The sequence below is a fragment of the Myripristis murdjan genome, chromosome 2 (genome assembly GCF_902150065.1).
Source record: "Myripristis murdjan chromosome 2, fMyrMur1.1, whole genome shotgun sequence".
NCBI lineage: Eukaryota > Metazoa > Chordata > Actinopteri > Holocentriformes > Holocentridae > Myripristis > Myripristis murdjan.
Window position 1 is genome coordinate 12,953,715 of NC_043981.1, and position 139,116 is coordinate 13,092,830.

Sequence of the window (139,116 nt, forward strand, 5' to 3'; positions counted from 1 at the left end):
TCAGGCTGCTGGGCTGCACCAGAGGGGCAGGCTCCGCCAACAGTAAGCACAACTGCTGCAAAATGACTCCACGTTCAGGTCAGCGGGGGTGGGGTTATGAATGTTAGGTTACCGCAGGTAAAAATAAAAAAAGGAAAGGCACAAAAGTAAATAGCTGTGGAGCAGTTGTGAGGCCAGAGGGGGCAGGAGAAAAAGGTAAATAAAGAGAGAGAGAAATGATGAGGGAGAGGGCCAGAGGCTGGGGCAGAGGGTCGGGGTGAGCGGTGATGAGGCCAGGTGATTCAGCACCATGTCTGTCTGTCTTTTCTCTTTTTTTCCATCTGTCTCTTTCCATCTCTATCTCCCTTTGTGCTCTATGAATCTCTTCAAGCTGTTTCTTTTTCTTTTTTTTCTTTCCCTTCCTCCCTTGACATCTGGAGAAATTTTAGTTTGGGGGCATGCCAGTGAACAAGGGAGAAAAACAACAGATTTACTAAAAAAGAAGGAAAAAAAAACAGCAATTTGCTTTGAAAATAAATGGTAATTAAAAGTCCTAAAAAATGCAGGAATGATCCCTGTTGTAATTTATATTATTAACTTCACCTGGGGAAACCCATCCAGCAGGAGCAGACCGGTTCCAGATGGCCCAATCATGGCTAAGCTTCCCAAGATGCTCTAGCCAATGGGGTTTATGCTTGCTGGCAGCAGAAATTAAATAAAGCACAAAAACATTAACCGTTTCCCTGCACATTGGATTGAGTCAGAGATCAGGATGGGTAAAAGGATGAAAAGAGAGAGGGGTCACTCGCTACATTTCCACCAAGTACATTTTGAAGAGTCTTTTTGAAGAGAAAGAATAATAAAATAAAATGTGAATTCAGTGCGTTCACTCATCAGCCGGGTTGACATGAATAAATGGGCATCTTGAACATAAAACGCAGCTATTTCTGAAAAAACATCTGAAAATGTAAACTCTTTCAAGATTTAACTAGTATTAGGCAAGTTATCATTCTTTCATGTCAGCGAGCGCTTGCCAAATCTCATGCTGTCTGAAGATGACAACAAAGAAACACTTGGCAATGTTATATATATGTTAATACATGTTCTATTCAGCCTTTCCAACTGAAAGATGGAAACAGCTGCTACCAAAGACAGAGAGAGGGAGAGAGAACGATAAAGAGAGGGAGCAAAATCTTCCGCATTTCACATTTGGCTTTGAAATGCTCTTCAGACAAAGTGTAATCAGTCTTTGTGTAAAAGATACTGAACGCTCTGGAGGGAGTTGGAGGTGATTTTAGGAGACGGCGAAAGTGTCTACTTGTGTGTCTGTGCACACTTTTGTCTGTCTGGGAAAGGGTAATTGGAACAGGGCAGTGTTGGGGGGGAGAAAGAAAGAAAGAAAGAAAGAAAGAAAGAAAGAAAGAAAGAAAGAAAGAAAGAAAGAAAGAAAGAAAGAAAAAGAAAAACGGGGGAAAAAATAGGACAGACAGTCCTATTGCGGGGCTTGATAAACACCATCTTGGGATCCTCCACACACCAGAGACAGACTTCCTCTTAAGAATTCAAAGAAGAGGTGATTTATGGTCTCTTTCTAAACTAATCTGGTGTTTGTTTTCTCCTCTCTCGCACTCCTGACATTGGGAATAACAGACTCCCAATACACAGCCACAGCATGATTAAAACCAGATGAAACAGATAAACATTAGCACTTTGTGCTGAAAGCTAAGTCGGTGTGTGCTGCTCACTTTCATTCCTGTGCCATTGGACCTGATCCTTTTCCTGCTCTCTACTATCTTTTGAGGGAAAAAATGAAAGTGTTACATTTCTTGATGCTAAATTCTCAACAAGGCCACCAATCAAAATAAATATACTACTACCTGATTGCATAGAGGTATTTATGATCTTAGAGAAGGGGGAGTGTGAGGGGGGACTCCACGCCATGGCTGCTTGAGATATAACACCACCCTCCACTCTCAGAAGAGACACATTTAGCAAATGCCTTCATCTAAATGCCATCAGCAACTGATCAGATTACTGGTCTGAGCTCAAAAAGCAAATGCAGCACTGCAGCAGCACTAGCATATACTGATTTTTTCTATCAAGGGAGTTATTATATTGCATTTTAATGTACAGCATCCTTGTAATAAACTACACACAAGTAATATGCATACATGACCAAAGGAGGACTTCTAATTTCACCTAGACTGAGTGCTTTGATGACACTGATCAGGTTTACTTCTTGGCTTTTTCCAGTGTAAGTTTTTCTTTCAGTCTACATCAGCTGCCATATTGCACAGTTTTCAGTGATTCATCAATGTCTTGCACCATGAAGGAATGGAGGGGTGTGGGACGGCGGGGGTCATCCATCCATCACATGCGATATCGCACAGACAGTTGCAGACGAATTTTTGACAAAACTTCAAGAAATAATGGATCTCTCCACTAACTTTTGACATTTTCAAAATTACACCGATTGGCCCACAGGGGGACGCTACAAACTTTGTTCATGTTTCAGACGTGACTTCTCAGACACCACAGAATGGATTTTTGGATTTTGGAAAAGATTAAACTCACCACTGCTTTCCATTAATTTCAAAATTACACTGAGTAGCCCTTAGGATTGGCTACAGTTACAGTTTGTTTGCTGTTGCCTTGTATCTACTACACATGAGTGTTGACACATTTCACCAGATGGGTCACACAACAGCAACAAGTGTCTCGCACAAGGACATTTTAATATGGAAGTTCATATAGGTTAATACTGGGACTGTATCGTTGACCCTCCACGATGGTTTCTTTAACCACAAAGTCTATTGTCCCACTCAGCACTCTGCTTGTAATATACATTTTTAGGTGCCATACAGCCACATCTTTGCTGTTATTTGCTATTATTCCCTCACTTGAACATAGAAATACAATAACTTCATCTTTCTCTTCATCCCCTTTTTAAAGAGTTCACAAAAAGGTCTTTCATACATGCACATGCAATAATTCACCATTTACACGGGAACCATGTCTGTTATTGTTGTCTGTACTGTACTGTGTATGTTGTATTTTTTTATTGTATGTATAGTGATTTACTGTAATGTGTTCTAATCAACTTTGTTGAGAAGATTATTTTATCTTATCATTCTGTATATGCATAACAATAATCTCTGAAGATGGAACAAAATAATAAAAATCTTGTCTTGCACTTGGCAATCTTGTCTTGCCAAGTGCAATATTTTTGATTTAATATAATCTGACTTTAGAAAAAAAAAATGGTGTACTTTTAAAAATAATCATACAAATGCACATATGCGCCCAGAGGACAAATGCATCTCTTTCAGTCACTAACGTCCGATGTGATCCTCAATTAGCCATTTCAGTACTTACTCATCATTTCCAAGAAAAGACGTCTCTTTCCAGCCAACCTCCATGGCCAACACTTTGACTGAAGACTGCTTAGGGCGCAGCTCCTCAGACTGTTTGGAGTTGGGAGCAACTGTCACCGGGATCACGTTTTGGTCTGAGCTGACTGATGTGAGATCAGTACTAATGTCAAATGATGTCCATGAAGAGTCGGAGGAGAAAGAGAGGCTACTATCCACCTCTCTCTCCTCTTGCAATCCATCCTCTTGATCCGTGATGCAGTCCAGCCAGAACATGGGGAAGAACGGAAAACCGGACGGAGGGATGTGGATGGAGAGAACACGACAATCAAGAAAGAAACAGAAGAATGATTATGAGGGATGATGAGAGAACAACGGAAAGGAAATGCAGAAGTAGCGAGGGATGAGGAGACACAGATGACTTGATAATGTAAGAGCTTGGAATGGATAAGTAGAGGAAAGGCTGGAGAAAATACTTCCAAAATGAATGGAGAAAGATGTGCCCAAAGTTATGGTGAGCAGGACTTCCCCACCTCTGGAATAATGTGAACGCCTGCTGGCTCAGCGCTATTGAGAACCTTTTCCCTGGTATCTCAATAAAGAAAGCAAGGGAAGGGAATAGAAGAGCCCACTGGTGAGGGAGAGATATACAGAGAGAACTTTCTACAAAAGAGACAGCTAAATGGATGATTAGAGAGAGGAGGAAAAGAACACACCTCAGGAAGTAAAGAAGCAAAGGATGGAGACCACAGAGAGAGGCGGCCACAAATGGAGGGGCTTGATGAAAACAAAAGTAGGAGTTACGAAATCAGGTGAAAAGTGCAGGCAGCACCACTTAAGAGGTGATAGCTCACATCTCATTACATCCCATTCTTCCTCAACAATCAAATCATGTGGTAAGTGGATAGAGACGGTGTGGGACGAGAAATCGATTTGAGATGCATAGAGAGGTTTGAGCTGGTGGCTCCTGTGGCTATATGATAGGAGCGAGCAAGACAGTACCGTCTTAGGTTGCAGTGATAAGCAGTTCATTTCAAAGAGACTGCCCCGATCCAAACAGCATTAGTGCTCACCGCTGAAACCCATTACGTTTCTGATAGAGGAAGCTAGGTTAGCTAGCCTCCCAAGTGCTCAGGGAATATAGTCTGAGAGTTCACATGTGGAAGACCTGTCAAACATTATAGGATATGTAGCTATGGAAGGAGGGACTTCTGCACACTTAGCTCAAATTCAGGCCCCATTTCTTAGTGTACTCAACTTTGTATTCAAATGTTTGAACTGCTCCCAGGTCCACTAAAACAAAAACTTTGCTAAAAAATAAAGGAATAAATAAATTTGTGTTTGAATGTTAGGATACAGAATTTTTTTCCTCTTGGCCAATATGAATAAGTTTTGCCTCTAGCCCCTAGGCGAGGTACATTAGAGTGTCTGGCGGATTTTATTTGTAGTGTCCGACTTGTGAGACTTGAAAAATCAAAAAAATAGAAAAATCACACTCACTAAAACCTTACAAGATTTGGGCTGCCCTGTAAAAATTGTACCAAACAAATAAAGAGCACTTGCAAACTTGTAGCACATTTAGCAGACAAGATAACAAAATACTGTAGGAGGTTGCTGTTGCCTGCTGTTGTTTTTTTTCCACATTACATTTTGAGTGTTTGGCTGATGCATCTATACAGAGGGATTTATGAGTGATCAGATAGTGACTCCTTGTATTGCTCAGGAAAACTTAGACAGGACACATGGCTTCAGACAAACATAACATCGGCTTTTGCAGGGACTGAATCAAAGAAACTACACACCCTGAACCCCTACAAAGGAGGCATCCCTGCTCCACTAGGTTGTTTTAAGTCTAGAATGATAACAGAAGAATTTGAACCCATAAAGGCACATTGTATACTTCTTGGCCCACTGAGACACCAGAGTCCCTCAACACCACAGTGTTACAAAGCAACCTCTTCTTTGGACATCTCTAAACGTGTCTGATTGAGAAGAGCATGTGGAACTTTTACTTCGGCCAAAAAAGTGTCTCTGTGCAGAACAATGACCCTACATGACTCTCATCCATATTCAAAAGACAAGGGTACATCGATTCAATTCGTCACCTTACTAACACTCTCCATTGTGGCAGGTACAAAGTCATACCACCCAAAGACTTAGCCTACCCTACCATTTAGAAATTTGACGCTGGTAAATTTCATCACCTGGCATGTTAAACATTGTAAGAAAAAAACCCTTGCAAGCATTTCAGATAAATGAGCCCCACTGGTTTCAATGAGAGCTACCAAGAGGCTACTTTAAAGTAGTTGAAGGACAAAGGTAAAAGAGCCAAACTGACAAAATCAGCAGGCAGAAATTCAAAATGTCAAGCTATCACATTACATTTTCAGTCATGTCAAAGTGGTGACACTAGAGGCAACTTTCAATCAGCAATAGTCTAGGGTAATGGAAAATCAGGAAATAAGATGAAATTCTCCTCAGTGCACTTTTAACTTGTTGCAGATGCCTACTTTCTTAAAGCCACAGTATGGATCTTTTACATATAAACATTTGTTACATTCAATTTAATGCCAGATGAGTTCATGTAATAATTGAGCCTATCACTGAGTCATATAACTGGTGTTGTGACAGTCTTGCACTGGTGCACAATTCACCTTTAGTGCAGTTTTTTTTTTTTTTTTAACATCAGTCACACTTCACAGTTTCGACTGGAATTTTGTAATTAGAATTTTAGCATGGCTAATTATCTCGTCTGATGTTTCTGACTCACTCAGTTGTTTTCTTTTTTCCTCTTTTACTTTAAACTTGGAGACTGAAAGCAACTCCTGTGTATTTACCAGCAACATTTAATTTTCTGCTCTAAGCGGGAGAAATCAAATAACTGGAAAGTTCCATACTGCAGATTTAAGTTATTTATGGTTCAAAACTGACATCTATGTCTCAAGTTGTTCCATGGTTCATTTTATCAAAGAAGTATACAAGGGCGAGATGCATGTTACAGGCTCTTTTGAAACTGACAGCAGTTGTGATAAGGTTTTTGTTTTAGTACTGTATTTGTACTGTCTTGACTCAGACAGTACAAATACATAAACAATGAGGTTGAATATTGTACTTGTAAGTTGCACATCAGCATATTGGTGTGGTAAGACATATTTTGAAATGCAGAATAACAATTTAATTCAGTATGTTGTTGACACTGTATCAAAGTGCTCAGTGAGAAATAAGCCAACAAACTTTCCAAAAGAGAACTTGGTAAGTCTTTATTCAAACTGTTAGCAAAAAAAAAAAAAAAAAAAAAAAAAATGCTGAAAAGCAACTGTCTTTGCAGACAAAAATGGTGGAAAATAAGCACAAAGATAGAAATATTTGACTTGCTGGGCCATGCATACGATACCCATGACATTTTCAAAAACACTAAAACTATGGACATATTTTATCTGAAAACTAATAATATTTAGACAAATGATTGTTGTGTATCATTAATACACAAGTCTGCCTCGTGCAGGTTGAATAACTACTTCAGCATGTATGATCTGGGTACATGGAAGCATCAGCTGCACCATGAAGCATCATGTATTAACAGAAGAATCAAATTCGTATAAAGAAAAATAAATTAACATCCTCTTAAAAAGGGCATCTTCTATATACATTTTCACAAAGCAATGGAAAATACAAGCCAACAGCAAAACAGAGACGAATTTCCTAAAACGACAACATAGCGGGATTATCCATCAGCACCACAGCACTGGGATGACCATTTCTGAATCCGGACCAAAGTCAAATAGTATTTGCAAATAATTCTCTTTTTATTTGTTACTTAGTACCAAATGAGTGGGATTTAGCACATATTTCTTTAGACAAAAGAGGCCGCCAGTTAAAGAAAACCATAGTAAATCATGTTTCCTATACAATTTGTGATTTTAGCACTCACAGCATTGTCCGATGTGGCAGATCCCACACATCTGACACCAAACTAGTCTAAAACAATTTATATATAATATCTGCAAATACTCCTAGCCTCAGGTGTGTTTCCACTGTCAAAGAACAGAGAAAGATTACCCTCAGAACAAGATCTAGCTACAATAACAGACATTATTCTTAGCGTAAGCAAGTCAAGAAATGGAGGGGATTCTTTACTCTCAAGATATATAGACAGCACTTGTCGTTAATCCTTTTTCATCCCTCTTTCTCCATTGTGCCTTATCCTTTCTGGTAGAAGGTGAACAGAGTCAGAGAGGCAGAACAAAGAAGCTGCTAGAAATAAAGGTCTTTGGAGAGAGACATTCAACAGAGATGTGCACAGGACAACATCAAAAGCAGTACAAAATGGGGAAGTGGCAGGGTCCCATGGAGATTAATGGACATTACATATCCAAAAGTGTGAAATCCTGGGGTAAACAAGGACGGGAAAATTCACATCCCTGATAAAAAGTTCTTCAAGAGTCAGTGAATTAGAATAGCTCAGTGGAAGCGATGGGGCATCTCCAGGATAGGAATGTCTTAGGTTTAGGGGAAAACATCCAGAAGGATCACTGGCAACACAGCATGGCTCTTACAGGAAGTCACTTGACAAGTAGGGGTTGGAGCCCAGCTGGGGCTTCCAAACAGGCTTTCACTTGACAAAAACAGAACATCCACGTACAGTGCCTTGTGCGCCCACACAGGTAGGTAAGAAAACGCATCCAGAAATGAAGTTTACTGTACGCAGAGAGAAAACATTGGGGTTTTCAATTAAGCCCCTCTTTCTGCCATTGGACAGGCCACAGCAAGCTGAGATGCAGCATGGGCGTGTAGTGGCCTTTAAGAGCAAGCATGGCGCAATATCAGAGTGGCAGAAGTTGTTGAGGAAAGTTAGAAAAGCTTTGCCAAGCAGCTTGGATCTAGCTCTGCTTCCACTTCTGTGTGGTTCAAAGCTGGAAAAAAGGGGCTGGCTGAACTAGAACCCAACACCAGAGAAGGGGAGGACTTTTACTTAAAAAGTTCAAGGCTTGAGGTTCTATTTCAACTACTAAGGACAGGTGTATTGTATAAAATTTACAATTTGGATAAGTGAGAACCAACCACAGTGGGAACCAGTTGCATAAGCTTAGCTGGAGACTGATCTAAGCCACTGACTGGTCTTTCATGATATAATTTAAAATCTCTATGCCAGGCAAAACAAAAAAATGGGAGGAAATGGGGTGCTCCACTGGACCTGTGTACAAATTATTACATCAATAGTACTTAGACTAGGCTGACATAGCCTAAGGCTGTCACATAGGAATCAAAAAAGACTTGCTTTGGGCCTGAACAAGGGTAACATTGACCAATACGTAGCACTGGATAAGCGATACGACAATACACTGCAAAGCAGGGTTTACACTGAGGCAAAGCAGAATATGTTGGCCAGGCATATAGGGCAGTTGCACAACAGAGGATGGACGAGGGCTAGCGGCATGGCAGGGGCAACCAGTACTGTGATGCAACAGCAGGAAACAAACAAGTCAGACCAGAGGAGGAGGCAGGGTGGTCCACAACAGTACTGCCCAACTCCACAACTCCAAAGACAGCTGAATATCCCAAAAGCATCTCCACAAAAATGATCTTTATTCCTCTGTAACTCAGTCTGGACTGCATCAGTCTAGACAAGAGGAAGGAGTAGGCCAGGGCTGCACAGAAGGGAGGAGCAAGGGGCAGAGACAAAGCGGCAGACACATGGCAGTCTGTTTCAGTAAACGGGCCTCGGCTGTTTCATGCTGTAATGGGCCTCTGATGCAGACACGTACGCAGACTCGGGGAAAAAATCCTCATGGAACTCGGCCAGAAACCTGCAAGAGGGGGAGGAGAAGGAGGTGCGAGAGATGGAAAAATGTTAAGATATTTTGACTCTTGGTAGTCGTTTCTCCAAATGAAATCACCAAGGCAAATGTTCTTTGGGTGATATAATAAATAGCATGTACATTATAATCCCATAAGAAGCTAACTGTCAAGTCCCAGTTTTCTGGTTTTCCTGGATATCCCTGGCTCACTCCACATAAATCCCAGACCCTTTGCCCTCTTTACAGGGGTATATGTCAGAGAAAAAGCCCCCTCTTCCATCCCCTTACCACCAGCAGACTACCAATCACTATAACAGAAAGAGTAAGAACATGAGAATGACCGTCCAGCAGAGAGAGGGAAAATCCCCCCCCCCCCCCCCCCCCCCCCCCATCTAATCAGTCGCGGGGAAAACTAATCCGGAATCTTCTTAGTATCCACTACTCGGCCAAATCCTCTAAATCTTGCCATCTCATCTTAGCTCCACCGGCCTTCCTAATCTCAATGCAAACAAATTATCCTCATCAGAGGAGAAATTAAGAATGCTTCAACAACTGACAACAAACAAGACAACTTAATGGGACAATCCGGGAGAATAGACCCCACCGTGAACACTGAAATGCTTAACAGGAGTTAAGGCACTCCATATCAGCAATATATTGGACATTTCAACTGAGCCTAGTGCTACACTACAATTAAAAAAAAAATATGATGATAGAAAAGAAAAAAATCTTTCAACTGAAAGGAACTTTTTCGTTTTGAGTGAGACAAACTTCATCTGTTAAATCAATAAATTCATTTTTGCTAAATAGTGCTGTGTGAAATTGATGGATCAGCCTTGAAGTTATCCATATTGTCATTGGTAATAATGCAGGGCAAGCTGCTTTGGACATATGCATTGTAAATCAGTGTAACGTGTGGGCACACGTGCACACACATACACCCACACTTAATCTCAATCATTCTTGCAGAGAAAGGGAGAGCGAGATCAACTGTGGCCAAATCCCAGAATGCATTTCACCTCAGTCCCTGCAACATCAATCAGTTTTTGCCGGCTTGACACAATCTGCCACAGCGCTGATCTCAGAGTGTGAGATGTGACAGCAAACCCTTTCGTAAGAGATTCCACCTGCATTTTGTCAATGTCCTGCAGAGCCCTTGTGCCTCCAGAAGGCCAACCTACTAGGACCTGAGAAAAACTGATTGTGTTTTCCTGTTAAATGCCTCTGATCCCGTTTTGGCATTATCAATGGACAAGTGATTTTTAACAGCTAATAATTTATCATAGACGGATCGCGAGGGAAAGGTGGCAACTGCAAAAAGTTATTTCCTTTTAACAGCTCATTCCTTGTATCCAATTAAATGTAGGTGCCATTTTGCAAAGTAATGTTCTATGCAAAGTGAATAGGACAAGACCATGCTTCAGTGGTTTTCAGCCCAGTGCTACAGCAATGAATTAAAAGGCTTTCTACCCATGTTTCCCCTGCCACTGATGGGACTGCATGAGATGCTTTGCCAAGAGGAGCTGCCATCCCGCCTGAAAGAATGAGGTATTAGTATTGTATTACATTGAGAGTTTTACTGTCACGTGGTCAAAAGGCTGTTTCAGAGCCAGAGGCCCTTCTGTCCAGCAATAGAGGAAAAAAAAATCTGGTGGAGGCAACGCATCGCATACTCTGTTTGAATATTTTAATCTTTTCGTTCTGAGCACCACCCTCCTTCCACCCAACTCTGTCCAATACACAAACATAATTATCCCCTCTAGTTATTTTCAGAAGACCCCCTAAGATTTTGCTGCAACAGGCTTTTGGCTTCAGTGTTTTCTGCATATTTTTTTGTAAATGAGGGGAGTGCTTTTTGGGCTTGGGCCCATTCTAAAATATGTTCCAGTATGTGTTGCAAATTAAGGCTTGGTCTTACTCATATAGTTCTATATAACGTTTTATGAACAAAGGTGTTGTATTTTATGTAATTTTTTAGGTTGTGTCAGCCAAAAGCAGCTAAATGTAAAGAAAACGCTGGTATCCACAGTTGGTAGCGATGCTGCTTCACAGCGCCCCTCAGTGGTAGCTGGAGACACTTTTTCTGTTTGATTAGAGAATGAGTAGAGCTAAATCCCCTAGGTTTGGGACCGGCTAAACTGAAGATCGCTGGGAAGGATTTAAAGATTAGACTTGCGAGCTTGTGTAACGCCCACTCATCTCCCTCCCTCCAGCGCTTGCGCTGTTTCTTTCTCTACACATCTCTCTCCCATTACTCACTATTCTTCCACTTCTTCTTTTGGTGTTTCTATATCATCTTGGTATGCTGATGACTTTCTGTCATTCATTATGTGTTTCCATTTCCGTCTTTGCCCTCATCCCTGTTTTTCTCTCTAAATCGTTATCTTCATCTTTCTACTGCTCGCTTTTGGTCTTTCTGTCTCACTGCTAAGCAAACCACCAAACACTTCAATCCATCACCACATGAACAGTACAGGGGCTAGAAGACACTCTTCCCATTCCTTTGAGCTGGGTAAGCATAAAATAACGCTACTACAGCATGACTACTCAATAAAATGCCAAGGACAATGATGTCGAAACAGCTCTCCAACATTTCTTATAGGTGACATCCCTGTTAGCAGGTAAATGCGGATGTGTAGATGTGTCTTCCTTGGTTTTTAAGATAAGGGGACACCTTTGTTTGTCAAGGGTGGGTGTTTGTATCTGAGCATTGTGTCCATGTGTCAATGCACGTTTATCTCTGTGTGTCAGCAAACTGATGCATGCTGCAGACTGCACTGCCAGATTACAGGTTGTGTCCCTCTCTCCATCTGAAAAAGGAAAACCTCCTTGCGCCTGAGCCAGAGCAGATAGTGAGTTTCTATTCTTTGGTGGGTCAATGCTTGTTTAATGAACTGGGCAGATTATTAGCAGGTACATTTTAAGTGTAAGTACATTCTATTTCATATCCCGTTGATTCAATGCAGTGCTGCATCTTTATAATGGCTTATCCTCTGAGGAAATTATCCGTAATTTCACACAGTTTCTGTCCACCTGAGTGCACAATCCATTTTCAGGGGGAAGGAATTTCAATATAATGCCTGACGTTTTAACTGAAGTAACAGGATGCCTTTAAGCATGAGCAACCCAAAGATTGTTAGCCTCTCTTTTCTGTATAGCTTAAGAAAACCTTGTATATTTTATGTATATCTAGAAGCATCTTGCATATGCTCATCTATAGCACTTTGTTTGTGCCAATTTCAATTGTTTGTCTCCTTTTTTTACTGAAAGGATCACAAATCAATTTTAGATGCACTTCACAAAAAAAAAAAAAATAAAATAAAAAAAAATATTTGTAGGTTTACAAAGAGCTATTTTAACTTATATAATACAGCTCTCTTCCAAGTTCTGATTCTTGGGCAGGTTGAGCAGAGATGCTTTTCAAACCAAATACGCATCACATTGCATTGGTTTACGTGCAGAGATGCACTGATGTATAAAATACGCTTCATTAGCACATGGTTATATATATAGAATGCAAAGAAGAGGCCTTGCTGGGAAACGGCTGGTGCTCCCTTAAGGTCTTGACAATTCAATAATACATTTGTTTTGAATCTACTGTTCTGACGTCCATTAGTTACCTGAGGAACAGCTCCAGATGTTTTACCAGAGCTCGAAGATTCCTTTCAGGGATATGCATCTTCCCCAGGATCTCAGGAAGCTTCACTAGAAGAAAAGTGAGAGAGTGAGCAGGGGAACTAAGAGAACTTGAAGATAGTAACATGGACAGTGCTACTTAGAGGAACGTGACTGGACACACAACAGCAAGAAAAAGAAAAATCACTCATGAGATTCGAATGGGAGTTCTCTATTCAAAAAACATAATGCCCCCGCCCCCTCCCCCTCCTTTTTCACAAACCCAAACGATAGCATCACTCCAATCAAAGCAAAGTAATGACAGGCTAACCACAGGGAGTCCAGTGACCAAAGGAAAACACTTTAGAGCAACAAACCAAAGAGCCGCAAGAGATGCTGTGATCCGTACAGGTAGGAGGGTGGAGGAGGCTGGTCGTTCAGAGGGTAGTTGTCCGGAGTCAGCCTCCAGCTCAGGACCTGGTCAACACAACCAAGAAGACTTTTAATATGACTTTTATTAAGTGTTACGATTTAATATCCCCAGGGTTTCCTGCACTGCATTGTCATTTCAAGCAGATGAAGGAACCTGGGAAAATGGGCCCTTTAAGATAAGCCTTCCGCATTTACAGTTTTACCTCAAAAAATGTACATGGCTCTGAGATGCAGTATTTACCATCAGTATTTACTTAGAGTTAATGTGAACCACATGTAGGCAATAACCATTTCATAGTGATCTGTCAAATGCCAGTAGGTCTGCATAAATGTTTTTATAAATGCACATCTGGATAGAAGCATTTATTTCCAAATTTTGGTAGTCTTTTTGTACAATTTGCGAACTTTTTAAAAGCTGGGTCAAATTTATTTTTCTGACTTTTCAGACCTTGGGTAGAAACCACAGAAATATGACATTTTGCCAGTTTTTAAGCTTGACAACGGAGGTGCAGGTCCTTGTGTCAGTGAGCTTCCAACCTGCTAAAATGTCCTTGAGCCAAAGACACAAAATCCCTCCCAGCTTCATGGGTACTCCATTGTTGCTGAGCCTGCACTATAATCACCCTGTGAAAGCGGCACTACACCTTGGCTGACACACGCACAAGCTCATTTGTCGTGTAACATTTTTCAAGTTGTTTTAAGCATTCAAATTTGGACTATTGCTCCTGTATCAAAATATTGTTCTTGAAGTTTTCACATGACGTGAATCCTACATTACCCACACAAGGGCAGAGTTACTCCCTGGAGACTTACACCTGATGACCTGATGAAATGCCAGTGGACAACAGCATGGCACAGGCTGGCAGGGAAAATTCAGCATTCATTCAAGCAGGAGGGACAAAACCTCCTCCCCTAATAATCAGTCTGACTTCAAGTTCAAGTTCAAGTTCATTTAGAGCCCCAAAGTCTCAAAGGGTATTAAAGGCCTGCAAGTTTACAATGAACAATTATTTTATCTAATCCTATGCTCTTAGGTATAAGACTGATGAACTTCAAGCTTCTATTTAATATCTGTATGAGAATAGAGGCAGCTGTCTCTTATGCTGTTCTGTCATCAGGAAATCAACTGGAGGTGCAGTGTGTTCACACACTAACAAGAGGTGCCAATGCTATATAATGTGATGCACCACAAATATATATAGAGCTCCTTTCAGTCTCACTGCTTAGATATCTGCCATGACAGTTTTGGGGCAGTGTTTTATTTCTCTCCCGGTGCCATTCATCGTCTGTTTACTTGAAGTGTGAAACTAATGATCAAATGGCCAAGAGCAGAGCAAAGAGAGGTATAGAAGATGCAACTGTAACCCCTCTGAACCAAGTATATAAATATTGAAAATTACTCTGTTTGTTTTACCTTTGATGTTCATTGTGTAAAGCAAATTTCTCATGAGGCAATAAAAATTTTATTGATTCATTTCCCTATGACGGCCAATAAAGTGCCCTATTAATTTTCATCACCTCATTGAGCTCATTGTTTCTTCGGCTCTCCAGGCCATAGAAAGGCCCACCCAGTTCCTTACTAGGTGTCAGGGGCAACGGGGACGATGAACCGCTGTGCCCTGGTGTTCCTGGGCAGAGGCAGGACACAAAGGAAAAACATTTTGTTTACACATGAACATCTTGTGATGACACTGCATGTTTTTTGTAAGACCTGCAGTTATCTAGTATTGTTTTACTGTGGTTAGCTCATCGTGGTTGAAATATGGCTTACAAGACAGAACTCCAACATGACAGCAGGGAATAAAACAAACTAAATCTTCTTGGAGATGACTCATTCAGCATTTAGGAATGTGTAACTTTGTTTGTTTGCTAAGAGGCGGATGGCACCATCTACTGGACAAAACTGGTCATTACAAAAACAAAAGCCATGTGTGTTGTGTCACTGAATGAGGACGCTAACTTCTCAAATAGCATGTGTCATGTGAGGTGCAAGAAAATTTTCTATATAATTCACAAATACCAGTAATTTGAAACAGAGACAAACATACCACACCTAAGGTCAGGTTAAGGGGAAAGTGTTTTGCAAGATAATGCAGTCATGTCACAGTTAGTAAAATCTTTATTTGTAAAATTTGAGCTTACTTCTGTCGAGGTTGAGGAAGAACTTGGGCTGGGATGAGCTGTCGACCAGGCGCCTTTTGGGCTGTGGGGACGCTGTGGTACTGCCTCCACCTGGATAATTATTGACAAATGTTTATTTATTTTTTTTTTTTCTGACAGAGTACTGTTGAACTTAGTGTTACAAAGTACTTTGTGAAGAACAAAATAATTAAAAGACATTAAGTCAAACAACCAAATATCCTTAATTCAAATAGTAATAAAATGACAAATCAAGCATATCTGAAAATAGGTAAAACTCAATAAACATTTGAAATAACAAAGTCAAAGTTTCAAAAGAAAATTTCAACAGAAAAAGAACAACTTGGAGTAACGTTTATCAAGCATCTCATGCACTCAAACCTCACCTAACCTAAAGGTGCAAATAAGCCCTAAAATAAACATAAAAATGAAATAAAATAAATAAAATAAAAACTGATCACCTCCACTGCTCCCCTCAGCCAGCCCCCCGGACGTGTTCCTGGTGGAGCGTCTGAGTGAATGCGACTGGTATGTTGAGATACAGTCCATGTCGGGGTGCCGCCGGCGCTTTGGAGTGGGGGTGGGAGCGGTGGGCGTGGTGGCAGAGATGTCACTCAGTGCCGGCTGGCTGTCTGTTGACTGGGGGGTTGGGGGGTTGTGACCCAACGGGCTTGGGCTACGCTCTCGTTGGGTGCTTGGAGAGAAAAGGGGAGAGGAATACACAAAGACAAGGTTGGTGACAACAGGAAGATGGAGAAGACGGTGTAAGCGATTGTAAAGGTGGCTGTCCACATAAAGTTAATCAAACATAGTTTTGACAGTTGTTGCTTGTCATTTATCAAGCAAAAAAGTGAAAATCTGCTGATTACAGCTTTACTAATATCTCTATGACTTTTCTATTTACTTACTTTACTCCACTCACATGATTATAAAATTAATAATTTGGCCTATTTTTGCTGCTGGTCAGACTAAGGATATCAATTTGGCCTCTGCTAACTTCTGATGAGCATTTTCATTACTTTTGACAGTTTACAGACTAAATACCTAACTGAAAAAGTAATCAATAGATTTACATTTACAAACAGTATTACAATGCAACAGTTCACATGTTCTCTAGGAACACTGCAGATATCCTGTGGGCCAGTAACAAATATGTCACCTTGTTCTGACAGCAGGGGACATGGTGTACATACTTGCTGGAGCAAGGAGAGCTGTCGTTGATGGTGAAGAAGAGCCTGGAAGAGCTGACCTTTTTGAACTGAGCTTGTTCACAAGGATAGAGGAGGATCATGGGTAGAGTGAAGTCGAATGTGATCCTCAGACCATCCACCATCTCCTTACACAGATCCTCACTGAACAGAAAGACCAGGAGAATGAGACACTGCAATTACAGCTTGGGGAAATTATTTTCCTTCTCTCTAGATTTGAAATTGTAATGTGAATGTTCTTAAGATATGTAACAGTGCGTTATTTGGCCATTGGACTAACCCCGCTATGATGAACTGACTGGAACAACAGAAAAGGAACAAAGTCTTCTGGAGATGACATATATGCCTCAAACAAAAGGCAGAAAGCAAACAGAAAAATTGGAGCAAATTAATAAAAAGAAAAAGCCAGTGATATATTGGAGGCAACTCAACTTTCACTTAGACAAACAGAAAGCCTATATCTTAACTTGAACCCCTTACAGTTTTCCTAGTTTAAGCCTCCATGACAAACCACAAAGTATTTTTTCCCCCTCTTTAAGGTGTGTGCAGACTTGCCTCTTCTCTGGAGGGACTTGCTGTGGGCTGAGATTGTTCTGGGTGGTAGTGGTGGTGGTGGTGGTGGTGGTCTGGTGACGTCGGTACCTCTCGTTGGCCATGAACGCTTTGTTGATGGCAAAGTGCTTGACGTACGACTCGAGGATGTGCACAACGTTTGTCTGACAGGGAACCATCACCAGCTGGGGAGGGGGAGACCCAGGCGTTTCAAGACAACCTCCAAGTCAGTTACATTTAAGTAAGCTGCCTGTGTTTTTGGCTGTGTGTACCTTCTTCCTCTTGTTGATGTAGAAGCAGTCATCCTCCAGTTTCTTCTTGAGGATATCGGGGATGTCGATGTCGACGTGGACGATCTTCTCCTCACATTCCCTCTTAGGATGAGTCTCTTGCTCCACCCTCTGACACGGACAAGATAACAACCATTGGCACATGGTCGGTTTTAACAAAGAGGACAGGATCTTATGGTGGGATAAGAGGACACTGATGTCAGATGCAAGGATTTCTTTCTTTTTTGAGTGTATTTATAATTAATGGTCTTGAATGCATTTCAAGAGCTCTCATTTGATAAAACTTGCGCTGCTTGTGAAAGAGATCATATGAAGGTTAAATTCCCATTAACCAGCAATGAAAGCCACAGAACCACTGAACCATTTTAACTGTGCTCGCTTCAGCTGCTTGACTTATTTTCTGTGCAGCTGCACATGCGAGATTGCAAACAATGTTGGAGGTTCAACTGTTGAGCCCATGAGCCAGTTATAAAAATGCTGGTTTAGCATTTCATAAGACTGCTGATCTGGGAAACGGTCATGGTATATTGAATTTAGGCATGATGAGATGGGATAAGGACAGATTTGATTATAACAAAATAACAACCTTAAAACCTCTTTCGAACTACTTCACGTCCGGCCTTACAAGTCATCTGTGGTTTCACTCATACATACTGAGGGAGCACAGACTTGAAAATCAGGGTTAACATTGACATCCAGGTAAGATGACCAAATCAGTCATAAAACTAGGCTTAAAGTTGTGTGGTGTAACCCAGGAACAAGACAGCATTCTCACTTTTTTCCTTAAGCTGGTATTAAAAGTCCAGATATTTTGAATAGCTTCCAATAAGACATAGGCTGTGATAAATCAAGCCCTTTCAATGTTCCTCCTCTTCTCTTGTAAGGCTGCAATCTGACTGTATAAAGAAACTCCTCATGTCACAATCTACTTGTTGAATCATACTCCTCTCCCTAATCTTCCTCCACTACTGGCTTTGTAGATTATCTTCAAGTTACATAAAATGTAATAAACCTTATTCCTTGCCTCTAATTCTGACTAGTAATGTTCTCTTAAATTATTTTTCCAGGGAATAACACTGTCAGGACACGTTTGCGCTGACCTTTTTACTCCTTACTTTTGGTTTCTTGGAAATGCTGGTGATCTAGGAATTTAAGTGAATTCAACTGTGACAATAATTTCAAGTCACTCTAGATAAGAGCATCAGCTTAAGGCCTAAAATGTAAATGTAATGTAATTTGTCTGTGTAGGCAGTTTTTTCGCTTTTTAGCATTCAACGGGTAATTCACCCTTTCAGCTAGCTACTTAGATAAAATGGTCCACTTTACCATTTTTTTCAGATCCTCTGAGAAGTTGCTGTCCCCGCTATTTGAAGATTCAGGGTCAGAATCGTCCTCGTCACTGCTCTCTGAAGACGAAATTAAACCTGGAGATAAAAAAAACATATTGGAGGTTTAATTTGATTGCTGGGAGAGAGAGAGACAGAGAGAGAGAGACAGAGAGAGAGAGAGAGAGAAAGTGAGAGAGATTTCTCACATGCGTCATCGCTGTCGTCCTCCTTAGGGAGTGTCTTCAGAGTAGATTTAACACCAGACTGACGACGACGCCTCTTCCACCATCCCTTTCTCTTCCTGCAGCAAGGAGAGGAAACAAAACAAACTGTCAACATCAGTTTTGGCTATAAATAGAACAACAACTGGAAAGGTCAAATCAGAAACTTGTGGACACCGGCTGGGCGGAGAGTAGCTTAGCCTTGTAGCTAAAGACTGCCATCTGACCAAAATGTTAACAGTGAAAACATATCCATTGACAGCCAAGTCTCCAATCCATGTCCCCTAAATGCTCAGACATTTAGTCACTCTCAGTTTAACTGTCATCTAAATACATGTAATGTAACTATGATAATTAATCACATAGGGATCACTTCAACACTTGCCATATTCAGTCAAAATGCATCTTGATATTTTATAACTGATCTTTAGGAAGTGAAAATATAAATCAAGCACAAATTACAAACTCAAATCATTGTGCTTATTACACTCGTTTTCCACTGGAAAGCCTATGACTTAAAATAGCCGATGCACCATTAGCAAGTGGATCATAATTGCATAAAATGTTGGTTTGATGATCTTCATATTATTTGTGAAAGAGAGACTGTTATAACAGCAGCAAAGAGATGTACCTACGCCCATGTGTGCTTATAAACTAATTTTAGTGAACTCTCCTCTACTGAAATAAGGGGAATTCTGAAATACAGTCAGTGTTTTCCTATAACCTGATAATGCATAATGTATGAAATGACTCCAACGCCACATTTCTCACTGAACTGGCAGCCAATACAAGGAATTATAATCATTGATGACATACTGACATGCAGGAATGAATGACATAATACAAACTTACATGCGACCTGCAGCTTTGCGCGCCAGTTTATGTTGCAATTTACGGTTTTCTTCAGTGTCCCTAAGCACATGGTCCTCTGCCGCCCAACGATCCCAGCTGCACCATGACAAAACAAAAATCACGGACATCACTTTACACAGTCTTGCATGACCACAACAGTGTGTAAGATGTGAAGAATGTGGATGACAGGCCATGAGACATCTATAATGCTATTTCTGATGACAGTGACTTGTTAGTTAAAGCTGACTATTTACCTCCTGTTCCAGCCGTTGAAGTGAATCAGGTACTTTGGGACTCTCCTTCCATGTTCATCTGTACTTATTAAGACATCAATAACCTGCAATGGGGAAAACAACTATTAGCCCTATGTTAACTGCAATATCTTCCCTTGCCTTGTTGTATTAATTGTTTTGTTCTCCCTTGCGCTTCAGCACTCCGGCACATTAGCAGTGCGGATATTATCTGACAAATGACTTTACAACCAGCTTAAGGTACAACTCTTACACCCCCATTTCATCTTGTTATTATGAGTCTACCAGTCAATGCAGCCTGAGTAAAGTTGGAGCGATGCTAACTGCTAGCTTAGCATACGTCAAGCTACAGTGTGTGGATGTAAACAAACCACTTCAGCTCCCAACAACACTACACTCTTACCTGACAAAAAAAAAAAGCAAAACATTAAATTACGGCATTTAATTGTGCTAATTTAGTTAACTCAACCGCTTGCTTTATTCATAGCTTAGCAATTAGCTAGCCCGAGTAACGGTTAGGCTAACGGTTGGTTAGCATGGCTATATAAGCTAACATTTTCATTTAAGCTGACGTTATATGCCGCACTAGTCAGGCCTTTGCTGAATTTCTCTCTTAATATATCAGGGACTTTAAGTAGAAATAATGAAATTTGCGCCACGAACTCGTGAAAGAAACCGTAGCTAAGATAAGTTAGCTAGTTAGCATCCTGTGGCCTGACTTGGCTGAAACGCGACACCCGTTCAACTCATCTTGCAGAGCCGAGTCTCCTGCCTCACTCTCAATTACCCGTTTCTGTACAAAGTCAGAAAGTGCACATGGCAGAGAAACAAGCGGGCACACAGCGTTACCTTTGCGTCGTACAACACTTTAGCCTTGGTGGGGTCGGGTTCAAAACACAAGACTTTTTCTCCTTTGTGAAATTGATATTTAATTCCCCGCGAATTCATTTGTTCATGGCGACGTGCAGGAGAGGAGGCATCGATCTGGACCCCCGCTGACTCCTTAACCCGTTCCCTGCCAGGCGGCTTCCTGTGGAGGTGTCCCTCCAAAGATAATACGCCGGGATGGCGCTGTTGTGGGATAGATGGAGCCCTTCTCCTGCTGCCTTCCGGTGCACCTCGTACTCTGGCGCTTCCCAGGTCCGAAGCCATCAATGTGATCGTTTACGAACCAACAACAACATGGACACTGTGGCAAAAAAAATATTGCAGGTATCGAAAGTTCACACAAGTCATGAAACTGGTTTTTATACTTAAATCAGCGGCCAAAACTTATTCTAGACATCACTCCTACCATAAGTTGTTGATAAGGCTTTCGTGCTGTCCGGTTCTGTTTGTCATATCTCGGCAATTTCGCTATCATCCGCAGTTTCTGTTTACCACGTTATGGTATGCTTTGCGCACACATGGTGCCACCATTTCCGACAGCACATCAAAGCAGCGCTGTGTTGAGATAAACCTTTACTTACTGCTATGTCATATACTGACCACTAGGTGTCCGTATATGCACACAAAAGGTCAACATTAAAGAGGCAGTTCGCTTCAATTCTGATAAAGTCTCCACTAAGGTTATTACAGTTTACTAAAACTACCCTTAAAACTAAAACTGGGTGTGAAAAAAACATTTTAATTAACTTAAACAAAAATAAAAACTAGGCTTTTGGGAAAAAAGACTAACTGAAAAATATACAGGAAATGTCTTTAGTTTTAGTTTTAGTCAGTCTGGTCAAATTTGTCAACACATCAAGCTTGAGGAAGTGCTGATGCTGATGCTTAGACTTTTTTAAACAACAAAAACTAAACTGAAACTAGCAAACCCACTCTGGACAATGACTGAATCTTATCTGAATTGAAAACAAAAATTAACTATGAAATAAAAATAAAAACTGATGAAAAATACAAAAGTATAGTAATGCCGGTCCCCACAGATTTTGCTTTTAGTTTGCTTAAAGGTAGGCAATGCAGTTTCAAATTAAAGGGCACACCACTTTGTCCTATATGGTGAAGGTAGGGCCACATGCTCTTATACTATATATTCTCATGTGTGGACCATGTGCAGCAAGTAGACGTGGTTTACAAACTGTTATGGCCTCATATTGATATTGATAATTATCTAAGTAAGTAAATAATTTGCCATCGGCCCATGCGAAACTATTGTCTGTGATGTAAAAATGTTTGAAAACCTCTGGGCTAGGCTATGTTGCCATTTGCCTGTTGCCATAGCTACAACTCTGTTGATTATATTCAAAAGTTAAACATCTGTATTGAACCAGCCTGCATGGACCACGTAACCTGGATGCCATACACCCCCACCATAAAGCTGCAAAGCATATTTTTTTGTGATTCAGTGGACATAGCTTTGGAAAAGACCCCTTTGCCCGAGGCAAACTACAGCAAAATACACAATTCAGCATGGTTCAAAAATCAAATCTTCCTCTATTGGAACAATATGGTGACTCTTTTGGGGCGGGTGGTGGGGGGGCTGGGAGGGTGTACATGTAAGACTTTACATGTGCAGTCAGGAACATATGTGAAAACTTTGGTCTGATAGACACCTCGCCTCGGGGCACACGCTGGGCTTGGATGTGTGCGTGTGTATGCATGTGTGAGTGAGTGTGTGTACTTCTTTGATATTTAGACTGCCCTCTAACTTTACAACCCTGCTCAGGCATGAATTCCTACAATTTTGTATGCTCTTCTAAATTTTAAATTAGAATTTTTGCAGTTTATGCTTTTATGTTGACCTTTTCTCCCTAGGTTTATCTTAGTTTTTTGAATGTCCAGTGGCTATATATTTATTAATCAGAAGAACTATGGACCCAATTGGTACAGACACTTAGATACTGGCACACACACAGCAGGGCGAGTACTCACATGCAGTGGAAGTGGGGCAGCGTAAGACATTTGATAGACAGCAGACCTGTCATATCACTTTACATTCATCTGTCTCAGAACTAAACATTTGGAGTGGAAGTGTTCCTCTTTGTTTATAGGTGTTATAAAACCACTATAAACACAATGTATTGTATAAAACTAATAAAAATAAAGCTTGTTTAATTGGTTTGATTTGTACTGGTACTTGATTTCTTTGTTTTGACCGAATGAACTTTTCAATCATGATAGTATAACAGGCTAGAAGTGAACTCAGGTCTAAAACTATTCCTAAAATTTAGGTCCAAATGGTTTGAGACAGGGCTGCTGCACTATTGCATTACCAAATATGGACAGTATGTTTCTATAACACTGAATGCAAATGGATAAAGGCCACTTGGTGTAACCCTAATATTTTACTCTCCCCTCCTTGACCCTGGACATGTCTGCTATATTTTGACATTGTTGTCAAATTATAAGTTTCATGTTAAATGTTTTCCATGGTTTCACATTTGTAACACAAGCCATGCACTGACCCTCTTGTCTTTAACATGACAATACAATCAAGATCAAAATGACATTTCAGTTACATTTATTTGAATGAGAATGCCTACACTGTTCATGCTGTTAAATCACCAACTCCATATTTATATAATTAATGACTGCTGTTATTTTCACTCAATTATGCACCATTGTTTTATGTTGCTGTTGGCTCTTTGCCTTAATGGAAGACATAGGCCAGAAGGGTAATGTTTTGTCTACTGCCTTATTTCCATGTATTTTTTTTAACATTGTTAAGTACAGGATATCACCATGCATGTCCCACTCCATATTGTTTGTGCATAAGATATGATTTCTGTTTTTGTCTCTGTCTCTCTCACTCTTTCTCTTTCCCTCAGTCTGTTTTTAGACGGGTCAAATCTATCTCAGCTGTTATCAGTGTCATGTCATGCTGTGTTTGTGTGTGCACGAGTGCATGTGTGTGTGTGTGTCGTGCTGCACAGCTTCATAAGCTCCTTTATCAGACGGTCGGCACCCTCCTCCCCAGACTCCTGCTGTCTCTCTTCATTTTTCCCATAGTTTCACACACATACACAGCCACACATGGTCTCTCTCTCTCTCTCTCTCTCTCTCTCACACACACACACACACACACCACAACATACTCTCTCTAAGGAAAATAGATACATTGTCATGCACAAACATTCAAAAGCATCTTAATCCAGTCAAATTAGTGAGCTTCTCGACAAACATCTGTACAAACAAATGTCTGCATCCCTATAGCACACAGGTGCATTTTACGAGTATTTCACTATTAATCCCATGTCTTACTCCTCATTTAGCTAATTATAGCAGACAGCAGGCTTCATTGATAGGCCTATTACTCCCAGACAGCGAAGTGGATTAATGTGAGACGGGGATTAATACTCCTATTTTCATCACTGGATAAATTGTCTGTCTGTATCCGCTTGCATGCCTATTGGTCTGTCTGTGTGCATGACCTTCTGCCTGTCTGCCTGCTCTGTGTCTATCTGCCAGCCCAACTCCCTTTTCCTCCCTCTTCCTAACATTTTAATGGCATCAAAATGTCTTACGCAATGCTTAATGTGGTCATGTAGTGGAGGATGGAGTCATGACCTATCCACACTTTTATTTGCAGAGATGAGTTTAACCAGCTTTTTAAACTGATAAAGAGAGAAATGCAGAGTATACTATTCTTAACAAGTAGCATTCAAGCAATAAGTTGAGGATAGGGACTTGGAGGGGGAAAGGAATGCTTTTGTAAACATATAATGAATTTTTATCCAAGTTGATGGTTGTTTTTCCACAGAATAAACACCAAGTGGAGGTCAAAGTTCATAATTTTACTTGCAACTACACCACATTCTTGAGAACTGGAGTCATGACTTTTCCAATGAAACCTCACATGCAATACACAAATTTAAATAGCATCATAACATTATAACTTCACATTTTGTCTGTTCCTTACTGCGCATAACACCAACAGAATATGAAACTGTCGTTTTCATCTCATGGTTCTGACCCCCCCTCCCACACACACACACACACACACACACACACACACACACACACACACACACACACACACACACACACACACACACTCCCACTATCCCGCTGTCTATCACTCTACTCCAGTTTGGGAATGAGAAACGTGCGGAGGAACACGGGAGAGGATCCGATTCACGCCTCTCCCTCTTTGCGCTTCGCGTCTGCACACTTGCAACACTTCCCAGCCTGTGAGCAGTTTGTGAGTGCAAGTAGCTTTTGCCTTTTGATGGGACAGCACCAAAGTTGATTAGTAACAGGTGGGGCTTAAGCTGGACTAGTCGAGCGGCGCTGATGTGAGATTTGGAGTTAGGTTCCGAGATTCGCGGAGACATGTCTGCCGCTCAAGGACTTCTCAACAGCGTCTTCTCCTGCTCCTCTCCTGCCTCCAAAGCCATAACCAAACGGAGGCTACGCCAAACCCGGAGCCTGGACCCTGCCATCATAAGGCATTGCGGCACCGGGACGGAGGGAGCAAGTAGCGCGTCGGTTGCGCTCGGACCGGCGGCGTTTGCGGCGGCGGACACAGGTGCTTCCCCGGAGCGCTTGGCTGTGAAACCCGCTTTGCGCACCAAGATCCCGACACCAAAAGAGCCAATAACGGCGTCTCTTTCTTCTCCCTCCATACCATTGGATGTCTCCCCATCCTCCAACTTCCACTTTGACTATGACACAGTGAAGCGTGCCAAAAGGAATACCGCCGGGGATTTACCGTTTCTGGTGAGGGGCTCCGGGGCCACGCCGTCCGGGAGCACCGGCACGCTTTTCTCGCCGCGGAGGTGGCTGCAGAGGAAAGTCCAGCAGGCCAGCTCTCACGCCTACGTCGTGTGGAAGTCTGAGGTAAACTTGTTCACGTCTGCTGTGTCTAACTTTTTGTGCCAGTTTCACAAGTCTTGCAGCCTCACTGCAGTTTATCATTTGAACAGAACTGTATTCAGTGATGCAAGGGGGAACCACGTCCTCCAGTTGTCAATATAAGGAAATCAATCAGTCAGCCCATCAGATGTCAGAACAGCAATACGTCATCTCTTTCTCAGCAAAAACATCTCCAAAAAAAGTCCTAACAAGTAAAAGTAATAAGTCTTGCATTCAGTGTTAAAATATTGTTTTACTTAAAACAAGTTTAAAAAAAAAAAAAAAAAAAAACAGTTGGGTGAAACAATCTCGCTTGTTTCCAAATGCAGTTTCATTTATTTCAGTTTTTTTTTCTGGGTGCAACATTGAACCAGACCATTTGTAGGCTATCAAGAAAATGACACTTGTTTTAAGACAGTTCTGGAAACAAGTTGATTAGAATTGGAAACAAGTGGACTTATCTCATCCCACTGTCTAATTATTATTAAATTATTTTCCTTTGTTTGAAGAAAAGCAAGATTTTAACATGGAATGTGAGACAGTGATTTGCTAAAGTGGAGACTATGCAGTTTTCCCCTCAATTCAAAGATCCTGTCCTCATATAACTTGTCACTTGATGCTTGCCATGCTTAAGAGGTCAGTATAAAAAGTTGGTTACACTGACTCTGGGTGGGTTTCCCCTTCACTGCATCCCTGATTACACTCAAATAACCCACTCATGGAGCAGGTCTACTGTAGCTCTTGGAGCAACTAGAGAAAGCAATCAGCAGACTTTAAGACAAAGGTTTATTTCTGTTGTTCCATTACAGTATTTAGGATTCCTCTGTGGGCCAAAACACACATTTGCTGAGTATCTTCTTTCGGTGTAAGGCAAGTTGCTGAAACTTCTCCATCAACAGGCCTGCTGAGGTTTAATTCTTGGAGAAAGTTGCATCATGCTGTTTTAAATCCCCAAATCTGGGGTGTGGTGGGTGCTTGGGAGATTTATGGTTGGACACTCACACCTGGAAGCTGCCCAGTACAGCCCTTGTCTTATAGCCCGTTGTTGACCGCTGGAATGGTTGGATTAAGTGCCTCGGTCCCCTGGTCTTGCTCGAGGGTACATGAATAATTACCGGGGGAAGGGTCCTGGTTCACTTCTCCCACCTGGATTTTCCCAGCCGGTCACGTCTGGGCGTCCTGCTCTTGTGAGAACGGCCGGTCACACCTCCTCAAAAAAAAAAGTTGCCTCTTGGAAAATTGCAGAGCAAAGTGTGTGGGAGTGCCAAGGGATTAAACTCAACAAAGGGTGTCATGAAGTGTTTACTTAGCTTATCACAGGATTATTAGAGCATAGATATTATCATTGTTTTTACTGCCAAATTTGTTGTTGTTGTTGTTGCTTCATTGGGGTATGGAATTTTGTCTTCCTAAAGGCCTAAATTTGAGTGTGAATAAGCGGAAAGCAGCAGTGTATGAAATCCTTACCAAAACATACTTGGGCGACTTATTTTTAGCAGGGGGCTTTATTGGCTGCATAGTTGGCATGAGTCCACATGCACTGGTGGAAAGGTATGATGATTTTCCTGCTTCCTTTGTGGACTCTCTCTCCCCCTCTCTCACACTCCACATCTCTCTCTGCTTATATCTCTTTCTCCTTCCTCGCTGATGTGTTTCTCTCTTGTCTTAAGTCTTTCTTGCTGTGTGCGTGCATGCGTGCAGGAGCGTGCGCCGATGTGAGGGTCTTGAGGACACAGCAGCATTTCAGATAGCCTGCGACTCGGTTCTCACGACTGGGAGCGGTCACAGGGTCAAAGCCAGACGGCCCCCAAACAGCTCTCCCATCATTTCCTATTACAAAGAGCAGCCCCAGCTTCACTCGCTCTGTTTCCGTTTCTCGCAGACTCTCACACTTACACACACAACACATCCACATACTTTCTCTCTTACTTTCTCTCTTCCTCTATAAGATGGTGAGAAGCTCTCCCTCCCCACAGTTTCCCACCAGTGTAAAGTCTATTTTCCATGCTGTTTTCTTCCCTGCCAAGGCCCATTGAGGATAACATGATGAGGCCATCAGTTTAGAGTCATTAGTGCAATCTGGAGTGCTCAGTTACTGCACCTCAGAGTGTTTGTAAAAATACTAAAGCTGCTGATCTGCTGGTATGTTCCACACACTGTTGGGTGTGATTTAAAATGCTGAGATGAAATCCCCGAATAAAGCCTTTTTTGCTCTGGCAATGTACAGAATGTACAGCTGGGGAGTCGAAAAGCAAATTAAGCATGCAATTCCCACAATCACCAAGTTGTTATACTGAAAACCTAAAAAACTTTGAAACCTTAAATGGCAAAAGTTCTGCAGTGTTTGTTTTTTGAAGAAAATCCTCTTCCTGAATTGACTAAAGTGAGGGTGAATTTACTGCGTGCCTGCAGTTTGTCTTCATAGAAATTTAAATATGCACCAAAGCCCAGTGCGCATTTGATGAATGGCAACAGAGGCTAAATTTAATGTCAACCACAACTTGAAACATGTTTGCAATATTTTCTGATGGCATGCTGAAGATTCATAGCTTTAAAAACAAGTTGCGATATTCCAAAATAATGCGTGTATCAGTGATTGACGAGTGCAGGTCTCATTTTGTCACAACTTTTATTTGTTATTTTGGTGTTGGTGCAGACTGTGGCATCTACTCAACATCAGAATGATTGGTGGGATAGAGATCCATCTTTAAATGAGTTTTTTAGGCACCATCCATCTGCCACTGAGAGAAATTGATGAGAAAATTTTGCATAACAAATTCAGGGTCCAGGTAGTTTTGGAACTTGAGCTTTTACTGTCACTGATGGAGACACATAAATGAAAATCTGTGCCAGGAGAAGTTTATGTTGGTTGTTATTGCACAGTATGAATTAGGGGTGTGTGATATGACAATATTTGTGAATGATTGAAATGTCTGTAAATTTGTGTTGTAGGCACAGACTTTGTGAAACAAAATAAAATTATGGACTCTGTTATTCTTTTTTGCTTAAAGTTTGTTTCCTGTTAAGTAACTTGCAAAGTAACAAGAATTGTGATCATATCGTGAATTGTGAACCCGCCTGAAAAAAATCGTTTTATGATAGTTTTACCATATCGCCCACCCCTAATATGATTTACTGTAATGCTATGCCCATCGTCCTCCTAATTCCAGAGAAAACATTTGCATTTGTACCATTGTGTGTGTGTGTGTGTGTGTGTGTGTGTGTGTGTGTGCGTGCGTGCGTGCACGCGTGTGTGTGTGTGTGCATGGGTGAAGGATAACCTGTGCAGAATTTAGTCATTTCATGCCTTTGTAAGGCGAGAGACTTGAACCAAGAGGCAGACACAAAGAAGAAGAGGGAAAACAGAGACAAAGGCAGGTTGTGATGGTTTACGTACTAAAGCAATGCCTGACAGTTATATTGGCCGGATTGGATTGCTTAATGGCTTTTTTCCATGGAGCACTGACGCAAAAAAACTGTCAGAAAACATCCTTATGCTTGTTATTACAGTAGGAGGCTCTCTGACTTGAGGAGATTCATCCTGTGGAGTAAATGTGTTTTGCTCTACGATGAAAAAATGGAAAAAAAAGTGACATTCTCACAGAGTGGTATTACAATAAAGCAATAGTTACAATAAAAGAGTTGTGACCCTTTTTAAAAGATAGTTCATAACTAAAGTTTACTGATGAATAGTAATATTGATTCAATCCTGTGTGCTTGAGAAACACTGAATGATGAATTGAGGGTAACAAGCTATAATTACAACTTGCAAGAAAAAGCAATCACAAGTTCATTTGTCTGTACAATATGCACACACACTCTTTCTCTCTACCCTGCTCTTTAATATGCAGACACACGTGTACACTTGCACAAACACAGAAAAAAGGAAACTGGTCAGCTAATTTAGTCCTGGTTGTTTATGGGGCGCCAGAATGTTGACATTATGCGGTCTATTTTTAGACTCACTTACCCTATTGCTTTGGAGGATGGAGTGAATAAGTGAGGAGATTCATTCCAAAATGAGATAGCCACCACTTACCATTACAAAATGATTGATAGCACATGATTTAAAACAAGGTAGCTGTGAGTGCAATGGTCCATTAGTCAGGTGCTTTGTTTTCCAGTATTGTAGATTAATCCAAGTGCATTCACAACAGCATAATGTGCCTTCTCCCCGACTTGTTCTCTCCACTGCGACTATTGCATCGACACCAATGAAATATGTAAAGGAGCACCGTGTATCTCTGCTGGCTTCTACTCTGCAATTTGCATTATAATACATACAAATATTTACTGGTTGATGTAATGGTGCAGCCATAAAATAATGCCTTAGGGTCTGAATATTTCACTCAGTGTAAGAGTGATTTAGCTTCAGTAAATCTTTGCAGTCAGCAGATACAGAATATGAATGTGGCATTGTGCTGGAATATGGAAATTATGTTGTGTGTCTAACTTTGAAGCTAATTAAGGGGAAATTTAAGGGGAAATCAGTGCTGCAAGGGTTAAATTTATTGCTTGACCCTGCAAAACAAAACAAAACAAACAAACAAACAAACAAACAAAAAACCAATTAAGTGTTAACAAGTCTTTATTTTGAGATTCACTGTTGGGCTGGGTGAATATTGATCGGGGTTGAAGACACCAAAACCTTGGCACATTTTCAATATTAGCAGCTGCTTTTACAGTTTCTGAGAACATAATATGGTTAATGGAGGAGTGGAGGAAAAACATTATTGGGTCTGGCAAGTTTGAGCCTCATTTTGTTGTAATCTTATCGCAACATCAGGACCTCAAATAGGATTGAGCATTAGTTTATTTGAATAGTGTAGGCTGGTCACTCTTATTTACTATAGTGGACACTCTTTCTTTACACACTCCCACACACACACACAGCTGTCACACTGGAGTGTCCACTACAGTCAAAACAGTTGTACATTGTGCTCAGAGAAGGTTAAAGGCCGACTTTGCAGTTGAAAAATGGGAGGTCAACCCACTTTGTTATGATGTGGTAAAAGATTATGAATATCACTCAATTCTCAAAGGAGTAGAACTTAGAAATGCCCCAGGAGTTCAGGACAACACTGTTACCCCATCATAACCCAAAATATAAAAGGATTTCACTCCATTGTTTATCTTTTTGTGAACATTTGACATCAAAACATCAGAGTCAAGGCAGGCATTTAAAAGTGATTCAGATGGGTCTTTGAGGGGCTTTATCCTTCCTCAGCCTCATCCTTAACATTTGTAAACAGAGCGGTGTGCCCTCCCATTTGAAACGGCATAGTCTGCCTTTCAGTTAACACTCGCCAGCTGAGTGGAGCACATCTGCACATCTGGTCGGAGAGCACCAGTGGTCAAACGGTGGAAATATTTCCTTTAAAGGTAACATTTACACCGTGTTCCCATAACTATATCACCACCATACCAGTGGTCGCAATCCAAAATATCTATCATCATTATGGTCAGCAGCCTCAACGATCTGTGTTATGCTTACATTTGAGACAATATTAGGATTATCGGCAAAGATTTCCTGTGAAATCATAAAAATGCCTTTGTAGACTGTCAAAAGTAACAGAGAGGGGACCAAAAAAAAAAAAAAAAAAAAAAAATCTGCAGCTCTAGACCAGTTCACAAGCGCCAGAGAACCAGTGCAAATTAATCAACAGCCAACTGAGCCTGTAAGCGCATTTTTGCCAGCTTTTGCCATCATATTTTATTTATCAGATATATTTGGTGCTTTAAATAAGCTGTGATTTTAGCTTTCATTTATTCTGAAATATTGGATGGATGTGAACGACCCCACATTCTTGCCATTGTTTATGCTGTGAGCCATGTAGGCCGTGGCTCTCTGCCAAGAAGCCAAGAGTTGTGTTTTTTTTTTTTTTAAATTCCCCAAAAGCAATCTGTGCTGAACCATTTATACTGGCTTGTGCAGCAGGGGTTAAGGAATACATTCAGTACAATGCACATAAGAGGCAAATATTACAGAAATAGCCTCTGTTGTTCCTCACAAGCCCGCCGCCACAATCTTCCCTATAGATTCATATTCTTTCTTTGGCTCAGTATGTGCTATTTATACCCAGTCCATGACTAGACACCAGCTTTTTCCTAATGTTGCATTCAAGCAGAGCATTCTCCAGCCCTGTCTTCCATAATCAGTTGCAGTCTAATTAATCCCAACCTTTCAGGAATGGAAATAAGCAAACCATTAAACTGTTTGGATGACTTAAATCAAATACTGAAACTGATGCAGAACTTTTTCCAAACTCAGAGCATGCATGCACATATATTCTAATAAGTACCACAAAGTCTTTCTTTTTTTATTGGTCCTTTCATTTGATGAATCAATAAGGATATTCAAACACTTGTGCAAAGTTTAAGAGTATATTTTTACCCTGACGAATGTTGTACAGCCGAGGTCATATATCTGAGATTTGGATGTACAAGTACATTTTTCCCTATTTTAATATATCATCATGTACATAATCCTGCAAACACGTGTACTCTCTCTGTAGTCAGGAAACAGAGAAAATGTTGAACTTGTGAACTGAACTGCTATCAGTTTTGTCTTTCCTCCCTTCTTGCCCCCCAGGTTCCCTCTGGCTGAGGAGGTTGCGTTGGAGGAACAAGACCTTGATGGTTGGACATCTTAGGAATGCTAGCATAAAGATCCACCCTGAAACCTAATTCATGTATTCACCTCCAACAAACTGCGGACATGAAGTCTCTCTCAAAGCAGATGCTTTGACCCAAATTACCTCATAGTACAAACAGTGCATACATTTTCAGACCAGGTTGTTCCAGTAAGGGTCAAACCTCAATGCCTGGTCGGGTTAGTACATAATTGTTCAACTTATTGAGCTTACAAGACCATGCAAAAGAGTCAGTACTCTAATATACAGTGTCATAAAAAGCCCTTAAGCTGTTTCGTGGCTGAGGAGGAAGTGGCCAGAACGATTTAAAAACTGGATATTATGGATTTAAGAGATGTTTAAAGTGAAATCTGCAAAATCTCATAAAAGCAATTAAGGAAATTGATCATGAGATCTAATGTCTGTCGTAGATTAATCAATATATATGTGTGGATATTGTTACAACACCAAAGATGCACTTATAAATTTCAATGCATAAGCCAAATCAATTAGATCAGACCCAAAAAACTCAAAAACTGAATGATGGACTAATTTGATTCCTCTGAATGAGTTACACCTTGTGGTAAAAGGATCTGGTTTTTAATTTGCTGGTATTTCATTCTTAATTGCGCACTTTTTCTCAGAATGAACTCACCCTTCATTTGTATCTCCTGACCCACTTTTCCGCATTATAAAACATCTTTGGGTATGACACAAATGACCTCAGGATGTTGTTCCAGTACATTTCATCTCTTGGGAGAAAGTCCCGGGATTTATGTGTGTGGGTCTGGGAGAGCTGGAGTTTGATTATGCTCATTATCAAATGTATTGTGCCTGCTTGTTGCCATTCACAAGATCTACACAGACCAGATTATTCTCTGTTTTCAAGGGAGGTAATGTTCAAAGTAAACATGCCAAGTAATGAATCACATGCTTATTCATCTGAGATGGATGCATAATACCTCTGCTGTGTGATGATGCAGTGAACACATATTATGGTCAAAATCTTGACATTGGTCATGTTAAAACTGATTGGCTAAGTGATTTGTTACTTGTTGTGCACCTTTGATTTTTCTCACATCATTGAGATACTAATATATTCATTATAATGTGTGTTTTTAATCTCTACCTTCTTCTTTGCGATGTCATAGCCTTCCAAAATGGCAAAGGGGATAGAGAATAGCTGAAGCATTTAAAGGTGCTACATGTGGCATTTTTAAATTACATGTTACTGTCAAATTAACTGTGATACCTTGGTATTATTATTGTAAACAGATGCCACCATAGTGAGGACAATTGGTAACCTTTATCTCTGGGCAGTATTGTTCATGCTAGTGTTTCTCGGATTTAATACCACATTACTCAACCGCTTTGTTTCCTGTCATCAAAAGGATGTTTGTTTCTCCTGTTAGAGGTTTTCTGTTTGTCTTTGCTGAAGAGCATAAACATGTTAGAAATATTTCTTCCACTGGCCTTTCATTCTTGACTTTATCTGTCATTGCCAGAAACTTTTGAAGTTTTACCTCCATTTCCACTGAGAGAACAGTGCCCTCTTCCTGATTTGTGTCATAAACCTTTGTGATATATTCAAATCATATTTCTTCTTGTTGCTTCTCTGTGGGTTTTTGGAAAATGATGAAACATGTTGGTGATTTTTCCCAGAGCTTTTCACTCGCTCCACCATTTACCACTGTGAGAAACCTTCAGTTTATGCTGGAAAACAGTTCCCTGTTACTGTTTTATACCATAAAGCAATAAATCAGATTGCCTGCCACATTCAGCCCAGTGGTAACCAGTGTGAATTTCAATGTAGAGGCTGACAGTCTCTTGGCAATGATGTCATTGCCTTGTGAAGAAGAGGTAATACTTTGAAATCAGTTCTATACTGCACCGGAAAGCCAGTTAAGTGTTTTCAATACAAGTGTAATGCACTGTATTTTCCTAGTCTCTTTTAGCACTCTGGCTGTAGCAATCTGAATGACCTGGAGCCGACCTATTGTCTTTTTGGGAAGTCCTGTAAACAGGGCATTATAGGCATCTAATCTGCTGGAGACGAGTGACCATTTTTTTGGCGTCAGAAGTCAGACAGGAAGCTCCAAAGTTTGGAAAAGTTTGTTAACTGGTAGAAAGCTGTCTTCATAATAGTAATGATGCTGGAAGTTAAGATTGGCGTCAATAAGAACACCAAAGTTTCTGACATGCATACTGTGTGTCAGACTGAGAAAATGATGTTAACATGCATACAACCTCCTGCCTCTGTACTTTTGGGCTGACTATCAAAATTTCAGTTTTTACTTTGTTAAGTTGTAGAGAGTTATAACACATCCGGTTGTTTATGTCACCTTTGCATCTGAAGCTCTTTTACAGGACTGAGGTTATCTAAGGAAAGTGAGACGTACAGCTGTGTATCATCAGCATAGAATGGAAGGATTCTCTGTGACTCTGTATGATGATGAGTTTATGTAGACTGAATAGCCAGGGGCCAAGAATTGACCCTTGTGGAACCTCACAATAGTGAAACTCATTACATTTACTCGAAGAGAGCGTTATTTTTTTTTTTTATTATCATTTATCATATGTGAGATATGATGCTGTCTTGATATTTTAATTTCTATAGTAGTTAAGTGTTTTTTTTATAGGTTGCATAATCTACCTGCAGCTCGGTCTTTCACCATTTATGTTCAGCTACTTGGCAGTATTTTTTTTTTTTTTAGCATCCATCCTCTCCAAGGAGCTTTGTGTTTTCCTGTATCCTCGTTAGTTCTGATGGGAGCACTGCTGACCATCATCTGGCTTACAGCAGAGGTGAAGTTGTCCATCCTCTGGTCACATGATGACATGGCGGGTAGTGTATGCTTTGTGTATTCATCAATAAACATATCTGAAGCATTGCCATGGATATGAGGCTTGTTTATGAATCTGACTTCATTGTCGTGTCTGTCAACATATTATTTCAAAACATGTGAAACCTCAATGCTTTTGTCCATGGAAAAACGATATCTCACTACTCTTGCATATTTTTCTTTCCATTGTTTCTCTTTGACAAGTTTGCATGATATTTCATTGAGAAGAAACATCTGAAACAGTGGGGTTTTGTGCTGTGGTGTTTTGGTTTATCATTCTCACATCTCCTTTGGGATGTTTTCTCAACAATGAAGGAAAAGAGAACAGCTTGAAATAGAGACGCCTGAAAAGTAAACATTAATTTCCGCAGCCAGATCTCTCTGTCTGTTGCCGATTAAGCCTCTCCTCCAGTGAGAAAGCAGCAGTGTTGGGTTACTTGTGTGTGTGTGTGTGTGTAGAAGAAAATCATAAGAGAGCATGTGGGTTAGTCTATTTGTGTGTTTCGTCCCCTTTGTGTATTTGTGTGTGTATTACAGAGACCCTTATGTCCACTAATGTTCTCTCTAATATGGTTTGTCATGGGCCAGAGGGAAAGCATGGATAAGATTCAAGCCCACTCACATCCTCTCACATATCCCATGGTGCGTTAAGTTTACAGCTTCCCATTTATGTATCCATCTCGATCAGTGTAAACTGTGGCGATCCGAAACCCACAGTGGGCAAAAACATTTCACAATATCTCGAAAAAACGGTTTGTGCTCTGGAATGCAAATGTGATTGGGTCTTTGTAAGAGAATAATAGATTTAAAATATGGCTGTTAAGTATAAAATGGATTGGAAGTGGTTTGATGGTGTGGTTTCCAAAACTCGCTGCCAGTCTATTTTGTGAGAGGAGAAGAAAGAGGCGAACGCACCAGCAGTTATATTTATTAAAGGTAATTTTATCCGTATCAGATGAGTAATAAAATGCAGTACATGGCGTCTTCATTCCAGTCTGACATTCATAATAATTCTTATCATATATCTAGTTTGTATCCTTTACCACCTGTAAACTCCTGCCAGCTTTACTTCAGCTGCTATGAAAAGCTGTTAATTCTTCTCATATTTTGGTGTCACATGAAATACATGATTGGCTCACTTTTGGCAAAATATGCAAGACATCAAAAACAAGCCTCAAGCCATTTTACTCCTACAGTGGACCTTCATCATAGTCAGGCATCTCCATTCATTTTTCTGTTGACATCTTGGGTGACATTCAATCAAAAGATAGATGTTTTGTCCTGCTAATATGTGTGATAGTGATGTGAGTGTTTATAGCAGCTGTGTGTCAGTGTGTGTGTGTGTGTGTGTGTGTTTTTGTCTGTGCCAGCGCGTATGTATGTGTGCAAGAACCTTCATAAGGATTTTCAGGAAGTCCTTGCATTTTCATATCCTGTCCCGGTGCTGAAAAATGAGCCTGAAGGAATAAAATCATCTTTTTTGAATATTTCACAAAGCTCCAGTTTTTATCTGTATGTTGGTTTGTGGATGAGGAGCATCTGGGTTCAGCCAGGGACAATTTATTTACAGCCCGTGCAGATGCGGTATAACAATTAGTTTGTTTATGAAATGGCGAAATCTTGATAGCAAGCCCACTCGCTCCTTCATTCAGTGACTCACTTGCTTATCTGTGTGTATGTTGCAATAATGAGTCATGTATACTTTCCAGTGTGGACCTCAGTGTGTCCCTTTGCATGCCTGTCTGACTATCACTGAATAAAAACTGTCTCGTGCTGCATTTAGCAAGGATTAGCTGAATGCTCCTGCTCACACATGCAGGATTTAACATAAAATGGGAGCTAAACTTTTAATAATTAATACTTGAATGCATGTATGTGTGTGTGCATGCATGCATATGAGATTCCAGCTTTAGTTCTTTTGAATGTGAAAGTGCATGTGTCTGTGATTTGTTTTGGCTTCAGTCTGCTGTACTTTGGGGTTTTTAGGATGGAAAACCATCCTTGAAAAGAGATCAGACTTTTTGGAATGGGTATCAACAATTTTAGGTGTGGTTGAGGTAGTTTGACTTGGATTCTCGGTTTGATTTTGCACCAGAGACTTATCGAGTGATCAAATATACCTTTAAATACTTGGAGCCACTGAATGAACGACTCCCTGCAATTCTGGCTTCTCTTCTCATCTCTTTTTTTTACTCTCTTTCAAATTCACATAAAGCTAAACTCACCCCCTTCCCATCCATCACTTTTATGGGCTCACTTTTACTGTTTATAAATGCCTATTCTTGTTTAGACTCTCTGCCTCAGTCAAAAGTCCCCTTTTCATCCCTCGCTTGCGCAAAATGCCGCAACTCGGATTTTTTACTGCAGCAAAACGATGAGATCATATCACCCTGATTCTACAAGTGAGTTTTACTGATCACTTGAGAGGCACCAAGCTATATCACAGAGCTTTTAACTCTGTATCATTGCAGCCTGTGGTCACTGGGCAGGCCCCTCTTTGCTGCTCCAAAGTCTGATTGAAAACATGAAGCAGCCGGTTCTTTCCCCTAATCTTTGGACTGACCAGCCTGAGGAGCTTAAACCAACTAAATGGCAATTATCTTCCCTTAAAACCCACTTTTATAGACTTAAGCTTATGTACACTGTAAAAATAAATGAAATAAAATAAGATATCCCTCCTAACAAGTAATTTACTCTCATATTCAGTGTTAAAGTCTTGTTTTTCTTTTCTTAATTAATCTTCCTGTTGCATGCGTTAATCCCACTTATTTCCAGTGTAGTTTCTCTTGTCCCAGGAATTGTGCAGGGAGCAAGTATAAATATGTTGAAACAAGACAGAATAAGGCAGTGCCAAGAAAATGACACTTTATTCAAGAAAACTTTGGAAACAGGTGGGGTTATCTCACCCCAATGATAGATTTTTTTCAGTGGTTTGAAGAAAAACAAGATTTTAACGGTGAATATGAGAATGAATGACTTCTTAAGATGCAGATGTTCTTTGCAGTGTAATGATCTTTTCTTTATAATCCTTGTCCTCCTTTTTCTATTCTTCTTAATTTGTTTTTTTTTGTTTGCAGTACTTTTTATTTTGTGCCATCCATCTTTTTGTTTTTGTTTTTTGTACTTTCTTATTAGAATTCTCCTCTTTTTTTTCCAAGAGCAACAGAAAAGAGCGATTTCTGGAGCTTGTGAAGCTCGTTTTGTCAAGCTGACTTGACAGTGTGCACGCTACACTTGCTTCTTTCTTTTTAAATGATGCTTGTGTAATGAACACCCAGTGAGTGTGTGTGTGTGTGTGTGTGTGTGTGTGTGTGTGTGTGTGTGTGTAGGTGTATGTGTGTGTGTGTGAGAGAGAGAAAGGAGGGCGCACCATGCTGATATGACATGAGGTGATAGAGAGAGATAGTTGAGAAGAAAGAGGGAATGGTTCTATTTCATTTCATCAAGATATTATTCAGCCTATCATATGAAACCAAGTCTAACTATCTCCCGCTGTTTGCCCAGAGCGCCTCACACATACTTGCACACACACTCCGATTCCTTCAGAGTGAGACATCTTCTTCCCAGCTTCCCTCTTATCTCGAGTGCTCTCCTCTCCCACCTCTTGGCCTGGCTTGCAGGACTTGGCGTTATCTGCTGGGAGTAAACTTGGGCTCCAACAATTAGGCAACACTCTGAATTGATTCTCCGCCGTTTGTTATTGGACATGCACTGGGGCCTTTTCCAAACTAGCACTGATTTGTAACTCACTTGTGTAACCACTGACAGCATAAACATTGGCTTTGATTTCTGTCTTAGGTCACTTGCAAAGAAAAAGGAGTGAAACTCACCATGTTCCCTCAAAATGAATGAAATGAGTATGGAATCAGAAACAATTGCACAGCTGCACACATCTGCTCTTTTAGTTTCTATACGGCTCACTGGGCCACTAAGATGCAAAGATTAAGACTGAAGCCCAAGCAACACTGATTTCCCCACAAATTTCCCAGTAAATAGCTTCAAGTAAAAAAAAAATCCACATTGCATGACAGCACATCTGCTGGTTTCAATGCTTTGTGGAAGCTACCTCATCATTTTCCTCATAGGGATCATTAAAGTTTAATCTAATCTGATAGTGTGCCTCATAAATCCACCCTTTCTGGAAAACATCTTTGTCACAGTTATCTAATCAAAATAAATCTATTAATAAATACATACACAAACAGGATGGGTTCATTACTCAGTCACTGCAACACCTCTTGGCTCAACCAGCAATAGACTTTTTTAAGAATCATAAAGTGACATCTGCAGTTTTGTAAGGGGAAGGGTTTGAAACTAATAAATAGTTTTAGCACCACAGTCCAGTTGAGTGAGTGCAGCAAATTTTCCTTGTGCTGTGGATTTATCAGAAAAACACATGGAATTTATGGAAAACTTAGAAAATATAGAAACAAAAATAAAATGAATGCATTTTATTTCATTCAAACTATTTCAAACAGTTCAAAGACAAGAAGATTTCAACCACTGATTTTGCTGTTGATTTTCCAAATGCGCCAATTTAAATTTTGTCTTTCAGTCCAACATTACGATGCTCCATTGTCCAGAGAAAGAGAGCATATTCTGAGCAAATCTGGCATCATCCTCTCAGAGATAAATCTGTCCTGAGTGGAGCCTGAGTAGGCAGCAGAGTGGGAGCCAGAGGAGCCTCGTGGGGCTGGAGAAATACACCAGGAGCTTTGTCATCCAGACAAGGAAACCCTGTGAATGAGATTTGCATGCCTCTTGTCTGATGCCTGTCCCTCAGATGGTGGGAGGTCAGCAGGTAGTGGGCTTGGTGTCAGTTGAACCATATTGACCAGTGGGCTGAGACTTGGGGTAAAAGATACTGGTTAATAATCAGGGCTGTGCAAAGAAGACAGCAAGTTTATATCCACAACCTCCCTGTTATTTCCTCACCACATACCCACAAGCAAACATGGTCCTTCACAATTTTAAACAAGTGTGATTACATTTTTGACTCCGTTATATCTCTGCAACGATGAACCTGATTGGAACAGCAGAGCTGAAGAGGTTAAAATCATTTCTGAAAACACACTTAAACTCACGCTAACACACATCATTCAGCGTCAGACACAGCCTGATGTTCTCTTTTGTTCACAAGCCTCCCGTGAAGGAGAACCAGAGTTCTGACTGGATAAACATAAACATGGCTCCAGGCACCGAAGAGCAATGACACTCAGGCCAAACTGACTTAAACTTGAGGACCTCTCACCCCTCCTCCGCAAAATCCGGCAGACACCGAGGAAGCAATATAGAATGGGACAGCAGGCATTTTAGACACAGCCGGAGCTCCACGGCTAAAAATAGAAAAACAGCTCAGCGGTGGACTGACTTGACACACTCAAGTTCCACAGGCGAGGCAGGGGAGTCATATTGGTTGCAGGTGTGTGTATGTATATGTAAGCACGGGGGAGTGTGTTTAGGACCGGGCCGTCCTCATGCTTGTAGCTGCACTGTCGCTGCAGTTGGTGCACACTCGATTCCCACAGTGCAACACCCTTGGCAGCCAGTCCAGTTATGAAATATTAGCTTACTAGAAAGGCATTATGATAGAATAGCTAAGTTGTGATAATGTTATGACGCCATCTAGTGGAAATATAAGTGAATGGCAAGGGGAATTGCATAGGACAAAAGTAGCCGTAGAGTGGTGTTTCAGCCAGTAGAGGGCGCCAAACAGCCTCTAATCATTTTGTCTTTCATGAGTGTGCATTGAAATGCAGTTCGCTGAGCAAGAGACCGTCTTGTGGAACATTGACAAAACCACAGTAGCTTCTGCCTCTCTCTCTCTCTCTCTCTCTCTCTCTCTCTCTCTCTCACACACACACACACACACACACACACACACACACGCACACACACAGAAATGATGAATCACAGTGAGATGTGGGTGGGCTGCGCTGTGGCCAGTCCCAGCTGTGCACATCTGTCTCTTCAGCCTGTCCGTGTCATGAGTGTGTTACAGAACATCACGACAGCTGAAGTCGCCCCACGCATGCACACACACATCATTATACTGGGCCCAAACACACCTATTTAAAATGCATGCTCTGATATAAATCACAATGTGTGTGTGGCAGCAAGAGCTTTCTGAGGACGTTTCTGCAGCTAACAATATGCTTGACCCCCTACATTTATATATACACTTCACTTTGCTTGTTGTGGGCTGTGTTGCAGTGATTAATTATTACCAAATCATAACACACGATAGAATAGAAGAATAGAAGAATTTAATTATAGAAAAACAGAATTCTCATCATCTATTGCTCATCGGTAGCCTGATTTTTCCAATAACCAGCCTTGCTCCTTACCGCAAAAAGCCTTAAACTAATAAAGTCTTCTGGTAAATTATGTGTGCGGTGTGTGTGTGTGTGTGCGCATGAGTATGCCTCTGTGTTGTTATTATTACACACTTATGAAGTGCTCTCACAAGAGATTTCCAGTGGTATTGTTTGTACTGTCATCAACACCCCTCCCACCCCCCACTCCGCCAAAACACACACACACACACACACACACACACACAAGAATGTGTGTTTGTACTGCTTTAGTGTGGAACAGCATCACTTCCAAGCACAGATCATATTCCCTCCTGCAGAATACCTTCCCAGAACACAAATGTGTGTGAGATTTATGTGTGTGTGTGTGTGTGTGTGTGTGTGTGTGCGCATGTGATCCTGTCTTGTGAGATACAGTTGTCCCTACAAAATCTTTGTATTGTTGGAAACCTTTTAAGGACTTTTCTTTCCTTTTAAAAGGGATTATTAAAGTATAGGTGTTAAAATTAGGATTAGGATTGGAAAAAAAATAAATGTGACTCATTAATGATTCAGCGTGCAGCCAATTTGTGTGAGCTTTTACAATTGCTGTTCTAAACAGTCAGTGCCAGGTAGCTCTTTCTTGGGAAAACAGGAAATATGCAGGAAATTATGTGTTTTATGTCTCTGGTAGCAGCAGCAGTTTGTTTGGAATAAACAGAAGGAGAGTTGGTAGTTAGCAGGAGCGATGCTTAGCCGCCATGGCTGAAGAGACTAAGAAAAGAGCGCCACCTACAGTAAGTCAGACTCCATCAGTAGAAAATCCAAGGAGAAAGCCATCATAGTCCTTGCCCACACTGTTTGACTGACCGTCGATCTCTGGGAAGTGAATTGCAGAAACACCACAGTGATAAGATGCTGCAATATTAAAAACAGGAACCACTTTAATTTTATGGTAAGAAAAATGTTACTAATGTCATCCCGAAGGTTAATTTTAGGATTAGAATTAGGGAATTTATGCAAAAAGGACATCCATCTGTTTAGTTGCTTACATACAAACAATTACTCGTGCACATTTTTACGCGCCTTGATAGTGACGTACAGACTTGCACTTTTGGTTTTTGGATGTGGCGCATGCATGATTCTCCGTGATATTGGCTTCATCCATCTGTTTTATCCTTCTATCTCTGCCTCTATTCACTTCATCTCCCTATTCATTTCATTACCCTGTTGTCACTGTCTATTGTCTGCCAGACTCATTATTCAGACACTCAGCTGAATAGAAAGAGGACTCAGTTTGACGTGGAGTTTAACGCTGTATATGCCCATCTCGCTCCATCTCCATCGGTCTATCTTTCTTTTTTCATCCCGCCACTTTGTCTGATACTGTAAACAAGATAAAGGGATTAAAAAGCGGAATAAAAACCTTGGAAAAATAGAAGCTGTGGCAATAAAGACTTTGCCACAATGCAGCGCCCCCCCTTATCCTGTCATTTAGCAGTAGGTGTAGGTGCTCGGCATCAATTAGCATACAGAATACAAGCCTGAGGAAATCAATTTAACCCTGGGGAACCCGAGTCCAGACGAAACGATTGGCACAAAAGAGGAGAAATCCACGGCTGTCTTTTCCACAGTGTGGCCGACTATAGGGACGACTGCGCTTAATAAGATTAACAGAGAGGTGTGTCAGATTTGTTTCCCACTGAGGCCCTGCAATTTGCCTCAATTTGACCTAATTGGAGGAGTTTGCCGTTGCGAAGCTGCCAAGTTTATGGAGGAGCGTGGGAAACGGAGTCTTTTGTTGGAACGGACGTATAATAGAGGAAAGAGAGAGAGGACGGCACAGGGAGAGAGAGGGGAAGACAACGAGAAGGAGAGAGAGGTAGAGATGGGGTAAACAATCACACACATACATGCATGGATCCATGTACACACACACCTGGGTTGGATTAGCTCTGGCTAGCAGGGAGGCTGTGTGTTAATGGAGATTTAATAGGCTCTGAAATGACTTGCTGCAGTCTCGACTATATAAAATTACAGGATTTAGATGGGAATCTAAGAGCAGGGGATGCCAGTGTTCCCCACTATAGTGTATGTTCCCATTTACTTGTAATGTGGTGTTATAGTCATTATACAGTCTTATACATGTGTGTGTGTCATTATACACTGATATTCATGAGCCTTAAAAAAATCTGTCTTTCTTTCTGAATATGAGGATCCATTTCAGCTCAGTAATCAAGCATTGCACTACCTTTGCTTTTTATTCTCATCATTTTGCCATTTGTTATTGCTATTAAAGGAAGAGTTCACCCTGAGCACACAAAAATACATTTTCCCACTCACCCTGAATGCCTCAAGTAGTCGCTGGTTGCAGTAGATACAAAATGCCGGTGTTCTTCGGCAGGACATGTACATTTTTGGGTTTGAGCTCATTTTATTGAGGTAAACGGAGACATTACTGGAAACCCCTCCAAATCACACAAACTATCTGGGGTGGTAAGTGGGACAATATCTTTTTTTTTTGTATTTTGGGTGAACTGTTCCTTTACCGGAGATATCATCAGTGAGTCATGGATGAGATTCTTCATTCCTTCATACATGGCCACTATCAAACTTCCTTACAGTGTAAAAGTGCTTGAGTGCTGTTTCTACAAAGGTGTAGTATTGTTTCCCACATGGTATCTATTTAAAAATAGCAGAAGAAATTGTAGGCTATATTTGTAAAAATCTCATAATAACTATGAATCATCACATCACACATTATTTTGTGTTTTCCAGTATTCTCCATAGAAGCAATATAGGTAGATAGGGTGTTGTAATGTACCGATATTGATAGTAACCGTGATATTTAAACCATGAAACATTGATTTCATGTTAGTAATATAGTGATGCCATGATAATCAATAACAGCCCTAATGAGCAGCTGATCAGTGAGGGACTCAATCAAATAAACTGCTAATCAATCAGTTCCATGTAGCACCAGTATATAATCTGTATATGTTTTGCTTTTTTTCATTTTCTTGTTGCTGATTTTTTTTTTTTTTTTAAAGATTTTGCACTCGAAATCTGCATACTCTCCTCTTCCTCTCCCTGACAATGAGGCTCTGTCTGTTGCCATGGTAACGGCTCAGTGATGTAAACAGTGCAGCGACCCTGTCTGCAGGAGTGGGAGCAAAGAAAGCATCCTCCCCGAGCGTAAGCATCAAGAGATAGTTTATAATGCGCCGAGGTTCTGACGCAGTCGGGTTGAGTTCCTGGCAATGGAAAAATCAGACGCAAAGAGCACCAACTGCGTAATAAATACAACTGAAAATGGCCATAAAGATGTTGAGAGGTGCGGAGCTTCAAGTATCTTAAATGCCCTCGGCACCTGTGTGACATCATGGCACCAGATTGCTGTTTAAGATGTGACACATCTGAAAGGAACACTGTAGCTTCACAGATTTATGTGCATCATTTTCTATGAGTCTGCAAACCATAAACATCACCAGACCAGCTTTCTCCAGCCTTTTTGAATTTATCTGTATCAAAATGCAGCTGAACACAGAGATGTAGTAGACCTGCTTAACACAGGTTACTCGTCATTTTATTTGAAACAAATACAGTTTAATCACCCGGAGGGCATGATATAAATCTCTAGGATCACAAATTCTTATTATAATGTCGTCATGTTGCAGTTATGTTGTAGGTTTTCAATGTAGTGAAAATAAAATCCTCAGGACCCACAGGTTAAACGCATATTTGATGTTACATAGTTTTAATGCCAGCTGTACCTGCCTCACAATTTCCAGAGTTGACTTTTCAATACAGTGAATTAACACGATAATTGAAACATATTGACACACACACACACAAACAAACATACATGCATGCTCCCTCCCCTGCTCTGACGGTATGTGTTTTGCTGTTTTCGTCGGCTGACTCAGCTCTGTTTTGAATTAGCCCTCTTCACTGGATCATCAAATCCCCGTTCTTCAGTGATGAAGAGGACGGAGGCGCTGCGTTAGCATTATCGCAGAAAAAAATATGGCGTGTCCCACGAATGCGTCAATAATGAGTTTACTGCTTCCTCTCAGATTTTTTGTAATGCATCTGGCATGCACAACACGTACATTTCAACATCACTGATTATGGTAAGTAGGATTAAAGTGACACGTCATGTTTGTTTTTTAGACCATATGGGGCATTTTTTATATTGGTGGTCAGTAGTGATGCTGTATGATGATCAGCCACAGATCATAATGGCCAAGTGGGAAGTTAACAGAGGTCTGAATTATCAGACCAGCCTTAAATCAGACTGACATCAAAGGCAGTCATGACTGACTTTTATGGATGTTTCTGCCTTACTTTGCCTTTGAACTGTATAGGCAAATAAGCAGGAAGATGCAAGTAATTCACTGCAATAAAGCTCTAATCTGATGATTAATCCCTGCTGGTTTGGTAGCTCAGGCAGCTCAGTTTTGCCTTTGCTCTTGTTGTCAGTCTTATCCTTCATTGTGAGCCACGTGTAGTCTTTCCGATAGAGTGAATTGTATGTTTCAATTTGATGTAAAATGTTAGATTTATTTTGACAAAAGTCAATGCTCGAGGTAAGAGAAATCATCTTGAAATATGGTCAAGTCCAAATAAAAGTGCTTGATGCACACATGGATAGCTGACAGGTTGTAGATCTCTTTCTACTGGCAATGCAGAAATAGTCTCTCTCTCTCTCTCTCTCTCTCCCTCTCGCTCTTACACACACACACATTGAGAACATAGTGTGCACTAGGCTATATATCAGTTGGACAGGCTTGAACAGACAAACAATTACTTTATGGTTAAAGTGACCCTTGAGAAAGGAAAAAAAGTGAAAATCTAGTGTGTGCATGCATGCATGCGTGTGTGTGTGTGAGTGTGTGTCCGGCTTGATATGAGGTGGTGGGAGTGTGGGTGGAGCCAACAGGGGAGTCAAGCTTGGATTCCAGCTGCATTCCTGAGTGAGAGAGAGAGCGAGAGAGAGAGAGAGAGCCGGGATGGATCTGTCAACCCCCACCTCCTGTCTTCCTTAGTCCTCTTGTCTTTCCTCCTCTCATCCTATGTCTCCACCTAAACACACACACACACACACACACACGGACATGCACACGCAAAAACACACACGTGCACACACACGTTGCATCTGCCTGGCAAGGCTCATGTCCAACCACATGACAACTCTGTCTCGGAAATTAAGAGCCTCCTCATAACATTAAACCTTTGTTAGTATATGTGTGCAATCTCTGTGTGTTCAGTGTGTGTGTGTGTGTGTGTGCATGTATGTGTCTGTGTGTGTGTGTGTGTGTGTGTGTGTGTGTGTGTGTGTGTGTGCAAGGGCAAAAAACCTTTAGTTTATGCTGCTTTTCCAAATTTAGATGTTTCAGTGGTCAAATCCAAATCAGACAGTGTAAATGTTTAAACTACTGTGGAAGAATACTATTGGGGCACACTGCTGCAGCAACTGAACAATTTACTAATGCAAGTGGAGCATGCCAAGCAAAAAAGAGCACTAGAGGAAAAGTGGTGGAAAACCCCGACCATACTGTAAAGGAACACGGGAGTTTTTGGTCCGCTTGCCGATCCTAAGAGCACGGACCTCAAAATCACAGTGTCCCAGGTCGATCATTTGCTGTGGCGCTTTAATTATTATTCCATGACCTATAGATTGATTTAAAAATTAAACATTAACTTAATACAACTGATGAAGCCATGTTGATTTGTGAGACTGCTTTGGGTCACGCTATTCATCCGCTGCACAGTGATCATTAGCTGTACACAGTCTCCCATCACCATATTCACATCATATAAAACATAGGAAATAATCCTTAGCAGAATATTCTTTTTAGATCACATTTTGTGGAAATGTTTACCAATCACCTGCACAAAACTGCCATAAAGTTTCCAACTCTGTATGATTTGAAATACCGCTCGAAAAGTCGGCCTGTACTTCTGGGTCACACTTTTTGAGAGTCACAGAATCATCCAACGAGGGAAATAACCATTCTGTATATTTAATAATAATTAAGGTTTCAGTGGAAAATGTGAAGTTTACTTGATGTAAAACTTGTCACTTAAGGTCAACTGTGCACCAGAGTGGGAGCGACGCCACCGACATCGACGGTATGTTACAAAATTCAGTGAGTTTACCCATGGGTGATCGGCTTAATCGTCATTGCCTGCACTGATATGGCAATAGATTGAAGGTACAACTGTTTGTTTGTATGTAAAGCTATGACAAATTTGTTTTTCCACTCTTTTTTTTTTTTTTTTTTTTTAAGATAATGTTAGTCACCAGCTTCCAGTTAACAATCCTTTTCACCTCCCTTGGAAGATTATTTTTGAGATAGAGTTTGAAACAGAGTTTATATACATCCTGCGGGCGTTTTTTCTATTTTATATCAGCCTTGTAATTATGAATAAATTTAAGACAGCATCGTACCCTTCACAGAGATGTGGGTGGACACACTGTCCCGTGAAACACCACAGGGTAGCACCTACAGCACCGCACATGTAACACTGTTCCAAGAGTCACCCGTTTCCTCTCACATGTTCCTTTTCGGTGCAAAGATAAAAGCACTGCATTCTTTTTTTTTTCTGTCATTAACGGAGAGAGCATTCCTAGAAGGCCGGTGTGTTTATACTCCAGACTAAATATTTACACCCGGAGTTGAGAAGAATCAGAGCTCCTCGGGTTGACTGTGATAAAGGTTTGATACGCTTCAGGGCCGAGCCTGGTGTGTTACCTTGTTGCTGGGATCACAGGCACACACACACACACACACCATACAACACATGCACATGCACGCACGCACACAGCATAGCTATTGGGAATATCTGGAGAATGCAAACATACACACACACACACACACACACACACACACACACAAACACAGATGTGAACAGTCTGTATAAGCAGTGTCACTTGTGCTGGATTGTTATGCCTATAAGGGTTCAGCTGAGTTCACGATACAATGAGACTAGTGATATAGATTAATTTTAGTCATTATTAATAGTGATTGACTGTTAACTCCATTTGCTCATCATATGCCAAAAAACAATTGCATTTTCAGAGACGAATCAATTTATTCATCATTTTTGATACAAGTTGCTACAATGTAAACAATGACATTAGGTCCTAAAGATGTATGCCAGCCTATATAGGTAGCTGAGCTCTTTATTGGGACATATATTTGTAGGTAATTTGAGTTTAAGCGGGTTTATCCTGTGCATTTAACACCAGGGTTGTGATATGGATAGCATCACTTTAGTGTCAGCTTTCTTCCATCCTGCAAAATGAAAAAATACAAAGTGATAAAAAAAAAAAAAAACTGAGGATGGGGAAAAGTTGTAGAAGAGAGAGGGAGACTAGAGGAGAATGAAAAAGAGCAAAGAGGAAAGACTAAGAGAGAGATGAAAAAGGATAGAAAGAAGGAAGAAGCAAGGCGGGACAGAGAAGGAGATTTTTAGGAAGAGGAGGAGAGGGATTGAGCTGCAAGAGTAGGAGTATGTTGCAAAAAAATAAAAAATCTCAAGTCACTGGGTCTGGTGCTCCTCTTTGAAATCCTACTTTTAATAGAAACAAATGAAAAAAGACTCATTTATCCCCTCGTAGTCAGCTTCAAAGCGGTGTACACACACCTACGTGACATAATCAAGACGACGAGGCTTTGAAATTCAGGTCTTGCAAACACTCGCAAGTAAAACTTTGATGGAAAACACCGTCTCAGGCTTGGACGTATTTTAAACAGCCAAAACAGACCTGAGAGCAGAGGACAGAGAAGTAAAATGAAGCCGGCTGCACAATAGAGAGATTACAAAGACGTGTAGATGTGTTTACACTAAAAAAAAAAAAAAAAAAAAAAAAAAAGTCCCACGGCAGTAATCTTTTTGCAAACCACCAATTTGATAGCAGCTAAGCAAAGGAACAGTAAAATGTTTCATTCTACTGGACTATAAATACTTGAGATAACAAGATGTGTGTGCAGACAAGGGTTCACACACTCTTACAAAACCAAAGAATGTTTTAGAAAAGAACTAGGACACCCATGACGGCATGTTTACATCATAGCGCACACACTCGCACACATGGATGCCAACACACACACACACACACACACACACACACTGGTGTTTAGATAAAATGTGTGGAGAGAGAGACGCGATCCTTGCGCTGAGGGAGGCCAAGGCAACACACCGGTGTCACATCACTCAGTGGACGTTTCATTCTGGTTTTCAAGGTGTTTCAAACTCTCCACTCAGCAGCGGCGTCTCTGGAGATTTGCTAACCGGAGCGACTTCTCAATGGCCGCCCCCCCTTTTTTTTTTTTTTCACAATAGCGAGTCCAAACCCACGACGTCAGGCAGAACCAGAGCGGTGAAAAGAGACGACGAGAAAATGAAGTGCGGGTCGCAGGACAGATATTAGCCGGCACAGAACTGGTGTTTTCTAAAGACCTGCCACCTTTCATTAAAGCTAAAACGTCTGAATTTGCTGAAAAGGCTTAAAGTCTTTTGTCTTTGGAACGGAGAAAGAGAGAGAGAGAGCGAGAGCATGAGAGCCAAGTTGGAGCTCAGTCGAAAGCGGGAGGCTGAGTTTCCATATCTTTCACATTGTTGCGCGGATCAGTTTGGACACTAAATGAATTCAGACACATGGCAGCACTCTGTCACACTGTCAGCTTTCACACATAATGAATTTAGACACAAGAGGTTCTTAAACTATGGATTAGGAGGACCAAAGGGGGCCATAAGTCTATTTTTGGTGACTTGCCTCGTGACTCTGTGTTTTCTTTGGACCAGGACGCAAGCCAAGACTTAATATTTTAAATTCGGATGATCTCCTATTTGGAGGAAACGTTGAAGAACCCCAGACAGTGCTCTGTGACGTTGTTTCTACAAACCGTAATCTCACGCAGCCACAGTTCTGGAGAAATTCAAACACAATAGATGGTCACAGGGACACTGTGGGCTTCGCCATAATTCAAACCAGTCAAACTTCCCTTCAGTGCAGAGCATATAGCACCACGGTGTTCAATTATTAACTGTTCAACATAATTCCCATCATTATGACTTGCAAGCGTTAATTTCAGCGAGAAAATAGAACAGGAAAGTCCAGAAAAGGAATGTCTGCTCTTAAAAAAAGATTTACAAGTCTATTAATGTTGTTTCATTTCATCAGTTCTTTTTTCGACTCTGTCACGTTAAAATGAACATATGTTTTTGTAAAATGAATGGGATTTATTTATCTTTTAATGGATATGAAGCAACAGATATGAAGCTACCATTTTCCAAATAGCTTACTTTCATGTGATTTACTGCCTGGGAACTTTCAGGAAAAATTTGTAGTTGAAATTACCACTTGGACCGTAGCAAATCAGAGGCTGGTACTTGCTTTATGATAAATGCAATATGACAATTCATCAGCTGTTAATCACAGCACACTTGAATTTGTGCTGACACTTATTATAGTCAAGATTTTAGCACACTCTTCTCGTGTGATATGCTGTGATCTTGTAAGATTGCTGTTGTCACACAGATTGCAGTCGTCTTAACTCAAATCTATTTGGTTAGTAGGAGGATCAGTAGTACTTAGTTAAGTGTGGTAGCAAAGCTAACAATGGAAACTTTTGTACTCGGGCACAAAAATAAAAACCACAAACCATTTCTGGGGCCTTGTGCAACATTCCCGTATCAAAGTCAGAACAGACTGATATGTTGCATTATCCTCAGTGAGGTTTAGGTGTAGCTTTGTGTAGCTACATGATGTCCAGCCAACCTCATACAACCATCCTGATGTCACATGCTCACTTTGCTTCCCATTACGATGCAGACGCTTTCACAGTGGTGCTATGGCAACAAATAAAAAGCTATTTTCTGCTGTCCACAAACATGTTTCGCAGTCTGAAAATGCAAAAAATGAAAAGAACATATCTCTGCACTTACTTTCCCATGACATTTTGCAGTGTGTTTTCAGCGGTTTGGCCTGATTCAAAACTATTTTTTAATAGGTTGGGGGATGGGAGGGGGACAGGGATCGGTAATTACTCCAAATAAAAATAGTCACAAACTGAATATTAGGTGAATGTTTTTCCATATATGAAATACAAATTGTCTGGTGTCTGGGACATCAGAGCACATTACTGGCTTTGTAGTGCTCTATTAGACTACATTAGCACATCACATTATACTCTGACACATGGACTTACACACACACTCACACAGACACACACACACAAACAAACATATCCTTGCCATTGTGCTGTCCACTGCAGCCGGTGAGCTGAGGCACCATGGCAACTGTTGTGGCAGAAAACATTAAGGAGGCGTAGGAGGTGGAGGACTCTGTGTGGGCTTGGGCTTGTGTGTGTGTGTGTGTGTATGTGTGTGTATGTGTGTACACGTGCACATCTGTGCATAAAGGTGGAGGATGTGCAGCTGAAAGACAGGGTACCTTTAAGTGAAAAACAAGCGTCATTAAACAGAAAATGTGAAGACGTTCAGTCTCACTCGGAGAATGAATGAGTCATGGATATGTTTTCGGAGCACATGTTCTCCATGTGCTCCACTTGACGAGCGCCCTTCCTCAACCTTACACACCAGATTCAGGGAAAACATTCAAGAGGTTTGTTCCAAAAACCGTAAATATAAATATCTATTTAAGGAAACCATTAAACACCTCAAAAGTCTAATTAGGGAAACCTTAAAACCCTTAAAAACCCATTTGGGGGAAAGATTTGAAGAGGTTTGCCCCGACCATTTTTCAAGAATGATAACCTACTGTTAGAAAAAAAAAAACAAAAAACAAAAACTCAAAACTAAAATAAAATGGGGCTTTTCACTAAATTTTATCATTTGCTTAATGATTTTGATATAATTTACTGACTCTAAGTTATTATTTCCCCTCTAATTGATAAATTTTAAATGTATGCAATATTAGGGAGACTTTTGAGTTGCAGCTCGTTTTTGTACAATCCACACATCAGTGGTCAAAGTTTACAAATCCTACAACATGTCTGCTTCTCTTTTTGTGGCTGTTAATCAACTACATGAATGAGGGATCACTGATTTTACATGGATTATATTACACTAATCAAATTATTTTATGAAAAAGAGTAGGTGTCCCTAATATTCTGTACTGTCTGTATGATATTTTGGAGTCAGGTGCTTTGATTGTCACTTCACAATCACACCCAGATGTCTACATCCAGATGTTTGCAGATGATGCAGTTATTTACACCGATGCTAAAACAAGAGAACAAGCTGCTTCCAAAACCACTGCTCCACTCGCTGTTGTCACACTTTTAAAATAATTAAAACTGTGGACATGACACCCATCAACCTGACACCTGAGGTAAAGGAGAGGTAATAAATACTGTCGATCACTTCAAGCTGATTATAACTTAAATTCTGAGAAACACATAAAAAGGGTATCCAGACGTGTTTGAGCTAAACTACTGAATTTTCGCTGCTAAGTGCCTTATGCAATGATTTTCTTGCACTTAAACACTAAAACCATTATCCACTTTTTACAAACAATCTGCCATCATTTTGTCATGATTCAAAAGTATAATTTATTGACGTTTGGAAGATTTCTTTGTGCCTGATGTATAAAGTAATTCTATTGTTTTGAATATCTTCCTGCCTTTAACAGCAGATGTAAATTATCTACACAGTTAACTACGGCGCAATGCTTGTGTTATGCATGGCCCATGTTAAATCAACTAATAAACTAATCAGTGGTCCATAGTTAAAAATATAGGTAATTTCATCCATTTAGCAGGCGAATGTTGCTAGTGACATCAATAATCTTACATTGCCAGGTTTGTTATCTCTACAAACACATGTACTAATGGGTTTCAGGGCAGCATATCTCACGTTGGAATGAAACTCATGCCTGTGTTCTGTGTTTTTTCACTCTTTTGTTGTGCTCTTTTGTCGCTCCAGCTTCTACACACGAGTCACGCTTTTCATTCAGGTTGCCGGAGTGTAACAGTCTCTCCTCCCTCTTGTTGCAAGAACGCGAGCTTCTCACCTCGCTCATATTCAGCTCCATTACGGGCTTTCTGTTGCTCACCTGACCTGCTGTATGTCAGCGAGCAGCAGAAAGCCTGGCGGGCATTAGGCGAAGGATCGAGAGAAGCACAGCCAGCCAGACAAACAAGCCGACGGAGCATCAGGCAGAAAGATGGATGGACGGGGGGGAAAGGGCAGGAGGGCAGGGAGGCAGACGTTCACATGAGCAGTGAGACAGACAGATGAGACGAGACACAGATAAACAGATGAGTCGAGAGATTTACACACGGGCTGGGATCACAACTAAAACCTGATTTCTTTGTCTGTGTGATGAGCTCGCTTGAAGTCAGGTGATGAAAACACCCCGGGCCAGACAAGTATGTGCACTAACATGAATGACGCACGCAAGCACACACACACACACACACACACACACACACACACACACACACACACACACACACACACACACACACACACACACACACACGTCTTGCACTCCACCTCCCTCTGGTTTAGCCGTTTCCTTAACATGAATGTTAGCACTTCGCCCTCTCCAAAGCCACATCCTGTTTCCCTCTCTCGTATTTCTTTTTCTAGCTATTATTTATCTGGGAAAGGTTTTCTGAGCACTCACACTCTTTTCCAGCAACACCCCGCTTCAGTAACTCACATTCACACCTGCAAGCTGCTCAGCACAAGTACGCTCCTCTGTTGCTGGCAACTGAGCAGCTCCACTGGAGAAGCTGAAGGTTATGTGCCTTGCTCCTGGGCACCATGGCAGTCATTGCGGAAGGAGAGAGTGTAAATTAGTTATTTCTGCTAACAAGCATTATGAATTATTTGAAACTACTTCTTGCACCCAGCGTAATCTTTAACACTTTCATTCAGTCCACTCATCATGGAGAGTGACAGAGTGAACAATACAGTTAATCTGAAGTTATTCAATTTTTTTTAACGGGTATACTTCAAACGAGGGCTGTCGACTAATCTAGCCATTATTTTTTCAATTAACTCATTCATCGTTTTTGCAGTTAAGTGCCAAGAATAATGACAAATGCCCATCATGAGTCAGCAGAGCCCCAAATTTTGTCTTTAAATTGCTTCCTGAGTCTCACCTTCAGCCAAAAAGTACCCAAAGTATTAATTTTATGATAATATGAACAAAGATAACCCAGCATATCCTAACATTTCTGAAGCTGTAATCAGCAAATGTTTGGTTTATTTACTTGATGACAACAAATGATTAATCAGTTATCAGAATTATGATTTATACATTTTCTGTTGAGTGCCTAATTGATTAATCAACAATTAGTCAGCACTACCTGTGACAGAAATGCCTTTTTCAATCAACATGCCACTTCCACCCATCAGCCTATAAGGATTCTTTAACTTTGTTTTAATGAAATGAAAATTTCTTGGACTTAATATCAACATCAAAGTGCTTTCCCTCAGTGTTCCTGTTCACACCAAGAATATGTGTAGTGTTTGATTCTTATAAGTTCTTATTTTGTACTTCCTCAGTGTGGATATCTGGATGACAACAACGCAATACAATCTGGTGGCGCCAGATCTTTGCGTAGAAATTCCTGAAACTGTGAGTCTTGGTCCTCTTTGAAGTGAACTGCAATGAGATTTGTTAAGAGTAGATTTTTTTTTAGGTCTAAGCAGATGGAAATTGACACCCGATAGCCAGCAGATCCTCGTGGTTGGAAAGCTCAGCGTAACAAAATGAACGAAAGGAAAGCTGCAGTTGAAAGCGATGCTCGTTTTCAGCTGCTCCTTCACGTGTTCTCAACTGGTCTGAAATCCAGGCGGGGTAAATCACAGCGAAGAGCGTGGACAGGTCTGTCATGCTAAAGTGAACTGGAGTCAGATTTATTTCGACTCCTGATTTCTCGCTATTAAACCCTGGCTGGACGACACATTACCAAGACTGTGCCTAATAAATAAGCTCCCTGTGAGTCCATGTGACTTCTAGGCCTTGGTTCACTTGTAATTGGGCAACGTGAACCTAAACGAACCAATAAAGCAAACTTTTCCACTCTGGTTTGCACCAAACAAAACAAGCGGTAGATCATAGCGTAAATCCCGGCGCAAAATGCTCCTGACTAGCCAGGCAGTTTGAGCACGGCCCAGTGGAGATGGTATGGAGATGAAAGCCATATAGTCATGCTGCGCTGGTACCCATAATTCTTCACTTCCATCCCTGCCTGCCTCTGTCTCTCCTGCTCTCCGTCTATTGGCCCTCAGGACAGAGTATGGAGATTTAGGACGAGTGGCTTGGCCTGTTGATGGAAGCCTCCAGATTGAATCCAGACCCACGCTGTCGTCACTTGTGTGTGTGTGTGAGTGTGTGTGTGTGTGTGTACATATGCCCCGGGTTGGAGGATGTTGAGTGACTGGTTCCTCTAAAAAAACACCAAGAGGTCTTCCGCCGAACGAGGGTCGTTTCGTTCAGTGGGAGGTTCGTCCAGGACCCTCGACACGACACAATTCGTTAACAAATGGGCTTGTGTAGGTGTGTGTGTGTGTGTGTGTGTGTGTGTGTGTGTGTGTGTGCGTGCGTGTGTGTGCGTGTCTCTCTTTTCCTCAAGGGAGCATGGGTGAGCCCACATTGGCTCTCTCTCTCTCTCTCTCTCTCTCTCTCTCTCTCTCTCACTTACTCACACACACACACACACACACACACACACATTCCCCAGTCCTGAGGTCATCCCCCAGAGCTGCTTTGTGCAGCTCCTGCTGTAAATTCGTTTATGTGTGCCCAGTTTTTACCATTCCCCCCACCCTCTCCCCTCTCTCTCGTTTTCTCTCCCGTACAGCCATTCTTAGGGCTGTCTTGTGAAACCAAGTTCAAAGTTCAGCCTCTGAAAGAAGAAGAGATAAAAACCCAGAGACCTTAGACTGATAAAAAAAAACAAGACTATAAAATGTGGGGCTACAGTGAACAAATCCCTTTTGCTCCATAGCTTTGCTCTTTTGTAGCTTTTTATCAAGATATGGTGAATGCGTCTTTTTTCCTCACAGTTTTGCTCTTTTGTTGAGCTTTTGTCAACGTATGTAAAGCAAATAATCTCTAGATTTGTGCTCTTTGTCAGCTGTGGTGATTATGAATAGCAGTGGATATGTATTTTGTGCACTTTTTTGTTAAATTTGATCAGCTGTGTCTCTGGGTTTGACAACAGTGTGATCCAGGGAGTAATTACACACCAGGCACGGGTTAATTACAGTAATCACATGAAAAGCAATGCATTTGTTACTTCAAATAACAGCAATCCAGTTTCATTTACTTTTATATGCTGATAAACGTCTTTGTAGGATGCAATTTATTTCACCTGTGCAACATAACTTGAAATGGTTACTATAGTTCTAAATGGCTCACATGACAAAATGAGAATTGCATTAATTGTTAATTATAATAAACTCCCCTTTTAATTACCCTATTCTCTGGATTATGTAGGCAAAGCAATCTACAAGGTGACATTGCTGTGATGCAGAGATCCAGCGGTCCAGAAACTTCCTCAACTCTGGTTATGATGGTCATAGTCAGACATAATTCCCGTCCTTCTGATCCCAGTTTTCATCTGGACCAAAGTTTCAATGTCTAGCGAGACCGAGGCGAGGGCGTGTGATGCAACACATGCAAACATTTCGATCTCAGCCTTGTGACATCTATTTTTGCGAGTGTTTATTAAACAGATCGAAGCCCTTGCGGGATTTTTCTCTGTCATTTACTGGATCGCCTTAAAGCACTTTAACAGAATACTTTCCACTCGATGGAGTGATTTCACAACTCAGGCATTCGCCCTTTGGAAGGAGGGTGCAGCACCTCCTAACTCAGCGATGTAAACATTAGCGTTTTGGAGCTCGCCTTGACCATATAGCGCTGGAATTATGGGCTGGCCTCACATTTTTTTCTCTGAGTGTAAAACAATATTCAACAAGATGCACATCTGTACAAGCAGATTTCGGCCATGTGGGGCCAAAATATTTAGAATTTTTTTTTTTTTTTGTGTTTGGCAGTGTTTGGCAATGTTGAGTCTCCAGATAAATAAAGAATACCAGCTAAAAATGCATGGGATGGGATCATAAGGCCACAGGAGAGGTCTGTAAATAGTGCACTGTAAATACTGTACACTGTTATTCTTTTTTCCCCTCCTCCAAACTGCTCTCCACTCACTAGATCAGTGATTAATAGTGGGGGAATATGATATATCAGCATGAGCAACCCCTGCCAAATTCAACAGTGGAAAATCCTAAGCATGCCTTCAAATGATAAGTAAAAACGGCCATGCTGAAGTGAAAAGGCACGAGGCCAAATCACGGCACGTTTGAATCCAGATGCATGGGCCTAAATATCCTCATTTGTGTCGTTTAACCCGTTTCAAGCTGAATAATGAAGCATGGCAGAAGTGAATGATCCGTGGGACAAAAAACGGACGTGCGCACGGGATAAAGCCTGCTTTCCAGGGACTTTTACAGCCAATGTGATGGTGTTCAAACAAGCCTTGCAAGCAAATCACTGTTTTACAAGACAAAGCAGAAATAGCGAGTGATCCCTGCCAACGGCTGCAGGCAGAATTACATCCCGACGCTGACAGGTTCACACCTCGATCCCATTTTGACTCGGGCCCAACTTTCTGATACTCTTTTCAGAGGACTTTAAGCCTCTTAAACACGGTCAGGCTGAACAGTTCCAAACATGGAGAATAACACTTGCAGTGTCATTTAAACTTCAGCACGGTTTGACGTGGAATGGATACAAACTGTACCCAGCATGCCTTTCTCGGCACAGTAAGCTCAGTGCAGTGGAACTGTTCTGTTTTGATGGCTTAAGGACTTTGGTGTTCAGTGACTGGTTTAACATTTACATCACTTTTGTGAGTCCATCTCCTTCATCTCTCCTTTCTACTCCTTGCAGCATCATTTCATGCATGGCTTTACGTCTCTTGCACACACAAAGAAACAAAAATCAAAAACAGTCCAAAAAGCTCTCGCAGGTCTCGATCCTCCATTTCATCAGCCAACAGAATGAAATGCAACAACATCTGCAGCATCACAAACAGGAAACTCATCAATGACCAGCTGTGCCACTGCTATCAACACCTCAGGTGCTTTCTTGTGCTAATGATTCGAAGCACGATAACTGGAAAAAGAAACCGTGAGGCCCCAATCAGATAGAATCTCTGGCACGACACCCGTTTATTTTGAATAGGAGACCCAACATCATGCTCCGGTTGCGAACCATGTAAGCCGATGCTTGACGCACACACACACTGCCAGGAAACGATGCATCAAATTGCTGGATTGTCAGATTCAGTCTAAATGCTGCCTAAATCTTCACACAAGTCCAGAATGCCTTGAGACGCCAGGCATTGGTGCAGCAAAGGTAACTGTTCTGCCCGGCTGTGGAAAAACAGGCTTTGGGAATTTGAAAGAGGTGAAGTTGCTCTTTTAATTGGACATCTTTACAGGATTAGCCGCATTGGAAGAAGAATCCCTTCATCTAATAGTGTTAGAATGTGTCACGGCTTGGTGCTCGAATGTCTTTTGCTGCTTTTTTTCTGTCTGGTAGCCTTCCTCATGGCGGTAAGTTGACTAAATGAGAACAGTTTTGTGCGTCTATTGGTCCCCCCTCCTCTCCTGAATCTAAACAACCACTCACTGCCAACACTAGCAGGTCAAACACTGTCACACACACACACACACACACACAGATGCACATGTACAGCACGGACACACATGCCTATGCAGAGATTCACTATCTCGCTTCTCCGTGTGGCTGCGGTTGATGCTGCACATCTGGAGTTATGAGAGGTTCTGTCGCGGTCCCTCCCTTTCTCTTCTCCCTCCGTCTCTCTTCATGTCTTCCTCCTGCTCTTCCCTGTCCGTCTTTCCCGTCTTCTTCCTCTTCCTCCACTCCCTTTCCCCCAGGCTGTGTGTGTCTGTGTATGTGTGTGTAAACACCATTTTAGGAGACAATGGGCTCCTCCTACAGGACAACTCTTGACCTCATGACTGAACTTAGGAAGAAAAAACATCAACAACAAAGAAACATCCTTCTCTCTGTCTTCCTCCTCCCTGCTTCAGTATTCTCTTTTCCCCCAGTATTATTTCTTCATAGCACACTGGACAAATGTGCTATTGTTCACTACGCATTTATTGGGCTTGACAGTTCGAGTGATTCAGATATTGATTGTCTTGCGTTAACTCTGCTTTGCTTTTAATTTTCGGTCTCTATGGACTCATTACTTTGCTGTTTTCTGTCTAATGGACTAATTACATTGTGCATAAATGCTTGGGCAATATTGGTTTCCTGCAGTCCATGCCAGTAAAGCCTATTTGAATTGTGTTATCATCTGCTCTCTGGTTTGAATTAGTTTGGTTGGCTTTCCACTGAAATTCAAATATGCCTCTTCACTGGCAATACTTTGGCATTCTGGAGCTTCCAGTAGATTCCAGCAGATGAGCATGGTTATTGTTGTGATAGACACTCTCAGATTTACTCATGAACCCTCTGCTCTATTTGTCAAATTGCTTTCCAGCGAATAAAATTGGCATAATCTTAACACCAATACTGAGCGAGCCAAGCCTTTATTTGTGCAGGTATTTGCCGTATTTAATCCAATTCGGCAAATCTACAATGTCTACAGTTCCAGTGGCTCAAATTTAATAACGCTAGGCTAATAAGTTTGCTGCAGCATCTTGGAAATAGTGCAAGTTTTATTCAAATGCTTGCTTTCAAATCAATTTGCTGCAAAAAAAAAGGTTCTTTGCCTCCACAACATGCAATAAAACTCTCATCATGTATTTTCCGTGACTTGTTTTGCCACTTTGTCATTTAAAAAAAAAAAAAAAAAAAAAAAAAAGTTGAATTTCAGTGTCTACAGAGGTAAATTGGGTGCTAAACTGTGGATCTTCAAATCAGAGTTTTTCAGCACTTCCTGTCACTTGTGAGCTTCATATTATTAAAAAACAAAGCCTCAGATCTGAAACACACGATTAACAGCTAACTTTTATCACAGTATGATTAAATCCAAACAGGCTTTTCTGTATCCTCTGTTGAGCAACTTTGTACCACAAGAGCATCACAAGTCCTTAAAATATTTGAGGCAAAATCCAAACGTCATTTAGCTAAAATCAGATAAACATCAAGCCCGTCAGAGCTGTACTCTTCCAGAACAGAGTTTCTGTCGCTGGTGGTTTTATAACACGGCAGAGTTTTGATGATGCCTGTGTGAGATATGTGGTCTGGTTTATGACTGTGTCAGTCTCTCGCTGCTTGTCTGTTGTCGGCGGATTACAGGGTAAAGTAATTGTTCCTCTTAACATCTCAGCATTCTTTAAATGGTTACACCTCTATCTGATAAGCAGTGGAATTCAGTGTCTCTCTCTCTCTCTCTGTCTCCCACACACACACACACACACACACACACACTCAAGCACACACACAAATGCATAGAGAGAGGAAAAAAAGAAAAGGAAGTGTAAGTGTGTCTGTGCCGCAAATACACATCCGCCCTCATTTACAAAGCTGTTACTGATGAGCTTGCATGTGTGTGCATGCACGTGTGTGTGTGTGTGTGTGTGTTCGTCACAAGTAAGCCATGCTCCAGGGTGCGACACTAAAAATTCCACGTACCAAAACCTCCCAGGACAAAAGACAAAAAAGACAGACTTTCTCAGTAAACTGCCTGTGTCCCAGTCTGCCAGTGCAGAGCAAAGCAAATGGTTTTCATTAACCCTCAGCGAGTGTGTGTGTGTGTGTGTATATGTGTGTGTGTTTGTGTGTGTGTATTCAAACTGTCAACTGAGGCCAGCTCATATACTTGGGCCACCGTGTCCTTGATAAAAACTGGGTTGTGATCTACTTGTTGTTTTTTTATGAGTTTGGATGCGAGCAGTGTCTTTTGACACAGATTGCCCAATATTGGTTCCACACCAAGCATTGCACAAACCCAGTAATGTCCACCCCTCCCATTCACAATCTTCCAGTGGTGGACTGGCCTTTCATGGTCTCTCCTAAGAGCATATTTGAAGAGAAAGGGAGGGGGGGTTGCATAAATAAAAATGACTACTGATTCGACAATGGAAAAGGAATCGATCATGCAGTTTTGGTTCTGCGGTTCGTCCAGTAAATTCTCCCTGCATGATTTATTCCCTCGGTCCTTAAAGCAGGCCATTTGTCACTGTCAGGCGAAAACCTTGTATCTCCAGAATGTCAACTTTGCAGAAGGGAAGATAAACAAACTTGTTTTTAACTTGGTTTCAAAAAAACAAAAAACAAAAAAAAAAAACAACGTTTGAGTATATCCAGTGGAGTTTGAAAAGGACAGCATACTTTTCTCAGCCTGTACAAGACCACATCAGTGATCAAACTAAAACCATTAAGACTAGTTACAAGATTGTCACATAACAGAATAATTCAGTCGTAACCTCCAGAAGCAGCATAAAACTGACATGAAAATAATCCGGTATAGCCTACATCACAAGCTGACCCCAGTAAAATAACGACTTGTTCAATTCCACCCATATTTCATTCATTTGCACTTGCAGATTGATGCAAGTCCGTCTATTTGGGTAAGAAGTTGCACTCCCCACTGTTATCTACAGTATGAACTGATGTCTAGTTGATATCCAGCCACAAAAAATGTCCCTACATGGGGGTCCCTGGGACAAAGTCTTATCAAATGGACCTCCATTTGTGGCTTCTTGTCAAGAAAACATTGAAGAAACCCCGCTGGAGATAATCAAAAGCTTCTTCCAGCGCTGCTCCCCTCCGGCGCCCCGCCTCTCCTTCTCTGCTTCGCTTCGCCTCGCTGCGTCAAGCCGGCCACAGTGAGCCAACATAACGTGACAAATTAAGAGATGCACACTTCAAAATAGAAGCATGCAGTTTTCCAGTTTAGATCAAGATAAATTGACTGTAATAAGCCTAATAGTATTAATAATAATTGTAAGTATTATAATGCATAATCACCATCATGGGTGGATAATCATTACTTTAAATATGGAGTATATTGTTTACATCGTTACAATAGATGCTAAAAATACCATATTTTGTAAAACATGGCATTTATTGGGAACTAAAATATTAATTAGGTGCGTTTCCATCAGCTGGGATGAGGCTTTCTGAGTTTAAATAAATAAATAGAAAAAAAAAAATAGGAAGGAGGAGTCTCTCAGGAATTGATTATTAATTCTTTGGCATCAGCCTTTTAACCGTATTCATTACGTGGAAGAAAAAATAAAATAAAATGAAATGAAATAAATTAAAATGAAAATTTAAAAATAGAAATGCACTTGTCCACTCAACCAGAAACTGGTGTGATCCTGGAGGACAGATATATTTCCAATACTATTCAAGAATTTTACCGAATGAATAATCATTATTAATATTGAAGATCACTGTGACTTGTCAGCTGGTTTGCAGTGAGACTGAACAGAAACATATTTCCACCAGCACGAATCACACAGTTTCTCCAGCTGCTTCAACAGCCTAAGAAAAATATATCGAAATAAGTCTCCCCCTTTGTTCCGTTTTGGTACTCTAATTTGCAAACCGAGGCATAACGGGGGGTTAATTTTGAAAATCTAGACCGGAAGCTCCTTGTCTTATTGCATCACGCTTGACATTAGTCTCCTCGTCTCCCCTCGCGGTTCAGCATCTGTCTTCGCCAGAGTCCACAGAGCGCAGTATGGATCCGTTACGCATTACGCACCATGGTGTCCTTCCTGGCACAGATGACTTTCTGACACACACTACTGCGTGGTGTGAAGACATCAACTCCTAAAAGAGGCTTTGCAGTGATTTTATCGCTTAAAAAAAAAAAAAAAAAGATCTATAAAACCCCACGTTGTTCCGTTTCTGTTGTGAAGGAGAGGAAGAAGACGCAAGTGGTTGCTGGAGACTTGCAGAGACCCGACGCGCACACTTTCCTGGAGTTTTTATTTTCTGATAGGATATCACTTGTTGCATCTGTCTTTTTTATTTTTTATTTTCATTTTTATTTTTTTGGCTGTTCATTTTTTGGGTTATTTATATGTGGATCCTTATTCGGGACCATGGGAGACTCCGTGTTCCTCGACAGGCACAATTCCTATCTTGTAAGTATGCAGTTTATTGGCCATAAATTAATTATGACTCAGACGGTAAGTCGATTTGAGCCCGTCAACTGATAAGGGCGCAGAAGCGTGCGCGTGCGTGCGTGCGTGTGTGTGTGCGCGAGAGAGAGAGACTATGCATGCGTGGTTGAGAAAGAGAGACTTGTTTATTTCCTGCGTTAAGATGACTGACATAATTTTGCGGCTGGAAACGAATTACAACCCCCCCCCCCCCCCCCCCCCCCCCCCCCTTTCTCTCTCTCTCTCTCTCTCTCATTGTGATAACTAATTGTGTGATGCATGAAAAGTCCCAGAGTCCCTTTGTTTTCATCACACCCTTTCCTATTATTCTCTGCACTGTGAGCAACCATATTATATGGTGTCTTAAATATACTAATAACAATCACCCCCGCCTGCATAGTGTCATATTTTGTGCAGCGGAAAGAAAACACAGTAAAGGTCTGTGATGACTTTGTCCGAGTTTCAACATGTGAGCAGATATTTTGCCTCTCAGAGTGTCAGTGGAAGGGAAACAGAACGCAAAGGCTAAGATGAGCAAAGTGGGCCTCAACGTGCTGTAACTTCCTGTGAGGTTTGAGTGGTATTTGTGTGTATTTACATGTACATGCCTGTGAAGAGATGCAAGCCGGCTTTGTAATATGCAAAAGTGGAGAAACAAATACATGCACACACACACACACACACACACACACACACACACACACACACACACACATACGCAGGCTTTCTGGTTTGTAGGGGAGAGGTTTTGCTCTAAAATCAGCTGAACAGAGACACGGAAAACCTGGCTCTGTGCTCCTGTTTGTTGGTGGAGAACACCTGGGAGCACAGTGGTAAGATAGGGGCAAAATACACAGATCCGGGTCAAGGTGGTGAGGAGCTGATGGGAACTGGTGGTTGGAAGATTTTTGACAGGGTGAAAGAGCACCGGTTCACGGGGCTGATTTTGAGCAACAGGTTGCTCACAAACAGGTTGCAGCTCACTGGAATGCGGCGATCAACAAGTTGCACGGTGGACACACACGCTTTCCTTCTCGCTCCCTCTCTCTCTTGCTCTCTCTCTCCGTCTCTGTTTTTACCCTTGCTCCCTCTTTCTCCCACCTCCCCTCCCTCTGTCCTTCCTTCTCCCTCCTCTTCTCTAGTTGTGAGTAATCCTCTGCTGAGTGCTTCAGCGGTCCGACTCGTTTTATGAGTGATGTTTCTGTGGCTGGACGCCCTCATAAAGCTACAACCGTAGATTGAAAAACAATACAATTTTCTTTGGCTCGGCTCACAGCACGCTGTGGTCTCCCACAGTGGAGTTAGTGTTTTGTGGCGTGTGTGAAAGCCATATCCACTAAGCCCATAGTTTCTCCCTCATAATGTAGACGTTACAGCGCCGTAGACTCGTTTGGCACAGCCTGATGAGTCTTCAAGGTGCTTAAACATACTGAGGCGGATGTAAAACTCTGACACATTGCATGGCTTCTGTCAGGTCTAATGTATGTAATGCATCAGAGCCACAGTACTCCATGCATTTCATGTTCTCGGATGAATTTGGCCTTATTCTTTACATTTTTAGCAGTGGTTTCTTTGTACTTTTTATGCAGCTGTGGTAATTAGGGGGATACTTCTAAATTACAGTGTTTAATTTCATATTTTCTCTTGCAGTGGCGGTGATTTTCTTGCTGTGATGGTGCACCTCTGCTGAATGAATACAGGAGAAACAGTACTGATAAGGCCTTCAGGGAGAATGTAGAATCTGTTTTGATTGTCATACATGTCGACTGAATAGATTTGTGTCATCATGTCAAGTGCTTAAGTAGATTACAATCTAGAAAGGGGAGGTGGTGCAATCGCATTATGTCACCAGCGCAGCAGCACATCCTCCTATTTCCAGATGCACAGTGTCATTTTTGGCCACTTGCTAAATAAGGCACAGATGAGCACAATAGGGAAAACTGCATCAGTGAAGTTTTGTTGTCGTTTGGTTTCCAGCATGCAAATAAGAGCATGAGTATGCTATGAACATGTGGGTGGGTCCGCTGTCTGTCTGCACCGTTTTTGTTGATGGCCTACACGTCATGGGCAAGCGATCAAAATTCTCCAGATCTAGCAAAGTAACTACATTCAGCTGTGGGGCAGCCGCAGCTTTGCCAAGCTGCACAAGTGAAAGTGGAAAACGGCTGAAAACAAAAGCAAAGACGGTCATGGTGATGTGCTTTATGAGGCAGGGAATTTATTTGTGAATGCATGCAGGCAAATCAGGCCGTTCCTCAGTATAACCTAATACAAAGATTCCCAAAGTTTTCCATGTCAAGGATCCCCAAAATAACAGCAGATTAGACCACTGACCCCCATTTTGGCTGGATTTGACAGAGGAATCCCCTCTGAGGTTTTTTTGTCAGGATCTGTATAAAATAAGATCAAATCAGTCACTCTTATACATTCCCTCGCTGCTCTGACTGCCAGGGAATGACATAAAAGTCAAACTTCTTCATTTTTCTGCTGGGAACCAGCTGTAACACTGTGAAGGACCCCTGATGGTACCCCTGACCACACCAAGCAACCACTAAAAGTGTATTACTCTTGCACCGAGAATGCATCACAATCAAGTAATAGTGCGGTTTCAGCCGTCTAATAAATCCCAGGCACGTAGTTGAACGCGGCACAAGAATGCAGCATCGAGCATGACGAAGGAAAGGATCCCGGGAAAAATGTCCTCCTCGCTGGTGTTAATGGAGGATAATGCCCTTTCAGGCCTTTCTTCGTCAGCCCTCTGATAAACAGAAGCCATATTCCGTCATTCCTGCCACGGCGGATAAATATTTCAGATTCCAGGTTACCAGCCCGGAGATGCAGAGGGATGTTGAAAGAGAGAGAGAGTCAGAGAGAGAGAGGTTGAGAGCAAGGTGTAGAAGCTCTTCTCAGCTGCCAGTGCGTAAACGTTTAATCCCCCCTTTAGGCAGCCATGTGTTTGTTCCACTTGTAGTGACGCGCAAGGTATTCTACTTGTGGCATCGGGGTATTGTAGTAATAGAATACCGCCGAGGATTAGATATAACAGTCTGGATTGATTGCTTGGCTTCTCACCAGGAGGGGTTTTGTTTTAGAGTAGTGCAAATTGCAGATTTACATGGTAGTACTTGGATTACGAGAGCAGTACACAGGTGACCTTTGGAAATGACAGAAAACTGGCAACGGTTCATGCAGCGGGATAGGAAACGACAACTGGAGTAAAATCAATTCTAACATCATGGGTTATTAGCATGAAAAGGACACTGTTTGCCTGAGTATCTGGAAAAATAACCAGGCCGCGCTCCTTCAAATTGTTGCCTGTTGGCCTTTAGAGTGAGGTTTGATTTCAAGGTTTTTGCCAACTATGTGCCTGAATTTGCAATCTTACCCTATCAGGATAAGTATTACGTGGAATGCATTCATCCAGATAATGAAATTGGATGAAATCGCCATATACAGTTGTGTAAGGTCAACATGTTCATGCCATAAATGTCTTCATGTCCTCCCCAGTAGATTCCACCACTCTCTCCCTTTTTTATGACAGGGAGGGAAACAGAAATTGTGCAGCGAGAAGAAAAAGAAAAAAGAAGTCCTGTGCCAAAAACAAACTGTGGCTAAAATTTCACAGCGATTGATTCGCCAGGGATCAGTTTTATCAGGGGAACTCTATCATTACGAATACAGTGGCTATATTTTGCCGGAGTGCTTACTTTACAAATGACAGATATGGCAGCTTTGCAAAGGATTACAATCATCAAGGATCTCTGCAGGTATTACAAATAAACAAATGACGAATGACACAGGATTGCAGATCCACCATATTACACATAGTATTTCTTTGTTTTAGTCGGCTTTGAACAGCAGAGTTATTAACAAATACTAAGTTGGCTCCAAAATGATCGTCTTCACGTTTAGGTCCTCAGTGTATTGGCGTGCTCATGCTGCCCCTACAAGCCAAAATAAATCATTAAGGATTTGGAAGTGCGACTTGTCAGCGCAGATTCTGGAACGTGTGAAGCAGCCAAATTTGGCTGAAATTTGATCAAAATGCTGTGCCTTCCAACACTGAGGCAGTGTAGTGCCAATTAATTAGTTTTCTAATTGGCCTCCTGTCATTATTTCATTGTGTTGCCACGCAACATTAGCTTCTTGAGTCATAAATACATGCTCAAGTGCTCTCCCCCTGGTTTTGTAAGTAGCTGTAGAGGTTTATGGGTTATGCTTGACGCACACTGCCACATTCTGACAGTTGTTTTACCTCCGGTGGGGATATAAAGGATCACCGTGACAGTCTTAGCTTTTCCAGGTGGCGTCCTGTGAGAAAACAGATCTTGAAAAATTAAGTTTGGACGGCGATTGGTTTTTTAATCAGGCCAGAGAGAATCCTGGCTTGAAAGACGTACCCACATTGTGATTGACACTGAGGAAGAAGTCGGCAGACAGAGTTTCAGGCAAAGGGAGTGCTGATGAAGTGATTGATTACCCTCATTGCCTCCTCCACCGACCTTCCTTTCGTCTCTCACTCTGTCTCTCTTTGTCTGTTTGTCTACTCATCTGTCTGTCTCTCTCATCGCTGACCAAACGGTGCACGCTCTGTCTTCCTTTAGACGTCCGCAAGCCCTTATCGGCCGACTACCTGTTTAGACAAGCGCCAAATTCCTCCTTTTGTTTCCCATTTTCTTTCTCCCAACTCGCCTTTTCTGTTGCTCCCTTCCTCACTTATTTCACGACAATGTGCTCTATTGTTTTCGTGTACACAGAAACTTTGAAATTTTTTCCCCCTCTTCCTCCCTTCTCTGTCCCCTTGTCTGTCTGTTCTCTTTCCCTCTCAGTTCATAATGCTGAGGGTAAACATTTTGGTCTCCTTACCTGCTGATGTATGACCTTGGTCTGCTGCAGAAGGTGTGTTTGTTTTACTCCCCTGCCACTCCCAGTACAAACAGCGCTGACAGAAAAAGGCACAAAGCCTACAGCCAGACTATGACAAATTGGCAGCAAGGTTGCACAGAAGTTGATTTGCATGCATTTTACTGACATAATGATTTAAATTTACACATCAAATGATTGAATCCTCATATATTATAATAGAACTTGTCCCATCTACTTGTGTGTGTTTGTGGGAGCGCCCCTCCTGGGTGTTTTAACACAAGTGTAATGAACTGCTGCACTCATGCATGTGTTAGTGTGTGTGTGTGTGTGTGGGGGTGGATGGCATCCACCATCCATGCAGCCTCTTAGTCATCAGCACAGCGAGTTTATTTACATTGATCACAAGTTTTCCTAAGCGCACACTGACCTAGAAGGGGAACTAACTGGAGTGGATGTTTTGTGCAAAGGATTGCAGAAAAAGGAATCCAATGGCTGCACCTCCATACTGAATGCTGGAAACACAGCTCATTGCCAAATGCTATTTTACTGCAAAGTCCTGCATATCCATTTTGGGGAAATAAGATTGCATATGTTCTGTTTTGTCAGTTTGCATTGTGAAACTCACCACCAATGGCTTCTGGAGAGGTTGCTTTGCATTTTTTTGACTGAATTGACTCTTACTTTGGTTTTGCATGTGCAACAGCGTGCCTTACCCATTTTGCATCCAAAAAAAAAAAAGAAAACCCAAAACAAAATAGTTTCAAGTTGCCCCTTCACGTTCCATAGCCGTCAGTTCTGCCTTGTCATGACAACACTGTCCATTCCTCGTTTTTCTCTCTAGACCCTGTCAAGGAAAGGCCCTGTTTTATTATCAACAGCGAGCGAGAAGTCCGCCCTCCTCAAGACTTGTCTTTTTATGGAGACGGTAGGAAGGCTTAGAGAAAAACAGAGTCAAGGAAACGCAGGAGAGAAGGTTCTGGCAAGATTTGATCCAGCGTTTGCTGATGTGGTTCCAGAGGCAGGGATCTTTCTCTGGGCCTGAACAAATATGTATTCTAGATGTGTGTGTATGTGTGTGTGAGTGGTTTTTTGTCTTTCTTTCTTTCTTTTTTTTTTTTAAAGCACAGTAGCTCATTCCCTGCTTCACGTTGGTCTGAAACTTGAGAGGACAACTTGAACCCATTTTCTCCTTATTTGCAGTTCAGCAGGTTGAAGAACAGGGTTAGACAGGTTTCCTTGCTGTTTGTGTGAGAGCGGTGAGGGCACCATGCGTCATCAATCACTATACCGCTGTGTGAAGTGAGCGGGGAATTACATCATGACTTGACAATTTTAAAGGACTATAACTGCTTGTTGTTCCTGACTTTGCCAGACCTACAAAACGCTGTAATGGACTGGAATTTTAAAAAGCACCAGTCAGGACGGCCATCATAATCATAAAGCGTTGTGTAATCCGCTGATTATTCACACGCACACATGTGCACGCAGCCCTTACACACACAGAGATTTGCACGCACGTCCATGCACACACGCAGGCATGCATGCATGAGTCATACACGTAGAGCAGAACTAGAAACTCTTCAATAATAAGAACAGGCTGTGCTGTCTTTTGGAGGAATTTCCACTAATACTTTCAACACTTCAGACAGCTGTTGGTCTGTAATTGACCTTAACAACACAGCTTTGCCAAAACTAGCCAAAGCTGTTCAGCCTCAGCAGATAGCGCTGGAATAAATTTCCCAGCATAACACATTTTGAAGCAAGTGGATTTTTTTTTTTTTTAGTAGCTCAAATTTCAGAGCAGGTGAAACAACACTTCGATATTTGCAGCGCAGAGCGGTTCTCAAAGGGAACGCCGACACGACAAAGGCGAAGCAAACCTGTCAAACAAACTGTTAACAAACTGCAAAAAGCTTAACTAGCCCATTAACTCGGGGTTGGAAACTTCAAGGAAGTTTAAGGGGAAGTCAGGAAGTCGGAAAGGTGAGCTCGGGGTCACGGTAGGGTCACAGCATCAGGTCATCTGTTTAACTGCTGCGGTGGGTCCGTGAAGGTCAAAGGGCACCGGGCAAAGTGTGTGTAAGTGTGTATTCCAGTAATGCAAATATGAATGCAGGGTTTTTGTGTTTGGCACAAAACCCTGCATTCATGCCGCCTTTTGCATCTGTGCTTCAATATCAGGGTACCTGTGGGGTCTTAAAATTATTCAGAAAACACTATTCTGTTAAAATAAGGCCTTCAAAGTACTGAATTTAGTTTACATTGGTCTTAAATTTTTTTTCTTGTCCTTTCCTACGGTTTAATAAATACCATAATGCCATGAATAACTGTCAAATGTATAAAATGTTGTGTATCTCTGCAGTGTTACAGTGTACTCTGCTTGGTACGACAGTGCAGGTACGCTTTACGTCAGTGCATTGCTTTACACTCTTGACCGCGGAGTGTGTGCAAGCTCTGGCGCGAATCAGGCAGTTGTCAGGGAGGGAAACAAAACGTCTCGCACCTTGCTACTAAGTTGGCTGCGCTCAGGAAGCCGGATGAGCAGATCGCGGCCAAGAGAGAAAAGCTCCGAAGAGTGTAGGCTCTTATTTCTACCGACACTCACTGGGATTTCTGCACTTTCTGATCCTAACCAACTGTATGCTGTGCCTGTTATTGTTATTTTTTTATTTGAACCAATTAGCCTCAGTACATATCAGAGCTTTTGTGAGCAAAAGGCGGTATGTGAGGCCATGGAGAAGACTGGGGGCTCTTAATGTAACAAACATTCATCTTTTTCATTTTATGTTATGGAGTGAAAAGTTGAAAAAATAGACCTTATACATGATACATTGTGCAAATAAGACAGCTTTGGAGTTGCTGTGAGGTTTATTTTTCCAGTATGATTGACCTAGGCTAATGACTCCTATAGACTTCAAGTCTTTATGCTAAGCTAACATGAAATGCTACCCATAAGGAACTGAACCACTGGACGTACGGAGGTGAAAATGGCACTGAACATCTTGTCTCAGTCTGGGTAAGTCGGGAAAAGGGATCGGTCAGGGATCAGCTGATTGCCGCTGTGGTGTGTGTGTGTGTGTGTGTGTGTGTGTGTGTGTGTGACCTGCCTGAATGTGCAAGCTGCAGTGATGACTTAGCTTGCCGGGTCTCCGTGGTGAATGCACTGATTTATTTAGGCGATGAGCAGACAGGCATGAAAGTGGAGGTCAAAAATGAAACCTAATTTCCAGTCTTTTTTTTTTTTTTTTTGTTGCTCTGCTGACATCACCGAGAGTCGAGATGATGAAAACATCCCGAGTCAGACGAAGAATAACACGAACCACGCCAGGAATAACACACACACACAATTTATATGTGACAGGAAAAACACACGCAAATTAAGTACGTCGGGAATAACACAGACAACCTATGCTTGCTCTGTGGCCGTTTGCTGTTTGGACGTGTGCATTTCTGCCCGTAGCAAATAGATGCAAGTGTTTTTGCACGTACGGCTTATGTAATGTGTGTGTGGACGCATTCATCTCGCAGCTTGCGTTTGAGTGTGCGTCTGTCTGTGTGTGGTTAGAGTGGAAATTAGTGTGACCTGCGAGTTCAAGGGGCCTTTTACTAAGACTGGATTAGCTGCACTCAGGGCTGCTCGCTGGAATGTGGGGATCAACAAGTCTGTCAGGACAGTGTGTACGCGTGCACCCACACACACACACACACACACACACACACACATATTCACATTTATGGATGCACTCTCACTAACCTTGCTTTGTGCATTCATTTTACCACTGGGAGTGAAGATTTTGATTTTTACTCTACCAAAAATCGGAATTACGGGAAAAAACCTTCACTTTGGTAAAAAGAAGGAATAAATACATCTGAACTGTGTCTGCCAGGTTAGAAAGAGCAAGTTAAAATCCATTAATGTGTGGATTGGTGCGGATATAAGCAGCGTTTCATGAATTTTCATGAGTTGTTTTGATCATTTTCCTGTCAGTCTTGCAGCACAGCGGCGCAACATTTAACCTCGTAAACTTTTCTCACTTCACGTTCAAACTTAGTATGCGCCCAAATGAAAGAAGTACGTTGCTTCAGAGTCCTGAAGGAGCTCGGTAAATTCTGTCTGGTTGGTGAATACACCAAGTGGGCAATTTGTTCAGCTTTAATAAGGGGCATCGTGGACAGGCGCAGTCTTGTTTCCCCTTACTTTTTAGATTAAAACAGTAAATTTAACAGTTGTGTATTGTTAGTGACAGGTTAACAGGAGGACACATGGCAGCTCACAAAATGTGAGAAGAAACCCCCTAACCGCACACTGTCTCTTTAACTTGTAATTAAAATATTTTACTGGGAAAATAAATTAGTTTCTTTATGTTTTGTGGTCGAAACAGTGGAGCAGGCATGCATGAATTTTATGCAAGATCTAGAAATAAGCATTGTGCATCATAAAAATACAAAGAACGGGAAACAAAGAGAAAAAAATCTCAGTAAATATAGGAAGCCCTCAGGGTGTCTTGTCACCGTCTGTGTTGGCTGACACTTGTTTATAGTAATAAGATGAGAGTATGTAAACAGGAAAGGTCATTGTGAATGTGTGTGTGTGCGCGTGTGTGTGTGCATACAGCGCTGCGTGTCACCCACACGAGTTGATGGATGGATCAGCGAATGAGTAACCCCATCCATCACGGCCATTGTTTGTCTCGGTCGCATCCTCCGTCTCTTCAGTCAACACGCCTGACTCAATATTTGCGAACAAATTTTGCAGACGCCGTGTCATCTCATGAGACGCGAGTTATTCCATTATACTGGCTGTCAATGTGATTTCATTTCCCCCGCGTTTCCCTGTTTGCAAAGGATAGAGCAAATAGAGACAGCCGCCGCCCTTGTCATCCCATCGGTAAACTTATCACAACGGTTATTTTTATTTCAGTGACTTACCTGATCCCTAATACAATTTGATGATGTCTCCAAGTGTGTGTGTGCATTTTATGGCACAGCAAAGTAAATGTATAATAAAATGAATGGGAGTAAACAGTAATTTGAACTAGAATTTGAAAGTGTTAAACTCACTAATGATGGCCTAAAATAGACGGGTAATTGTTCACTTTTTGTAAACACATCGGGGTAAATGTGCAAAGATGTTCCACTAAAGAGAAACTGACTCGGGTAATAGGCCTCGAAAATGAGCTCTACCACAACCGTCGGAGTGCATCGCGTTTTAAGTTTCATTGAAAACACAGCTGTTGTGTGTTTATCCCTGCTCTTTCCCCGTGAATGTTTTGTTCTATTTAAAAAAAAAAAAAAAAAAATGTTTGTGGTCAGAAATAGAACAGAACAAACAGGACTCTAAAGGTGGAGAAAGGCCTCTTGTCATCTCAAAATCTTTGATTCTAACAAAGCTCAGAGGGTAAAGTTGCACTGGATGAGGAGACTGAGGCAGTGGAAGGGGTTCCAGGAAAGAGATTCCTCTTTGTTTTGGACAAATGCCCGTGTCATATTTGAAAAATGTTCCTTGAGTGTTCAATTTTTGCGGCTTAGTCAGTTGAGATACTTTATGAGGTGATCTCAGTGAGGCTTTGGAGACAAAATCAGCTCTGTTGTGAGGCATAAATATGTTAGCATGTTCATCAAACACTCAGTTAAAACTCTTTTATCAGTAGTCAGCATCATATATCAATAAATACCACAGGATTTTTACAGGCGTGCTGGATAACTTAATTGTGAAGTGTTTCCGTTGAGCAGCTATACTAAATACCCGCTGAAATATGAAAAGTAGTCCCTCGTAGTTTAAAGTAGTGCATCATTTTGGGCAAAACTGCCGCACCTGGCACCATATCATTCAACTTTATACATACCATTTAGTTCTGTAACTACCACAAGCTTGTATTTTCATAGTTTTTGAGATGAATTTAGTCGCTCGCTATATGCCTCTGAGTTACTCTTGTGTGCAGAAGCAAATTATCTGCCAGGAACACTTGAGATTTTCATCCAATCCCCCCCAAACCGGGCGTGCTTCTTTAAGTAATGTACTGTACACTATAAATTCTGGCAAACAGCTTCTCAGCTCTAGCTAAGCCCACATTCACCTTCTCTATATTTACTCTGCTTTGCACATTTACTGACGGAGGGAGAGAAAGAGGCTCATAAGCTGAGCGAGTTTTGATTACCCGCACGGTGCAGCGCAGGAGGGAGGGTGATAAGTACTTTAGCATGTTCATTAAACACCCCATTAACACTTATCAGCCTCTGTTTAAACTGCTCTGCAGCTAGCCATCACCATTATGAAATAAACACTTACTTTGAAACTCTGTGCAGAAATCCCTATTCTGCACACACACACACACACACACACATACATAGACGCGCGCGCACGTGACGAGGTCATTTGAAGGTTGGTTGGTACGCCGGGCAGGACAGTGGCACTGGAGCGCTATGATCATTCTTTCCGCTAGGAAATCAATAACAGACCAGCTGACCCATCTGTGACCTGTGTTACACACATGCACACATGGACACACTCACACACTCGCATCCACTGTCCAGGGAGAACAAAGCATTGTTGGAGAGCGAGGGGTGTGGTTTGGCTCTCCAGGAAGTAACACTTGGCTCACACTTCCTGGACTGAAACTAAGTGGATGATTTAAAGGTTACTTGTTTACTTTGTTCGCTAATACACACTGTTTGGTTTGCTCCAACATCACATAGCTGTTGATAGAATGCAGCTATGCATAGTGACAATTGATTGAGATTTATTTGAATGCTGAAATAGCTGACCACGTGATGGGTGGATGTGCAGCTTTTATTGTCTCCAAATGAAGACACTGACTGTTACACACAGAGCAGCTTTCCTATGAAGGGTGGGCGCTCCAGTTGCTCAACCGTCACACAGAGGAAACCTCCAGTAGCCCAGGGGCTGAATTTGCCACGTCCCGCCCCGGTCATGCATTCCAGTCCAGTCATGGAGGGCCCTCGGTCTCTAGTGGAAGATGGAAAACCACGCCAGACTCCATCGCCTTGAGCAGGAAGAGCCGTGGAATACAAAGCCACTCTTAAGTTGTTTGGGGTTGAAGTTAAAGTGAAACACATCAATCGTGCCGTGGTGCTCATGCAGTGACAGCGTGAAAATAGATGGAAATGGAAACGGACTGATTAACATCGACGCCGTGATGAGAATTAGCCCGTAAAGACCCCCGCCACGGGCCAAGTTGGGTCCGGGTGGCAGGTCTCGACATTCATTACGGAACAGAAACACAAAGATCTAATTTGTGTTGCTGTTATCTTGTAGATGAGCTTACTTGAATTAATTTAAAGTCACAATGAAAAATTGTTTTGAGAACATCTGGCTTCCTTAAGTTGATCTGTTTCCTGCATACAGGGGACATCGGGGCAAGAAATAATGCAGCGGCAGATCATTCGAAAGTATAAACCAATGAGATATCAATAAGGGAGAGAAACAATGTTTTATTGGATTGGAAAGGAAGGATTATACAAAAATCTGTGATGGGTTTTATTGGTTGGAATTTGTTTTTGTATTTGTATTTGTACTGCCATTAAAGCTGCAATAAACAAAATCGGCAAAAGTCTATTTACTATAAGTGAGGACTGTTGAGAGTCAGCTGACAATAAAGAAGGAATAAAACATAACAAAAAAACATGGTTCTTGACAGATAACTGATAAATGATGTGCTTATTATATATATATTCTTTTTTTTGTCAGGTGAGTCTAGACATCATCTTTAAAGATATTTTGTTTGCCAGGAAGAATATGTCGTTATTTTAAGACATAAATCCAAGAAAACGCAAATTTCATAGTTTTAGATGCACATAATAGGGAAAAAAATGACAAAGGGAGGAAGCCATTTTTGTTCTCATTGTGATTTTATGCACCTAAATTGATATCCTACCCTAACTATAAAGTTCCAGGTCCAGCTCCAGGTTTTTTCTCGCTTTTGTTGGACAGTCTATATGGGTCTGAATCTGGTTCTTTTACCTCCTTTTTAATGAATTTCCACAGAACCAACTATGAAATGAAGCCCACACTAGTGCAAATGACAGGTTGGATATTTCACTTTTCCTGTTGTTATGGTTATGAACCAGTTCCTGCTTCTTTACATGATCAGTGAAGCATGCGTGTAGAGATTATGAGCGCATGTAAATGTTTTTGTTCACATGCGGTGTACGTGTGCTGATGTGTATCACACGGACATGTGTGTGACTGCATGCATGGTACCCTTAGTATGCACACAGTCCTCGTAAGCCGTGCGTAAATGCCGCCAGGTGTCCCGTAAAGTGACCACGGCTTGGCCCCCGCGCTGTCATCATCATCATCAACACCATCCGGATTCTGAGCGAGCAAAGCAGCATGTTGTAATCCCCTCTCTTTAAACTGCCTCGCAGGATTAACGGGGATCTGGCACACACGTGGAAAATAAAGCGTCTTACGGAGACTTTACTCGGATCCCGCTGTGTTAGATGGATATAGTGGAAGAAGCACACAGTGTGAAAACCAAGACAATGTGCTGTACTTTCATCGGCTAATGTTCTTGCCACTGGTGTGAAAAATAAACTAACTATTCCCCTAATAGGATTAACACCTAATCTTGCGCACACTTACACTCATGAAAAATAAAGTCTGAGGTGTTAAATAAAGGCCTTTGATCCGTGATGAAGGAGGCAGTCAGAGTTTGGGCTAAAAAAAAAATACAGGGTGAAGTAAATGCTCTTCTGCTCTGCTGGAACTCTTCCTCATCCTGTTCATCCAAATAAAGAATTTGCTTTTTTTTTTGGTTCATTTGGAAGTCCGGATCATGGCTGGGGAGCAAAGTAATGCCACGACAGCCTGAGCTTGACATTTATGTTTGAATCCCGAGAGGTATGATTCAGTTCGGGCTTAATTTCTGACACAGTTACTCACTTAAGCGATGGTGGCTCTAAATTTATATGATGTATGGGAACGCGACTCCTATTTTCTCAGCCAACAAACTGCATCGCATATTATGAGTGTGGAAATCTTTTCATGGGAGGTCATCTTCTAGCAGACAAATAAATGAATGCCTGGTTTGGGGTCCAGTTGGGCTCAACTAAGAAAAAGCCGTTCTCTTTCAGGTTCATGTTGGGTTCGGACAGAGCTTTTACAGGCTGGGCTTGTGACTTTGGGCCTGAGCTGAGCCGTAGTGACAGCTGGAGCACCAGTTCTGCAAATTAACTCTCAGATACCACTACATTAAAACTCATCCTCGGCATAAATGCTCATTTTCATATAGCTTTGCAGTGAGAGAGTCAAGGAGTCGTCTTCATTCGTAGTTGCAAAGTCACCTTGCAGTTGACATTTCTGCCGTTGGCTTGCTGTGTGAAATTAGTTGGTCCCAACTAATTCCCCTGCTCATTTTAGCGTCATGGCTATCATGTCTGTCTGGACAGCAGGAAGTGATGGGCTCACATTGTCTGGATCTCTAGAACGGTTGTTCTGGGATTGTGCATGTGTGTGTGTGTGTGTGTGTGTTGGTGTGTATGTGTGTGTTCATTGTCATGGAATTCTTTAATAAAGGAGAGAACGGTTGAAGAAGTCTTTTGGATTCAATATTGCATCGATGCATTTAATATAAACCTCGATGGTAGCTTATCTGTTGGCAAATGATTGTACCTGGTGTGCTTGATTGTACTCACCCCAGCTCAAGTGTGTGTATTAATGCACTGAGAATGCTTGACATTTGTTGTAAGTGTGCTGATATGTTGGATTTCACTTAGTGCCGCAGTACGTAAGTCTAACATGTCTGGGACCAGACTAATTACTGGGGCTTTTTGGCACGGGTGCCCGTTCAAATCTCTGCATCTATCTTTCAGAACATTCCAAGAATGATGGAGTGGCACATTATTTCTGGGAGTGGTTTCTGTGGTGTGTGTGTGTTTGTGTGTGTGTGTGTGTGTGTGTGTGTGTGTGTGTGTGAGTGACCCTGTTCTCACGGTGCTGATATGACGGAGAGCTCAGACGGTGAAGGGTTCGATGGGAAACTAATGCCCAGTGGGCTACTTAGCCACCCAACATGACTGACAGAAGAGCAGTGCCACTTGTGCACACACGCGCACACACATGCATGCGCGCGCACACACACACACACACACACACACACACACGCACGCAGGACATAATTTCGGTTCTTGTATTTTTTCTTAAAGGTCATTATGCTCACATCTTGTGCCCGTAGCAGAACCAGAAGTACTTATTTTTGGTTTTCTTTGTTACCAAACAATGAAGAAACTGAATCTTAAAAAAAGAATGATCAGATGTGTTACTTAAAGTTATGATGGACCCCCAAACAGCCACATACGAGGCCAAATACCCCTATGTAAGATATATATAACCAAAGTCCCCACTTTTTTTTTTTTGGTGATCTAATTATAAATTGCATAACTGTCCTCTTTTCGCTGGAGACCGTTGAGTCCCATTCTCAGAAGCCCTGACTTGGCACAAATTCTGCTTTCTGCAAAGCCAAAACTCTGTCAGCCCATCAAAGTCTTTATTGTTTCTATTTTAAATCTATTTTTTTTTTTTTTACTTGTTTACTTACATATCTGGACTGGAGCCCTCGACTTCACACACACTCTAAAAAATATCAATCTTAGTCTCATATTTAGTCTTATTTTTCTTAGAACAGTTGAAAAAAATCGGCCAGTGCGATGAGATAATCCCACTTGTTTCCAATTATAACCAACTGGAATTTTCTTGAATAAAAATGTTATTTTTTTGACACTGGTGACCTGATCCGCCTTATTCTGCCTTATTTCATGCCCCTTACATCTTGTAGCATTTCACCCCAGCCTGTGGGTTGTTGGCCCCCCCCATTCAGAAACAGACACATTGCACATCAACACATATGCACATGCCGCAGTCGTGTATGATTGATGTATAATCAGCGTGCAGCAGGAAGGCTGAGGGTTCGCCGCTGCTGTTGTCCACTTACAGATGCAATAATTGGCTGACATGTGCATGTGCTCTGCAGCTGGCCATCTCTCTCTCTCTCTCTCTCTCTCTCTCACACACACACACACACACACATACACACACACGCACAGAGCCAACTGAAGAAGAAGAACAGGACATTTTTAAATTGAAAAGGTTTTCCCATGAGCCTTTGATTACTTTGTGATTACAGCCTCAGCCGTGCAGTCCTTGCATAGCTGGTTGAAGGCATTTCCCCGTGAGCGCATGGAAATTGTGCTGCAGTTTCACGATTGATGCATCTAATTCTCCAAAAATGCGGACATTTATGCTTTCTTTCACTGCAGTGGAAGACAAAATGAAGGATAGGTAATTGATTTTGCAAACTCAAGGGAAAGGCCGCAAACTCAGATGTGCACGCAAAAAGCTAATACAATGGTGTAAATCAAGCGGATGCGTGCATGAGGAACGTTTTCAGGGAGCTGCACGCTTTGTCTGTCGAGGTCGAGTAGACAGGACATGACTTAAACCACAAGAACGTGAGATGGAAAGACTTAACAAAGATCATGAAAAAGCTTCTGAGAATAATTTGACACAGTTTTTTTTTCTTACAGGCACAGTTTCATGGGAATAGTTTACATGGAAATTTTTAGTCTGAGAGTAAGCCTAATCCCAGTGACCTCTGTGTGCCTCCAATCTACAGCTGAAATTAATTCTTCATAATCCACCATTGGCACCGTAATAACTCCTCCATAGTTCTCCTCGCCCTAACAATCCAATTTTGGTTTGCTTTGGAGAATTTTTCGCAAATGTGGGACTGACGGCAAGTTAATTAGCATCAACTTTCCGAACGTCCAGCATGAGCCAACTTTTTGATTGGGTAATTGCTCACACTGCAAAAAATCCATTTTCCCAAGTCATTCAGTCTCATATTCAGTGTTAAAATCTTGTTTTTCTTCAAACAAGAAAACAACAAAAAAAAATGAACCAGTGGGATTTGATAATCTCACTTGTTTCCAATGCTAAATCCAATGTGTCTCACTTCAAAACTTTCTTGAATTAAGTGTCTTTGTCTTGAAACTAGTGAGCTCATCCTAAAAATTGAAGTGAAACTGCTTTGCAAACGAGCGAGATTATCCCATCTCTCTGAAGAAAAATAAGATTTTGACACTGAATTTGAGACCAAATTATGTGTTCAGATGGCGATTTAGTGCGCTGAAGTACAGGGGGATCGTATTGCCGGTCTGACACACAGAGAAAACAATAGAGCGGGCCGGTGACACTACACAGACCTTCAGCAATTAGTTCAAGCAGCGAGTCAGCTTGCTCAGTTTATAAAACCGTTCCATCCCGGCTCACTGGCCCACCGGGATGGCTCCCACTTGTCCCGATTAGACACTCAAGTGCATTGCAATCTACCCATCTCTACCACCAGACAGACACTCACTTTTACCCTGCAAATGATCCTGCCATTTCCTCAGCTGGAAGAGCCTGCAGAGGAAAATCAGGCTCACCTCAGGTTGTTGAAGGACTCCAAACCCCTGCAATTATAATTTGCTCTGTCCTGCTTGGCAGCGGCGAGGCTACCGCTGAGTTGTGACCCTAATCTGAGATTCAAAACACTTCATAACTTTCTCTCTCACACACATACACACACACACAGGTCAAGGACTGAGTGCTGACTGCGTGGACTCTCTCCGTCCACACTGCTGCCATCAGGCCACAATCATTTTGTCACAGTTCAAGTGGAGCAAGCAAGGTGTTTTTCCACTTATTTATGCTAAAATGCACATGACACCTCAAGTGCACACACACACACACACACATGCACACACACAAGTTAGCGAAGTACTGCTTTCCACATTGTATTAGTAATGATTAACCAGCTTCATTAGCTCAGCTGGCTGCTCTGGACTAAGAGAGAGAGAGAGGGAATGAAGGGGAATTTTACTGAGTGGCATGTAGTGGAGATTACACACATTCCTTGGATAGGAAGGTCTGTATGTGTGTGTATGTGTATGTGTGCGCCCAGATAGAGATGAAATGATAGATAAGCTATTGGTTGAGGGGGAAAGAATGGAGGGATGTAAATAGATATGGAAGAAGGGACAGAGAAGAGATAAAGTGGGAGGGAGAGAGGAATAAAACAGCTGTGAAGTTATCCATTGTTTACAGCCTGGCTCCACAAGCCCCACAAACAATGTGACAATTTCCCAACACGCCTTGCAAGCAAATCATCGTTTGCAATGCAAAGTCGGAGTAAGAACCAGTTCTAATCCTGGCATGTTGCACACAGCTGCACTGCACCGTCCTGCTTCCCCAGTCCATCTTTACTGGGACTGTGAATCAGCATCTTCTTATTCTTCCACAGCACAAATGGGAATCGATCAAATCCACACCATTCATGGATGAAGACACCTCACTTCTCTATATTTGTCTATTTTCAAACTTCATCAGTTTAAAGCATTTGAGAAAATAACAAAGTAGGACCTGTATTATTATGAAAATTTAACTTTAACTGTGAATCTGTGAGCTCAGCTGTGACTTTTGACAAGTGGATTTCAGAGGTTGTGCATTTGCCGCTCCAAATCAACAACAAGAGAAAGATATATCTGTTGTTGAAATACAAATGCATTAATCGGGAGCTTCTGTAAAATGTCTTTAATTGTCTGGGGGCTTTTTTTAAGTTATTTTGCCAATTTTCTACTCATTTTTATGTATTTCTTAAACAATTTTTGGTGGTGATTTTCAGGTAATGTTCTTGTAAATTTGTACTAATTTCTTGCCAGTTTTTGCTTCCTCATTTGCCATCATCCCCATCTTTTTGAAAGCAACTGAGTGAATTTGCTCAAGCTTCAAAGGGTTAAACGCTTCATTCAAATCCAGCAGTCAAATTATTATGCTTAAATTTTAATTTTTCAAACAGTTAGGGTGAGGGGTTACATTTTACACAAAACCCGGCGGCTGGTGACAGCTGTGTTGGCTACCATGGCAGATTTCTGGCTGTTATCTTTGGTGGGTCTGCCATACACAGATTCCTCAGAGCCAATAACACACAGACACATGCACACACACACACACACACTCAGCAAGAACACACAAATCTGAGAATATCTTTGCTTCTCCTTCTATCAATAGTCATGTTGATACAATACTTGATTTCCTTTGCTTTCAGAGCTTATATAACCGTTACGCAACATCCTCAGCCTTCAAGGTCAGGCCTCATTATTGCAGCAGGCCACACATATTAATCTGTCTTTAAGATGTTTGAAGTTCACTTGAGGCTTTAGATGTGCCTGCCAGTGATTCAGGGGAATAATTTGAGCACACACCCCAAGTTGCCTTTGCTCATTCCTGCAGCGGAGCCAGAAACCCTTCATTAAATGCAAAGGCAGACAAACAATAAGCAGAGAAAGTTGATACGCACTTATTTATCTGCCTGTGGATACAATCATAATCACTGTAGCACAAGGCTTTTTATCCTTCTGTGTTGATTCTCAAATCCCGTGTTTTCTCTTTATCCTGCTCTGGCCTTCCAATACTGGAAAAAATGTAAAAAATGTAAACCCAATGAAAATTCATCCCGATTTATTGCTCAGGCTATCATATAAACAATAACAATTAAAATTTCAATAAAGGGAGAAAGGGGCAAGTTGAACCTGCAGGTGGGACCAGGCACGGCTTGTATCTAGGCAACCATGCAGTAAATGAATTATGCGATCCCAGTTCCACAAAAAAATAAATGCTGTTGGATGATATTGTCATGGCAAAGATGTCATGATTCTTGTAGGGGAGAGTGGGGTAAATAGTGCCAATTTTTACTTTAAGTGCCTTTAAAGCGAGGGGATAACAGTAATGCCTCCAACTAAAATATGCACATATAGTTTAAGATGTTGTGCATCCCTGGGAGCAATCACTTAGGATCTTATATAAACTGTTTGAGAAATATAGCTTTTGAAAAAAAAGTGGTTTTGTGGCACAACTTGCCCCCGGTGCGGGGTAAATTGTGCCATTAGAGAGAATACACTGGGGTAAATTGTGCCATTGATAATTGAAGTAAAACAGATCATTTTAATCTCACAAATGATAATGCTATATAAAAGCAAAACAAATTCAATACAAAATTATTCATTTAACATTTATTTATTATTTTAACAAGATCACAGGCCACTTTTCTATAACAAGGCCTAGCGCCACATGAACACATACCCAGAACAAAATAAAAATTCCAAAATGAGCACCTGCAAATCATCTTCATCTGAATCTGAATAGTTTTAGTGATAAAAGGTAAGAAGAAAATGTACAATAACAATAAAATACAATAAAGTAATATATAGTATATAATCACAAGTTGTGCCACTGGCACAACTTACCCCAAGGCCCTTTGGCACAAATTACCCCAAGCCCACCATTTTGAAAAAAAATGCATCCCCCAGCTGTTTTGAGCTAACATCATGCTAACTGTATAGACTCATGGTGTAGCTTACTAAAGTACTAAAACCTGTGTGAACTGTTTTCAAAGTTTTCTATAATTGTTCAAACACAGCAATCAAAAAACCTTGATCATAGAAATTTTACTTTGGAGGGCAAAAAAATGTTTTTTGAACTTAAATGTTCTTACCTCTCAAGCCATGTGTCTCCCTTCTTTGCAGGATGAGTGAAATGGATGCCTCTTCAAAAATATGTGGTCACATGACCAACTTCTTCTATGGTTTTCTAGATAACAGGGGTGGCACTACTTGCCCCTTGGCACAAATTACCCCACTCTCCCCTATGTACAAAAAAAAAAAAAAAAGACTAAGGCATGGTATGAGGGCATACACTGTATCAAGCATTTCAGTATGTGTTGATAAGCTCTGTTGAGTAAATGCTGTTGACAGGTGTGTTAAGCCAAGACTTTATTTTTTTATTTTTGAAGATATGAGAAATATGTTAATGTAATGTTGAAATGTGATTGGTTGGAGATTGGATGCATGCAGGACAGGCCCTCGGGACAGGAAAGGCCCTGCTGAAAGTTTGTGTAACCTTTGCTACTTTGTTGAAAGAAATTCAATTATATTATTTGATAAAAGACTGCAAGTACATTTTGTTTAGCTCCAGAGGGCTCGTACCCCCTACCTACCTCAGGGTGAGTTTTGTCCAAAGACTGACCTCCTTTCTTGGGTCATACTTTCAAAACAGAATGCCTCAATATCCGTGGATAACCAAAAACCTCAAGTATACCTGGTGATTTATGTTCGAAACCTTTAATAAACCTTTAGTTTGCCGCAGCAGTACAAATGTATTTTACCTCATCCTCCCTTACACTTCATATACCCAACATTTACAAAAAGGTCATTGCTTTCATTTGCTTGTTTGTGGAGGGAACAGGCTCCCCGAACCCTGGCACGGTTGTTGTGGTCATACTGTAGTGTCACGTTTACATTATGAAATATGTTTGCATCTTTTGTCTGAGTCAGCCCACCTTCCTTCCCCTGAGTTATTGCTAACATAATACATTTCTTTTATACTGTGTATAAACATTACCGGTAATGAGTCATGAGTAAATTACAGGCAGACGCCCCTTTGCGATGGAATGGATGGCATGATAATTGGCTTTTACAGCCACAACTGGCTGTCTTCTTCGGCTTCAATTCTTCATTTGAATGAACTCGCGCACTGTCACCATGTATGCTGATAACATTATATTTTACAGCAGCTGATAAGCTCGATGCCATTTAATTATGTCCCTCTTTTTGAGTTATTTCGCATTTTGCCTGTTGATTTAACAGGGGTCCATAATTCTGTTTGGATATTTTTCCTCAGGCAGTGTCAGGGACAACTCAAAACAGGTGGAGAGGCCTATTAATCTTCAGTGTGTGACAGGTACACATGCAAACATACGCGCGCACACACACAGAAACTGGTTGCCAAGGGAGGGGGGGCGGGGGGGTCAGTAATTACAAGCAGATGTGAACCTTGGGGAGGTTCCAGGTCAGTAAAACCAATCCATTAACCACAAGCATGAAATCAACCTGGAAAACACAGCAAAAAAAAAGTAGTGCTGAAATTTTCTTGTGCATTCCTCTAGTCCAGTCATGTCGCACAGAAACTCCCCTCAAGGGTCATTTAAAGGCACCTGTAAGGCGAAAAAAGAATGAAGACAAACCAAAACTGTAACATAAAGAATTTGGGAATGCTCCTTTAGTGCCCGTAATCCCCCCGTAAGGGATCTCTTCCTGGGCTTCTGGTATCAGTTCGTATCTTAAGAGCGCTTTCCTGGGATATCTCTACGCAGATGTGATCCTCTTTTGGAGCTTATAGAGAGACAGCCAATATGTTTTTGCCATTACTTTGTGTGTGTGTGTGTGTGTGTGTGTGTGTGTGTGTGTGTGTGTGTTAGAGTGAAAGGGAATGAGAGAGACATGAGAATGCACATGCCTTTTTCATAGTAAGGCGGACAGTGTGGTTTTCCCATTACCACAGTGGTAATTATTGCGTAATGATACAGTAACACAGGGAATAGATAGAGATAACAACTGCGCTGATTGGAATAATCCCCATCCTTGAAGTTATTGATTATAGCGATGTTTAATTTAGTGTCTGTTACTATTTTTGCTGGTGTCTCTTGCTGCTTTCAGGTGTTTTCTCATGAGCTCCTGTAGAGATTAAAGATATAAATACCAGTGAAAGTATTTTTTTTGCTTTGTCTGTTGTTTCAATGTCGAAATCAAGAGGCGCAGACTTACTGTGTGCTTCCCTGAACAGATTATGCACTAGCAATATACAATAATTGATGTTTTAGTTAAATGTGCACGGTGCAAAATTGCCAAGGTCGGTTTTAAGTGAGGACCCTTTACACTCAACTGATAAATAATGTGGAATAAGCACATAATTTGATGGTTAAGTGCATGGTCCTCATCATCGGTCCAGCTCAATGATAAGTTGCAGTGCTCACCAATTAAAAAAAAAAAAAAAAAAAGCTTTGTAGAGACAGTGATGTCACACAAAAAAAATTATGACTTTACCAGTTGTGTTTCCCACAATAGGAGGTGCTACATTTTGGGTTATCCAGTGCAAAGCTGTAGTAAAAGTAAAATACATATTTTTTTCTTCACTCACAGTCGAATATAGCAAACCTCCTCAAGGCCGAACCACAGTGGCAGTTTGTATAATTTTAACCCAGTTCACTGAACAAGCTTCTTCTTCTTTATTTACCGCAGTGTTTGGTCACTCATGAGCGCTTCACTGACATTCGCAGCATTTCCGACCACACTCGAAGGCAAAGTGGGGTTATTTCCCCTCTCTCTCTCTGTCATGCATTCATACTGTACATACAGTCACGTCAACACCACCAGATGGGCATCAGTAATGACACATGTCTGTCAATGCGTTTCTGCAGACCTACAGGTCAATAACCGCCTCTCTTGTCTCTCAGCTATATGGCGTATTGATCGGCAGAGATGTTGTATTGCTGTTGATTTTAATGGTTACATTATTGCCTGGCGCTGTCGATAAGTCATCAAGGACAACAGCGGTCCAGAAATCTTTTGATCTGCGTACCTTGTTTTTCGGTGCGGCCATCAGCTGACATCATTGATCTTTTTTCATCGACATATGCACCTATTGTATTTTTTGTTTGGGATAAGTGCTCTATAAATAAAGATGACGAGCATGACGGCGCTGATGGCGATTGTTGTTATTGTCATGTTGCTGAGTGAGTGTGTGTGTGTGTGTGTGTGTGGGCGGATGTCACAGTCAATTCCAAAAAGTCACAAAAGGCATTGCAAAGTGGAAGAGGCTGTCAGTCATTAGAAAAAAAAAAATAAAAAAATAAAAATGTGCAATTCACACTGAATTGGCAGTGATTTATGCAGTGCGTCAGAGCAACAAGTGTCCCGGTGCCTGTGCGTTCGAGGTGCGTTGCCATAGCAATATTTCTCTCACTTCCCCTTTTGAGTCCTCTGTGTATGTGTTGCCACGGAAACTGACATATTCTTTTGCCTGTGGTTTTGGTGCCATGTGTCCCTTTGTGTGGAATAGAACAAACACAACATGCTGTACGTCCAAATGATGCTCGTCATCCGCGTCCGCAGCGCCGGTCCAGTCAGGGCACGCTTTCATCTGTTACAACTCGATCTCCGTCAGAGATGCTCGCAAAACAGCAACGGCAGCAACGGCAACACCAGCAGAACCGAGTTTGCTGTTCATCTGCGGTCCGTGCTTAATGACTGTTTTGCACTTTGGCTTTTAAAGTGTTTTGTATAATTTGCATTGCTCACCACATTGTTGTTTGGCTGTGATTACTGCGCACTTATCTGCTATTATCCCTTTGCCTTGTGTTTCTTTTCTTTCTTTCTTTCTTTCTTTTTTAGGATGTGCTCCAAAAAGCATAAAAAAAAAAAAATCCAGATACCGGGTCTTTCAAAATAGAGCTCTTTCGGTCACTTGCAAACATGTAATTGGATGCTCATAACATATCAAAGATTTAGACGTATTTCTTTAATGCTCGGGTAAAATTGAATTACACACAGCAAAATGCCAGAAAATATCATTTGTTAGACCCGTGATTATTTGACAAGCGCAACACAACTGTTTGAGCCACTCTGGGAGGATGGGTAATAATACTAAATACCAAACAATGCAAAATAGGATAAGTGCATTACGGTGACACGTTTTGTGATGACAGTTTTGCAAAGGCGTAGCAACCGGCTATTTGGGAAACAAACACGAGGAGTTATGGTTACAGGAGCTTCACAGCAGTTTGTCTGGACACTTTCAGTTCATACAGTTGCATTTCACAGGGCATTTACTTTTATAGTAAGTTATAGCTTTGGCTGTAATAGCCGGTGGTATGTGTTACGGTGGATAGTGGCTTGACATTTGTGGGAAATGAATGTCAGTATGTGGATTCATGACTATTTGGGCAGCGGGGGAATGAATGAATTGTGAATATGCCTAGCTCATCTTCACACTGTGTTCTTATTTTTGTTTTTATGTATCTTATATTTTTATTGTTCTATATTTTTATGTATTTTCTTTTTCATGTACACATATTAATGTACTTTTATTGTTTTGTACACATTGTTTTATATTTATTGTAAACAGGGTGTCATGATGATGATGATGATGATCTGATGACCTGAGTGTTGCTATTTTTAGAGATTTGTCTGTTGATTGGATGACTGGATTATTACACGTAATCCAAACTATGTTACTTAGGTTAGAGGTCAGCCTGTAAAAGTGACTAGAAAACTGAGAAGCCCCTCCCTTGAAAGTTTGGTCATAAACTCCAAATGTCATATATCCTGACATTTATATATTATGGCTTATGACTTGGAGATGACTTTACTCTGGAAGGGTCAGGTCATCTTCTGTCTGCTGTTGTTAAGACTAATCTTAGATGGCTGACTTCACTCTGCCATCAACCATGACCTAAAGGCCAAAACGGGCACGCGGTCAAATGGGCGCGCAGTCTTTTACTCCGTCGGGAGCGGCTCTGTCCATAGTGGAGAGAGAAATGGGTAGAATCGTGTCTCTCTGTCTGCTCATGTGTGCAAATTTTTCCCACCACAAAATACTGAGGAAACTCCTGAAACTCCCAAAACCCAGACAGTAAACTTGAGTCGGAAAACACTATTCTCAGTGCAGCGCTTCTCCTCATACAGCGCATCATAAACGGCAACAAATCACATGACGTTACATAACAAGGCTCTGTTTTCTTACCCCTCCTGTTACCTTCAATTCTGCTAACATCTGTCATTAATTGGGGTCAGCAATTTAAACCTCAAGACAATGATTATAATAAAAATTCCTACCCAACAGTTTATGTGTTAAGTGCTTTATGTGTCTTGTTGACAACCTAAATAACCATTTAAATAGTATAATAGTGGTTCTTGCACTACTACAGGTATGATGTGTTGTTTTTGGGCTATTATAAATGGCACGTTGTTCCCTCAGTGTCATGCAAAACAACTGAAGTAAATGTGTGTAAAATGTTGATATTTTATACATGCTGGAGGTAATTATACCCCAAAGAAACACCAGTGGGTGCCAAATGCGTACAAGACATTGAAAACATAACATGTTGATTTTATCTATACCCAGGAAGTCATTAAATATGATAAAATGATTATGTTAATCATGTATTTAGAGACAAATTGACCTCAGAGATAACAGGAGGCTGAACAGTCGAAGCAAGCGGGTTGGTTTTGGAAAGCTGAATCAAAATGTTTGTGTTAAAATTTGAATGGGAGTCGCTGAGAGTCAAGCGGGGTGCCAGCAGTGACTGCGGTGGTTTGCCCCCCCCCCCTCCACTCCACCATAAACATTCCATAGGTGTTTCATGGGCTGACACTTGAGAAGTGAAGCTTATCCATCCCCTTCAGAAATCCTGCTGGGCGGACCAGCTCGAGCGAGGAGAGGCCTCTCGCTTTGCTTTTCCAACTGTTTGTCTTTTCTTTTGCAACGCGCGTGCGCTTGTGTGGGCATGTACACGCGTGTGCATGTGCGTGCGCGCCCCTCCAGCTCCGTGTGAGGTCAAGCGGGAGGGAAGGAGGTTTGCCTAACTAGAGATGGGGAAAGGCAGGAGACACATGCACACACACACAAACATGTAACTGCAGTGTTTTGATTCTGTGCTTATAAAATGGTCTATTATAAAGTGCAATGTGCAACTTGAGAATGGTGAGAAGCTTGCCTACACACACACACACACACACACACACACACACACACACATTCTCTCTCTCTCTCAGGCAGCTCTGCAGGCCGCCTGTATCCACATCTTGTTATTTCCAGATTGCTGAACGATGGCTCTGTTGCCTCACAGCGCCGAGTAGGTCGAATAACAGAGGAGGAATGACTTCATGAACACGGTCAATAAAAGCAGCGTTGCCTAATCGCCGAGAGCAAAGTGAAGCGCTCGACCAGATATCTTCATCCTGTTGCTGAAAAGCCTCTGACATTCTTCAAGTAGACTAAACATCATTTCGTTTGGGGTCAACTTGACAAAACGAGGAATTTTGTTGAAATGCCGCCGTCTGCTCGCCGCAATTACAAAACAAAGCTGCCGTGCCAAATTTAGTGTCCGATGCGCAGACAAATTAGTGTGTCTTGTAAGCCCTCTGTCTGGTGAAGGCATTAGACAAAACTTTTTTTTTTTTTCCTGTTTTTCCGCACTCTTTCTTGCCTCCTCTCCCTCTTCCTGACCTCCTCTCTCAGTAGACACGGAGGAATGCATGACCAGAGATTCAGATGACTTAGATGTTCACCGAAGAGCCTGTCTACTCCATTCTGTTCTGTCGTATTTGAAATTCAGTCACCCAGTCAGTTCAAATCAATGCAAATCATTTGAATTTAGTTTATTTGGATTTAACTCATTTCAGCTCTTTTAATTCAAATCAGTATTTCCTAACTAAACCAAGCCATTTTGCCATGAAAATAAGAATGTTCAGTCTGTCTGTTTAAAAAAAAAAAAAAAAAAAAAAAAAAACTTCCAAAATGATTGAGATGATTTGTATCTTTATGAACGGACTGCTCGGGCAGCTGTCTTCCAATCTTCTCTGGCTGTCCTCTCCAGCATGTGCTATGCATTCTTTCTGCTGTTGTGTGTGTGTGTGTGTGTGTGTGTGTGTGGTGAACATACTGCAAATCCATCAGTGCAGGGCCACCTCAGTGCTGTTAGATGTCCTCACTTGCACTTTAGGATAGGACGAGCCGGAGTGCACGACGGTATTGTTGTATAGAAGTAGGCAATATATTTCCTTTTAGTTCATTCAGCTCTACTTTGATTTAGAGTTGTAATTGTCGGTTGTGTTACCTGTGATTTCATGTGAAGGCCATATATTTTTCAAATCACATGTGTTGTGCTGGCTTGGTAAGAAGCGATCCCTATCTCAAGAATCTAAGAACAAATTAGTTACTTGCGTCAGAGGTGAAATGAACAGTTCCCACTCAAAAAACATTAATTTTGAGCTTTCCTGACAGTTGCCATTGCCAAGTCGTGAGTCAAGAAATATATATATATTTTTTTATTAATTTGGAGTTATGTAATTTAATCCTTGCAAGCATGACATGCCATTAGGCCTGTCGTGCAGTGAGTTTATACCTGCAGCCAGCTGTTCCACTTTCATATTCTTTGCATTGAATTTCATGTCATCTTGTCTCCGGCAGGGTGATTTCACCTGGAGCAGCCTGTCGGGCCGGAGTGTGCGTCTGACGCCAGTTGCCATCCAGAGTCTGTCGGAGCTGGAGAGAGCCAGGCTGCAGGACGTGGCCTACACCCGTTTACACCAGGACTACGACCTAGGATGTCAAATAACCTTGCCAAAAGGTAGGAACGTGTGTTTGCCCAAAGCAAGCTGAAAGCAAACTGCTCGCCGCAGGTTTGCCGCGTATGTGTGTTTGTGTTTCTTTAAGTTTGTGCAGTTCCTTCCCTCCATCCCATAAAATAAAGCCTGCGCACCAGTCCCTGACCACATCCTCTTATCATCTCCTCCCATGTATTTCAGGGAAGTCATGTATAGTCTATGTTTAGAGGAGCTTTGACAACACGCGCATTCGGCTGTAAACTAAACGTCACATCAGGATCAGTTGCTTCCTGTTCGACATGGTATCTGGTGACCCCCTTCTCATAACGGCACGCGACTCCCTTTCCGCCGGAGCTGAGGCTGAGGTCACTCGCTCTACTAATCGCCATACACACTCCGTAAAAACTTAAACGGTGAAAAATACTCTGCTGCTTTTGGCCTTGCAGGATAAAGCCTCAGGGAAAAATATTCTCACGAACAAATTCCTGTCCAGCTTTGAGGGCCACATCTTAAAGCTAAAGTGTTCACAGCAGGACTCAGTTGGGTTATTTCTGTGAATACACCCATATAGCTTTTACACTTGCAGTACAAATTACATGGAAAAGCTGCTTTCAGAGCTGATAAACATGGTCAGTGCACTTGAAGATAAATTATTCCAGGTGATTTTGAATGCATGGCTCATTTACTACAATTGTACATTGCAAATAATGCAAAATGGCTTGTTTTCACAACATATAATCAGAACCCCTCAATTTTCAAATATGAATTTTTGGTTGAAACGCCCACCTTGTAATGCTCTGCTTCTGCGGCCAACACAGTCGTCTCCATTCATAAACCACAGAACTGATAATTGGCTGGGTAAAGCAAACGTTTCCTCGGGGATTGTTTTCCCTGGCAGACGGAGCGTTTCACTCCGCCCAATTTGATGTCATATAAACACAACAGTGCAGAAAAGTTTGAAGTCTCCGAAAGTTCATTTTCATATCGCGGTGGAACGAATTGGAAACCAATAGCTGGATGACGCAATATTGGGATTGGAAAGTATGGCTTCTTGCTTTGAGAAAAGATGAGCAGAAATGTGAAGTAAACATGCAAAATCACTGGTATGGTCCTTTAACAGTAAAATGGGTCGCGCATAGCATTTGGCTGGAGTAAGAGGTTCGTGTCACACCCATGCTAAAAATGTGTGCATGCACGGCACAGTCGAAAAGAGCGCCCACTAAATACCATATGCTCTAGTTATTTTATCGTCTTATGATACAGTAGGCTACATTCAGCGTCTTGTGATAGATTTCATACGCAGAAGTGGTCGGCATATATACAGTTCAGCTACCAGTCCTGTCAATTCTACTGAAGCACTACCTTCCGCAGTGGGAACCGATTAACAATGATGGCTTGAACATTGACAGTGCTTTTTATCAGAACAGTCAGGCTGCGCTCCCGGAGACATAAATGCAGAATATAGAGCATATGATGCACAGCTGCGGGTGCACCGTCTTTCCAGCGGAGTGTGTACGAGCAAAGTGGCTTCCATAACTGCAGTATAGTATATGCAGCAGCCAGTAGATTATCCGGGGCCTTGCATTCCAGCTGAAGGTTAAACCTCTCCCCACCATGATTTAATACGTACTTGTCTGTGTTGCTTATGAATTCCAGAGCCCCTGACGGCTGCCATGTGCTAGCGAGGGAAATATTTCAACTCCCGTGTATGTGTGCGTATGTGTGCGAGTGCTATTTCAGCAACACTAATGTGGGTTTTTTCAGCCCGCTGTTTCTGATATTTATCTGAGTGCCTGGGGTCATGTTGCCGGTGTTTCTCCAAGAAAAGAAAGAAACATGAAAGAAAGAATAAACTGGGGAAGACGGAGAGTGAGAGAGAGAGAGAGAGAGAGAGAGAGAGAACGTAGAGAGAGAGAGAGAGAAAGAAAAAGGGGGGAAAAAATGGTGCACCGGACGGTTTCATGAGTAGTTGGAGTTGAGCTGGGGAGGTTTGGAGGTCCGGGGGATTTCCGTACATCTTTGGGAGCCATCTGTCAAAAATCCAAACCATTTCCTATCTCTGCTTCTCCTTTCCCTCTCTCTCTCTTTCCCTCTCTCCTTTGCTTTTCTTTTCCTTCACTCTACCTCAGAACATCTGCTTTTCTTTCTCCATCTGTCTCAAACACCGCGTCCTCACTCTCTGTCCTCACAGTTTGTCCCTTATTTTCTCAAAGATCCTCTCAGTTCTCGGTTTGTGTCGTGTCCCCTCTTTCTCCAGGATGCAATTTTCTTTACATCTAAGAAACACATTTTCAAACCACACATATACAGTAACAATAAATACATTCTTCACGACGACCACAACAGCTTCAGGATGTCCAGATTTGTTTGAAACCACAGCCTTTTCCACACATGGGGAGGCTGAACATGTGGCTCGAAGGAAGTAGCTAATGCTACCATACAGCGGGCTTATAGGAGTCCGGGGAAAATTTCCCGATCCTCAGAAATAACTTATTTGATGCAGTTGAGGGAACATCTGAGGTTCAAACTGAGGTCGCTAAACCAAGCGATCATGGCAAAGAGCTCCTCAAACTAGTTCAAGATGATCTGACGTGTAAAGAGTTTTGCTCGTCTGGTTTTGGACACCTAAAAGAAAACAGTTGAGTGACCAAATGATAGCGTCGTGTTTTTCAAAAGTTGCTGATGTTTCCACAAACTGACGTTTTGGCCCGAGACAAGACGGTTTCCTTTTAGCCGGCAAAGACTCCAAGTCTTCATGGTTGCGACCACTGCGATTTTCAGGGTTTCCTGATCATTAATCAACAAATTTAGGAGTCATTCGTCATGTTGACAGCTGACAAAGTGGCCTTCCACTCTTCAGAGGGTTCTAATACAAAGCCCAGATAAACTGTTATATGTAATGCATGTAAACAGCCTTTGCAGAGCAATTGCTGTGACTGCGATAACTCAGACTGTAACTGTTTCTGGTCTCTTCTTTGGCAATTATGTCTTAAGATTTATGTATTCATGAAAACCAAGATGTACTTACACTGTAGGTTTGTAACACTGGCTCTTTTTGGACTTTGTGAAGTCGACATTCCTCTTGTGTGCGTTTAGTTGGGAATTCCCATGAAAGGTAGTGTATACCTCCAATAAACAGGGGAAATTAGAGGAAATTACAGAGGAAATTAGAGGGTATAAGCACTTGGCAGCCTTGTTGTGCTTTTCCTGTTATCTACAGATTTATTCTTTTTCATTTATTTAACCTTTGTTTCGCTCGGTTATTGCTGCCGAGATCCAGAATTTCCTTTGCGAGGAAGACCTGGCCAAGAAACTATGGCACTGCAAAGACAATATTTTCTGGCATTCAAAGTATGCTGTGAGTCTACTATTTTTTTCCTCCTACCCATCATAAATAAACAGTATAGATGATTTAAGAGACAAATTATGATGTGTGTGATACTTATCAAGGCAAGAGCCAAGTCAGTAAAATGGATTTGAGTTCACAGGGAGATTTTCGCCGGTGTGGGTAATCTGTGTCTGCATTCCCGACATAAGCTTATTAGATATAATGAGTGAGATAAGATAAAGGAGATTAGATAAATGAAAACCATCTTTGTTTGAAATTATTTCCTTTTCTCCGCACAGATGGACAGAAGAGGAAAAAGTCACTGAGGAGGAAGCTGGACTCCTTAGCGAAAGAGAAGAACAAAGACAAAGGTATGGCAAGTTCCTTATGATAACTACTGACAGTTTTTCAGTCCTCTCTCTCTCTCTCTCTCTCTCTCTCTCTCTCTCTCTCTCTCTCTCTCTCTGTCTCTCTTTCCATTTCTCTGCCTCATACCCATGAAACAGAAGGCCAGTCTGTAGTCCCCACCCCTCAGGCAGGTGAACGGCAAGGTTATAAAAACACAGTTTCTGTTTACTGGGCTTCGACAGTTTATATTTAGCTTAAGTGGAGGGACTCCTTGTAAGGGGACTGGCTCTGAGGAGCAGCCACTCTGCTGCACTAAGCGAAGCATATTTGGCAGAGAGAGAAAGACGATCTTAGGCAAAGGAGCTCCGATGGAGAGGGGAGCAGAGGGGGGGGGGGAGAAAAACAGGCCTCCCTTATCAAATTATTAGTAAGAGTAATTGCTGATCTTAAGGTCACTGACAGGCCAAGTCCCCCCGTCACCATCTCATTCACTTAGGGACAGGAAAAAAATGAGACATGAGCACGCACACAACCATTCTTTATTTCTTTTAGCCTGTCATGCCATTGCAGGTCAGCTTTTGTATATACTACATTTAGGCTGTCACAGTATCAGATTTTCACGACACAGTTATCAGATATCATCACAATATCTATGAAAAACTGAAAATAAAATGATGATAATAATGCTGTCAGTCACATTCATCTTTAAAGCGTCCAAAAAGAACAATTAAATTTTATGGATAGTGAAAATGCAAGCTGATGAACTGATAAACAAAAATCGAGTTCGTTTGAAATGTCTTAGTTCATTTTTGATTTTCAAGGGGCGTTATCATCAACAGTCCACCATCACAGACTGTAATGCCTCTGGATGTGATTGGACAGATCTGCAACCAATCACAGCAATGTGTGACATAGCGCTCAACGACGCTTCTCTGTCGTTGTAAATGGGGACGCAATTGGATCAGCCTACAGCCAATCAGAGCAGCGCAATGAGTGACATAGCACTGAGCGACCGCTGAGCTTCCTCGCTGTCAGTCATTGTTTCAAACCCGCCCCGTATTACATAAACGGCTGTGATTGGCTCAAGCTGGTCCTGTTCGGAGGGAAATCTGTCCGAACAGGAAGGGGGTGTCAGACCAAACCGCTCGAGCAAGTAACATGATAAAACTCCCTTTAATAATCCCCTGCATGTAAACAGCCTTCACACATGATGTATGTGACACATTTCAATTTGTTTGCATGGGTGAGTGGAAATACATGTTTACGATTCAATGAATGAATTCAAATTTCGGATCCCCAGTTCTTGCAAATTTGGGATCGGGTCCAATTTGGAACCAGTTCTCAGTGCCTAACTCTATTTACCAGCGCTTATTGTTGTATACCTTCACTTTACTTCTGGTAAGTGAGATTTATGTCAGGTTACAAAGCTGATTTATACAACTGAGTTAAGCTGGTTTTACCCTGCACTCCATGCTTAGCTGCAACCCTTTGCAACCCCCTTGATGACCTGAGTGTATCAAAACTGGCATAAACCGATTCTAGGTTTTGTTCTCCTCCCAAGGTCCTCTGGTGAATACCAACCCTGCTTTTTCTTGGAAGCAGGCCGAGCCTTTTCTTCTGCAAGCGAGAACGGAGAGCAGAGAGATGGAGAAGCGGAAAGTTGGGTTGTTAGATGCAGCCTCGGTAATCTGAGCTGCCTAAGTTTTGTTTTAATCTCTTTTGAGTACCACGTCACTGTGCTTTTATTTCAGATAGTATCAAATAACTTGTCAGTCGTAGAAAATTTTGCTGAATTTTTCTATCACATGTTGTCAGACTATGCACAGCTTCATCTAATATACATTATGTTGACGTACAGTAAAGCCAAAGATAGTGCAGTGGTTCAAAAGGCACGGAAAAAAGTAGATTTATGCAGGTCTGACATGACCGTAAGCTTGATAAAATGTGGTTTGGCCCTAATCGCACAGCGAATTACCGTGCATTATGTTGGCAAAGCACTGTGAATTATGCAATCCAGATTGTGTATGTGTGTAAGTATGTGTGTGTGTGTGTGTGTGCATGCACATGTGGCAGTGTGTTACATAAGCCCTGTTCACAGTGCAAGGTTGCAGAGCAAATTCGTTGTGTCACAGTGTTAGCGGTCATGTTGTTCACGAACCGCAGCCCCTCACTTGTGGTCGAATCCGAATGCCTTCTGCCATTTCCCTCTCTTTCCTTGTCTTTCTCTCTCTCTCTCTTCTCACAGACACACACACACATACACACATACACACACTGAACAGCTGGACTGCTTTTTCTCAGCTGTTGGCTCAGGCTTTGGGGTTCTGCACAATGGAATATATATGGCCTGTGATGGCTTAGTGTGACGTCATCCCTCTTGTTTCTCTCATCACTCAGCACGTACATCTGTGTGTGCGTGTTTTTATGCATCTGTGAGCAGCGAAAATAACTTGAAACATCTTTGACAATGAACAACTCAGTTTCTTAAAGGAACAGTTTGGTTTTTCCAAAACAGAAAAAAATATATGTTTGCAGTCACCCTTAACCCTAACTATAGTTTCTGTGTGATTTGGTGAGATTTCCAGTCACCCTTCACCCCAGTCCAGTGGATATTGTTCTGTGGGGCACAAACCATCAAAAATTTACATGTGAGAAACTCAACAGCATCAGGGCTTTTGTATTAAATCACTTATATCCGACATAATCAATAGTCCTCCGTTGTTGAAGACATTGGTTGGCAACTATTTCCTAAAGAGGATGCATCTTACACTCTGAAATGTACTGATAATGTGCAAAAAGATGCCAGGTATGTGAAACTCAAACCAACATAAACTTAAATGTGAAAAACTTGGCAGCAGCAGCACTTTCCAAAAATAATACCCATCCAGCCCCATTGTATAGAAAGACTTAAAACTTTGCCAAATCACATAGAAAGTAAATAAATGGATAGATTGCACCAGTGGTACTTGGGAAAATATAAATGTATATAAACTAGGCAAAAAAAGTTCTGCACCGCTTTTTCAGTCTATAATTTCTCCCCTTTATTTATACCCAATAGTGTTGTATTTTATACCGTTGTAAAGCCTGATTCGTGCTCTTTCCAGAGGGAAAGAGGACAACTTGAGATACAACTTGTAAGGATCCTGGATTTCTGGAATGAGTGACACCTGTAATTGTGTGGGAAGCGACCAATTTTTTTTTTTTTTTTTTGAGAAAATCCCCTGCAATATTTTTTCAGTTGATCTTTTCTCCCATTTAACAATACTGACTGGTGTTGTCTTTTATACCGTTAGAAAGCCTGATTAGTCCCCTTTTCAATGAGAAATAAGTTGTAAGGATTGTCAATCGATTGGTATGACCAACATGACTAAACATGTCCTCCTTTTTTGCCTGGTATATATAGTTTTGTATTTTGGGTGTATTGTTCCTTTAAGTGGACCTAATGGGTTTAATGTGTACATGAGCATTTGGCAATTAATACAGAGTGTATCACACTGTAGGCCTGCAAAAAGTAAGCATTGTAAATTTAACATGCCAGAAAAAAAGGATATTCTTCTCTCTCAGTCACTTTATTCCTGTAAGTTTGCTTTAGCAGATTTTTGTGTAAACTTTCTCTGTGGCGCAAAATACCCCTCTTATCACTTCCCTGCTATTGCGCAGCGTCCCGCTTCTCTCCAAACAGCAAAAGGGGGGACAAAAATGGCTGGAACAAACAAAGGAATGATAGACTGGGCAGATCACACGCTAGCTGTTAATTAATTTTATGTGTTTGCGGTGAGCTGCTTCTAAAAATGACTCGGAGAAACAACATAACGTTACTTGTGGGGGAGTCTCATTAAAGCTGTGGGCCTTTTTTTTTTTTTTTTGTCAAACACATGAAGATTAGTGGTGTTTCCGAGCTGCTTTTCTCTTTTTTCTCCCCAGATTACTGACTCTCTGTGATGCCTTATTGGTGGAAAACAGCTGTATAAGTAGTGTTTAAAGATTTGTAATTGAGTCCGATTTGATGGTAAACATGTGTTGTGATGCTTTTATGGTGCGTCTATAAAATGCGAGCTCCAACATAACGTCGTAAAGCGCTTAACTGGAAACTTGTTTGATGTTGATCATCTTGTACTGTGCGAGTCTGTAAACAACTATTTTTGGATGCTCGCAATTCCTCTCCTTTCCTTGATTGAATCTTTTCTCCTTTCTTGCTTTTTTGCAGCTATCTTTGTTGTCGTGTTTATCTCTAGAATGATGTTTTATACAAAATTCACATCTTTTCTCTTGATTTTTCCACATCTCTCACTGTTTCTTTTCATTTTCCTCCTTTTTGTTTCCTTTCTTTACCTTTCCTTTCCTTCTTTTTCCATCCCCGTCCATCTCTCTCTCCTGACAGAATGTGTACCCCATGCGTTCAGCATACCCCTGTCCCAGGTCATTGCTAATGATAGAACGCACAGGCAGCGTCAGGACGGCTATCGGCAGGACCCTCCGCAGCGCGAGGAGCACAAGGACCCTTCTGACCTTGTTTCGTCCATTTTACAGGTTGAACTATCTATCTATCTATCTATCTATCTATCTATCTATCTATCTATCTTGTAATACCTCTGTTCATAGGTCCATCACTGCAAAAAAGTCACATTTAGTCTTAGGTCTGTTATTTTTTGTCAGATAGGCCCCAAATTCTTCTTGTTAGATGATACAACAAGAACAAGTTCATTAAAAATCACTCGATTAAGTGACATCTTAAGGTGGGTGCGATTGCAGAGATCTGTCTGGGGTTTCCGGCGGTGGCGCCTGGTTCTCATAGCACTTCAGCAGATGATGATGATGCCAAATCAAACCAAATCTCACTCATGGATCCTCTGTCCTGCAGTTTGCCACCAAGCGGCCGTCCAATAAGGAGCTCTCCAGCAGCAACTCCTCACTGAGCTCCACATCAGAGACGGCCAATGAGTCAACATCACCCAATACACCTGAGGCTGCGCCACGGGCACGCAGGAGGGTGAGAGACACCGTTGCAGTTCATGCCACCGTAACCCACTGCCAGCACACAGCTCTCAAACTTGGTCTGCCCATGATGATACGAGCGTTGTTAACATCATGAAGTTTCAGTTATTACAGTTTCTGGCAGTTCACATGGCGTTATGTCACAGTATGTCAAAGCTGGTGTGGTGAACATTGCCAGGGCTCGTGTAACATAGTTATTGGCACTGAGTTTACACGCATTCGGAAAATGTGTTTTCGCAGGGAATGGGGTTAAAATATATTAGATTGTGTAAACTTTACCCAAACCATGTGTGCCTGCTTCCTGGTATCCTGAGAGCCTCTTAAACCTCTGATCCAAATCTAAAACAAGAACAGAAAACAAGCATGGAGAAGCTATTTGCTTATAAAAAGAAACAAACTGTGTGTGCTGAGCAATAAAGCGTTGCAAACACCATACGTTTTGGCTTCAGCTGAACTGGTCAGAATGACTTGCATGATTTCCCTCCAGGGAGGCATGTCGGTGGACTCCATCACGGACCTGGACGACAACCAGTCCCGCCTGCTGGAGGCGCTGCAGCTCTCCCTTCCCGCCGAGACACCCAGTAAAAAGGAGAAGCACCGGGACAAAAGGCTGAGTCTCAACCCCATCTACCGGCAGGTGCCCCGCGTGGTGGACAGCTGCTGTCAGCACCTGGAGAAATACGGCGAGTAGCTACCTCAGTGTGGTGGCCGTCTTCCTGTAGATCCTCCAGTCCTTCAACTGTCTTGGATTATTGCTGCAACAAATGCACCAAATAACAAATTTCTTCAATTATTTACAGGGGTAGCGTACAAAAAGCCAGATAACTGAACCCAAATCCATCTTCTTTTAATGAACTTCCAGTGCGATTTGTCACCACAAGTCTTTATCTCCTACCTAATTCACAGTTGATACCTTTACGTTTGCTATGTTCTTTGTCCAATGCTTATAAGGGTTTCATCTATCCGTGCCTGCTCTCATTATTCCCTTCTTAACCTCATGTCAAAATGACAATTATTTGTTGTTTGAGTTTTTGAAATGATTTTTTGATGTCTCCTCCATGCAGGTCTGCAGACTGTGGGGATCTTTAGGGTAGGAAGCTCCAAGAAGAGAGTCCGACAGGTGAGATGTCCTGATGGACTTTTTCTCCTAAGCACTCAGTACTGTACTATAGATATAGTCATTCCTACTATGGGCATCCCTTGTGGAAATCAAGAAGCATGCTTTACCCACAAATAAAAGCCTAGTTAATTTCACACACAGTTACTTTAAGTCATTTCCTGCTTTTCAGCATTCATTCTGAAAAGCTTTCCATGAACAGCACATCCACTTCACATCGTTTGCTTGGCATGTCGCCATATTACATAATTTAATATCCTCTATTTTGTTTTCACTCGTGGCAATGGCGATGGCAACAAATAAGAGCCCTTGAATAGTAATAATGACAGCTGTTGCAGTGTGACAGAGCGTGTCTTTCATTGTGTCAAAGCACTTTCTGTTCCATATAGCATCTTATTAATGTAAGTGGCCTTGCCTCCGTTTAACAGGCAGCTTTTTCTATGGCTGCAGATGCTGCTCGCACATGCATTTGCACACAATTACAGAATATATCTGACAGATGCACGCATGAACCAGTCACAAGGACATATGACTGGCCATAATGTTGTTTATCATTGAAGCTCACAAGTACACATGAATGCAACATGCAAAGATATTGACATACTGTGTGTGCAGTTGAAATAAATGAGTGGAGCTACACCAGAGCCTTTAATTATCTGGAGTCCAGCCGCTTTGTACCAACAGAGTACACTAAATTAGAGATAATTAGATGTAAATGTCACAGAATAAAAAGTGAACACAACATAATTTCCTTTCTTACATTTGATTATCAGCGTTGACACTCCAGCAGGTTGGGGGCGAATACTGCTCATGCTCACTGTCCAGTTCTGCTACTTCCTGTGAACAAATTGCTGTTGTTGCGGCAAGAAATGGAAATGCAGTGTCTTCCTGTAGGCCAAAGGACTGTGCAGTTAAAATGCTGTGTATAGCAGTTTGGTAATACTCATCCTCTCCCTTTGTTTGCACCGTTCTAAGTTTACAACTGAAGATCCTTATCTGACACTTTTTCACCAGCGGCAGTATTCATGAAAGCTTGTTGTGGTTTTGAATGGCGGTGTATTGTATGCCAGCCCTTTTTTTTTTTCATCTTTGAGGGGAGATTCGCCCAGGTGTAGGGATGTATTTTCATGCCTCATCTAGTTCAGGGATGACATGGCGACATGAGAAGTCCACCTTAGTAGGTCATTTAAAGAGTTGCTAAACCCCCCAAAAACCTAAATGTCTGTGAAGCCTGACCCCTAATGGTGAAAAGTAGGGTGTCTGGTCTTTGGTGGCAGGTGATATTATCACCTGTTGCTCTCGAGGGACGGTGACATCACTTACCACCAAAGACCAGACACCCTACTTTTCACAGTTAGCAGAGGTGAATAGTTTTTTACCTCATTTAGGAAAAACTACAAAAGGGATGAGCTAACCACTGCGTTGAAATGTGGATTTATCTCACCTTCTTAGCTGAGATTTAAAAAAAAACAAGCTTTCAAAGGTACATGCACCATGCAAAGTTGCAAAGCATTGATTCAAGTAAGAACCGTGTTGACTCACCTGACAGAAAACATCGAATAAGCAAGTATAAATGATCAAATTACATACTTATTCAAATTTTTATTGTTTTATTTTATTGTTTGTCAGGTGAGTCTAAATGTCCTCACTTAAATTGATCAAAATTTTGCACCTTTAAGACAGAACATGAGACAAATGACTTGCACATACAGTGAATTGGGTCCAAATGATGTGTTAACTGTGATATGTGATATTTAAAACAGTGTTTATTGTATTATACACTCAAAGAATTAAGTCGATTGTGTTCCTACGTGCATCTCGCTGCAGATCCTCATAAAGAAACACATTGTCTGATCTAATCGACAAACAGCCGCTGTGCTGCGCCTGCTGGGCTGTCCCGATGTCAGCCAGTGTCACCTTTTAATTATTTGCCCTCATTGTCAAAACTGCAAAACGATACCAAGGAACAAGTTAATGAACTCGGACTGCATTGTGCAAGGGTATAAAGTGAGGCTGCTGGAAGTGCGAGCGAGGTCGTGTGTATCTGTCATCGTGGTGGACAAAAGACTCTTTAATCCCACGGAATTCATTCAAGGGTCAGATTGCAGATGAGATTACAATGCAGAGTTTGACTGGTTAAACTAGTTTGAACTGAGATTATTCCAGGTCATTTGGAGCGAGCGAGTAGATGCGAACGTGTATGTGTGAGGGGACTACCCAGAATACAGTGCGTTGTTTGACATTGTTTCTCTGTCTGTCTTTCAGCTACGGGAGGAGTTTGATCGCGGGGTCGATGTCCAGCTGGACGAGGAGCACAGCGTCCATGACGTGGCTGCCCTGCTGAAGGAGTTCCTGCGGGACATGCCTGACCCGCTCCTCACCAAGGAGCTGTACACTCCCTTCATCAACAGCATGCGTGAGCGAAAGACTTCCTCTGTTTTTACACCTTCACTTGTCCCTGTCTTCTTCTTCCCCTGTCTCTGAGGGAGTTCCTCAACACCGTGAAATCCATTTCCACTCTGAATGCCATGTGGAAGACTTCCTCTGTTCTCCACCTGTCGTTGGGTTGGGGGGCATTAAAAAATAAGTTGGAATTTACAAGTTCCAACTTCCTAGTGGGACAAATCCAAAAGAACATCCTTGAAAGTCAGTTTCTACTCACAAAGTCAAGCATGTTTCCCAACCCCAGTTCTTCTCCACTGGACATCATAACAACATGGCTGCTATCAATGGCAAAAATACTGTCTTTTTGATATTTTGTGGTTCTATTGAGAGTTTAATGTTTGATTTTCAACATGGAATCTCTTTAGATCAATCAGTAGTCAAAAGGAAAAACTGCTGGTGTCACTCAAACCACCGATGCTCACGGAAGGGGAAAAGTCACAACAACAATTGGCCAAAAAAAAAAAAAGAGAAAATGGCTTAAATGGCTTAAAAGGCTTATTATTATTTATAGCACTAAATACATGAAGAAACATGGAATAATATGGGCCTCCATATTCATCCATGTTCCCTTGTGTTTGTTGTACTGATACAGTGTAAAAATGAGACATACACAGATGATCAAGCCAATAAAATGTAAAGCCATTAGCTGTTTTCTATATTCATTGTTAAGCATGAGCAAGCATCCTCAAATGCAGGTCGATCAGTAATGATACATTCCTGAATTATGACCATTACTGAGTGCAGAGCCTTTATTCCTTTTTCTTCTTCTTTTGTTTCTTCCTCATCATCAACATCTTCTTTTTCCCTCTTTCTCGCCTGACCCATTCTTATCTGTGTTGCAGTGCTGGACCCAGATGAGCAGCAGAGTGTGATCCAGCTACTCATCTACCTGCTCCCAGCATGCAACAGTGACACTCTCCATCGCCTCTTGGAGTTCCTGTCCACCGTGGCTGACCACGCCCACGACCGGCAAGACAAAGACAAACAGGAGGTAAGCGCCAGTCGCCAAATGACAAAGAGTCAAGGACACACCCTAGTGGCTTCACATGGTTACTCAGTCCCAAAATATTTGAGGGGGAGGTTTGTGGGAAGGAAAAGGCCTAAAATGCTGGTTAAACATCAAAACGTAGATAATGCCTGTCTTCATTAACTTAGCACCTGCAGCCTGTTCTACCAATCGCACTGACACATGCAAACACACACAAAGGATTTTTTTTTTTTTCAATAGTGTGAAATATCAGCTTGTCAGTATTTTGTTTGCTTTGTGTTTCCACCTCATTGACAGGGAATTACCTGATAACTGATAGGAATCACTGTGTTCGGTCGGTGTATGCACATAACTTCCCCATGTTTGCCGAACTTCTAACAGCGAGAGCGCTGATATAAAACCACTGAACAGGTTCTTGTTGATGTTCGTATCTATCATGATCTCAAAGGTTGAACCTGCTCCAGATCAGCACTCTGGAGGTGTGGTGAAGTGAGAAACGCATAGCTGCACCATTTACAAGAAAACCATAAGCCCCGAAGGTTGGAGAAGTGGGTTTGTGACCGGGACAATTCTGGTTTCAATTCCCAAGTGAACTCGGCCGGGGTTATCTGGCCAGGCAAATGAAGATCACTTTCCCTTCAGCCTGAGCTGTGTTACTGCCCTGAACTACATTAATCCTTTAACTTAACTCATAATTAAATTTTTTAAACACAAGAGGAATATTATGGGAACAGGAATATTCTAGTAATACCAGAAAGGATAACAAAAACACTATAACATACAATGAGGTCAATACAGGGAATATTATAAGATTAGAGTGATTTTTTTTTTCAGGGAAGGCTCTAGTTATGGAGCAGATCCCTTTCCATTAAAAAATACTGTAAAGGCTTAAAAAGTCACGCGGATCAGAGTCAGAATCAGAAATACTTTATTGATCCCCAAGGGGAAATTGAGAGATCAAGCTGCATTAATAATTGCTCAATTACAATTTATTACCTGCAGATTTCTTGGTTTGTTAAAACATCAGAAACAAGAAAGACAGTGAGAGAGAGCGAGAGCGAGAGAGAGAAAGAGAGAGTTTTCCTGTGTGTTTAAATGGACAGTCTATGTGTGCATGTCCATATGTGCACACAAAAGTGTGTGTTTTGTGTTTGTGAGTGTGACTCGGTGTCTGTGTTGTATTTGTGTGAACTGTCCCACAAATGGTGGTGCTAGCGTGAATCCGGATGTGTGCATGTCTGTGTATGCATGCATGTCAAAATACGTGTGTGTGTGTGTGTGTGTGTGCGTTTCCCTCACGACGCAACGGCTCCAGTATCTGTGTCTGAGATCGTGACAGGAAGTCAGAGCATTTCGCGCTCGGGCGGGAAGAACACATCAACACTTTCTGCCGCATGTGGTTCCCATCGTTCCTTGGGGACTGGGAGAGGAGAGGGAGGAAACTGGGGAAGAGGCAGATGAAGGAGGACGAGGCACAGAAACGGTGAAGAAAGGAAGGGGAGAGAGGAGAGAGGAGAAGAGTCGTGAGGAGTGGCGTGGAAACGGGTGACACGGTCTCAAGGGAGCACGAAATCCCACAAAAACAGTGATGTCGTCTTGACCTGCTGACGCACACTCGGTCACACTCAGTCTGCTCTGCCTCAGGATTTCAAATACAGGATGCACACACACACTCGAAAGCACAGACACACAGAAACCCGCACTCCACCATATTATATTCCCTAACCTTAGCAACTACATAAAAAAGACTGAAGACCAAAGACTTTTTGCACAAATAAGTGACGGGGTGAGACACAGTCCTGATCGATTCATCCCTCAACTCTTGCACAAAACAATATTCGGTCCAAAAATGAAGCCACAAAATTTGTCAAATGTACAGATTGTCAAGCCACTGGCCGCTTACCACACCAGGGTGATTCATTACACCACAGGAATGTCGCTAGTGTCCTCTCCAACACTGAAGGACAACTGAGTGGCTTTTATGCAAGCAGGGCCTGATTGGAAATTGCGTGCCGTGGTTTGTTATCTCGCCAAGGAGCCACCCACCTGCAGTTGGGCGGGGGTCCTTGCACACCTCCTTTAGCCTCTGGGGAGCCTCCCAGCCGCCTTGGGAGTCCATATTGTGTATGTGTGTATGTGTCATGTATGCAAATGTGTGACTATGTTTCCATGCATGTAAATGTATGTGTGTGTGTCTTCTATTTTTTTTTATCAGTTTCAAGTTATTTTATTGAATTGTTTTCAGTTGTTTTCATTTCAAACTTGTTGTGGTAACCTCATAATGTGGCTTGAATTATGTGTTTATTTGTATTGAGAATTTAATAAACAAATAAAATTTAAAAAATGCAATAAAAGGGCCGCCCTGGTAGCTCACGTGAGTCTTTACCACATGAGTCCTTACTTTTTTATGGTCTTTTCACCGTCACAACTCATTTTAAATTACCCGCTACCTCGGCTAATAAAGATGCTCTAAACCTGACGACATAGATGTGACAGCAAAGTTGGGCAGGCGACATGTTTTGACAGATTCATTCCTGGAGGAGACAGTTCTTCCTGTGGGTTTTGGGTGATTGACAGCAAGCAGAGGGTAATGCGATGCTGATATGACAACACTCAAGTTGGACAAAATGATACAATAATAAAACAGAAACTCTGACAAAACAAGAGCAGGTTTATTGGGACGGATCATCTAGCTCAGGCATTGGCAGCCTATTTTTCTGAAACTAGCAAAACAAGCCGTGACATCTCCGACGCTGCTAATTGTGTTCAGACATCACCAGGAGAAAATGGAAAGCTAGACAATTAGCAGGGCCTAAAAATAAAATCAGTATTCTCCTGTATTGCCATCTGAACTAAATATATCTAGACACAATCCTGACAGCACAATTCACATAAATGTCAGGTGCAAGGGCTGAAATGCATTTGAATCCAAGTTGTTATCGTCCCATTGCAGATAACGGGGAACAAGATGACGTCTCTGAACTTGGCCACCATCTTCGGCCCCAACCTGCTCCACAAGCAGAAGAGCTCGGACAAGGAGTTCAGCGTCCAGAGCTCGGCCCGGGCTGAGGAGAGCACCGCCGTCATCGCGGTGCTGCAGAAGATGATTGCCAGCTACCATACCCTCTTTATGGTCAGTTTGGGTCCAGGCAGTTTACAGTTTTCGTCCTTATTCCCCTTTGATTTGTCTGTGCGTCTGGCACTTCATTATGGACACCCATGCTTATTCAAGGCACCCATGCACACTTTCCCCTTGACATTCTTGCGCCAGCTTAAAGTAAGACAATCCCACTGGCTTGGCAGACAGTGGTTGTGTCTTTGCAAATGAAAGCAGAGCTCTGCCTTGCTTAGCGGCTAGAGCAACGGAGAGTAAAAGAGACAGTGAGAAATAAGGCAGGAGGACAGAATGACAAAGAAAAGGGGGAAGTGAGCGCGACAACGGGACAGGGAGAAAGCTGACAGATGGATGAAGTGAGTGTGACACAGAGCAGAAACAGAGGAGACAGAAATGTGACTAGTGAGTGGGATATTAGCTATAAATATGCAGCCGAGCTTAGAGTTGCGAGCCCCATCAGAGTTGCACACCAGGGAAAAGCTTTGAGCCGGTGCCAAAGGGACTAACTGGCTTGTCTGTTGTCCTGATTTAACCACAGACTTCGCTCAGAATCGTCCCTGAACTTAAAAATAATTTGACCTCTTGATGTGACTGACGCAGCACCAACTGGCCTGTCCCAAAACTGTGGCCTCATTCTTTTTAATGGAATAAATAATAGGTTATAGCATTTTATGTGCATGCATTACAAATACAATCTAACCGTACCTTTTTATAGTGTTACATCCTGCATTTTCGCATTTAATATGACAGACAAGTAAAGGCTCAAGTAAAGCCACGGAAGTATCTGGGTAGCAACTAATCCAACAATGAACATCAAGTACGTTTTTTCCAGATTCTTGAACTAATTCGTTCCAAAATCAAGTCAAGAATCATGCCCTGAACTCCTTCATATGGTGATGCTTCTGAAGAGGTCACAATTTTGCACGGATCGCTGCTCCGTGCGTTGTTTTGTTCCTTTTTTGTTCCGGGGATATTCAGCAGCGCAGACAGGCTCTCCAGGTCATTTCAGGTCTGAAACCTTATACCGTAATGTTTTGTAATCTGCCACTGCTGTTCCCCGGGGCTTACATTCCTGCAGAAAGCCAAGTGAAGACATATTAATCGTATGTAGTGAGTTGGGACTGACTTGCTGAGACCTGGTAAGCAGAAACAGATTCCTAAACATTAGAAGTTATATGAATAATATTAAAGAATTACATTATAACCCTATGAAAACTCAGAGTTTATCAAAAGTCCGGGAGTTTTTAATTTCAAAGATCGTCGGGTCTTACACACAGTGGGTTTCTGGGTAATGTTGAGCTTCTGTTGTCATAATCCACGATGTTAGATGAGCAAGAATTCAATTAATCAGCTGCAGAGATTAACAAATCCTGTTAACCAAAATTGTACTGGAAAAAAAAAGACAGCTTGCCAAACATGTAGTCAAAGAATTAAACCCTGCCATGAGCTATTTTTCTCGTTACCCCTTTCATAATCCTCATCCCTCTCCACTTCTTCTCTTTTGAAGATTATTTCTGACATCTGATTTAGAGGACAGTAAAAAGTGATAGGAGAGAGGTTGGGGTGACATTCAGCACAGGCTGTCAGCACCAACATGATCACCAGCACTCCAGTGCACTGAGCCACCTCTTATTCCCCATTACTATGAACAAAAAATAAGAGGGAAAAAGATGTTTTTAATAAAAACAGGATGAGTGAAGAGGAAATGCTGAAGATAGATCACATTTGATAAGGGCCTGACTGCTGGATTCATGGATTTTTAGGGTACAAAGGCGTTCTTAACTTCCTTCTCAACTTGTTAAAATAGGGATCTCAGACTCTGCATGGAAGATATCCCAAACATGAGAGATGATCTTTCAGTCTGTTTGGGTGTGTTTTGTTCATTAATAGTTACATGCCTTGGCTTTGCATGTGTTCTTGATTGTGTAGGTTCCTCCTGATTTGCAGAATGAGGTCTTGATGAGTCTTTTGGAGACTGATCCAGATGTGGTAGACTATCTGCTGAGGAGAAAAGCATCACAGTACGTTATGCATGTGCGATACACAAACACACACACACACACACACGGACATACAGCCATATCCTCTAGCCTTCCTCTCTGCCCCCTTTCATCCCTATGTTGGTCCGCCATCAACCGCAGGAGTCCAGACCTGGTGCAGACGGACGAGCCCTTCACCCTGAGCGAGCGCCGGTCCTCCAGCGACTCCAACAAGGTGTCCAGCGGCGAGGTCTCGCCTTACGACAACAACTCCCCCGTCATGAGTGAGCGCAGAGGAGAGTCGGGGAGCCCCGGGAGTGACCAGCTCTTCCGGGTCCCAGAACAATACACCCTGGGGGGGCAGGTGTCTGGCAGGACCAAGGAGCCTGGAGCCAACACCTGGGCTGCCAAAGGTGAGTTGGAAAGTGCATGTAAAGAAGAAGAAGAAGAATGCCACGCTAGTCTATCTCTGTACAAACACAATCTAGTTAAATACAGGTACAAACACATAATTCAAATGCTGATACCAAGCAAGTATTTGGCAGACGGCAACATGCAAGAGGTGGCTCAATCCAAAAGTTAAATGTCAACGCAACAAGCACAAACTTTTCCCAGTACATTGTGCCACAGTAAACCGAAGAACTTAGGAAACTCATTTGAACTGATATGAGAAATATATTTAGCTCCCCGTTTCACAAAATGATGTTGACCGCCTTAGATGACTCAGTTTTGGTGCTATATTTACACAGGCTTGGTACAGCTTTTTGTTTCAAAATCTATTCAGCGTCACAGTGTTTGCTGGGTGGCATTCAAAGGAAATGTTTGGACTGCAGCCAGCTGATAAGATGCAAGAACTCATTTTCTTTTGAGTGCTGTGTTACCTCACGATGTGGAGTTTTACACTTGACTTTAGATGTTGTGATTGCATGAAAATTTATGATAATTCTGGTAATAATCGTAATGGTGATGGTGATGAGGAGGAAAATGTTGGTGACCCCCCTTTTGCTTCCATCAGACACCATATCAGAGGAGCATGCTAACATTTGGGGGGCGTGGCACACTACTCTGAAACCTGCGCTCAAGGACCAATCATACACAGGTAATAAGCTTAGAGGAAATTGTGTTATATTTTTTGCAGTTATGTGAAGTTTGCATCAATGACTGTATAATACAGTAGTAGTATTCTGCCAGCAGAAATAGGTCTGATGAGATGAGTTTTGCTCTTCAATTTACACACCCACTCACATTAATTAAAGGAACTGTGTATTTCTTTCTCTTTTTATTAAAAGCAGTTAATTCCACTGACATTATTGACATTGTCTTTGCCCAGGTTCCCATGGGAACATGTCAGAGGAAAGCCCCCGCAGCTCACAGGAGGGTCTCGACAGTCTCCACGGTGACGGCAAACAGCCCCCAATGTTACAACGGACTCAGACTCTGCCTGGCGTCGTCGAGTGCCGACCCCACCCTCCTGTCACCAGGGTGTGTTCCAGCCCTCGTGGAGAGGCGGGGCGACCGCGCCTACAGCTCAACCTCAGCCCCTCCGTGACATCACACCACAACAGCCTATCAGGCGGCACGGAGAGCCCCCCGCAAGGAAGTGCACTCACAGCTAATGCAAAACCTAGACCCCATGGAGGACTCGCGGACATTGGTGACAGTGGCACCGCCGCGTTTAACGATAGCCGCTATCCTCCGCCTTACAGAGCCCAACATCGACTAGCTAGTTCTCAAACTTCACCTCAAACTGCAACGGCTCAACGTCCCCCTCTGCAGCCTGGGAGGCCAACGGCAACACAGAGTAACTCTGCCTCAACAACAGAGGCTCAAATGGTACCACTGAGCCCAGAGTGGCAGGACTGGCAGAGGGACCGGTGGCAGATCTGGCAACTTCTGTCCTCGGACAATGCGGACGCCCTCCCTGAGACGCTGGTGTGAGCTCAGACCATGAACTCCAGAAATTCTCCCATTTAAAGAGAATCTGCTCTGCTAGCCAAGCAATGGCACTATCAAAACGCATGCTACAACCCCCTTTGTCCTTTGACAATCACTTACGATCCTTACCGCCTTCGTTCATCAATCTCTCCCTCAGTTCTTTCCACATTTCTGCGCCTTCCCATCTGCTTTTACCTCTTTCTGCCATCAGTCCAACTATATGTTCATCTCTTGATCTATTTTTGGTCATCCTTAAATCCACCCACCCATCCATTGCTTACTTTCTTTCACCATTACTGTCCGTCCTTTTCCTGCATCTTGGCGCCATGGCGTTCGTTTACATTCGCAGCTGCTGCCTTACAGAGACTTACATTCAAGAGCCACTAGTATTTCTTGTTTCCTTTGGAACAACAGTTGATGTTCAAAAATCGCTGCTGTTCCTCGCCCTTATTTGTTTTGTCCACCGTAATGTCATGAGTTGGGAGCATAAAAAATGACCCACAAGAAATACCTCAAAAGTCACGTCGGAACTATCTGCTCATGACTCTGAATGTTACCATGACAATACTTTCTTTTTGAGTGAGTTTAATCTTTGTTTCTCAACGACAGAGATGTAACAGATAATAGGAAAGAACAAAAAGTTTGTTTCTTCACTTGGATGTTTTGTCTGACCTTTTCATTTCATAGTTTTTTTTTTTTATTACTAGTTCATTGTTTTATTTTCACCGTCCTGACGCTAAGTTGTACGCATTAGTAATTGCTGCTAAAGTAGAATTTTTATGTGCGTACTGGTAACGTAGCTCAGCCACCACCGTGTGTGAAGATCAAATGTGTAGTTACATTCAAGGTCACAAAATGTTTTAACGTGAAGACCATTTGTATATGTACAAATATACATGTAAATTTAAATGTAAAGTATATTCTTTGTCATTCTACCTAAAGGTAAGTCAGCCCTTTAACAGGCAGTCTAAATGTTGGTGTTTATGTCAGACTGCTGTTTTTCTTGTTTTTCTTTTTTTGTAATATTGAATGTAAAATGCTTCTATCCTGTTAAAACGCTTAGACTTAACTATAAAGCACTAGGCTATAAGTTTGCTTTTATGTGCAACCTGCACTGCCAAATCATGTGCCAAAGTCTCGTCTTGGACTTCAGGATATGTACCTTACAGTTGTGTCTCTCTATTTGATTTAGCTGTTGATGTCAAAGAAACCTCAAGAGCTTGGGTGACATGTCAACATTTCAGCATAGGAGTACAGGACTAATAATCGCATATACCTGATTCAAAAAAAAAAAAAAAAAAAAAAAAAAAAAAATTACTGAGACAAACTGCCCACATGGTTCTCTAGAAATTAAGATCAATCAGGATTAAGACTCAGTAAGTCAATTAATAAATATTGTCAAGGAACTTTCACTGATCAAGTAATTTTACTTTTTCAAAGAAGCGTGTGCATGTAAATATGTCGATGTTATAAAGGTTTGTATGAGCCCCGTGTCTGATTTAAGATATGTGAATGTCAGACATATGCCAAATAATATTTTCAAATAATTCCTAGCCTTCATTGTTGTTGTTGTTGTTGTTGTTGTTGTTATTTTAACCCTTTTGGATGGTCGGATACAAGGGATTTGCTGCATTTTGTGTGGCAAACTCCATCTATCTGCTACACAAAGACGATCAAATGAACCCTGAGTATTATTTGGAAATCTGACCCAAGTTGTGTGTATGTCGAATCAGTGCACAATCGACAATTCGGGGCTTTTTTGCATGTTCCACATTCAAGTTCAGACAGGAAACTTTATCAAATTTGGTCAAGACGCCTTTTTATCAATGAAACTCCAAATCCGTGACTGCTGACCAAGGATCTTACCAATGCCAATATCAAATATCAAACAAGAGGTAGGAAGTGAAGTAAGGGTCATCTGGTCATAGGTTCTCAGATATTGTAGTCATGTGGGTATTTGCAGGCAAATATTTCACGTTTTCTCACGTTTTGGTATGATATTTGCTCTAATTTTAAGGCAACATTCAATCTCATATATGTTTTTTACACCATTTATTGTGTGCCCTTTGACTTGTTTGTCACTTGGATGTGACTTTGAGGAGACAATGGAACAGAGCAACCACAAGAATGTTGGCTTGGAGAGCTTGTGGCAAGGCTATGGCGCCATCTATTGTCAGACCTTTTACATCAGCACAGCACCGTTGCATACATGTCAGTCAGTCTTCAATGGTTAAAAAAACAACAGTTTATTAAACAGAGGATCCAACTGTGTTTGAATTAGAGTTAATGCTTACAGTAGTTTGTGATTATAAGCACCTTTTTCTGTATATCTGTAAGTGTAGAATTCAATGTGCCACAGGCCTTGCCCTTAAAAAAATATTTTCCATACATCGCTCAAATTCATGTGTCAATATTAGTTCATATTTTGTGAACATTTTTGTATTACTTCCTTGTTTAAGTATTGTAATATATAAAGACAATGTAACAGCTTTTTTTTTTTTTTTTTTTTTTTTTTTTTTTTAAATTCATATTACTTGTAAGGCCCAAGATATTTTTCTGCAAATCATCTTGGCTCTAAGATCATCTTTGTCTTGTTGACTTTGAAACTAAGATTGGCTTAGTGCTGTGGTGTTTTTTTTTTGTTTTGTTTTTGTTTTTGTTTTTGTTTGGTGGGGTTAATTGGGTCCAAGTTGTTGGAATGTCTGGTAACTGCTTTTGTACTGCGTGTTGTCTTCAATATGCTACGATGGAATTAAACATGATAAAGTTTACCCTCGCTGTTGGACTGAATGCTTGTGGAAGGGGACTCGCCCTGTATTGAAAATGAAACAACATCACGTTCCCACCCCCTGTTCAAACTGTGTAGAGCACACATACATAGAACAGCATCACTTCACACTCTACATAGAGATATTTACCTTTACTTTATTTATCCAAGAGAGCAAATAAAACTAATGAATAATACAGAAGAACACATATTTGCCTTTGAGCAATCACCTCACCCACCAATATAACTCATTACATATGATCTTGTATATCACAGCACAGTATACACAATAGTATTATGCTCAATAAATTATTAATGTACCATAAGTGCAAGTATAATATAGAGTAGGACAGCATCCTCAGTATTTCACACCATAATGTGTAAGAACCATGTATTTGACTTGTATTGAAATGCAAAATCTGAGCACTAGGTGGCGTATGGTGAAGGCCGAGGCTGGCTACAGGACATTTAATTTGATGACAATAATCACAGGTGTTGCTAATTGGAGGGAAACAAACAGTTGTTGATTGTGCTCAGTGTGCTCAGACAACTTTGTATGACTATTTGATTTAATCTTGTGTTGACATGGAAGTGGAGGACATCATCTTGTGTGAGTACATATCTTAACAACTCATCCCAATTAGCAGCAGGTATAGGACTTTGTCACTACATAATGAAATATATTGTCATAGCATTTTATAATACATTATCTCATAATATTATTTGCAATGGTACATTACAGTATGTCATAATATAGTGTTAACATTACATCATAATATCATCATGTCATAATATAGTGCAAACATAGTGTCATAGTACACTATATCATAGTATTGTATAGTAAAGTATGTCACAATATAGAGTAACATTATGTCATTGTATACCACGATGCCATAATACAGGGTGGTTGAACGCGGTACGTCATAACAAGTGGGACATTTGGTCACAGTATTATATCATAGTATGCAACATCACAGTACTGTGTTGCAGTATCATGCTGTAGTACAACATGAATAGTGTAGTGCATCACAGCATAGAAGCTAGAATGATGTTTTGTGTGGTTAGCTGGTGGTTGAGGGTGGCATGCTGGGTTGTTTGCAGGCAGTGTGGTTTCTCTGGCTGGTTGTTAATAGCATGGTTGCTGGAATATACTTTTATTTTGTGTGTGTGTGTGTGTGTGGATTGTTGATACGTTGGCTTGCTGATACAGTTTACATATAGATTGTGATCTGCTGAATGGGCCATTCCAGGCTGGCAATGTCAGCACTCACATTAGCCCGACTGTTGTTTTGACAAAATCAATAGTGGTTTTAGAAATGATCAAGTAAAGCTGGGATAAGCCTTGGTGTAGGTAGGCTGAGGAAGCAACTTAAGCTGTATTTATTGTCGAGAGCAGGTGCCGGGGGAGTTCTGAGATGCCACACATCACTGTTCAGTCTTCTGGAGGTATCATGGGCCTAATTTCAACAAAACCTCTGTGACTGGAGGCGTCCACTTACTCATCCCAGTGACAGACGGTCAGTCACGCTGAACCCTGTCATGTTTAATTGTTTAATTTGATGGTTGGTGAACAGTGCTGTTTGTCCTGAAGATTTATGACTGCATTGCTTGTAATCACCTTTAATCTGTATTGGGTTTATGTATGAATGCTCACCTTGGATTATCACCAAATCCTGTGTATTGTCATGCAAGAAGTCTATTATATATCATAGTAGGGTATGTCATAGTGTAGTACATCATCATATATCATACAGTATTTCATAGTACTGTATGTTACAGCACAATATGTCATGGTATATCAAATCATTGAACATTATGCCAGTATATCACTGTATTGTATTTCAAAGCATGCTATGTCATAGAAAGCTGTGTCATGCTAAAGTGTCACATGGTGCTGTGTGACATACAGGAGTACACTCACACTCATATCGCATATCATAATGCAATTTGTCATAGCAAAGTATTTCATTATGTACATATAATTTTAGAATGAGTCATAAGAAAGTATGACTAAATAGATCTTCTCAATTGAGAAGATCTAATCTGCTTTTTGACCCTTGAGTCTCTATGCTGAGTCACAGTAGCATGAGTCACCATGTGCATAAAAAAAAAAAAAAAAACACTTCCAAAGTTGCAGGGTTTGAGTACAAGACTCAGAGACACTGGTACATGTTTTCAGAATGAGTAAAGTAGACTATTGTGGTGCCCATTTTCTGGAAGACCAGGTCAATCAGGACATCTAGAATTGGCCTTAAAATACACATTACCTTCAAATCTAAAACTGGTGAGGGATGTTTCCTGGTTTTATGCTTCCATGCATTGGGACACTCTGCCAGATGAGCTGAGATAAAAGTAAAAGTTTTATGTTGAGAGAAACATGTCTCTGAGGGTGACACTTCTTGTCAGAGATAAAATCATAGACAGCCCCCGTCTAAAATCTTCCCTGGTCAAGGGCGGTCTCGTGGCCTTGTGGCAACTTAGATTCATATTTTTTTTTTTTTTTTTTCAAGATTTTTTAAAAAGGGCAAGATGTGACAATTAATGGGTAATTTAGGCTATGGTGTTAATGTAGAAATTAGTTAGTGTAGCCATCAGTTTATAATAAAACCTATTATAGAAGTCTTGTATGAGCTGAATGTATTAGTGAGCATTGACATTGAACAGTATACTGTTGTAAAGGGCACAATCCAGCCAATCAGACTCAAGTATTTGTGGTGGCCGTGGTGTAAGGGTCTGTTAATAGTGTGTGTGTGTGTGTGTGTGTATGTGTGTATGCCTGCAGTGCAATATAGCTCCTTTTAATATGTGCTGGAGGTTGCTGGGACATGTTCTGCTGGTGTGTGTATTTGTGTATGTGTGCAGTGTAGTTTCTCCTTATGGGACAGCCATTCACACACACACACACACACACACACACACACACTGGGCACACAGCTAATCATGCTGTTGCTTTCATTAAGGATACATGGAACATTTTTTTTTTTTTTAAATTTTGACAGTTCTCATTAAGAATTGACGAGGCATTTCTCATTTTTAAAAATTGAAGGCTTTTTACATGCAAATTTAAATTTTGACTCTAAGCTGAAGTGACAAAGTCATTATTATATTTTTATACTGAGCAGTGTTAAAAACAAGTTATCTAATGTCATGTATTTGTATTTGTAGACATGACTGTTAAAGGCAACACTTGGGAGATCTCAGATTGTTGATTCAAATAGCTGGGGAACATTTGGCAGGCGCTTCACTGACAAAAGGTAGCTGAAGGTAGACGCTTCACAGAGAACAGTGGTTAGAGTGATGTGAGCATGGAAGTCGGAGGGAAAGATATCATCACACACCCCTTGACCTTGACGCCTGTGCGTTTAGTTCGAGATGCAAGGGAAGAAAGACGAGCAACTCTGAATCACTGGACTGTAAATGTCAAACTGAGGCGTGAGCAGGCAGTTTTGCCGAGGACTGCCTGTCAAAAACCTCACAGAGCGGGACACAGCGGTTGGGCTGCAGTGCATAAACCCCTTATTATACCTGAAAAATACATGTCTGTGAGTGAAGCGGCGAAGAACACAGGCAGTGGTCTACTGAGCAGTGGAAGAATGTCACATGGTCAAATGAGTCATCCTTCCCCCTCTTTGCCTCGCCTCAAGAACATTTCTGCTGGCTCTGTTATGACAAGGTAAATGCAAAGAAGTGCAAAGCTATTCTGAATGTTCATGGACATGTGGGACCTATTCATCCTTTGGTGTAGCATTTGAATGACAATGTCCCTATTCAGAGGGGACTGAAATGATCCAAGAAATGATCCAAGTCTTAAAATATGGCCATCCCAGCCACCGGTTCCCAACCCAGTTGAGCATTTCTGGTGCCTGAGACAGCATTTTCCATCAGCATCATCAAAACACCAAACGATGGCATTTCTTGTGGAAAAAACTCGGTCACATTCTCCTACTTCAGGTCCAGAAACTGCACGCTTAAGGGCCACCAAAGCTGTCCTGGTGGCCCGTGGTGGCTCGGTGCACTTGATGTTAGTGTTTCCTTGCAGTTTTGGCAGCTACCTGGAGCTCTCCGTCCTTGCAGGAGTCTTGGCCACGGGACAGCGTTGGAATCGATTTCATTCCATGAACACTGACCTTAATTAAATCAGTCTGTGACACTGGAAAAACCTCATCTGGAAGATTTTACGATCGAGAAAACAGTTGAGCACTTCTTGCGGTGCCTCACTGTGTTTGGTGTAACTCCAGTGTTGCACCACTAGAGGTCAGTCTAGAGCCTTGTGTCCTGTGATGCAAGTTCGACAGGATCACCAATAGGCTACCTCTCAAGGCAAAAATGGACTATTATTTCTCTGTTCCTCTGCAGAATCTCCCATACTGATCATGAATGAAAAACTCACCATATCTAAGTTAGTTAGGAGGAAACCAGTGGAGGGGAATTCTGAGCTAAAGGAGGCCCCCCCAAAAAAGGGAATAAGTGTGAGAACTGTGGTAATGTTGATGGCTCTGTGATGGAGAACGAAAAAAGGAGAGATTAAAAGATTTCATGGCTTTTGGCTTTAATTCTCCTCAGCCCTGCCTGGTGGCATAGTAAATCACCTTACAGGCCCCATAGAGCTGAAATTAACTGCTAACAGACCATTGGACACATTCTCAAAGGTAATGGATTAGCAATTGGGTGTGTTGTTTTGTATGCGTGTGGGCCTATTTGTGTGTGTGTGTGTGTTTGTGTGTGTGTGTGTGTGTGTGTGTGTGTGACTGGTGGAGGGAGTGAGTAATGATTGAAATACAGACAGAAAGATAGGGTGTATAGTATGAAAACAGCTTTTCTCGTTCCCTCTACTGAACTGAGGCAGTAATTAGAGCAAAATCTATTCTCCAATAACGAGAAATTGGAGAATAAAGGAGTTTGACAAAGAAACATTTTCTGGCTACTTGTTTGAGAGTTTTGAGCAGCTCTTTCAAACTCATTTTTTACTTATCTTTGTAATATTTATTGATCTTTCAAGTGGTAATCTTTAAGTTGTTGGGTTTTTTTTTTTTTTTCATTTTGGTGGATTTGAGACTCTTTCCTTTCTGGGTTCAGAAAGGTCTGACAACTATCTTTCATCCTAGCAACAAAATTTGTCTTCCTTTTATCCCAAATCAGATGCAACTGTAAAATGCATCACTTCCTCTGGATTTTTCCACGAAAAATCCTCCCGGTAAGAGTAAAAACTTTCATAAACTGTAAATAGATTGAATTCTTATGGTGTTAACAGACCTCTAACAGCAAAAAATGACTTATTTTTCTTACTTTAATATCTCTCATCTTCTTTTCTTGTCTTCAAATAAAGACTTGCATTGGAGGACAGATTTTAAATCCATTGTGAACACATTACACACAATTGGCAATTATTCTGAGTAATGGTGGGTATTTAAAAGTTTGATGAGATCATTTTCCATCGGAAAGATATTTTAAGAGTCAGTGCATATAGACTACAAGCTGGAAAAAAGATTGATAGCTATAGCAGCAGCAAAAGAAGAAGAAGAAATGATTACTTGGAAAATAATTGGATTTTTTTCTTGCATATTCCACACAGATGAACACATTTCCATCCACGGCAGCAACCTGGGGACCTTTTCATTACTTCCTCAGTCTGTTCCCTTTTCCCACTTAACTCTCCCACTTTAAATATGTGAGGAGCTGCAATCCAATTCCACTTTTCATTCCTCACAACACGAACAATTAACGGTCTTACTGTGTACTGTGTGTTGCTGATGGTGTATGAAATGAGCATGCCGTGTTTCACTCAAAGAAGTTCTGATTAATTGTAATCAGGGTGCTTGAAGGCGTGCAGACAGTGTTTTTCAGATATTGTGCTCAGGGTGTGCTTCTTTTATCTTCTTTTGTCCCTGCTTTGTCTTTTTTTCTGGAAGGGAGCCTGCTTTTAAATAGAATTTTGTGGACCATGACAACAAAACAAAGCCTCTTTATTGCAGCGGCTAATGACTTGGCCCCCAGGAACATTATCCAGCTGGCCAAGCTAGGAGGAAATTTGACAGAAATATACACATGCACACACGCAAATACGTACACATCAGTACATACACATGCAATACCTGCACATGTACTCAAACGCACACTCACTCGTGATTTCCAGTGCAGTGGTTCACCACTTGGCTTGGTGGGAGTTAAATAATTCAAGAATGTCAACAAACAAATTGTGTGTATTTCAGTGTTTGGTAATGTGTTTTTTATGAGCACAAAAATTTGATCAGTGTATTTATGATATGCTCTCTACTTTTTGGATCTCTCGCATGCACATGCATGTCTGCAGAAACACACACACACACACAGCCATCCTGAGAGGAATTTGTGCCCAGAAGGTCCTCATTAGCAGGCCTGGTTCACTCTCATCGTGTTGCCCCATGCGGTTCAGACTGACTGGCCTGAAGATGCAAATGTCAAAAGGTTCCTGGCCTGACATTACCCTGCTCTTTTCATCATTACTGAATAAATCACATCAGCGGGAAAATAAACATCACCAGCTAAATCAAGGACCATTATGCGCTGCCCTGTCTTTGCCACCTTCACCTAACAAGCTAAATTCTGTCTTATCAGTATGTCAACAAATGGAGAGTTTCATTCCAAAATGAGCTTTTAAAGACGTGGCGATTCCTGTTACAAAACTTTAGCCTGCGACCAAAGGCAATGTTCGAGAAGTGTATAATCACTTTTCATCACATGACCAGAGCTGGAAACATTTATTCAAGTATTGTGCTTATGTACAGTTTTGAGATACTGAGTATTTACCTGAGTATTTGCATTTTGAGACTTATACTCTATCATTGTAGTTACTGGCTACTTTGCAGAATACAGTTTTACATGCAAAACATAGGCGACTTCATAAAATATGACAGTCAAATATGACAGAATTTAAACAATCGAGGTCATCCTTCAGAAAGACCATGTACTTAATTGCATATTTAAGTATATTTTAGTGCTGATGCTTCCATAAGTTCACCAGCAGGACTCTATTTTAAATTCTAGTGGAAATCCCAAGCTTCCCAGAGATACCAAATACGTCCTGTGGAGTTACATGTGTGTAAAATGATGCACGAGACTTGTAGATATTTCCTATTTTGATGTAATGCTGCACTTCAGCCAGAAACCAACGGCATCTTGGCTTTGAATATTTTGTACATTGTTGAAAAAATTCTAGCTTTGAAGTTACTGCGGGACAACAGTGGATGTCCATTAGCAGAGGACATTAGTGGACATGATCTAATGGTGGCAATATTCAATACTGCATCTCTATAGTGTTTATTTTCTGTGCTGAAGGAATAGGATGATGGCTGGGAATAATGTGGCACCACAATGTGATGGAAACTTGGTGTTTAGCATTTTAACTGTTTAAGCACAAGGGGTTAGAGGCCAGGTGATGTTAGCTGGGCTTGACCTCACACAGGGTTTACCCATGTGGTGTTAGAGTTTGTGCTACTGCATTACAGCTGCGTTTCCAGGAAATAGCTTGTCTAGCAGTGTGTGTGTGTGTGTGTGTGTGTGTGTGTGTGTGTGTGTGATGTGCACTTGTTTGTGGCAGGAGGACAACAGAAGTGGTCCAACCAACTGTGACATGTTATGATCTGCCCTTAGGTGGAGAATGAACAAGGATGGATGGAGGATGGAGAGATGTTTACGCAGATGCAAATAACCCCCCAAGCCCCCAACCTACACACACTCACACCCACCCACCCACACACACACACACACACACACACACAGCCATCCTCAGGCGCCACAGTAGTAAAAGTATAGAGTAATTGGCCTAGCTGTTGACTGCATGGCACAGTTCCATAAGGACACGCCGACAGTAACATTGCCACAGTCCATTTGTCATTCCTGTTCAACTGCATCAATATTTCTAACAAGGTCATCACACGCCATTGTTTTCTGCGCCGGCAAGCGGTGATTTCAAATGCAAGGAGAACGATCGCATCGGAAAACTCTGCGTCTAACTGGCAGCGGATGCAAGTTGAAAAGACAGGTTGTGTTAAAGACCTGATCAGTCCATTTTGCAGAGTTGCTGAATCTATTCTTTCCCTCGCTTCAGGTGCATCTCACGTACTGAGACACCGCCGTAGTCAGAAATGGATCGCCCTGCAAAAAGACGATCATAAACTATGAGAGAGCAGCCCTGTTTCAAAAAGAGACTTGTCTAGACTCAAGTTCAGCAGGCGCAGTCCATGTAATACAACTCAGATTTGTTATTTTATCCTGTGAGGAAAGAAAAAAGATGTTTGAGATGTTTAACTTCAAGTAAGACACACACCTAGGCCATCCACACCGCGCATGCACCCACACACATTTAGCAGGATCACACTGAAGTCTGCTGACCTAGAACAGTGTTTATGCTCCATATCCTGTAAATCTCTGTGTGACTTGTGATTCAGAGGTACGTGTGTGCGTGTGTGTGTGTGTGTGTGTGTGTGTGTGTGTGTGTGTGAGTGTGAGAGAGAGAGACAGAGAGCTTGGTTAGTCATTCATAAATTTAGCTGAATTAATTATAGTGGCTGAATAAAACATTTGGATTCTAAATTGCAGATGAAGTATTCATTTTGGGAGCTGTTAAATAAATAAATTTAAGTCCTCACCAGGTTTAAACGCCCAAAAATGATATTACACAAATCAAAACAGGAAAAGCCTGGTACAGATGACGGCTTTCATTCCAAAGCATTATTCTGAATAGAGCTGAACTGGGAAACAAAAAACAAAAAAAAAAAAACAAAATGTGATGAGGCAGACCTGCTCATCACAGTCAAGTACCACAGTCACCACAATCACATGCCATTTGTAAATATGAACAACCTGTAGGGAAAATACTAATATAAATATTCTAATTTTGAGTTTTATAAATAGGCTGATAACTATTCTACTATTTAAAATCACCCTAAATGTCACATCTTGGCAATTTGAGGATGATATGAAACTTCCCTCGTCATATTTACCCGCTTGTTTTTATCGTTCATGTGCCCCAAACAATGTATATTTTCCAAAAGCACTTGAAGGCAGCATACGTCAGACAGTGATGGCAGTGCAGCTGACACATCTCGCAGTGATGTTATATCCAGTGCTTAAAAAAAAAAAAAAAAAAAATCTGCCTCAATGCATTTCCCAGTTTTATTCTGCTGTATTTCCATGTGCATCTGTTTAGACACATGTATTATCTTTAGTTCAGCACTCAAGAACAGATGATTGTGCTCTATGACGCAGAAATCTAATATATAAACACATGTAGTCGTATATATGTGATATAAATAATCACAAATAAACAATCACAAATATGTCAACATGTGACAGTGGCAGCATATGACTTAAAAAAAAGGACACATGTATCTGTAAATGTGCAAAACTGAGCTGAGCTATTCTGGCATGAATAGCAGGCAAAACACAGGTGTTGCTAATAACATTAATTAAGGTTCTGCTCCATTTAGGTCTAAGGGAGTCAGGCTCCTGCTATTATTCATGCCGGCTCGCTGGAAAGACTCCACTGCGCTTAAAGTGGAACAGAGCCTTTATTAATGTCATCAGTAACAGCTGTGTTTACGCTGCTGTCTCATGCCAGTGCTGTGCAAAAAGTCAAGTCAAATGGGTTTCATCTATGGGAGTTTAATAGGAGCATCTGCTGTGTTTGAGAAATCCACGATGTGCACATGTATTGCATTTCTGTGAGGGATGCTGAAGTGCACTGGAAATCCCCGCGGCCTCGAAACATGGAGTGCATGCGTGCATCTTGGTTTCGGCGCGAATGCTGCAAAATCAAGATGAAATGAAAACCCGAGCATTTAAAATTTAAAAAAAAAAAATGATTGATGAGCTTCGAAAGCTGCTGCCCAGCTGGTTCATCTTGAATCCCACTCAGCGCCTGCGCTCTTCGCGGCGTTACGAGGCCGTGCGGATCCTGGCCGGGGTTGGTTTTTGGCACCGGCGTCACAGCTGACCATTTGGCTTCAATTGACACCGCGTCCCATGATGAGACCATCCAAATAGACCTCTCTGTCACCTGGTTGGTGTTAAGGCCGGGGCACACGGTCGTATTTAGAGGGAACGGGGACTGGTTCAACTTTATTGGAGCAGTATCCCGGCTCAGTGCTAGTAAAAACCCCCCACATATTCACTGGCCAGCGGAGGTTCCCCTTTTTCTGTGTGGCACTCGAGAGGTTTGACTCCTCTTGAGCCACATCTCATCCCAATGCGGTCTTTAACACTAATATGACATGAATATATTACCAATGATTATAGCGGTATTACTCGAGAGGTTTTAAAGCACATACACTGAAACCTTTCCAGTGTGTTACGGCCCTCAGTGGCAATTGGGTGGAACATTCCCCAAGAAGCGAGTGATTTCTCAAGTGTCAGACCTGCTGCTGCGGGTTCGCAATAGAACAAGTCAAATCATCACGTTTCTGGTTAACAATAATATAATTCTATCCGTCTGGCTCTCTCGGCGAGCTGCGAAGTGGTGTACAATGAACAAAACAAAACAATCTCAAAGTGCAATTTCCTTTTTGATGTGGCGGTGTGTGTGTGTGCGTGTGCGTGAGAAAAACAGAGATAGAAATGGGTTCAGTAATGTGATCTTTCTCTCCTTTTCTTGTGATAGCACAAGAGTGACAGAATCAGAATCAGTTTCTTACCTGGTCAAGCTACAGCAAACAAACTATCTTCGTATATGAAATTATACCTGACATCTGTTTGGGTGTTATTTTAGAAAAAAAAAGTGATCAGAGGTAGTTATAACTTCAGAGAGTGTGTGTGGGTGTATGTCTGTCAAAGAGATCAGGCTGGCTCTGTGCATGTGTAGGTTGCTTTAAAAATGCATAAAAACAGCCAATTTTTATGAAATGACCATGATTTTTACTTATTCTATGACATAATCCTCTTAATTTCTGCTCTGTGAAAATGGGACAAGTTTTGAACTTCTATTTGCTATGTATGTGCTGTAGGCCTAATTTACCGTAGATCATACCATTCGTTTTTTTAGGGAAAAACATTATATAGATATTATTTTGACTATAACAAATACTCAGATGAAACATATTGTAGTAGTTATCACAGCGTACTTCATTTCAATGTTTCCAAGGACACTGTTTTGAAAACATTTCAATTTTCTAAATAGTGGCAAAAAAATAGCATCTTTTGTGTTCCCGTCAGCATTGACTATTATGATTTAGTTAGTCATCCTCATGACATTTTCACATGGAAGCTGACCGTTCCTCTCAGGTGGGGATGAGGTCCAGGAAAAATGACCATTTTTGGACCGAAAAGGTGACCACAACTTCAGCTGGGTCTTGGCAGTTCCCGTGGAAGGTTCCCGTGAGGGTTGCCATGGAAGCCAAAAAGGGGCAAAGTTGTGTGTGTCTGTGTGTGTCTGTGTCCGTGTGTGTGTGTGTGTGTGTGGTGTGTGTGTTGTGTGTGTGTGCCTGCTCAAAGACACCTACATGTTGGGGTGTGGGAAAGAAGTCTGAGAGATACTTTCCCGTGGGGTTGCCATGGAAGCCAGAAAGGGTTATAAGGTGTGTGTGTGTGTGTGTGTGTGTCTGTGTGTGTGTGTGTGTGTGTGCCTGCTCAAAGACACCTACATGTTGAGGTGTGGGAAAGAAGTCTGAGAGATACTTTCCCGTGGGGGTTGCCATGGAAGCCAGAAAGGGGTATAAGGTGTGTGTGTGTGTGTGTGTGTGTGTGTGTGTGTGTGTGTGTGTGCTCACACACATCTGTGTCAGACACCTGCATGTTGGGGTGTGGGAAAGGAGTGTGGGAATGTGTTTAATTCTATTTCATACACTAATTGTAGTCTTACCCATTCATTTCTAATGACCGGTCATTTGTGACCGGGAACACGATGGGTGTATACAAGTTAAATAAAACATTCAAAAATTAATAAAAATTCTCCAAATTTATTTTATGTGTTCAGATGCCATGTGTGAACAAAGTCATGGAACCTCATGACAAACAGATGAAATTAACTGCATTTTTTGGAGAGAAAACTTGTACATCGGTCAGATTTGACCGCGAACACGACAGGAGGGTTAAAAATGCATAAAAACAGCCAATTTTTATGAAATGACCATGATTTTTACTTATTCTATGACATAATCCTCTTAATTTTCGCCAGTGTCAGTGATCAGAATACATTCCTCAGACATTACAGTTACATTTTTGTACGTCCACCCAAGTGTGTGTGATTTTGCATGTGGTTGTGCAAGAAATGACCCAAACATTAAAGAAAAGTTGCAAGAAAATGACTTGAAAATTATCAAGAAAAAGAAAAAAAAAAAAAAGAAAACCCTGTGACAAAATTTAAAATATATAATCATAATTTTTGGAAATACAGTTTTAAGGACATTTCTCCCCATACTTTTTTGATAATTTCCTGATAATTTTCTCTCTATAAAAAATATTTTTTAAGATATTACATGTATTTTATGTACTCCAGGTAAGGTAATTTTCTTGCAACCTTTAATATCTTGCAAATTTTGGGGTCGTTCCTTGCTACGTTGCTCATTGCCTTTTTCTCCATCATGTTTTTTTGAAAGAAGTTAAGCCATTTTGTTTCAAAGGCTTCATTTTTTTTTCTTCTTTTTTTGGCGCTCACATCCTTGACACATCTGCACGTCTCGCTCTTGTTTCTGTATGAGCTGCTTTCACAGTCTGTCTCTCTAAACTCTCTCCAAAGTCAATTTGGATGTTGAGATTGACATCCGCGGCCCTCCTTCACTTGCAATCTCTGTGCCATCAGCCCCGCATCCAGTTCAGGGGCGATTAAGCGGCCAGCCTCTCTAATGGTGTCTAGCGGAGATAATACACTGATTGAAGAAGAGCGATGCTCGTCTCCTCTGTTAGGGCCGTTTGCACGCACACTTTATTTGGGGTCCGTTCCTAATTGCACATTATGAAAAGACATTAGGGGATCCCTACTAAAGGCCACAAAGCATTAAATGTCAAGTTCATTAACAATTTGCCTTCACAAGCCGAGTGTCCGTCATGCCGGCCGTCCAAGGCTGGATTTGATGGAGTCCACACTCCAGACACAGAGAGGGATGTGAGGGAGCAGGGTTTGTATTTATTTATTTATTTATTACTCCTTGTTAATGTAAATGGATGTCGGTGATGGTGTCACTTGGTATTTTTAAGTCTTTCAGCATCAGGCATCCCTGAGTTATGTCACCAAAAAGTCAAAGTTTCAGGATTTCAGGAATAATGACAGCACTATTTCCAAAATGGCAATGTTTTTATTTTAAAATGCAAGTTTATTTGCAGACTTTTATTATTTACTTCCTCTTCCTCTTCTTCTTCTGCTTCCTCTTCCCCTTCTTCCTCTTCTTCTTCTTCCTCGTCCTCAAGTTATCTCATGACACTTTACAGGTAGAGCAGGTAAAGATCACGCTCTACAAATTACAGAAGAAGAAGAAAAAAAAGAAACCCAACTCAAGTATTTATTGATTTATAGGGAGACAGGAGATCAGCCAAAGGATCATGTCAATTTAAATATGTGAAAGAGAAAAAGAAAATGATCATTATGAGAGCTTCTCATCTCAATCAATAGCTTAATTAACCTAATCCCATTCTGAACACAGAGGGGGGAAAAAAATCATGATTAAGAGGAAGAAGATTTGTGCTGATGTGATATTGAATCCACAACATTTCCTTTGAAATCTTGTTTATTTTCCCTCATTGACATTCAGTCGAACCAGAGGGCTTCTGGCATGGCCTGACTGTGCGATATGAATCAGCGATGCATTATTCAGCGTGGTTAACATTATTAGGGATGGTACGAGGCAGCTCAAAATACCACAGAGATTCAAGGATGGAGAGGCGGATGTTTTGAAAGGTTTACTTATCTGAAGTTTAGTTGGGGAAAGTTAAATCCCCTGTGTGCTCTGCGTCTGAGTCAGGGAGGACGGAGCGAGCGAGGGAGAGGGAGAGAGAGGGAGACGAAGAATGACAGAGGGAGAAGGAGAGAGAGAGAATGGAAAGGAGATTGAACGAGGGGAGGGAGGGATAAATAATGCAGGTCAGGTTCCTATTGTTTGGTGAAGGCCCATTGCAGCCCAGGGCGCAGCACAGGAGACATTGTGAAATATTGATTCACTACTTTAAAGTTGTTGTGCGGATGTTGCCGGACTTGTTAAATGTGAATGGAGATTTTTCTTGCCTTACCTTTTCTTCTGTGGATGCTTGAGGAACTGACACACAAGAAAATCCAGTATCGATGGGCAGGTGTAATTTTGTCCCGGGCAAAAAAGAAAAAAAAGAAAAAAAAAAAGAAAATAATTGGCGTATACTTTGATATTAACATGCTGTGATTTGTTGAGTTAAGTAAAGCTACACACTGTGCAGGTACATCTTATTTTCCTCTGTAATTTAAAGAATTTGTAAGCACATATCTTCTTAAAAATCTTTCATTTCAAATTATTTGTATATATAAAAAATAGAAACCTGTAGGAGGGGTGCCGTGTGTATCATTTCAACATCGAGAAATCATTACAAGTTTAATTTGGAAATATTGGTATAATTACCTGGACGAAACAAGAGAATTGCCAAGATATGCTGACTCCACCTGGTTGGGTTTGGTGGGAAATCTTTTTGATTTACAGCATGAGGGGAAATTGAGTAGTGAGTGCTATACTTCCGGTGCAAAAAGAGCAAGTTCTGTAAGAAATAACTTTGAGAAATATGAGAACTAACATTACTGTTCACTTTAAGATGAATTTTCTTGATACTTATACTAAGGTGTCACAATTAAACTGATATAAAGTGCTGATAACTTTAAAAGAAGGGATTCCAAGGCACTTCAGAAAATATTTTAAAAAAGTCTTTATTCTATGTGGCTATGCATATTCAAAACACCCCAATGCATCTTGGTCACCATGACCTTCATCAGGAGAGTGAAGAGGTAAAAAAAAAAAACAGGAGGAGTTTATATGTTTATAGACTACCAACAGGTAACAACAATGACTCTGACTGCCTGAGGTAAGCCAGAGAACGCAAGTACAAAAATTCTTACATATGATAAAATGAAATGCTACACATCGCTTATTAAAAGTACAACAATGTCCTGGCAGAGGGCTTACAAGCCTTAAGTGAACCGCATGTCCAGACCTGAATTTGATGCGATCTCCGCCTTGCTACGGCGGTTGTGTGTGACAAAATAGCGGCGCTTTCGCAGTCTGGAGACGGATCTACTTTTCCCCGAGCGGACGAGCTAATAGGCAAACCTTTCCCATGGGTGAGCACAAAAGTCAAGTGGCCCAGATCTCTGCAGGAGGAGCGGCGGGGGAAGCGAACGGAAGAGTGGCATGGAAATGACAGATGACAGGGCGAGGGGAGGGAAGGAGGGAGGAGGGGGGCGCTGTGACCAGAGAAGGAGAGAGAGAGAGAGACAGAGGAAGTGAGAGGTTGGAGGTTAAGGAGAGGGAGTGACAGGATAAGAGGGGAGGAGAGCTGAAGTGACGGCCGTGCTATAATTACAGTATATTGAGACCCTGTGCAGGAACTGTCTGTCACTTCTGCTCCTGTTTTAGCACCGCACCTCCCCACTCTGCTGCACCTCCTCACTCCCATCACTCCTCCTTGCCCTCAACTCCCCTTTTCTTCCTTTTTGCTGCTTTTTTAATATCCTGGCTAGACCTGCTGAGGGCCCATTACGACAGAAACACATTTCTGGATTAAAATTAGATTATGTGAGAGACTCCTATCTCTTTGAATGGGAAGTTACCTGTATCAAGTGTTCTGGTGTATTTCCTTTCCATATTTATAGACACTATAACATTGTATACAACACAGAGTCATATATTTTTTTTTTTCCTGAGTGATATTAGAGCCACGGAAAAACAATATTTTCCACTCATCGGAGCTTGTATACGTGCACGATCCACACAGGAAGATGATGTCGTTCAGTCATGCAGTGTCATTGCCATGGTAACCATGCCATTGCCATGTTAGTCATGACAAGCATGTAGTCACACTACTAGATTGTTTTACAAAGGCGTGTGTTTCATTTTATACCAGTCTAACAGCTGGCTTCCAACATTGTTGTCCTGTGGATCAAAAGTTACACAAACTCTGAAAGTGTGAATTTCCCAAACTAATCTGATGACCTAGTCTCATTTTTCTCTCATTATATGTAATATATTAGTTGCTGTTAGTGTTACTGTTTCCTCCTTTCCCCCATTCTTCTTATTGCTGCGATTGTACTTTATTTGTATCGTTAACTATATTCGTCTTAAACTGAGATCACGTAACTTTTTTAAACATTTCTAAACTCGTGTCAACCTAAGTTATTAGTTCTCAACCATTTTTAGTGTCAGGAACCCCCAAATTAATACACATCATACCATGGAGCTGTATTTTATAAGATATTGCCTCAGGAATCCCCATCTGATAAGATTTAGTTACTCCATACGTGTCTATACTGCAGACAGGCAGATAAACAGTGAATGAGTGTGAAATGAAATAATAGCACTATTAAAATATTTCCCATTGTTCTTGGGACTCCCTGGAAGCTGGAACCCCCTCAGGGACCCCTGGGGGGTCTCCGGACACCAGGTTGAAAACCGCTGACCCTAAGTTGTCTCGAACAGTGATAAATGAAACGCTGCGCTGTGACTGGTGAGGTGAATTGTTGAGTTAACCACTTAACCACTGGACCGACAACTAATGAACTCTGGACATCTGGTGTGATGGATTGCACCTGTGCCTGTGTGACTCTGGGACTGAAAAGGGGAAAGCTACGCAGCCTATTGTGTGTTGTGTGTTTTGTGTGTATTGTGTGTGGTCGAGGGAGCGTGCTGTCGTGCTGTGAGGGTGAGTTCACCCACACAGGGAGGGTGAGAGGGTGTCATCCATAGCTGGTTAGGGCTGCCAGTGATGAAGCCTGCATGTTGGTGTGTCAGGAGAGGGGACCTGCTGCCTCCTTTCGTTAGGCGGGGCCGGGGCTCTGGGAGCACAAGCCACCGCCGCACTCAACACCTGCTGCACCATCTGAAGAAATGTATTTGTTAGCGTCGGAACAGGAGAGAAGTTAGGGGTTGAGATCGGTCCCATGCAGGGGGGCTTTGTTATTAGTCTCACATTTATTTGTGTAGTGTGGTGCTTTAGAAATGTGTGAATTATGATCGGTTTATGCATTTCCATAAGTCTGTAAGTGATATGCGCTTATAATGATGTGCATTTTTGCATCTCTTGGTGGTGGTGTGCATATTTTTTTATAGCGTGGCCTGTCGTCGTGCTCCCCAGGAGTGGTCGCTATCCCACCGAGCTAAACTCCAATGACCCTTTTTGTGAATGGCACTGATGAAATGAAGATTTGTTATTTTCTCGGTTTACTCCTTGTGGTCAAGTGTTGTTTGCTCTGAGATCTCTGACCTTTTCTAACCATGATCTCTGGGTTCTGGTGTGCCTAGACCCAACTCAAAGTTATCACAATACAATTTACCTTATAACTCCCGCGTGCTTGTGTCTGTACACAGATGCAGATGTGAAAACCACTAGATGGTGCTAAAGCATGATAAAATCATACAGTGTACCTTTAATTAATGCATTTTTGTCGCAAAGAGTTGCATGTTCAACAGTTTCTTTTGCTTTTCAGTCTTTTCTGTCCTTCTGCCTCATTTTTTCAGTCTTTGATGATGCAACTTAGACTCATTCTGCTGTTACCAGTCTGTAAAAATGGTCATAATTACAGTTTTTATAATGCTGATGGGCATAAAGAGAAACTGGTAGCAATGCCAGCTCTGAAATAACCGTATGTCTTGCTCTAATCTATACTTCTGCACCACTACAGTCGCTTCCCTGGTTCTCCTCCTCCATGTCATCCTCCTGGTTTTTCCTTTCATCTCCCTCAGCCAGTCCCTCCTCACGCTGTGGTTTTCACAACTTGTTCTCGGTGCCCGACACGTCGGGAAAGTCAAGCTCTGTAAAAACTGCAAATTCACATCCCGACGCTTTACTGCCAAGTTCACCGCTGCTTTTCCGAGGGGGAAGTGTCTGTTTTGCTTTCTTTTGGAGGGAAACCTTTTGACGTTTTCATTGTCCCACAGCCAGCCTGGCCCTGTGTTTATGAAGCCCGAGGAAATCACACAAAAATGTAGTACAAGCCTGCAGTACAAATTCTGGTTTGCGAATATATGATTGGTGTCTCATTGATTTATGGATGCAGTGCAGTGAAAGCATGTGTCATTTTTTTTTCCAAGAGGAAATGAGTATGTTAGAAAAATGAAGCGATGCCCATGCTGTACACAGCGGGCATACTAATGTTTCAGTACAGCTTTTCTTCCTCTATTTCCCACCTTTTGCTTCTTTTTCTCCTCTTTTTTCTACATCTGCTATTCGGTGGGATTTCTCTCATTCTCTTTCTGCGGCTCTCCCCTTTCTCACTGCAGTGAAAATAAAAGATTTCTCATGAATTACTTATGGTTATATGGCATAGGGGGCACAGAGGCTTGTAATCCACAGTAAAGTATCGTGGTTATCTATTTTGGTTATGGCATGTTTTACTTTGCATGGGTTTTATTCTCTCTGGGATCTTGCTTTTTATGTGATCCCGTACCGCCATTCATTTCCTATTGCGCCATGTAGTCTGCACGTCACCCGCCCATGTTTGCATTGTTTTCTCCTTCAGAGTCCAAACTGTGTCATTACACTGTAGCCTTACGTTGCTGAAATCCGCAGAAATCCGGTAAAGGAGCTTTTCAAGGAAATCTCAGCTAAGAGACAGTATCAGGGTTAAAGATGCTATATGTTTCCCATGAATTTCCCATGAACCCTGTTGCATCCTGTCACTTCTCGTCATCATATAAGACTTTTGATTTGGGTCCTCAGCCTTAAACATAAAACAATGAGACATGCTATCATAAACCATATATCATAACCTCAGATTTTGATCCGTTTTGACATATGTATTGCAGTGAAATGTGACTTGTGCAGTTTATTATGTAGTGGATTCTCCACAGTGTGCTATATGCAGGCTCTATAGTTAAAATGTCATTTTTTATCATTATTATGACATAAAATGTTAATCTAAGTCCTCATGATACGATGATAAAATTCACTGTATTTGCAGAGAGCTGTCACAATGTGGAGCAAGCACATCTGAAATGCGTGTCTTATTAAGTATTAAAGGCGAGGTGTGTTTAAGGCTGATGCACAGTGACATGCTACAATCACACAGGCTCCCTTAACATTTGTCTGCCGGGTCCCTGAAGGCAGCATTTCATCCCTGGGCGATGAATGACAGGAGCGCAGGGCAGAGTCAAGTATGTTCGGCAGTTTCTCAAAGCCACAGAGATCATCTCTGCCCTCTGTTTTCCAACACGGATGCACTTCTCTAATTCGCTTTTGGAAAACCTCTAATACCTGATAGTAACATGAAATGAAAATTGTTTCACTCTGTTATGTTTTTCCATCCTCGACTTCAAAGTACGAGTTGTGCGCTTAATGTTAAATAAAATGACAGTGACCCACATTTGCAGCGCCGACAAAAGTTCATCCAAAGTAATCCGGTTAAACCGCTATATGGAAGTATTTAGCGTACAGTTCAGAGGGGTGCGTCCTTCCACATCTGTGGTTTTTCACTTAGTGAGAAGTGACTGCAGCAGAATCTGGTCCTTTCGTTTTTTCCGTCACCGTGCACAAATTCTGCCGTTTCTCTCTCACCGCGACCATGATCCTCCGCCAGGTTTATCAGGAACTCAATCTGTGGTGTCAAATGCACATGCTGGAGCGAACACGCTAAGCATCAACATCAGACTTTTTGGACAGATGAAGTTTAAGTGCAATTTTGGGAACAAATGAGTCTTTTTGCTATAATCGCACCAGCTGTTGTGTTCCAAGAAAACTCTTATCCATATCCCGAGAAAAACCCTCTTGGACTGTGTCACAGTGCAATTTTCCATATTTTCCAGAGCATGCTCTATGGAGCTGACACTTTGGGTAATATCTGTCTAGTTTCTGCTTAAGGAAAGCGCAGCAATGAACGTATTCAGTATCTGTGATGAATGTCCTGTGTACTGCACTGAACATCATATCATAACTTAACTTACACATAATATAGATTATAATGGCTTACGGGGGCATTATGACTGCATCTGAAAAGTAAGCTGTCCTACATAAATTACATAAAATCTTGGCAGCTTTGAGTGAAGAAAAAAAAAAAAAAACATTGCTACACACCAATGTTTAGTTGCAGCCACATGTGTCAACAAGACTGTCTGTGCGCCAGTCATGTAAAGGGCAGTTGTGTCACACATGCACACACACACACACACACATAATAAATAAATAAATAAATAAATAAATAAAAACTGTCAGATTGACTTTACATGGGCCTGCTTACCATGCTTACCATGCCCCGGTCACGATGTAATGTCACTTTTCATGCCACCTCCACCAAATGTGCTGGTACACGTTCAGGCTGGATTCATTATTTACTGTGTCAGTGAGTTGCCACATGATGCTTTGAGATATGGTAATCAGACAAAGTGTTGCCAAAAATCGAGCCCTGAAATTCAGTGATATCCCCACTCATGACACATAGCATCTGGTGATAGAAACTGTGCTTGTCTAGATGTCTAGACGCGGGGCGATTAGTGGAAAGTTGGACTGCGCACAGATCTGTAGGTTTAGACAGGCCAGAAAACTGCTTGAGATAGCAAAAGGCCCCTGGAAATACAATGGAAAAAAATGACTTACTGTAGGTGGTGTGTGAGTGTATATGTGTCAGAGTGTGTGTGTGTGTGTGTGTGGTCTAAGAAACTAAAGTTCTCAATCCAATATTAGGGCATGTCCCAAAACGAGGATTAAGTCTTAACAAGCATAAAAGTGCCAAGCACTGCAGATCCTTCATGGGGAGGAAGTTTCATCAGGGCTTTTTCCCCTTACAAAGCTGTTTTTTTTTTTTCTCCTCACATTTTCATCACAACAGTTCATAAACATATGTTTTCCACAAGGGATAAAAAAAATTAACTTCAGTGAATCTTTGGAAAAAATATACATCCTGCATCAACTTTTATGTTTAAGTTGAAAATGAGGAAAATGTTCGCAGGATTTCCTTTGCGCCGTGGGCCCGCGGGCTTCAGAGGAGCAGAGGATCGTGGCACCTTAGTGGCTGGCGTCACAAACAGATGTTTTACTTCTTTACAAAACAGATCCGAACATCAATTCCACATTTACTTCAGTTGTGCATTTACTTCAAACGGGCCGCATCTGCCCGGCTCTGTCCTGTGGCATGTCCACACTCAAACATGGCCTTGAATGTGTTTGTGTAGATGTGTGTGTGTGTGTGTGTGTGTGTGCATGCTGAGCAGACCCTGCATGCCTGGAGAAAGGGTAACATGTTCCAGAGTGCCATCTGCCAAAGACATTTCCACTTTGGGTTGCAACAGCAAAAAATAAAAGTTCACTGAACCCAAACTTGGAAAGGGACATCAGTTGGACATGATTGGACCAGGTCAGCATCATTCTTTAATACTTAGACCTTAGACAAATAATTCAAATAATAGTCACAATTTTTCAAATTATGCTTTCGGGAATTTCTGCTTTAGACTCGGATGGGAAATGTGGCAAAGCATGTGTGTTGAATTCCAGCCCACGATGTTGCAAGCTGGTGGTGTGAGACTTGAGAGCATGTTTGCAGCAGTTTGTTTCAACTCTGGCGTGTTTCAGTTCAGTTTGTTTGGCCCGGTCAGACCACTGCCATTTGATCTCTGGTGGCACCAAATAACCACACCATAGATGCCAGGAAATGTGAGTCTCGGCGCTCTTCCAGGAGAACTGCAGTGCAGAGTGAGGATGTAATGCCAGCCATGGACAGGAAACCACCCCGAGAGACAGATGTTGACTTGTGAAAGCCAGCAGTCCTTATGCCTGGAAAGCCGAGCAAAACAAAATGAAGCCGGGCAAAACTGCACTCTCATCTGATGCTCACATTTAGCTATTTCTGCATGTGTTGTTTACGTAATTTGAAGACCGGAGAGGGTAAAATTATGCCAAAAGAGTGTGGACACGTCCATCATGCTTGGGGCGCTTTCACACCTGCCATGTGGTTGAATCAAACCCTGGAGCGTCTTCCCTGCTGGTGCAGTTTGTGCAGTAAGAACAGACAAATATAACTCCGGTGTGAACCAACAACCCGCCTCCTTCCACCTGGGAGAACAGATCTCCACCCGCTTCCAAGTGGATCCCGGGTCATTTTCAATGAGAAAACCATCTTAACCAAAAAACTGTGCATTGTGGGTTTACGATCTCGTCGCGTGGAACAATGCAGATTATTTGCATCTGCATGTTTATTAAATTTTGCATGAGCTTCAGTCTGCCTCGCTTTTAAACACATCTTGAAAATGACCTGTTCAAAACATGTGACTTCCAGATTTCACGTGATGACCAGATGTCCCCACTCGTGTCATCGTCAAATGGAAGTACGTCTTCTTTGTAATATTTGTGTCTATACATTAACATCTGCAGCCATGGCAACAACATTGATCAAATGTTATCACCAGCCAGTGTGGAGGGTGATTTTTATCCTCTAAATTCATGACCAAAGACAGAAAGACGCTTGGTCTGTGGCAGTTTTGTGAAAGCAAACTGAACAATATATCAGTTTCTCACTGTTCGAACTAAGCAAACATTATTTGGAGAAAAAGCACGCTTAGATAAAAGTACATAGACCAGAGTCAGATTTATTTTGAGTCTCTGCCACCAAAATCTATAACTTTCTCCGCTTTTCCGCTACGGTTTGGACCAAAGAAAACAACCAGTGGGTGTGATTGTGCCTACTGAGAATAATCGTGAGGGTAACGCGCCCTCATAACAATTTCTCAAGCATGAGAGTGAAGATACGCAGAAAATAAAAAAGAGAAAATGTGACAGCTTGGTAAGATTTTAAATTATTGCAAATGTAAGGTTTTTTTGTGAGTAGACATAAACCTCAACATGCCTGTAATTAGCCTTCTTAAAGGGGAAATTACATTAAATCACTTCTCCAACTGGGAGCTCTGAGTTATGAGCATGTATAATGCATGCGTCATAATGACGCGGGCTGTAATACAATCTTTGACACATTTATGCATTGGCTTCATAATCCAACAATTACTTTCTCAGTGACAAAACGCTAAAGCAAGCAGCATTCATCTCCCCCTTTTTCCAAACTGTGCTCATGCCGACACTCTCCAGGTTTAGCGGTGTTGACAGTCAACATTTCGCACACAGTCCGACTACAAGCCAAACAAGCAGAAAGCTGCACACGAGTGTTGTATATCCACTCAGTGGTACCTTTAAGTTTGTTCAGGGCTAGCTCCTTTTGCTAAATCAAAGGAAAAAGTGCTGAAAAAAAGTGTTTAAGATTTCATGTGGCTTTTGAGAGCTTTTCATCCCCTCTCAAAGCGTGATTTTTTTTCTTTTTTTTTCGTTTCATCTGACAGACCTTAATGCCTCCTAAGAGCCAAAGCCTGCATTGTTCAGGGACCTGCTTGGTAAAAGTAAAAATATATTTATACAGATGTAGAAATATAAGAATCAGACAGCATGAAATATGCATGAAGGAGAGGAGATGCTGTGGTTTGCCTTTTCATTTGAGAGAGGTTGAAAGAGGTCTCAATATGATCTTGTTTGGAGGCAGATGATAAAGGAAATATACAAGTTCTATTTTCTGCTGCAGAATAGAGCAGCTCTATGGACTCTTGACCGTCTCCAGTAAGAATAGCAGAGTTGTTCAACTAAATGCCACTTGGATGCAGTCGTCCACATTGTATTATTTCTACCGACTCAGGATTTGAAGGCTGGTTTCCTACAGTTATACAAAGAATCTCAGCCCAAAGAAATATCTGAGAAAAAAAAAAAAAAACTGAATATAATAAATAAATTAATTAATTACTAAAAAATATATATGTGCAGTGTTTTCCAATGCCTGAATAGGAGGCTCTGAACTGCAGCTGAACTCAATACAAACTGGATACAAAATAAATGAATTCCTATGCCTCAAAAGGCTAGTTGATGTGCGTTAAGAAAATAATTAATCAAAATTTGAATAATGAATTGAATCAGCGTCGGGATGGAGTGTGTGAGGGTGACCTCCCGATGCACCGCAACATTAAAAATCCCAACATGCACCGTGTGTGTGTGTGTGTGTTTATAACGCAGTACGACTGCCTATATGCTAAAAGCAGGTGAGGAGATACATATTTCAAGACGTGCAATGGAAAACAGATGTTCGTATACTGCGAGGTTGAA

The 139,116-nt window shown here is 41.5% G+C and overlaps 2 protein-coding genes across 4 annotated transcripts; one reads left to right on the forward strand and one right to left on the reverse strand.

Annotated features, from left to right (window-relative positions):
• Window positions 1-6,584: 6,584 nt before the first annotated feature.
• On the reverse strand, window positions 6,585-21,454 carry LOC115371786 (male-specific lethal 3 homolog). Of its 2 annotated transcripts, XM_030069314.1 has the most exons (16): window positions 21,331-21,454; window positions 20,886-21,225; window positions 20,040-20,122; window positions 19,786-19,881; window positions 18,919-19,013; window positions 18,711-18,808; window positions 17,367-17,495; window positions 17,098-17,279; window positions 16,823-16,840; window positions 16,528-16,686; window positions 15,796-16,028; window positions 15,338-15,427; window positions 14,714-14,823; window positions 13,141-13,240; window positions 12,769-12,853; window positions 6,585-9,157 (listed from the first exon to the last, which is right to left on the reverse strand). In XM_030069314.1, exons 2-16 carry the CDS (start codon window positions 21,186-21,188, stop codon window positions 9,058-9,060), a joined length of 1,881 nt encoding a protein of 626 aa, XP_029925174.1. In that variant the 5' UTR covers window positions 21,189-21,225; window positions 21,331-21,454; the 3' UTR covers window positions 6,585-9,057. The 2 variants fall into 2 exon arrangements, with proteins under 2 accessions (XP_029925174.1, XP_029925184.1); XM_030069324.1 differs by lacking the exon at window positions 16,823-16,840.
• A 3,627-nt stretch (window positions 21,455-25,081) lies between these two features.
• LOC115371739 (rho GTPase-activating protein 6) lies at window positions 25,082-114,862 on the forward strand. Of its 2 annotated transcripts, none has more exons than XM_030069231.1 (14): window positions 25,082-25,817; window positions 91,705-91,864; window positions 95,469-95,540; window positions 99,899-100,047; window positions 100,379-100,507; window positions 101,000-101,195; window positions 101,577-101,632; window positions 103,895-104,045; window positions 104,917-105,065; window positions 108,016-108,195; window positions 110,107-110,198; window positions 110,319-110,569; window positions 111,172-111,255; window positions 111,487-114,862. In XM_030069231.1, exons 1-14 carry the CDS (start codon window positions 25,311-25,313, stop codon window positions 112,092-112,094), a joined length of 2,784 nt encoding a protein of 927 aa, XP_029925091.1. In that variant the 5' UTR covers window positions 25,082-25,310; the 3' UTR covers window positions 112,095-114,862. The 2 variants fall into 2 exon arrangements, with proteins under 2 accessions (XP_029925091.1, XP_029925102.1); XM_030069242.1 differs by lacking the exon at window positions 25,082-25,817 and adding an exon at window positions 63,309-63,737.
• Window positions 114,863-139,116: the final 24,254 nt, after the last annotated feature.

Coding starts and splice junctions, on each gene's coding strand:
- LOC115371786 (XM_030069314.1), bottom strand. CDS start 21,188: ATGGCTTCGGACCTGGGAAGCGCCAGAGTACGAGGTGCACCGGAAGGC. Junction 18,809..18,918: donor GGACGACAGCGATGACGCAT/GTGAGAAATCTC, acceptor TTTTATCTCCAG/GTTTAATTTCGTCTTCAGAG. Junction 14,824..15,337: donor CTTCCTCAACCTCGACAGAA/GTAAGCTCAAAT, acceptor GCCTCTGCCCAG/GAACACCAGGGCACAGCGGT.
- LOC115371739 (XM_030069231.1), top strand. CDS start 25,311: ATGTCTGCCGCTCAAGGACTTCTCAACAGCGTCTTCTCCTGCTCCTCT. Junction 100,508..100,999: donor CGCCACGGGCACGCAGGAGG/GTGAGAGACACC, acceptor ATTTCCCTCCAG/GGAGGCATGTCGGTGGACTC. Junction 101,196..101,576: donor TCAGCACCTGGAGAAATACG/GCGAGTAGCTAC, acceptor TCCTCCATGCAG/GTCTGCAGACTGTGGGGATC.